Source organism: Scomber scombrus, chromosome 10 (assembly GCF_963691925.1).
Source record: "Scomber scombrus chromosome 10, fScoSco1.1, whole genome shotgun sequence".
Lineage (NCBI taxonomy): Eukaryota > Metazoa > Chordata > Actinopteri > Scombriformes > Scombridae > Scomber > Scomber scombrus.
This window is the reverse complement of record NC_084979.1, coordinates 8,682,112-8,787,867: the sequence shown is the minus strand read 5'-3', so window position 1 is coordinate 8,787,867 and position 105,756 is coordinate 8,682,112. Positions and strand designations below refer to the sequence as shown.

At 39.0% G+C, this 105,756-nt stretch overlaps 8 protein-coding genes across 14 annotated transcripts; 5 read left to right on the top strand and 3 right to left on the bottom strand.

Annotated features, from left to right (window-relative positions):
- Positions 1–6,621: 6,621 nt before the first annotated feature.
- On the top strand, positions 6,622–43,494 carry LOC133987355 (guanine nucleotide-binding protein G(I)/G(S)/G(T) subunit beta-1). The gene is made up of 11 exons (XM_062426684.1): positions 6,622–7,051; positions 28,023–28,129; positions 29,048–29,086; positions 29,305–29,411; positions 33,078–33,141; positions 33,961–34,123; positions 35,497–35,563; positions 36,525–36,726; positions 37,189–37,405; positions 40,907–41,022; positions 41,215–43,494. The coding sequence occupies exons 2-10, from the start codon at positions 28,073–28,075 to the stop codon at positions 41,011–41,013; spliced, it is 1,023 nt and encodes a 340-aa protein (XP_062282668.1). The 5' UTR covers positions 6,622–7,051; positions 28,023–28,072; the 3' UTR covers positions 41,014–41,022; positions 41,215–43,494.
- Positions 43,495–45,478: 1,984 nt separating this feature from the next.
- nadka (NAD kinase a) lies at positions 45,479–66,674 on the top strand. Of its 3 annotated transcripts, none has more exons than XM_062427266.1 (12): positions 45,479–45,608; positions 46,537–46,713; positions 50,606–50,689; positions 59,979–60,108; positions 60,432–60,540; positions 60,656–60,741; positions 60,859–60,961; positions 61,102–61,244; positions 62,019–62,118; positions 62,923–63,080; positions 63,441–63,523; positions 64,037–66,674. In XM_062427266.1, the coding sequence occupies exons 2-12, from the start codon at positions 46,562–46,564 to the stop codon at positions 64,182–64,184; spliced, it is 1,296 nt and encodes a 431-aa protein (XP_062283250.1). In that variant the 5' UTR covers positions 45,479–45,608; positions 46,537–46,561; the 3' UTR covers positions 64,185–66,674. The 3 variants fall into 3 exon arrangements, with proteins under 3 accessions (XP_062283250.1, XP_062283249.1, XP_062283251.1); XM_062427265.1 differs by having other exon boundaries at positions 46,537–46,749; XM_062427267.1 differs by lacking the exons at positions 45,479–45,608; positions 46,537–46,713; positions 50,606–50,689 and adding an exon at positions 56,317–56,727.
- Positions 66,675–66,885: 211 nt separating this feature from the next.
- LOC133987519 (uncharacterized) lies at positions 66,886–74,996 on the bottom strand. Its single transcript, XM_062426914.1, has 9 exons — positions 74,841–74,996; positions 72,631–72,727; positions 72,179–72,353; positions 71,200–71,345; positions 69,419–69,595; positions 68,643–68,759; positions 68,433–68,519; positions 67,679–67,826; positions 66,886–67,456 (listed from the first exon to the last, which is right to left on the bottom strand). The coding sequence occupies exons 1-9, from the start codon at positions 74,852–74,854 to the stop codon at positions 67,437–67,439; spliced, it is 981 nt and encodes a 326-aa protein (XP_062282898.1). The 5' UTR covers positions 74,855–74,996; the 3' UTR covers positions 66,886–67,436.
- On the top strand, positions 74,813–82,891 carry LOC133987518 (solute carrier family 35 member E2A-like). Of its 3 annotated transcripts, XM_062426912.1 has the most exons (11): positions 74,813–74,913; positions 75,013–75,098; positions 76,930–77,003; positions 77,640–78,084; positions 78,866–79,001; positions 79,245–79,372; positions 79,665–79,785; positions 79,859–79,912; positions 79,999–80,071; positions 80,219–80,364; positions 81,716–82,891. In XM_062426912.1, exons 4-11 carry the CDS (start codon positions 77,805–77,807, stop codon positions 81,942–81,944), a joined length of 1,167 nt encoding a protein of 388 aa, XP_062282896.1. In that variant the 5' UTR covers positions 74,813–74,913; positions 75,013–75,098; positions 76,930–77,003; positions 77,640–77,804; the 3' UTR covers positions 81,945–82,891. The 3 variants fall into 3 exon arrangements, with proteins under 3 accessions (XP_062282896.1, XP_062282894.1, XP_062282897.1); XM_062426913.1 differs by lacking the exons at positions 74,813–74,913; positions 75,013–75,098 and adding an exon at positions 76,780–76,797; XM_062426910.1 differs by lacking the exons at positions 74,813–74,913; positions 75,013–75,098 and having other exon boundaries at positions 76,746–77,003.
- Positions 82,892–85,198: 2,307 nt separating this feature from the next.
- LOC133987855 (solute carrier family 25 member 45) lies at positions 85,199–88,405 on the bottom strand. 2 transcript variants are annotated; one of them, XM_062427327.1, is made up of 7 exons: positions 88,304–88,405; positions 87,851–87,934; positions 87,727–87,770; positions 87,570–87,641; positions 87,243–87,431; positions 86,333–86,567; positions 85,199–85,979 (listed from the first exon to the last, which is right to left on the bottom strand). In XM_062427327.1, the coding sequence occupies exons 2-7, from the start codon at positions 87,885–87,887 to the stop codon at positions 85,699–85,701; spliced, it is 858 nt and encodes a 285-aa protein (XP_062283311.1). In that variant the 5' UTR covers positions 87,888–87,934; positions 88,304–88,405; the 3' UTR covers positions 85,199–85,698. The 2 variants fall into 2 exon arrangements, with proteins under 2 accessions (XP_062283311.1, XP_062283310.1); XM_062427326.1 differs by having other exon boundaries at positions 87,851–87,906; positions 88,304–88,397.
- A 2,215-nt stretch (positions 88,406–90,620) lies between these two features.
- Positions 90,621–93,896, top strand: mad2l2 (mitotic arrest deficient 2 like 2). The gene is made up of 8 exons (XM_062426915.1): positions 90,621–90,909; positions 91,308–91,426; positions 91,538–91,609; positions 91,708–91,808; positions 91,918–92,012; positions 92,313–92,386; positions 93,032–93,124; positions 93,302–93,896. The coding sequence occupies exons 1-8, from the start codon at positions 90,870–90,872 to the stop codon at positions 93,338–93,340; spliced, it is 633 nt and encodes a 210-aa protein (XP_062282899.1). The 5' UTR covers positions 90,621–90,869; the 3' UTR covers positions 93,341–93,896.
- Positions 93,897–95,913: 2,017 nt separating this feature from the next.
- smim1 (small integral membrane protein 1) lies at positions 95,914–96,552 on the bottom strand. The gene is made up of 2 exons (XM_062427778.1): positions 96,366–96,552; positions 95,914–96,202 (listed from the first exon to the last, which is right to left on the bottom strand). Exons 1-2 carry the CDS (start codon positions 96,455–96,457, stop codon positions 96,073–96,075), a joined length of 222 nt encoding a protein of 73 aa, XP_062283762.1. The 5' UTR covers positions 96,458–96,552; the 3' UTR covers positions 95,914–96,072.
- A 2,810-nt stretch (positions 96,553–99,362) lies between these two features.
- Positions 99,363–102,132, top strand: tmem82 (transmembrane protein 82). 2 transcript variants are annotated; one of them, XM_062427777.1, is made up of 6 exons: positions 99,363–99,660; positions 99,758–99,830; positions 100,000–100,189; positions 100,407–100,821; positions 101,100–101,287; positions 101,916–102,132. In XM_062427777.1, the coding sequence occupies exons 1-6, from the start codon at positions 99,567–99,569 to the stop codon at positions 101,994–101,996; spliced, it is 1,041 nt and encodes a 346-aa protein (XP_062283761.1). In that variant the 5' UTR covers positions 99,363–99,566; the 3' UTR covers positions 101,997–102,132. The 2 variants fall into 2 exon arrangements, with proteins under 2 accessions (XP_062283761.1, XP_062283760.1); XM_062427776.1 differs by lacking the exon at positions 101,916–102,132 and having other exon boundaries at positions 101,100–101,904.
- Positions 102,133–105,756: the final 3,624 nt, after the last annotated feature.

The following is a 105,756-nucleotide window of genomic DNA, read 5'->3' as shown; positions in this document are numbered from 1 at the left end:
ATCTATACACACAGTGCTTACAAATAAGACATTTAGATTAAAACAATATGTATTACTGTATTTAACATTTGTTTTGCCTTAATTTTCACAACATGTGTGAAACCCTTAAGTACATAGTGGTCATTTATTATAAGACATACAAGATTATACAAATATCACTGACAAGAACATGCAACAGACACAGAGATGCAAATTAAATAATAAATAATGCAAAGGATTTTGTACTGAATATACTGTAAATATGAAGCCAAGTATCTGACTCACAGTAACACTACAGTAAACCTGACACTGAAACAAGGCTACGTGATGATTGGGTTCTTTTCTGTTTACTTTTTCCATTCTGTTTCTACCACAAAGGACACCTAATGTTAGATATTTCAGTCATTCACTGAAAATGCAGTAAGCTAATACAATGATGCTGGAGAGCATGAAACAGTAATCCATAACTGACACACGACTGCAGCAGAAACTCATTACATTAAATTACATTTTGAGAATAAAAGAAAAAAACAGAATTACTGTGAAGTCATTTGCAGTTATTTTGATTTAGTGTATGTAATGCTGCTCATCTGAGTGATAGTAAAATAATAAAGAGAAAATGCAAACATTGATACTTTTAGTGATAAATGTTTGAACCTGAGAACTCTGAGATTGAGCATATAGTTTTGGGTTTTACACTTTGTACGTGCGTCATTTTTGTTAAAAAGTAACAATGTAGGAGGGCAATTTTACTTTTTTCATTTAAAGTTACACACATTTAAACTTTGCTGTGCAAATCGAGCCAAAACAATCATGAATTGCAGTATTACTGTACCTCTTATATAGCTAGAATTATGACAAGACTTTAAAACCCTGCTGACCTACCAGAGCATTTTACTCCAGGACAAACTTTTTACAGTTTTTGATGCTTGCCTTAAAATGCAGGAATTCCTCTCCAATACACTAGAGAACTTTGCTTCCAAAGCAAAGGAAGTGCAAGTCCTCAGATTATATGTAACCATAAGCCTTTTGTAAAGTACCTGACTGTAGGAACCAAATCCACCACCAGGGGGTGCATGTAAGACCAAATAAGAAGCTGTGTTATAACAGAGTTGGGTGTGTCAGTTGATGTAAACCAACAGATGTATACAGTACATACTGTAGCACTGCTGGTACTGTACCCATCAAGTGAATGGAGTTCATACTGAGGTCAAACAAGGTGCAGTCTGGGAAATATGACAGAATGTGGAGTGATGGAAAACAATGGTTTGGTAGAGAGGCCTTTTGTGTTAAATTATATTGATCAGGCCTAGACTGCCATGTTGATCTGTATTTGCAACTGTACGCTTAGCTGATGAATGGTAGTTGTAGTATCACCAATAATAGAATATTAGTAGGCTGATGGTTTGTATTTTTCTAAATATCAGCTTCAAAAACAAGTTTTCCACAGAATTATGTTCATGTAGGAAAGGAGGTTAAAGAGCATCTGAGAATCACAGAATGATAATGAGTCCATTTAAAGACAGAGTCATTGAATTGTTGGTACGGCTTCACTCACAGAAGACATTATGACATGTACATGTGTAAATAATTACATTAAAACTGAATTCAGTTCAGCTGCTGTGCTTTTCCTGCTATGACAAATTATACAAGTTACAACACGTTTCTTAGCAGCATATTAGCAGCTTCACTGAGGGATTTTCTTCATTTTTCCAAACACGATGCCACTGAGTAAAACCCTCACACATCACACTGGAACATCTTCTTGTGGCTGAAACTTACTGAATGTAAAAACACACTTCACCTGATTTTGAGCATCTTCAGTTTATCCTCAGGTTATCACTCCCATTCAGAAGGCCTGTGTCTGGGCCCTCACTGCACTACATGATTGCACTTACAAGCACCTGCCACCAGGAGGCTCCTAATGTCCCCACGTCATCAAGGCGTTATGGAATTCCTTGAATGTTATGGAATTTTAAGCAGTAATGTGTTTGAAACAGTGAAATTTAGGGAATTGAAAAAATATGTGACTATTAACAGATCACTTTAATAGGACAGGAGAATATTGAGTTCTCTAACTTTCTTCACATAATCAACATGGTTTATAAAACAGTCACGTTAAATAAATACACTTTTACTCATATTTTAGTGGATAAAACAATAACAAGAAAATGTCAATAAACACAAATATAAAACAACATTACAACCAACTTTACAAAATCGCATATACAAAATACAAAATGTCATCTTAAACCACTGATGGATAAAGAGGACAAATCTCCACTTCTCTATATAAAATAACAAAATCTACACAATTGATTGATTATTCTTTTTCTTTTTCTAGTTTTTTATAATGCATTATATTCAAAGCTCTAATATATCATCTCTCAATATTAATAAACTAGCATTGAAACCGTTTTTCTCATTTTCAAAAAATGATGGGTTATTTTGGGAATGATAATGAACTTAAATGAAGATGAGTTGAGTATGTAAGATTATATGAACAAAAATTTGCTAGACAGTGTATGCGTCAGGTGTTTCTCAGTTTTTCTTTACTGTCTTTATGTTTTTAGAAATTTGGGAAAAAGTAAAACATCTTTCAGTGTTTCCTGTGGATTGTGCATGAAAATAAACAATACAAAATGTGTAAAGGCCAGAAAATGGAAAGGAGGAAAGTCAGGATTTTATCAATAGATATGAACATCATAGAAAGCTACGCATATGTATGTAGTTAGACATATCAGTCTGTTAATTGTTAAAAAAAATGAATCTATGACTTCAGATTATATGTGCATCTTGGAATTAAATTGTATATGTATTTGAATTAAGCAGTAGCAGTGATAACAGAGATAAAAATCAATCTTCCATTATTAAGAAGAGTTGTAGCAGTAAAAACAGTGGCAGTAATTGAAGTACCAGCAGTGGTTACTGTTATAACAGGAGTAAAAGTAACTGTTTTTTTATGTATTTTACTTTATGTATTTTCAACATTTTGCTGTATGCAATGTATGTTAAATTTCCAGTCCACAGCAGAGCAGGTTTGTCCTCCAGTCAGACTCACCAAAACTCAGCAACCACTTACCCATATGTCATATATAATATGTACAATAAAAGTAAACTATATGTTATAAGTAGTACAGTTATGTGTCTGTGTAGGTTTCCAACCAATGCTTTAGAAGTACTATGATTACACACCTGCTGTACACACTGTTTCAAATGACTGCAGTGTCATCATCAGTCTTTAAAATAACTAATGGACTCCAGTCTCTAATCTGGATGTTTTGTTGTTTTTTGCAGTATTACTCTCACATTCAATTATTACAAAGAGCTCACTTCCTGTTTTGTGTGTGTGTGTGTGTGTGTGTGTGTGTGTGTGTGTGTGTGTGTGTGTGTGTGTGTGTGTGTGTGTGTGTGTGTGTGTGTGTGTGTCTGTGTGTGTGTGTGTGTGTGTGTATATGTATATATATATGTGTATGTGTATGTGTATGTGTATGTGTATGTGTGTGTGTGTGTGTGTATTTATATACACATGGGTGGGTGTGAGAACTAGGCCCTGCGCGCGTGAACGGCAGATGTCAGTAATGCCTCGAAATGGACCAATAGGCTCTGACCTCTCTCAGAGATACATGCCGTAAGCATTTATCAGAGATTGTAGGAGATTATGCTAAATCAGATTACAGTACCCCAACCCGCCTATAAAAAGCAAGGTCATTATGAGCTTAGCCTCATGTAATGTCACTTGTTTTATGAAATGTATGAGATCATATTAGGCAATATTTGTGTTGTCATTTTGCCTCTTTTTCTAATCTGATTTCTCCTCTGATCTCTCGCTAATGCTGCGAGATAGTGCTACTTATGGGCTGTGTATGTGTGTGTGTGTGTCTCTGTCTATTATGTGAACACCACCCATCATGTTAGTGAGTATGAATTTATAATATCCATGCTACAAGTTTTTGGAGGCTTTGCCCTGAATTATATACAGTTACATTAAAACATATTGTAGAGGTTATTTGCAACTGCACAAACGTATACATATGTGACATGCTCATACTGCTATAATATAATAAATATAATTATAGCTGAACACAGAATAAGAAAGTTTTTAGAGGATCATATATTATTCTGTATATTATATTTTAAATGATATAAAAGAGTAAACTAATGTTCCTTATAGAGACATTTACATTTAACTTTATTTTAATGGTTGTTTCCCTCATAACGATCAATTCTTGTCATCGATGTTTTACTACTTTTTATTTCTCACAACTGAATTTGATCTTACGTGATCGACGCAGAAAGCACATCAAGGTGTGGACTGTTATCTTTCCGCTCTCCTCATCGAAAGGTTGAATCCAGACAATAAAGCTTCTCCCCTGGGTGGTCTGAAGCTCTGCTTAAAGCAGCTTCACAACACATGTATGCAGACAGGCAGGGGTGTATCCAGGGGCAACTAAATCTCAGCAGCATTAACCTGGGCAGATGAGTCCCAGTGGAAACCCACACCCAGAACACTGGCTGATACACAAGCAGACACACAGGGGTAGTGTTTTCAACTCATCCTGTCACTGTTTTTGTCACTGTGTGTGTGTGTTTTTTTAAAAGTTGGACACAATAAGCTGTGAATAAGTAAAATGGTGAAAAAAGTAGGGCCTCATAATCTAAACCAACACCAATATGTCCTTAATTGTGTTGGGTTTACACTCTTTACATACACACACACACACACACACCCCTCCATACAGTCCAGAACATGTTTGACTATGGGGAATGTTCCTCCTGTAGGTGCACTAATGTGTGGTTACAGTGCTGACCATCCCACAGCAGAGGATTGTTCATACAGGATAACAGGCCAGCTTCCTCCCACATGTTTGAGGTTTACAGAACACACACAAACACGCACTCGGGTGGAAATTCAGATTAGCAAGACAGAGGATATATTGATGGATAATTTCAAATGACGCGTGCTTTTAAAAAAAAAAAGGTTTCAGTTATTTTTGACTTTCTGTCCCTGTCTCTCATCTGCTCGTTTTCAATGCTGCTCTGATAAGCATCAGAGCAGTGTTTCATGTTCAGAAGGATGCACTCTGTTATCCATTTCACATTTTATTTACACTAAACCACAATAATGATTGTGAATGTAAAGGGACAAAAGCAAAAACAGATCTGACACAAATAGTACAGGCCCGAAACACTGGGCGAGAGTAGACAGAACAGCACTCTCTGTCTTTTTCTCTCTCTATCTCAGGAGTGTTCTTCATCCAAACCAGAACAGGTGATGCTGTCATCTTCCCCCATCGGACCGAGCCCATACACACTTTGTTGTCCCACAGGACGACAAAGTGTTCCATGTCTCCAAGTAACGCCTTAACCCACTGAGCATTACCCCTCCTCTGAGCGCTCTACCTAGACTACTGGTGATAATGATCAAGTCATCTCTATGGTGCTGTGATGGTCCACCCACAAACACTCAGCGCAGGAAGTAAATCCCCATTGATTTCTTAGCTTGAAACTAGAGCACAAGGATCCAGTTCGTAAACCATAAGATATGGTAAAGAGAAAAAAAAGTCTGAAGCCTGCGTTAATTGACCCAATTTTTGTTGATGGGGGGCAGTGAATAATGACTGTCAAGGTATTATTAACAGATAAGAAAAAAATATTTATATCGATGTCATGATATGAGGCTAGAATTAGTCTTTAGTGATGTTATTTTCTGAACTTACCAGACTGTTCTAGTGTCTCTATTATTGGCCTTTACCCTCCTAGTCATTATACCCAAAATATTGATGATTATTTATCAAAAATCTCATTGTGTAAATATATTGCACCAATCGCCACCCCTACAATATTGTTGCAATATTGAGATTGTGGTATTTAGTCAAATACATTGTGGTATATTATTTTGTCTACATCGACCAACCCTAGCTACATGATCAAATTTAAACGATATTAAATGTACGTGTGGTTAGGGTTGTGTTTTGAAGTTGACGTGCTGGCAGACATGAACATGCCCTTCTGTAGTTAAATTTGCAGCACAGTCTGTTTTGGTTTGCAAATGAGACAGTGTTATTGACTTGGAGTAGCGGTTGTGGCACTGGCACGCAAGGCACATTTTCCTGATAGTCAAACATGGTAATAAAACATATATTATATAATATTACAATCCACTTTTGGACACATTTCAAATTTAACAAAATCCCAGGGGCTCCTACAGGGACATTTATTTGGGACTGTGGGTTATGAAAGTATGCATGGTTTATGAAGAGATTCTATTATTTACGTGTGAAACAATAATTCCTAAATATGTTCACCATTATAATTAACTATTAATTAAAATGTAAGTACCCTAATGGACCTGTGGAGCTCTGTGTGCCAGTTTCAGAGCTATTGGCACAAACTGCTGCTGAGCAGGAAGGCTTTTGTTCAAACCAGCTTCAGCATACAAAAGCTCGTTTCCTCAGGGCGTGTTTGCTTTTAACTCCTTAAATGAATAAAGTTGTAAAAATGTGTAAAAGTGGTGTTTTTTGGCAGGTAAAATAATCTAGGTGTGTGTTGGTGTTACCAAAGATGGCAGTGTTTCCTGATGTGTCGAAGTGGTCGCCGACCCTTCAGCCGTGCGTTGTGACGCTGCCGTAACGTGGGGTTTCCCAGACCTGAGTGCAGGGTTACCGCGCCCATCTCTGCTGTTTGATGGCCGGAGGAAGAAGCGACTGAGATCCTGGCGTGAAGGAAGAGAGAAAAAAAAGAGGGACGACGACGGTGGGAAAGACAAGAAGGGATTTTTTTTTTTGCTTTGAGCTGGAATTTGCGTTGAATTGGACGAACGCTCACACTGGACTCTCTTGACACGTCTATCTGGGTGAAAACACCGCCTTGTCTCTGCGTCTCTGAGCCGGTGTGTCTCCCCCTCGGCGGGTCAAAAACTGGGTTCGGGGAGTGCCGCTCCTCGGTAGCTAAACTAGCTAAATCTGAGCGCCTGGGCGGACAGAGCGAGAGAGAGAGAGGAGAGACGAGCTTTTTCTTGCTGTTTCCAGTCAATGTGATATAAACAACGGACACCCTCGACTGAAAGCGGGTGAGTTATATATGTAACAATATTTGAAATAGTGCTTCAGGAAATGCTCTGGCGCTGAGTGTCTGTGCGGCTCGGGAAGATGAACGAAAGGGGTTAAACTGGGTTGAGTGGCTCCTCCGTTAGTTAGCTGTGGTTAGCCTGCTGCTAGCTAGTCTTTGCTGCCAAGAGAGTGGGTGGGGGGGGGGGGGGGGGTCACTGTTAGACAAACTTAAGTGTCTATTAATCAGAAGAAATTTGAAGTGCCTTCACATTTAATGGTTTTATCCGGCAAGCGGGCATTTAATGACTACTGGTAATGTTAATTAGTTGGTGACAGCTCGGTAGGTTAGCCAGCACCCCTCTTCAACGTCCGGGTATCTTTCTCTCTCTCTCTCTCTCAAGAAATAAGCTGTCTTGGTTAAACTGAACCAGCTTTGATTTAGTAGCACATTTCCCTGAGCTTTATTTCACCGTAGGGCTTCAATCTACATATAAAATTGAACCCAGCTATTTTGAATCTGTACATCGGCCCAGATTTTTACCACATCTTTCCTCTATAGATAGCTAGTGATTATACCTGGTAAGCTAATTGGTCGCACATTTTGCTACTCTGAACTTAAATTGACCAACCCTTGACCGAGCTGTTGTTTAAGATAATGATTACATGGCTGCAACTTCATACACTTGCATAACTCGAGCGGGTTTAGATTGACTTCCACTCAGGTTGAACAATCTTGTAGCATCATGCAATTTGACAACGAAGGGAGTCTAAAAATGGCTACTTCACCAACAGAGTCACCACCACCCCCACTGCTCCGTAGCCAGTCCGTACAAGTTAGCCAGCAGTGGCCGCAGCCAGCGTCTGCAGCCTGCGGTGGCTGATCTGAATGTGTTTGTATTGTCGGTAAAGATGATCGTTGTTGTTATTGAATATGTCGCTTATATGTAAAACTCGTTGCATCGAAGCGTTAATATTCGCCTCGGTACGATTATTTACGTAATGCTGAATTTCGCAGCTGTGAGCACTTATCTGACAGGCTGTGTGTGTGTTTTAGAGGAGCTAGTTGAATCAACTGGGTTTAAATCAGTGAATCGAAACCAAACCGTAATGGATTATGGCTACTGTATGTCACAGGTATATGTTAACATTCCCATGTTGAGTCTGCAGAGTCAGTCAGCCACTGATGGTGCTTACACAGAAATGGCTAATTCGTTAATGGGTTTCTCCCCTTCAATGCACGATGCATAGAAATAATATAAAATGTGCATCTGTGGCAGAGTGGTAACATAGCTTTAAGATCGCAAGGAGAAAATGACAATAAGGGAGTGTGGCAATAGCCATTTTAGTTTCACGAGTGTTAAGCCAGCGTCAGATTGCAAACACGCTCTTTGGCCTTAATTTGAACCTCTTCTTTTAATGATGTGAAAACGAGATTGTCTAATTGGATTTTTGACAATCTGGTTATCTCGATCACGGGTCTGTTGCAGGGCAAGTTGTTAGCAGCTTCAGTAACCATGCCCCCACCGGGCCGCGCTGCTCCATAGTATCTCAAGCGACGGGCACGCTTGATCCACGATGAAAGCAGCAAATCCTCGTCAGATCAGCAATCGGATGTGTTAAAAGTAGGAGGGATGAGTCCGGAGATTTCTATTTTAGTGGTAAATATTTCAAAAGATGGTTTAGCAACGAGTCAGACGTGCTGTCGCAGGAAGCCGAGCTGAGCGCCTCCTCCAGCACCGAGGCAAGATACATGTCGCCTGCCGCTCCGACCAACTTACTGACTCGCAGTGTTGAGATATCGCATCTAAAGGATTCATTACTGAAAATTGCCGATTTTTAGTCGTTTCGGGAAGTTTTCGATGTTTCTTAAAAGAGCTATTTGTATTTAGTGGCTCACAAAGCTGAATTCATTTTGCCAGTATGCCCCCTCCCTCCGCCTCCTCGAATGAATGGGTTCCTGTATTCAGGGCCCAAGCAGCTGCAATGAACAAGATGGCGTTCAAAGCCTTTTTCATCACCGCTTTTTCTCAGACTGAGAGAGACATCTGCCGAGCATCGGATGGGTTCAGGCTTGGCAGCCTAGATTTCTTTTATTTCCCCCCCCCCTATCGCAAAACTGTATATGATGTATTTGTGATAAATCCGTTTTAAGGCCGACTGGATTCCTGATGAATCCAGTATATACACCTCAGATGTAGGACAACATGGTGGGGAAGGGGTGTTGTATATCTTGACTGTGAACCTGAATGCCAAGAAACATAATAAATATAACTTCTATCATTTATATTATGTAAGAAATAATGATTTGATTAGCATATTTTGATTATTAGAGTTGACGTTTGATTTGAGACATCTGTAACCACACCTAAGGGAAATTATTTATTTCCAATTCTGACTGAAGTCACAGTTAAATGTAACTAAATAGATACAAAAAATTACATCAACATTTTGTATAAATCCATAGTTGGTTTCCTGTGTTTAAATGCAGTAACTCTTTTCCTTTTTTTTCTATCTTAAAAACAATTAATTTGAATAAATTTGACTGACCCCAATATATTTTAAAAGTTCACTAGTTCTGTGTGCTTTTATGTATCAAGATCAGACATATTTCTTCTTGCCGCTGTTCATCTTAATTATTTTAAAGTATATATTACATATATTTTTTGCATTTACATTTAATGATCAATCATTGATCCAAACTCACAGTGCTGATTTATTATGTTTAGATACATTTTTTCTATCTTGGTAATTCTTCACAGGTGTTTTGGTCCCTCAGCTTCACTGGAATTTAAGATTTAACTCCGATTCATCACATCATTCCTTTGTAAATGAACTGTAGCATCCAGTTATCAAACAAATCATCAATTCAGTTTAATGTTGACTGGCTTGTGTGACCTAGAGGTGACCTGCCCCACCATAACACTGACACCCAGGATGTGTTTGACACACTGTCTAGCAGCCCCGGTGGACAGAGACAGCTCAATCTGCAAGAATTTCTGAAAAATTGTGTTGATGCCTGTGTGATGATATGATTGTGTGACGAGCCTTCTTGATTGTGTTTTTGAAGGACATTTGGGTGTGTACACAGTAGAGCTGGTCAGGATGAGGATGAGTGTCACCACAAGATAATGAGCGCATGTTTACAACCTCGATCATTAGTCTTTTGGCCTAGGGGGGCTATTTTATTTTATTGTTAAAATAAAGATTGGAGAACGTGCATGGACACCGTGCACAGTTTGATAGCGCAGTCGCAACTTTAGAGTGTCATATGCTTAGATGAAAAAAAAATCACAGTTTGACAGACAGACGTGTTTATTGGGATTTAAATGTTATGCCAAGATGAACAAAAAGATGAAAAATAAAAGTTGTGACAAATAACGTATATGTTGTAGCCTGGGACCCATCACAGTACGTGGGTGCCAGTCCAATTCAGTATCAATACGTGATTCAAAATTGATTTGTGACTGAATGAATAGAAAAGACGGCAATATTTTCAGTCTCCTGCTCCAGTATACTGTGTGCCAAACCGTTCACTGGTGTCACTGGTGAAATACAAAACGACACATAGCTGGTAAATGTGTTTTTTATATTAAAAAAAAAAAGTTAACGGCATTAATATATAAATAAATTTTAAAGTGTCCTACAGAATTCTGCCTCTATGATAATTACAAAGTGAGGGGGAGGTTGAGTACTCTCCTGTGTTATTAACATCATGTCTCCAGTAGTGGAGAGCAGCCTCTCTGCTCTACCATTAGCTCAGAGGAAAGTCATCACTGTCCAACATGCTGAGCGGGCGCAGGGATTTTAGGTGAAACTAACTGAACCTCGAGGTATTTCTCTTCACCTCAGAGTTAGTTTAAGTTGATAAAAGCTGCATTGTTCGCTGGTTGGTCAGTCAGTCTATTTTGTTACTGCTGATGGCTGCTCCGCTCTGCTAACATCAGTCTTTGAGTTGTGGCGTAGAAAGTATTCATCTCACAAAGGTAATTATTTAGTCATTAAATCAAAAAATGCTGGCAACTGCTGCATTTTTTGAAGATGAATTAAAAGATAACTGTAGTGTGTGCGCTCTCTGGACTGTCCGAGTGCTGCACCGCCCTCAATGTTGAGTTGCACCTTTTTCATTCCATCAACATCACACACCGAAATGTTCAACAAAGACATTTGAGTTAGATAGGCAGGGAAAACCCTGCATGAGGATTTTCATCCTGCTGATGTGTATATATATATATTTTTTTTTTCCTTTTTTAATCTGCAAGTGCAGGATATAAATGGGATTAAACTCTTAGTCTGTGGATTTTACCCTCTGGGATTATGTGGCTTTGGTCAGTGATAGTGCTGATTTTTTTCTTCACCTCTGATATGATCTTGCTTATGAACTGTATGTCCACTAGGCTTCTCTAACGGGCATGGAAGTGCTGCAAGGCCTCGTGAACAAACACCTGAAGGAAATATCTACATGCTTTCATACAGTGAGCCAGCTGTATGCTACTGCAGAGACATATATAGACATATAAAATGTTACATTACATGTGCACCCAACCATTGAATAGAGTGACCTATATAGTATACCCAATAGTCAGGTAAGTTTAGTAATGGCCACCCAGATATATGTCGACCTATGTAAGTGGCAGCCGTTCATAAAGATGATGTCATCAGGTTTGCTCAGAACAACACATTTCTGAGTCCACACTGTTTTTAATTGACACAGTAAGGCAGAATGGGCTTTTAACTAGACTTAAATAAACAGGACCGCAGTGAGTTAACATTAGTCTAAAACAACTAACTGTTGTGCTATCTAAATGAAGACACTTTATGCAAATGAATTGATCTAAAGGTAGATGAAAGTTACTCTAAATAAATACATAAATCTTCAGTCTTGTCAATTTGAATCCATTAATCACACAGTGTGAAATGTTTACAGCCAGGGAGCTCATATCTTAGGTCAGGTATGTTTATCAGTTAGAATCCCTTCTTTTTTTTTTACCGAGCATATTGCCACCATGTATATGCCATTTAATGTAATCATTAGTCTATTTTGTGCATGACTGTAAGTACCCATGTAATGTTGGGGATGATCTCATGGACTTTGTGGTTAAATTGGCTGTAAGTAGTCAAAGTGTCACCACACCGCTGACATCTTGTTTCATCTCTGTGACTGTGGAGCTGTTGTTTAAGGTGCCGACACCTTTTCCTCAGAAGGAGCACTCCTGTCTTTCTGTCCAACTTTTGTTACCAAAATAACATCATGTGATGTTAAGCTAACTCAACCAACTCCGCTGTGCCTATTTAGGGAAGTGGGCTGTCCATTCCTAAAGACTGCCATGTGATTGGTGTATTAATCAACAGTATGTCAGACTTTATAATTTTTCTCACCCAGCACACATCTCTACCACAGTCAGTAGTTAACTTGTCTGTATCACTAAGCACTATTAGCAACACTGGACATGAAGTATTGGACTGGGCGAAAATTGTGTCAACCCACATCTATGCTTACGGAAATATTTCAGCAGTCACCTAAATACAACAAGGCATAAACAGGTGTCAATGTGTAAGTATGAATGTAGATATGCTAACATACTTAGTGGTAGATAACAGAAGATTGAAGCATAATGTGATGAAAGTGCCTGGTCCACTTTAATGTTTTTCATAAGCACAGTTTTGTAACAAGGAAATAATACTAGTCATATTGCCTTTTTTGTGGCTAATTATTAACCACAAAATTTGCATGGTCCTCAATTTTTACAAGGATACTGTCCGATAAGTAACTGCTGTTGTTGTAATTATGTCTCTGCTGAAATACTGGAGCACAGTGCTCTGTACAAAGGATGCTGGGGGTCAGAGGCCATAATCATCTTAAACATTTTCAAACAAAAAGGACACTGGCACTTTTTAGTGGATAACATGTTGCTGGCTATCCCACTGCAAGTCAACTAAGTGCATCAACATCCAGTTTTCTGTCTGACATCTACTTACCTGCTTCCTGATTTCATCATTTCAGTTCAAGAGTTGGGGTAAAAAATATCCAGGGAAGCTTGTTTGATAATACATGGCCCGTGACTTTTACATGGTTTTGTGCTCTAGAAGGCGTAGCTCTCCTCATCAACTAGCTTATTCTGGTACCTCCATTTAAATGGACCATTAGTGGTGGCCTCTGCATTACTGCTTCCATTACTTTGCTATTGGATCTGGTGTATGTGGTAGAGCTGTCTAAATCCTTTTTTCCTCCTCACTCACCGAGCTTCTTAAAACACAACTGAAACAGTTTCATGAGGGTGTGTTGCACATCCATAGGCAAATGCGGGGCTGAAGATTGAATCCTAATTTTAGCTCTGCCAGCTCTTAAACAGTACGCTGGTCCGAAGATTTGGGTGAAGACGTGGTTGAAAGATCCGCTGGCAGCTGTGTGTGACCTGTGTCCAGTGGTACAGATGATCAGTCAAGCTGTATTAGTTATATACACACACACACAGCCGCACACACATACAGACACAGTTATCACCAGCGCAGGTCTACTTGTTATTTTTAACCCTAAGTGCCACTTGAAGGCTCAGGACTCCAGTATACTATTTTCAAAATCTAATTTGGCATATTCTCAAACGTTGTCGAATATTCCGCTGGGTGCAAATGCCAGCACACTCACAACAACCAGAGGTCTGTCCTTCTGCACCAGTTTTGTGAGTTGCAGTGAAAATAATCCCAAAACAAAGAGAACAGAAACTGACAGCATTTAATACATTTATATCTAATAATACTGGAGGTTTCAGCTATTTCCAACCACAGGCACTTTTCCAGGAACATTTTTAGAAACTTGGGGACTTTACCTGCATCTCAAGTGGAGTAACCCAAATTATCCAAATTAGTACTCCAAATACCATCCAAATTGTATAACTGGGCTACTGTTCCTCCTCACAAAAGGTCCCTACTCCAGAGGCAGTATTTTCAAATGGCCCACAAACTAATATATTTGAATTTTTTTGTACTGGTTGTAGTTGATTTGTAACATAGCAAATACTGAGTGACAGTGGTATCATTAAGTGCTAGCATAGGATATTTCCTTTTACGTTAACACTAAAAATAATCTTTGACTAATCTAAAAAGGGTGAAATAAAGATAAAAAGAGAATCTGCGAGTGAACGAGAGGGACCAAACATCTATTTGGCTCATGCATTAAGTTACAAAATAATCAACTTGATGTCATTTATTCTACTGTATATATACAGGAAGAACTGAAGATAAGGACCAGAGTTTTCTGAAAAACTATCAAATGTCATTGTTTATTCAAAAACTTTTTTTTTTAATGTTAAACAATCATAGTTTGAGTCCATGAGCTAGTGGAGCTGTCACAGCTAGTTCAGACATGTCTGTGAAAAGAGCAGGACAGAGAGGAACGAACACTGCAACACTTTACATAGCGCAGATTACAACTACAAAGTTGAAAAATGTTAGTGTTGGGAGTTTTATGGATGTGGACCAAACCAAATTATGGTGACGCAAGTATCAGTAAGTAGTAAGTATTAGCAGAGTGAGATGTCCTCCCTCCTGCTCTTTGCTGTAAACACACGTAGCCATTAGTGAGCAGCTGCTCTCATGTCTCCCCAGGTCTCTCAATTGTTTTAGGCTAAAACTCTCACTACCTGCTCAGCTTGCTCTCAAATGGTAGGCGTGTTGCTCTGGTAGCTGCAGCCTCACCGTCACATACACTCTCTCGACCGCACACAGAGCTATTCCTGAAAGGAGCTACGACTCTAACACATTTTTAGTTTGGAAGACATCTTTAAATACATTTAAAAGTAAAATCTGTAATGCTTAGGCCTGTTGGAGGGTCAACTGAGGGGCGGTGGGCTGTAGGGCTCGCAGTACACTGAGTATACTCTGGTAACTAAAGGCCAAAACAAGGTTTTCCTTTTGTGGGAATAGCCAGCCTGTATTTCTGCTTGTGAGAACTGGACAGTTTCAATTTTCAATTTAGTATAGACTGCCAGCCTTACTGTTGATGCTACTACCTACTGTTGGGCAAACCCCACCGTCACTGCCACTACCCTGAGCCAGCTTACACTCAGAGGTCTACATGTAATTGAACATAGAAAAAAATCAATCTTAAACACATTTGTTTTTAGCACAGACCACATGTGGCCACCGACAGTACTTGTGTCCATCTACTCATCCAATGTCAGGGTTTTAAGGCAAAACACAGACTATAATTTTCTTCATGTCTTCACTAGAACAGAGGGCTTATCAGAGGAGGAGGTAAGGATGATGGTTAGTTCGTCAGTACCCTCTCTTTTATACTCTTATTCAGATGGACAGGGACATGGGTCAGACCCCTGTCTACGTGAATGGACTTTACAACCCATCTCCTAACCAGGGCTGAAGGAGGGTGTGACACAGGCCAACTTATGCATTAATGGGATTCTCAGTTCAGATTGACATCTAGTACCCCAAGCGTTTGTATAATGAGGTGTAACGTACCCATCACTCAAAATATAAAAATTGGGTATTAAGTGAGCGATACTGAGCATTTATCAGGATCTCCAAAAGAGGAGAACGAAACAGAACGTGAGAGAGAAGGAGGGTGCGTCTATGGACAAGAGAGGTGAAACTGAAAATGAACTTTTATTTGGTAATTCTGTAATGTAATTTTCTGTTTTGTCAGTGCGTGCGACTCTCTTCAAACGTATCACGTACTGCGTTGTGTGTGTGTCTGCTGTGTGAAGGGGGCTGTATTATGGGTCCCTGCTTCCTAAATATCAAACACACATTGATACAGACTGGACAGCAGGGTATCTGCGAGACCTGCCTGTATCCTGATCATTTGACTTAAGCCCTGCTTGAACCTGGTCACACACTGATTTGTACAGTAATGCAGTAAACATTTGTGTTCCTGAATCTCAGCTCCTCTGAGCATGTTTGCCTGCTTGACTGCTTTGTTTTGATTTTTTCTTTCTTTCTCCAAGCCATCTCTAAGGTCAACATCACAAAGGAAAATCTACTTCAAGTTTTCCCACTGCTCAGCGTAGATCTGTGTGTAGTTTTAACTGTAGGTGCCGTTCTGCACACACACGCAGCTCGTCACCACCGGTCAAAAGGTCTCTGCCACTGTTTTGAATAGTAAAAGTAAGTGGCAGCAGGGCCGCTCAGTGACCCACACGGAAGCCTTTCACCGCTCTGACTGTCTAAGCCTGTCGAAAGCCCATCACAAGCCCTGGCAGTACTTTGCATGAGCACCTCAACGTTTTCTCTGCTTTGACTAGAGGCCGTCTATCTGTCTATTTACATTCTAGCCCTTACATTTGACTGCCACTGCAACTGGGAAAATGTTACCAAACCTGAATCCCCAGATGACAGGGAAAGACAAGTCAGTATTTAGTGAGTTTTCTTCCTCTTTAAAGCAAGAAAGGCTGTAGTCACTTGAGCACAAGAGTGGGCTAGCTGTCATGTGACTCTTCACACACACTTGTTCCTCTCTTGGAAGCTTGGGGAGAAAAAGCACGGGGGGAGGGGTATGATTATTAATGCAATCAAAGGAGTGTATTTTATGTTTTAAATAAAGTCATGCTTTTTGCTTTGGGCTAGCCCGACCTTCCTTGCCTTTTTTTCTTGCCTTTTTTAATCTAACTCATTCATTTTCCTGTATGAAAAGCTGGTTGTGCAGCTGTCCCAAGCACAAAACATACCTTTGTTAATGTATGTGACTGTGTTTTTTTTGGTTTTTTTTTGTAGTCTTTTCAACATGGATTTCTTAATTATTTTCATGCCATGGCATTTGGAGAAAGTGAGCCAACATCAGTGTTAACCTGTGGACTCTGTGTGTCTCTTTTGGGTTGTGTTGGTCAGAAGATTGTAATACAGAACATTCACCAGTACAATTTGTATATTATAAGATATGTTTTCATTTAGCTAGCTTTGCCTGATGGGAGTCACCAGTAGCCAGTGTCTGCTGTTTGTACCAGCAGTGCACACAGCATCATGGAATGTTTCACTAATCAATCAATTAAACTCTACTGTCCGTCCCATTGATGTTATGTCCCCTATCATCAGACATTACCCACAGCAGGCAGCCACACTGACGGAGCACACACAGGCCAAATCCTGCCCAATTAAAGGGACAGTTCACTCAAATTCCACATTTAGCTTCAGTAATGATTTCCCAAATCCAGTTGAAGTGCAGAGGTTAGTGGAGTGGCTGTGCTTTGTGCATGTTGAACGTGATAGTATTTTTCAGTACTGTTTAAACACTTATATACATCAGTCATAATAGAATCTTAACAAAATTAAGAAGTTTATTTAACAGAGTCACAATGTTGATGTTTAGATTAAAGCATTGGATGATCAATGCAAAATTTTGTCCCAACAATCAATAAGTTAGGGATGTCCTGAGCCAATAAGCAGGATTGGAAATTCCCGGTCCTTCTTTTTCTGATATTACCTTTAAAAATCCATTTCAGTGCCTTTTGTTTGGCAGCTGTCAAAAGGATAGTCACAATAGTGTAATATCTTCAAATACTTCATATATTGAGCAGCTGGACGTTAGAGTAGATATCAAGCAGTGGTTTCAGTTAATCATATGTTAGTGTGCAAACATTTAACATAGGGTTTTTCTTTTTGTTTTTTTAGTTAACGGTTAGTTTGCATCTAAATAGATGTTCGATACCCTGCCCCAGTTTCAGGCAGGGTTTAAAAACAGCTGAATATAGACCTTCAGTAAAAAAGGCATTATATACATACAACAATGTACATCCTTGATACATTTAGTAAGAGAAACATGAGGAAGGTAAAAGAGAAATCAGTAACGGGTAATCAAAGTCTTTTGGCTCTTGTGCCAATTTAGAGCAGTGGCTTATTGTATCTAAGAGCAGTACTTGTATCTTTTTTATGATGAAGCTTAAATCAAACTACAACATACACAATACAACCATGATAGTACACTAGCATCATGAGATAAAAGACACTAATACTAGAATCCACAGACTTAAATACATAAAACCTTAATTGATCCATTTTCTGACCTGTGTAGGGTCACTAGGGCCCAGGGCTTATCCCAGCTCACATTGAGTAAATGGGGTGCACCCACGATGGATCATCAGTGTATCACATTGTTAACACAACTACAAACAACAACTCGTATTTACACAATAATTTTCACTTATCTGGGGTAGTTAGTCACCAAAACATCTCACCTTAAGCCAACTAAAAATCCATGAAGAGGATTTAACATTGTGTTGATCAGCATACTCTCAGTAACTGAAACTAGCTAATTTTACATTGCATCATTGACAGTAAGTTGTGTTTTTTTTTTAGTTTTTAGGTAGTGTAACTGTTGTCCAGGAAATGCAAGGGTTTCACCATCCTCTTATTGCCCCTGGCTCCAAATCCGCTGATGTGGAAAGGTTTTTGTGTCACGCATACTGGACTGTATTGTGTGTCCTGTAAAAAGTCAACCCTTCACCTCTCCTGATAAATAGATGTATATGATACCACATAAATTCAAAGCACATGAAGCAAATACATTGTTGTTGTTAATGCATGTATTCTTATGGCTTGTCCTGTATGGATGATTCAGCGGCCAAATTGTCATGAATTGTGAAATAATTAAACCAATCCATATGGTGCGATGCCACTCGGTCGCCATCAGAGTTGAGGGCACCACATTCACCCCAAGATTTAACAGGGCGGAAGTTAAAGGGTAGCCTCTTCAAGTTTGACAGAAAAACAAAACGGAACAGCAGTTTTCAGAGGATTTTTGCGCCTAAACCAAGCAGAACATCACGATCAGAACTGTGTCAGTTTGTGCATACTCATTTCGTAGCCCCGGGATTTTGCTCCACTTTCAATGGAGCAAAATGGGTTATGGGGCCCGAGGCGTTTCATTTTCAGTCCCACCATTCTTCTTGAGACCTATATGGATTTGAAATACACCTACTCCTCAGAGAGCTATTAAAGGAATAACAGTTTGTCAACTTTTGCTCATTGCCTGTTAAATCATTAGAAGTGACCAATACAGTCACAGTGTATTGCTAGGTCTTCTGCTGCTGCTGCCTTTGTATAGATGCAGTTGCACATTAAAAAAAAAACGACAACAAAAAAACATGCTATTTTCCCCATTGCCACAAGGGGAGATGGTGGTGTTGCTCCTACTATAGCCACTTAAGTATTCTCGTCACTTCACTACATATTTTGCTCAGACTGTAGGTTGTATTTAACGTCAAACATAACAGCATATTAATGCTGTGATTTACCTTTTGTAGCAGCGTTTCTGTAAATATTGCAGCAAAACCTCTTTAAGCAATTACTTTTGCAATATTTTCGTACAGTAGAGAATGTACAAAAAGGTTTAACCAGAGAACAGCTTAAAAAATACAAAGAAAACTGATGAGACATAAAACAGAGGGTTAGTTTAAAAGGCAACTAAACCATCCACGAGGCTATTTTAGATATACTGATTTGTTTCCTACCTTATCAACAACCACAAAAAATGGAGAAAGTGACTACATTTTTATTACTGATATGAATTATGGCCAAAACTACAAAAAAGTCCAACCATGGAAGCAGGTGCCGGGTCACTCTGCTCTATTAACTGATATAACATAAATGCATTGTAGCAGGTTGGCATACATTTCATACTCAAAAAACATCCTGTTTTTTGTATTGGCTTTTAAACTCTGATGTTTTGACACTAGCATTAAAAAAGTGCCAGTGTATTCATTCATACTGACGTTAACCAGATGGGGAGAGTAAAGATTCATTTTCTCCTCCACAGTGCTGTATTTAGTTGTAGAGAGAGAGACAGAGAGAGTATGTGTGTGTGTGTGTGTTGGAGAGAATGACAAAGTGAGTGAGATTGGATGAGGCTTTTAAGAAATGTCCAGGAGCAATCCCCTTCTGTCTTCTCTTACTGCATCATCAGCCCCCTTGTTCCAGCCGTCTTTGTGACCTGGTTGTGTTTCAGCTACATTTACCATGCATCACTTCCCCACAGCACTTAGACAGACCCCTCACCCACCCACCGGAGGGCGGGGGGTGGGGGGTGGGGGGGACCAAACTAACACTCACACACTTCCCGTCAATATCGAGTATTAATAACACATTTTTCTGATAGTTCAGCTGAATAGTGCACATCTGGCCTAAAATAGATCTGCAGTAAATTAGTAAAGCAATGTGTTAACGTGATGTGGCAGCAAGTTTTAGACTCCTTCCACAATCCATCAAAATTGCCTGATTTGGATCAGAGCATCTTATTAGTAAAAACTGCTAGCTGTTATATGTGAAGTGGCTCTAGCTGATTATAATTTCACCAGTTTGGTAGTTAGAGCGAGTCAGCGGTTAAACTGTCAGTACTTGTCGAGCACAATAACAGATTTACCTAACTCAATTGAGAGAGCACAGATGTGGGAGAACGCTCTTAAATATTGCAGAGATTTTTGTTTCAGTGGATAGATGGGTGGGGAGGAGGAGAAGAAGAAGAAGAAACGAGGTGGCTTCTCTCCAGACAAAGTGCTTTTCTAAAAGCCATCCCAGTTGCATCAAGAACTGAGAGTGCAGTCTCATTGTAAACCAGGAATAGAGGTTTTAGAGCCATCTGCTATGTCGCCATTCTGGCTGTGACCGAGGTTCACTTGTGTTTGATCATGTAAATATAAATTGACATTTAAAAACGGCACATAATAGTTTGCACAGAGCTTTTTTTTTTTTTTTTAAAGAAGAAAATATTAGATCCAACAACTATCGTTTTGTCTGTGAGGTAGCTGCTGATGTGCATATTCACATCATCATTTCAGAGGTGAGATTCCTTGCAGATTTCTTCCTACTGTCAGATTTGTAGTCGCGCTTGTGTCACGGCTTACAACCGTACACTTTGACACAACCTGCATTTTCAAACCACGTGTGATGTTTACCTCTAAATAAACCCAGGCACATTCACAGCGAGGCAGAGCAGACCGTTGCCAATATATGAAGTTGTGTGTGTGCGTTCAACACCTCTGTATGTGCAGATGGTGTCACATAATCTCCTTACTTCAGGATCTGCAATGAACACAGATTTAGGGGGAAAAATGTCATGTACGCAACTACTTATTGTGAGATAAAGTAGATATTTATATATGGCCTGGGTTTAAAGCAACAGCATAGATCTAATCATTACCCTCATGCTTTACATTACATTCAGAAGCCGTAAAAGACACATTCATCACGTTGTAGAGCTCAAGAATGCTGACTACACACAGAAAAAGTATAAATGACACCAACACACTGATAAAACAATTTAATACAAGTAAAAGCCTGACAAAGGGCATGAATCAGTTTGCTCCAAAAATCGAAATTGTTAACAAACAAACAAATCGACATTAACAATAATGTTGAGCCGCCATTCGTCTGATCCTGTGTTAGCTTGGTGCAAGCGTTATGTTTCCTAACTGAGATTACAAAATGTGTTAATTTTGTTAAACGGTGCACATCCTCTCATTACAATACAGGAAATTGTGGTGTTTGATCATTTTAATTATAAGATAGCAATAATTCCTGCTGGTCCTGAGGTCGGACAGAAGCATACGTTAATGTTGTATAACTTCCACATTAACACAGACTATTTTCATGTATTTGTGGCAGCGTCTTTACTTTCGTTGTCCATTAACCAGTCGTCGGACTCGTCTATGCTCAGCTTCTTGCATTCAGTCTTGTTTATTTGTTTACCAGCATGGGGGCAACCAAATCTATGTCAGACTGACCTAATTCTGTGCGCCAGTCCATACTGCGGTGGTGCGGCACCACACCCAGCACCCCTTACTGATATATCTCTCTCTCCGTCACGTTTTCATTCCTACGTTTGTCTGTCAGGATGTTTAAAGGTATGAATCTTCACCTGTCAATGGTTCAAATGCACAATGATCCTCGATGCACGTGAATGTATCGCGTCCTCAATTTTTCTACATCACTGCACTTGGCTACTTTTTCCTCTTTCTCTTTCTCCTCAATTCTTGGTCAATTAACTGAGCTCAGTGGATGCTTTTTAGTTGCAGACGTTAGCTCAGGGTGAAATTGGTTAACGTGGTTCCTCAAATTCGTCGTATCACTGAAGTATTTAATTTTTATGAGGCAGATCTTACACACATTGTGCGTCTTATCCAGTTTAGTTTATGAAACCCGAAATTTGCCCAGATTTGGTCTTTTAGAAATGCTAGTTTCATTTTTTATCACTAGCAGCTAATGTCTTCCTCCTTCCACTATGTCTCCCAACATATAATAGTAACGTTGGCGTAATGTTCGCCCACAATTAAATGCAAGAGAGCAAAATTATTTCTTGAACGTAACTGTAACTGTACAACTTTATTGTCCAGCCGGAGCCAAAATCTGTTAATTAGAAATGAATGGTAGGGTCTGTTTTGTTAAAAAAAAAACAAATTTAACGTAGGCCCAATTAAATTTCCATACTCCCGATCCTGTTGTGTCACTCTATTGATGTAGAACCGTCCGCATCGCGTAGAATCGAGAAATGTCCACACTTCTTACAGGATGTCCTGTGTAACCTGTTATTGTAATGCGGATAATTGCACAGCCCGGTTCAAAGGCTGGATGGACACTGGCAACTGCAATGGTAGTAGCAGAAACCACAGAGTCGATGTATTTGTAAAGTGTGTGTGCGCGCTGTCGCCACATCCGCTGAATGTTTTGACAAAGGGAAGAGAGAGAGACGAGGGAAACACCCATAAAAAGGAAACGCCTGCCTAGAGAGGCTCTGCATTTGTACGAAGGTGGAGGCAGTACGCTGACACATATGATCAGTAGCAGAGGCGCCGTCACAGCCTGCTACTAACTGACTTGGAACAAAGACCAGCCCCATCCGTATCCTGCTGTACCCGAGACCGAACGTTTCTAGGAGCGGTGAATCAGTCACCACTAAAATGGCACTCCGATGCTTGAGAATATGAGATCCAGCAGAGAAGAGTCTGCTGAGACGGGGCGCAGCTCTCATGAAGGCAAGGGGTGGGGCAGCTGGTATCCAAGCAGGAGGGCGTAAATTATTAAGCCCACCATCTCTAGCCCACCTTTCCAACACTATCTTGTGCTTAACACATGGAATTGGTCTTATGTCTCACAATATATGAAATATGATTCACGTCATTTGCCTATATTTCCTTTTTTTATCAGTGATGTTCTAATCAATTTATTTTGCTTTTAAACATACACGCACACACACACACACACACACACACACACACACACACACACACACACACACACCTTCACTCCACCCTCACCATAAAAACCAAACAGAAAACATGCACTCAAATAGCCTTTTTTTCGTGATAAAACCCAAAGAGGCTCTGCTTCTGTCACTCATTGACTCCAGCAGTACAGTTGAAACTCATTGTTACCATAAAAACAATTTTGTGCTGCACTCCTATCAATTAACCAGAGCAAACAAAGGATTTGAAATGTCTAGTAGAAATGTAGAAGTAGAAATGTCTATCACAGTCCTCTGTCACTCACAAGGTGTTGCCACAGGGAGGGGTTGTCTTCTGTTCTGGTGTTCATTCACCGCCACGACCTGAAGACGTGAAGAAGCTTTTGGACAAATATTCAACTTCCAACATGTGCTTTTTGTTATTATGAGACAAATGTAACCACATTTTTTAAAGAACTTGCAGCAAACTGACTAAACCACCTATCAGTATTTAGGCCCACTGAAGACCATTGTCAATCATGTCAGAAAATATTGGCATAGCATTTTTTTTGTCGACTGTGCTTACAGAATGTAAATGACAAGTAGACATAACAATGTCAGTGTGTAATTTCAAGACAGCCTCAAAGCTGGTCAAGAACTTCCAATTTCAGCAAGGCTCATTGTACTGGATGATATGATGTGTAGCTTTTCCTGTGCCGACCCCCCCTTACATACAACATGTACAACACAGCGACACGGGAAGTATTTGGCTGAAAACCAGATGAAAAAAATTACTTTTTTCCTCCTTTTTTTTGGGAAGGCCACGGTAAAGTAAGCGTTGGCCTCCTCTGCACAGTCTTTAATGCCGGGAAGCTTAGCCAGCCTCGCTCCCCTTCACCAAGGGGTTAATTAGCAGCTCCCCTCCCAATTGTCCTCTGCTTGTTCACTCTCATTAGTTTAATCTGGCTCTGTCCTCCAGCTTGCCTCTCTTGCCTCTATCCTCTTGCGCACCAGAACATCTCACTGCCTACCGCACTCCTTATGTCATGAGGGTGGAGCCTCTTGTCAACCCCCAAAATCTAGTGTGGACACATTATATACATTCACACCTACTACTTATATGTAAGAAATATGTAATATCTGCTAAGAAATTGTTGGAAATTGTACTATTATATTTTATGAAGCATTAAGTTATATTCAAGTCTATATAATACCTATAACCTATAATATTCAAATGTTGGCTATTAAAAAGCATCCACAGTGTAGTTATTAGATGTCTACTTTAGATTATTTGTGCAGTGCAGTAGTAGTACAGTACATGTTTGGTAATGGGGTTGGAAGTGTTAAGTTTTATTGTCCTTTTTCTTATACTACACATTAACACATTTCAAGCTATTAAGAAAATGTGTTCAAATCTTCATCTTTTTGTAAATTACATATTTAAATAAGTCTTAAATATAATACAAGCTAAAGCATTATACATCAATCCTCCCTCTGAAAATGTTTGTTTCTAGAGAAGAGTCACATTGTTAACTCTACATGGTGAAAAAATTAATGCATGCATGCTTGTTACCGTACGGGAAGGAGAAATACCAATGAAGTGTGTGTTTATGTGTGTGTGTGGAGTCAAATTACACTTCCTCTCTCCTTGTCACTGTGTTGTGCTCGAGATGTCGGAGCTGATAGGAGTGGCTGGAAAATGTGAAGTCTGCTTCCCTCCTCCTCTTTCTCCTCCTCCCCCACCACCTCGCTAAAAATAGCTGGCAGAAAGAGAAGGCAGCGAAGTCGAGGCTCTATCTGTTGGGCTGCCAGCGGTTTCAACACTCCCACCACCAGCACAAGGGAAAAAGTCCTCTGAATCACACCTTCAATATTAATCACCAGCAAAAGAGCACTTGCCTCATTTGATTCTTTTGTCAATAGAAAGTCTAATTTTCGTCAAGATGCAATTGATCTGGTCTTGGCATTTTTGCATTTCAGAGGCCTGGCTATTTTTGACTATTCAGGCCAATAAGTACAACAGAAAGATTTGTAATTCGTTCATATGAAGTAGTTGGCGATTGATTTTAGGATTTTTTTTTAAAGGCCAAATGCTGGAATTTTCCTGACGAGCTATGTCGATCACCTGACCTCCGTCTAAATGAGCATGTGTTTGACTCATAAGCCAAAAGTGAGGACAAAAAAAAACCTAAAATGAGAATAAAATAAAGATGGCTGCAGTACAGGCCTGGCACAGCATTAACAGGAAAGATATCAAGCCTCTGCTGATGTCACTGCCAAATGTAGTCTCCTGGTAGTTTTTGATTGCAGAGGTTTCAGATTAATGAAATCTAATGATGTACAGTGATCACAATGAAAAAAGGCTTTGTCCACCTTGATCAATTCTCTTTATTTGTTTACTCATCTAAAAATGAACTGCTGACAAAACCTAAAAATAAATTTCAATCGTGTTCAAGTCTTTTTGTCATTTGTACAGGCGCAATAGCAAACTGCCATCCTTTTTTCACATCATGTAGTCCACTCCTTTTATTTTTTTATATTTCATGATATATACCAGCGACTAATGGCACCTAAACTCATGGTCATATGATATTACCAGACTTAACACATTTCCCCAGGATTACTAAAACACTCAGACAACTTACTGGCGCACACTTATTAATGGACTAACAAGGCCTAAAAGAAGATATACCAGTTGTCTTCTGTCACATTGTCATTTAAAGCTGGAACAAACTGTACTTACTTGCAGACAGAATGAATGACGTTCATATGTTTTAAGCAGCCACGAGACTTGTGTGACCAGTCAGCAACGTTGGGCACTGCAAACACTCCACCCCAATAGTTAGAAAGCACCACCTTGAGAGCAAGGAGGTTTTGGAGAGCAGGACCTGTGACATTTTGTATTATTTCCCTGTAAAGTTGGGCGAATTTATCAGAAAGACATGGTAGTCAGACTAATGAAGGGTAGATTACAGCTAATCAGGAGTTAACCAAGGAACACTTTACAGCTGACATTATAGGGAAGTTAAATTGGTTTTATAGGACAAAAAATCAACAGCAATACCTTTTTATGTCAAGTGGCAAATAAAGGTATACTACTTCTCACCTGGGTAGTTCCCTCTTTATAGTGAAGCAACTTGAAATTGTGCCTTTCAGTATCATTGAAATAATTATAAAAGGGGGAAAGATTACTTTTTTTTGCAGTTGTCTGTACAATGAAGAACACATTAGTCAGCAGAAGACATACGGTTGTATTTAGTCGAAAAGGCCACCGGTGGGTTACCTCTTAGCCAGGGATATACCCAGGGAAGACTAGAATTAGCCCATGATATTACCATGAGATGTTTTTATCGCCAAGATTAAGGGGTTAAGGCGCCTTGCATACATGCAGACCCATTTAGCAGCACTGGCCAATCAGGGGACAGGTAGCTACTGAGATGTCAGGCGCTTGAAGGATAAGGTGTTCATTCAGAAGGTCTCAACACTTCCCTGGACAAAGGATCTATACCGAAACCCAGAGAAACAGGGAGGTAAGCCGTGTTTGCAGTACTGATGGTAGTTAGTGTATGTTGGACTGATGGACAGTGTTGGGACATCCAATATTGTCCACAAAGAAATGCAGTTTTATAAAAGTGTAAGGGGTAATTAGTCCTTGGAATGGGTGAAAGGACAAAACATCAAAGGAGGACAATTCTTTAATTTTGTTTGCTGGATGTGGTTGCTGAAATTGTAAATGATCCTGGAGTTAATGGTTTCAGAGAATTATCTGCAGATTTTTTGTGACTTGCATGGGCATTTTATGTACTGAGTAGTAATGATTATACCTCTACAGTGCATCTTCCATCTGTCTCCAACATTCAACCAGGCCTGTAAACCCGAGTTCGTCATCGTTACGACGGTATTTTCTTTTCTTTTTCAAATGAATTTCTTCTTTCTACGGAGAGTGAAAGTGTTGGTTTAAGAGCGTCGACCAGAGGATTGGGGTCAGCGGGATAGCCACTGCTTTTAGGATCATCAGCAGGTTTTGTCTTAACCGGATTTGGCTGGAGGAGCTGAATCAACTGTGTCCCAGGATTACAGGGATGACATTGGAGGAGAGTTTAGAGTCCAGAGGCCAGAGCAATGACAGCTTCATCAGACCCTGCCCATCAACCGAGTACCTCGGGGTTCCAGTAGTGCAACAAAACCCAAGCTGGTCTCTCCGTCTGCCCCTCTGCTTTCTTGATATCTGGACTCTTAATCCTTACTTCATTTGACAGTCAGCAGGGGGTACGTTTTGGTCCCTTTTCGGCTGAGTGGATTGTTGTAACCTTTTACTTTTTTTAAAATTTATTTTTGTCTCTGCTGTTGAGGAATGGCTATCAGCTGTTCATTGTGGCCAGATGTTTGCCCAGGGGTTTGCTATTGTTTGGGAGGAAATAGGGAGAACAAATTCAACATCATCCTCCAAATTGTTATCTTAAGCCTAGAGTAGCTGCCGAGTGCCTGTTGCTAGGTAACAGTTTCAAGCTGGCAAGGACAAGTCTTGAGCCGTCTAGAAAGTGTCGGGCGGTTGTGATTCCCTGCGACTTTGTCTGGGCCTCACAGATTGGATTTAAGACACACACAATGTGATCTTCAGTTGTATTTAGATGAACGAACCATGTCCATAAATTGACAATGAAGACAAAACACCTGTCTTTTAACCTGTGGCCAAAATCTTACTTGTCATTTGGTGCAATCAGCATTCTAACTGCAATGTAAAAACGTACAAGTGATTTTCGTTGGATACCAGAATGAAATGAACAGGATTTTGTATTTATGTCGAGCCTCTCATGTCTTGTCTCCTCCAGATCAGCAAGAGTCTAGGCGGCGGAGCGAAGCACACCATTAGCAGAGGAAAATGAGTGAACTGGATCAGCTACGCCAGGAGGCTGAGCAGCTCAAGAACCAGATCAGAGTAAGTCCTTCACTGTCCTGACTGGGTTTTGGTTAAAAATCCAGATAGGCATTTTGTCAATTAAGTTTTTGTGCTCCAGAGAATGATATTTAAAGCTGGGTGGGGCCAGGGTTGAAGAATCTTTTAATTGATGAGCCTCTGATGCTTATCAATTAATGTTGATGATATATAGCTATGTATAAGCACAAATGCAGCCATTTTTTTAGTGTTGTGTGTTGAATAAAAAATGTTTTTTATACTTCAAAAACACTGGTCTTTCAGTGTTTCTGAGATGGAAAAGCTTTTACAGCTGTCATAGCCCCATGACAGTATGTTAATAATATGACGTCTGAAATGATCACATTTAGCAAGACCCTTGCCTACAATGTATAAATCACAAACTTAAGTAAATCAGCCACCAAAGCCAGCAGTGCTATGACAATATTCCATCATGAGGCACTTTACGACATTTCACAGATGATTGCTATGACATTAAGCTAAAGCTGTCTGCTAAAGGCTTCCCGTTGGCATCATAGCAGTAAGGGGCAACCAAGTGTGAAGTCACATTAGTTGTTATGATGTAAAGATTGCAGAGTTTAGTCACCCTTTTTTGTTTTTAATTGTTTGGTCTGTTTGGTCCAAGGGCTTTAATTGTTAATATTAAAATGGCCGCCATTATTGCCACGCCACAGTTGAGCTGACATCACACATACAGTGTCATCCTTAAATATAATGCAAAATATGATGCAAGTTAGATTTATCATTATATAAATTACGATATACATATACAAACTTAACCTTTTCAGCACAGTTTGTGATACTTTGCTATAAATACAGATAGATTGGTAATAAATGTATTTAGATTTCCTACCTACATCTAATTGATCCACTCATTCATTGAGGGCTGAAATAGATTTGACTGGGTTGTGTGTGTTTCAGGATGCCAGGAAAGCGTGTGCGGATGCTACCCTGTCTCAGGTAAGAAATGTGTCCATGCCATCATCCTCACTCACTATTATTTGTAATCATAAACTGCAATAGAATGTATATTGTAGAGTATACTATCAGCTTCTGTGTTTGGCTGTGGGTAGACACTGAGCACATTATTCTTTTTAATCAAATTTGTGCCTTCAAATGTTGAACAGAGTGATTTTTAAAATGTATTTATATTTCTCTCTCATCTTAATTCTGTTTAGATCACAGCTAACATCGACCCCGTTGGCCGAATTCAGATGCGCACTAGACGGACACTGAGGGGTCATCTGGCTAAAATCTATGCCATGCACTGGGGCACTGACTCGAGGTAATCTCATTCAACTTCATTCTGTACATTAACTAAATATTTCATCCCATTAGCCCAGCCACCCCTCCTCCTTCTCCTCCACCCCTCCCCCTCTTTGCCTAAATGCAGGAAATGGATATAAAAGTCTACTTGACAGTCTTTGTGCCGGTTACTCCTCCCGAGGGTCCTCGTAAAACCATCACATTCCACACAATAGGGTTTTTTTCTACATATCAGTCCAAAGCGACATACATATTAACATATATTCACTGTTCTAACAGCTCAGCAGTAGGGTATCTGTGCACAATAGCTAATGCACGTTTTGTTGAATGCATATCGGCCATGCATCACTCCGCCTGCTGTGTTGTGTGTCCGTGCGCACGCTGTGTTTGTGTGCATTGGGGGTTGGGTATGTGGGTAGGGAAAATACTCAAAATGGAGTCAGCCTTTTGTTGGAGCTGTGTTGAAGCTAGATAGCCCAGGCAGATGAAGCAACACTCCTCACTCGACATAAAGCCTTTTTTTTTTTTCTTCCCCCCCTAGAGCCATACACACCTCTCACCTCAGCAACCAACAAGTTAATCACTGTGGCGCTGGCGTGCGTCAGTCCCACAGAGACAAGCATGGCAAACTGCTATGTCACCTCACCATCCTCCCCTGTTCAAAACGCCCAAGTAAAAAAAAAAAAGAAGGTCCGCTGCTGTGTTTACCCACCGTCAGCTCCTTCCTGTTTGTTTGTTTCATCTGTTAATGTTTCACTTCCCGGAGGAGTCAGGGTATTTTTTAGACTACCTGCTGAGATTTAGCCACCCAGAAAGAAGGTCACATGAAAATGTTTTGACCCAGAGTCTAGGCTAAGTCTGCTATTTTTAGCCTCACGGAGACTCTGCTTCAATTCAGACTCCGGTGGGTTTCCAACAGCTTCAAGAAGAAGCCCATCAATTAGTTCCACTTCCCCTTAGTAGCCAATGATATGTGGAGTTAATGTTGAGGGTGTAATACTGTATGAACCACACAAATATTTCCTATAAAACTTTCAATGCCCTGTAAGACACAAAACTTTGTCATTGTAGTTTTAGAATTAAACTTAAACTAACAAAAATCTAGTAAAAATACGGCCAAATGTAAGCAAAGTAAAACAGAAACTTTAAGCTGGGTTTGCCCCCGTTATTATGGCAACTATACATCACATTGTTACCGCTGATCATTTTGTTGGTATGACAACCCGACTGCAGACAACTTTGATGTCAGCACCTTTTACAAATGAGACAAGAGACAGGTTTGCATTGAGCGATTCAGCCCCGATCTATAGAGGGAGGGGCTAGTTTGTTTCAATGCTGGTGAGAAATGTGGCATCTCCTTCAAACATGGTTTTCACATAGGAAATGGATCACTTTTACAAAAATCTTTATACAGTAGTATATTGTATTGACGTCAAAAAAAGGGAGTTTGAGCAAAGATCTAGATATGGTTCGATCCTCCTGAAATCAGTGAGTCATAACTCATGTCCCACATGAAAAGATTTCTTCATAACCACAGCTGACCTAAGAGCTGTGTTTGGTTTCTGATACAAGATTCACGCAAATCTTTAAAAAGTTTTATATAAGATTTTCAGAATGCAAGGTCATAAAATGTCTTAAAAAGTCTTATTTTTAATTATGGTGGATGTTCAATTTTGAGGTGACGCCTTGTTACATCATAAATATCCGCCCACAGATTTCACATATTTAACTATGGTTTGGTCCTCAGTCGTGACTCAGTCCAGCTCTTTCTTTTCTTTTTCTGGTAATGTTTCGATTGGCTCTCCACAGACAACCTGCTCTCACAGAGGTAACAGGATTAAAGAAGTACAGTAACAGTACAGATGTTTGTCAGCTAAAGACAGTTAGCAGGGAGGTTCCTCTCTTATTTCTTATAGTTGCTGGAATCTGGAAGATAATGTTTTTAGTGCAGAGCCGCGACGGCCAACATGAAGGAGAGAAGCAGATTTTCAATTTGGTGACCTGGAGTTTATAAATTTAATGGACTGTTAAAGTGGATGAAAGGTTGATACACTGTACAGATACAGAGCTTCTGAGCCAGTGTGTCTTAATGAGGAGAACGAACTGTAACCTGCTCTCATTGTTTTACACGGTGTCATCAAAATAAACAACTTCAAGCCAATTTTAATTAAAATAAAAATTTTTAATTAAAACACAAACAATTTTATCTGACGTAAAGCATAACAGCAGGACACAGTTTATCGCATTTGATTACCTGATGTGATTTTACATGTGATTTTTATATGGAGATACAAAAATGTCCCCGTTAATATTGTCAAATTGGTTTCAAACACAAAGCTCAGCCCTAATGTGCGTTTGTTTTTCTGTGGAAATTATATTAATTATTCTCCTTCGAAGTCTTAAAAAAAGTCTACAATACATTTCATACATAGACATTTTCGCTCGTAATCTTAAGTTATAAACCAGGTTTTTTAAAATGATTGGAGGGTAAACGGTAAATACGAGCAATTAATACAATGAACACGATGTGATCTGTTCGTCTTTCAATACACTGGGTGCCTGTAACCAAACCTTGTTCCTGTCAGAGCTAAAAGTGAGCACCCCAAAGCATTGCATCATCATCATCATCATCTCCTAACTGACACACACTCACACTCACTCTCTTGCTCATATTGCACCGGAAGTAAATGCAGCGTCTGATCTGCTTTCTGGCATCATCCCGGGCTTGTTTGAGTTGAATGTGTTAATTTTGAGGCTGAGAAGCTGATTCTTCATTTTCTGTCAGCCTCAACACACATCATTCCGTCTCTGGCTTTATCTCCCTGGAGTGTGCCCATATGAGCGCGTTCCTGCCAGCCTGGTAGTTAAGATTTATATGCTCTCAGTAGGCTTTGGTGTGTTCACTCCTTTTCCTGTTCCTATGTGCATTGGGAGCGTCACTGTGGTTACTCTTGTCGGGTTCACCCAGATAGCAGAGCACAGCCACAGAGGCACCTGAGAGCTGTCTCTAGTGTGAAAAAACAGGGTCTATTAGAGCAACTGTAACTGAGACTTCAAGCTTTAGAGGCAATATTAAAAAATATTTAAAGTGAATAAACAGCCTTGAAAATACCTAATATGATGAGAGGTAAACAGAAATAATTTGGTATGTCTGAGCTCTCTGGATCAGTCCTTTTTAGGATGAGTTCTGTCTATTCTGATGAAGACAGTGATGTTGATATACCAGCAGCTTTAAAACACATTAATCTTGTATATAGATACTGTTTTAAAAGCTTTGAAATTCATTACCTATTATGATTTGACTGCTTAAACTCCACACAACATGCTGCGTGGTTATGAGTCCATTTTTTAATGTACTTTTGCCGCTTTTGCATTTTTCTGATTGGGTGAAGGTTGAAGTTGAGTCTGCACATCACCACGTTCAGCTTCCATGATATATCTTCAACAAGCCCCCTGCTGCTCCACCCATATATAAAGACAGCAAACTGATCACCTGACCTCCGTCACCTGCTATCTGTTGTCATATTACTGTATTGTTGCACATTACTGCAAGACAAATGGTTATAGTTCTGCACAGCACGCTATTTGGTCTGTGTAATAAAGTACAAATGAGCATTAACCAGACACCAGCTACATGTACACAGGTCATTTTAAATTTATTTTGTCCTCTTTTTTTTTTCATCAGGCTTTTGGTCAGCGCCTCCCAGGACGGCAAACTCATTATTTGGGACAGCTACACCACAAACAAGGTAATGGAAAACACATATATTCAAACTGAGCAAATTGCAAGGGGTTATAATACTTCTGATTATACTGTTGGGAGAAAAAGGTGTCGGGCGTATGAATCTGTATGTATGTAGTGATATGTTCAGGTAGAGACATTTTTCATGTGAAGATAATGAATTTGCAAACAGTCACTAGTCGTTCTCTGCTTTTTTGGGGGGGGGATTTTACATTTCAATATCAAACTATATGGATCCAGCATTAGAGAGGAGTAAAAGCAATTGTCAGCCTGTAAATCAGGTCAAATAAAGAGGTGAGAGAACACAGCCAAGTATATATAATTTAGTTGGTCAACTTGTCTAATTTAAGTGTGTTTAAACCATGTTTGGCTTATGAGGTTAATATACCGGTTACTATATTGTCTAAAGTCGACCTAACCACACTTATGTCAGGCTGTCAGTGTCTTCACATCAGTAGTTTGCCTTGATTGATGCCAGAATACTAAGTCACCACTGGCATGAGGAGATGTGTATGGTCGACTTTTTATCACAAACTTTTACCTGTTCATCAACCCTTGACTCAGCATTAATTATCACGCCCAAAATTCTGGCAGCTGGCTCGGTGTAGACCGACTAAGTGCCGACTTCATTATAAAACAATTCAAGTGTCTGAGGTGCCAAGTAATGCTATTTATAGCAGGTATTGTGCCCTTGAAAGGTTAAGTTAATATTGCGGACAGACTTTGTCACACGCCCTCTCCTCTCTCTCTTTCGCTCTCTCTCTCTCTCTCCCTCCCATCTGTCACTGCATACTATCTAATATGAAATCTTCCTCCTCTCTTCCAGGTCCACGCCATCCCGTTGCGCTCCTCCTGGGTGATGACGTGCGCCTATGCCCCCTCTGGGAACTACGTCGCCTGCGGAGGCCTGGACAACATCTGCTCCATCTACAACCTGAAGACCCGCGAGGGAAACGTGCGTGTCAGCCGTGAGCTGGCTGGACACACAGGTAGGCTGGACACATCCAATAGTTTTCACCCACTTGCTGTTGCTTTTGAAAACCACACTCTCAAATGTTGTTAAATTTATGCTTCAATGCTGACTTTATTTATTTGTGGAAATGACAATAAATAGACACAGGAAAGTTCATAAGGATGCATTTAGTATGAAGCAAAAATAATCTCACTCTAGTTGTGGCTAACCGCAAAATGTTTGCTGGCATAGTCAAGTTTCAGGTATTACAAGCAAGAGAAGAGGGCTGTCATGTAACAACAAAACAAGCTCAGGAATACGGAATTCTCTGGAACGCTCTCTCATTTTCATTCCTTCACATATTTCCAAATGATTAAATGTTTAACAGAACCCTACATACAACTGTAAAGGGACTCAAAATCAACATTTTGGATTCAAGTGAATTCATGTGAAATCATCTCTAAGATCTGCACGTTACCTTGTCAGATAGCAGTGTAAAGGAACAGGGAAATGTAAAATACACAGTATTCCAGTATGCCCGCAGAAGGATACCTGAATAACAAGAGAGGTGAAAAAATGTTTTCATTCATTTTTCACGTTGTCATGACAGGGGTCTCATTTGTTGCAGTTTTGGGGATGGTTTAACACTCTTTAAGTTTCAGTTAGTCACTTCCCTTTGTGTGGAGAAGAGATCACAGCCATCACTGTTACTTTGGAAAACTAAGTGAATTTAAGAAGTATTTGGGTAGTGAAGATGGGACACTCATACTGATGAGTGAATTTGAAGTTTGAAGTCCTCCTACAGACAACCAGTCAGATGTAAGCCACTGTACACACCGTCACTGGCTCTGTTTTTGTTAAAGATGTATGTAAACTGGTGGAAGCCAAATGATTTTCCCACCCGAGCGTAGCCAGTCACATGACGTGTCTGTCTCTATTTTTAAAAAAAAAAGTAGAGCTGGTCGAGCTACATCCAAAGCCCAGACACATAAGAGTGTCGAGCTCATAGGCAAGGAGCATTCATCTGATCAGTGTCACATGATGCAGGAAGTGTGTCAGCATTTTAGTTCTAGTTCCCTCGCTATAGGGAGGGGTACGCACACTCTACCAGCTAGTAAAAGATGAATTATGGGAGCAAGTCATGAACCAGGAGATGCCCTCAAGCTTCTTTTTTTTCTCTAACTGGTAGTGAATTAGTCAATTCATCTCCTCCATGTAGCCACATCCAGCACACACACACACACACACAGCGCTGTGTTACGATTGGTAATAAAATTTCACCCTCTGTGCAGACAGTCAGGAAATGAAACCTCTTCTTTTGCTTCTTCTTCTTCTTCTTCTTCTTAACGCTTAAGAAAAGAAAGTCCTGTGTAAATTAGTTATTCAATCAGTGTGTTTGATTCTTGTCAGGTTACCTCTCCTGCTGTCGCTTCCTGGATGACAACCAGATTGTCACCAGCTCTGGAGACACCAGCTGGTGAGTTCTGATACTGCACCCAATGCACTCAAATACACCACCACCACAAAGTACAGCTCCAAAAATGACTATAGAGTTGGATTAACAACTCTCAAATATGATTAGATAAAACTATTTTACTTTATAAACATCAAATATATTAGTTATAAGATTATAAAGTCAATCTTCTTTAGGTTTCTCTCCCTGTCAATGAGCCATATCAGCTTCTCTATCTGACGCTGTCTACTATAATTAGGGAGTAGGGTTGGAACTCTTTGGTAGAGTCTCTTAGTAACAGAAATGATTCAGAATCAGTTCTTGATTGAAAACTGATCCTTGACTCAGAATCATAGAAAAGGGGGCGCTGGTTTCAGGCTCTTCCTCCAGTTCACTGTGTGGTATCAAATCTTTCACTCAAATCCTCATTCAAAGCAGAGGAAAGTGTATGAAAGATGGCAGCTTTTTTTCCCCCAAAAAGTTGACTGCATTAATATGTGATTGTCATCTGTGTGTATGAAAATAATGAGATGAATGTGTAATCTACTGTTCAGCATCACAGACTCAATATTATTTGAAAAATAAAAATTGCTCCACGTGTTCTTGAGTGAGTAGGAAAAGAGGAAAGGCGAGCGCTCTGCTGTGGTGTTGTTAGCGTTTTCTCTCTGCTGCAACGCTACCACTGAAACTCATCGTTATCCACAAGCACAGAGCTTTTAAAATACACCAACCATGGAGTTATTTTACTTCACCCGAGCAGGGTTGACTAAAAGTTCAGCACTACGTTTGTCTCTGTGTGATGACGCATGAAGTTTGAACAAAATACCACACTTGTCATGTCGCAAAGTTAATTATTAATTCATTAAATCCAAATGGCTCGTCTCCTTGGTCACCAATCAACCTCCTTCTTGAATGAGACAGTGTTGTAAAATGTTTCTGTCAAATGTAATCCTGACACCTTTGCTTTTGCTTTTTTTTCCCGCAGCGCTCTGTGGGACATCGAAACCGGTCAGCAGACAACTACATTCGCCGGCCACACCGGTGATGTCATGAGTCTCTCTCTGGCACCCGACACCAGGCTGTTTGTGTCCGGAGCCTGCGATGCCTCGGCCAAGCTCTGGGACATCAGAGAAGGAATGTGCCGACAGACTTTCACCGGCCACGAGTCGGACATCAACGCCATTTGCGTAAGGCGACAGACACAAACACACACACACACACACACACTCTCTCCTTCCTACACGTTACATATACAAATCATATCAGGCTATCATGTCTCAAATCTGTCAAGTAATAATTTTAAGCAAATTGCAAAGCATCACAAAGACACAGCTGTTTCTCTTTTCAAAACTGTTAATACTGTTTCTACCAAACTGATACTTTAAGTCCTTTTAATGCATTTGAATGGAAGTTTTACAACTTCCTGCTGCAGCATTATGGTCATAGTGGTGCATACTAGATCATTGTTACTGATATAGAAGTCCATAGACTTCTACTCTTACAGAGAGTAGTAAAGGGAATGTATAATAAAAGGGTGTGGCTAGTTACTTGTACACAATTTTAGGGCAATAACACATTTAATCAGAATGACTAAATAAATCATATAAACTAGAACACTTACAATTCTTCCGTTACCCTTCCCATTTCAGTTCTTCCCCAACGGCAACGCATTTGCCACGGGCTCAGACGATGCCACCTGCCGGCTGTTCGACCTGCGCGCGGACCAGGAGCTGATGGTTTACTCACACGACAACATCATCTGCGGCATCACCTCCGTGGCATTCTCCAAGAGCGGCCGCCTACTGCTGGCCGGCTACGACGACTTCAACTGCAACGTCTGGGACACTTTGAAGGCCGACCGTGCAGGTAAGAAGCCGCTCAGGAGAGACAAAAGAGTGGTGCCCCGTTGAGGTGTCGTGCTACAGAGTTTGAAAGCGTTCTTTGGAAATGACACACACACACACACACACACACACTGCATTCACCAGGCATTTTTTAGGTGAGGTAGAAGCTCCTCGGGCAAAACAATCTTTTAATAAAGCAGCATTCATGATGTATTTTCCACAACCACGTTTGTTGTTAAATTGTAATTATTCTGCCAGCTAAGCAGCCAAACACGTCATAAAGTCAGTATTTCCACGTCTGCTCTATTAGATCAGATCACCAGATAATGTCAGGGTTTATTTTCAGCCTCGCTTAAATTTAAAAAAAAAAAACCAAAGAGTCATCATCCAGGTTTCAGTCACCCTCTGTAAGTGCCAACACGGAGCCCATCGGCGCAGTTTAGCAGCAAACACGGGACAGCGGGCGAAGTAAGAATATGAGGAATGTAGAGCTCAGAATCTACAGCACGCGCTCAGCTTCTCCTCATGTTCACACCGCTGCGCACCTGGCCAGCTGCTACAGAAAGCGGGCGTGGCTGTAATTTTTCAGGCACAGGGAGTTGGATATATCAGGGGGAGTGTATACCTCAATCTGAAAGCAGCATTTCACTCCTTTCAGCATGATATACTGAAGGACTTATCTATATTTAGTCAGAATGTTGAAGGTTTATTGTCAATCTGACTGAAGCACATGGAGAGAACGTGCATATACTTAAAGGTAACAGCTGTTAAACACATGATTGCACTGACCATCACAGATTAATAGCTGTAGGAAAGAATCTCTGTGCTGCCTTATTGCAGGGTGTGGCATATTTTAAAGTAAACAGATCTTTAATGAATCCTTGTCAGTTATAATAATTGGTAATAAATACAATTATGGTTTTATTATTGAGGAAAGTCTTACCAACCTCCTTATTGTACAAAGTTATCAAACTGACATGTATGTTTTCTGCTCACTCCTCCTTCAGATCTCAAGTTTGATAGTCTCAGAGCCACTTGTATTTATAGTGATTACTAAAGTAACTAAAGTGTGTGTGTAAGTAAATGTATCAATGCTTACACATGTTGTTTTATATAGTGCATACATAGAGGTACGTAGCTCCTCCTGGACTTTGTCATGTGACCTTTGATTTTCAGTTTTACACACCTGTGTCTGGAAGGTTTAACAACTGCAATATCCTGCTAGAAACTACATCACACACACACAGTTCTACACAGTGTTAGTCAAGGAAAGGAAAGAAGAAACCGTCAAAAGCACAGAGTATCTTACAGAGTACAGATCAGTCATTTGTCAAGCAGAAATAAGTAGAAAAATGCCAAAGATTTTCTGGTTGCAGCTTCTCTTAAATGAGGATTTGCTGTTTTTCTGTTTTATATCATTACAAATCATTCAGCTGTTGGTCTGTCAAAACACGAAAGTTTAAGATAACAACTATCACTATTTTCATACATTTCATAGACTAAACAATTGGTGGAAAAAACAATCTGTGTTAATCATTAATGAAAATAGTCTTCAGCTGCAGCCTAACTCTGGCCTGGCTGCCTCACAAGTCGCAGCTTTATGGTTGTTGAAAAAGCTCACATGACATCTGGACGAGTGTTTGCTAGAAGGCAACTCTGAAACACAGTGGAAGAAAATTCAGTGGTGTGATCAGACAAAAATAAGCTCTTTTTTTTTTCTTTTTCTTTTTTTTTTTGGCCATCATACTAAACTCTATATTTGGCCCTAGTCAAACAAACGCACAATTCCAGCGCCGTGCTGTAGCGACGCTCCTCTGCAGCCGGACCTGCGAGGCTCTTGAGGGGAGAAAATAACATGAATGCAGCAAAAATCAGAAACACCCCGGAGGGAAAAAAACTGCTGCTGTCTGAAAGAGAGAGAGAGAGAGAGAGAGAGAGATGAGACTTTGTTGTATTGATTTTCCAGCACCTAAACATAAAGCCCTAACCTACACAGGAACAGCTTAAAAAAAAAAAAAAAAGCATGAGTGTCTGTCTGGAGTGGCCGAGTCAGTCCGAGTCCAGCCATCAAATCTGAAATATGTGGCAGAACCTGAAAATTCCTTTTAACACACACTCCACATGAAGCCTTGCAAATCTTAAACAGTTTGCAGATAAGGATGTGGGTATAAATGTAGCGTCCAGATGTGCAAACTTGACACACACCTGTAAACTAAAAAGCAAAGAAAGGTTTCTCTACTAAATACTGACTTGAAGGGCTCAAACACTTGTTCATGCAATCTATTATTGAGATTTGTTAAGCAGTGTTGGAACTCTACTTGCCTTTTCTTTTGGATATTGAGGAAAAAACAATGAATGCAGGAACAGGTTGTGCAGGACAATTTGCAAATGAAACTTAAGATGCAAATGTTCCTTTAAATTGATCAAAAATGCAAGATAAAGAAAGTGAATTTGTTTTCCCAGAAAATGACTTCTTCATTCATGGTTGCTGTTTTAGAAGTGTAATCCCACAAATGCTTAACATGAAGAAGAAGTAGAATAATAGTGCACTTTTCATGCAATGTGTGTGTTGTGTGGCCAAGTAGCCAAAGTAATATTTTGACTTATATACCTGCAGATAAAATTGGGCACATTAAAGGTTAGTTCAACATTTTATCAAGTCAGGGGGAAAAAAAGACTGACATGCTCTTCTGCTCATTGAAAGGGTTACTGGTCCCTGTAATAGTTCCTCTTGTCCATACTGGCCACAAAGAGATGCCCTCTAAAAAGCAATTTTCGATGGAAGTGAAGCAAAAATGACTTATTTAAGGAGCTAGTAGGGTTCAGCAGTCTCAGTTAAACAAATCAAGTAGGTGTCCTCCAAAGTTGGTCGGTTCGGTGTCCTTCCCCCTCAGCAAGAACTTCAAAATCCTTTTTTTTTTTCACCAAGCAAGGACTGTGGATGTTGTCGTTCCTCACTGTTTTTAACAAGCTATGTAGGCAGGGAGCAGCTTCCTGTTTTTCTCACTATATATAATGTGTGTGTAGAAGAAGATCCATTGAATAAAAGGCGAATTAAAATCCATCTGGGAGAACAGTGAGCTTCACCTGCTCCAGCAGCGAAGAGCCCCCTGTGGAGGCATGAATACTTTACAGTTATTGACTGCATAGTGGGATAGGGATCAGAGGAGGCCTACATCTGAGCAGGCGCACACACACACACACACACACACACACACCAACACCACTTATTTGATGCATTGGTGGGTTTAATATTGGTTTTCAACATATTGGGTCAGCATTCGCATTTAAGTATATTCTAAAAGCTAAAAACGACCCAAATACGTCAGGCGGTGGTGCTCAGAGCCTCAGATGTACCTAAACCAGATTCCCATAGAGATGTCATTCACTTAGAAATCGTGAACTCACTGTTACGTTGTTTTTCTGATATCCAGTTAATGCTTATGTTGATATCCAGGCCTGTGGTATCCATGAGACAGAGCAGGTGTGTTAGCAGCGTCTCAACCTTTTGCTGTCTCCGCAGGTGTCCTGGCCGGTCATGATAACCGGGTGAGCTGCTTGGGTGTGACTGACGACGGCATGGCAGTGGCAACAGGGTCCTGGGACAGCTTCCTCAAGATCTGGAACTAGAGTCTGAAGGTAAATGACGAGCAGAGGGCGTTCACTGATGTACTAGTGGATGATTTTGTAACATGAGCTAAATTGAGCCTCAGCTAGAGATGGAATTTATTGCTATCTGGGGGTCAGAAATGAAGGTGCAGTATGAGAAGCATGTATATATGATCCATGAGGTCGACTAATGTTTGTGTTTGTTTGTTTGTTGTTTTTCAGATGGCATCCGGACTCCAAAGTTGAGTGGAAGACCATTCCAACATCACAATGTTCAATTTTATTGCATATCCAATCTTTTCAAAACACCATGATACTGACTCCAAACACCCCAAAAAACTATCAAGGGCAAAAATTCTCTCTCTCTCTCTCTCCTTCTCATTTAAAAGAGCACAATTGTCTGTCACTCATTCAGCTACAAACAAAAAAAAAGAAAGAAAAAGAAACAGCTCGAGGAGTTTAGTGGTATCAAAATGGAACGGAGGTGAAAAATTGTGCATTCCTCCCATGATCATGGTCTGGTATTGTAGTAAAGTGAAAAATACAAACACCCCGCCACCACTGCTGCCACCAACAAGCAAATGTGTCCTGCGTCCTCATTATATACAGGTCTGAGTGAAGGTTATTACATGACAGTGATCTAACTCTCATAGCTTTTTTTTTTTTTTTTGGGCCATGTTTATTTTTGTTTCTTTGTTGTTTTCATTATTTTTTGTTGAAGAGACGTAGATCAGTGAACTGTCAGTTAATGTTTAAAATGAGGATCAAAGCTTTGTTTTTTTCCTAGTCTTTACACATTTTAAAGAATGTTTTTAAGTTGAGAAGTAAGAAAAAAACACCTCCAGATCATGTCATTTTAAATCCAGCTTTATCCCACTGGAGAACAAACCGAGAGAATTTAGCTTCAACAGGGAGTCCTCAAGCCACTTCTGGCCCTTCTGTATATTTAGTCCCATGATACTTTTATCGTTTCTTTTTTTCCAGTGTAGTCCACAAATCTTTGTTTGCACAAAAATTAAACTTTGCATATATAGAATAATGTCTAAAGAAAAAAAAGTTAACTAACCAAGCACATGCTGTTTATGATAATGAATGCTCGTTTGTAAAACGAAAAACAACAAAAAAAACAAAACCATTTTAACCATTCTTACACCTTTTTGTCTGGCGACAGTGTAGAATAATTAAATGAAGATTAACCCATCGGATCATAATCCACCCCGCCCCCTTTTTTATTCTTTTTTTTTTTTTTTTCCTCCTTTAAACTAGTTTTGTTTTCCCTGGTTTCTGTTGCCCGTGGTTGGGACCGGTGATGTGATTTGGTCGGGTAGGGAGTACCTCCACTTTAGCCCGGTTGCAATCCGGACGTTTCTCTTTTAACAGAGGTGCCCATTCCGTGCTTGGAAATGCAGTTACTACTCTGTGAATGACATGTTGTATAAATCAATGTTTGAAAATAATGATATTGAAACTTTTTAAGTTAAAAACGAAAAAAAAAAGATTTTGGTTGTCTGCCATGGGTGGGTTATCTCTTAGAATCGCATGCTGTAGAATTGCTTAAAAAGGTGCATATGGAATTAAGTCCTTTGATGTTTTTCTTTAAGAAAATAACCTGTTGAATATATCAATACAATGGTATTTATATTTTTCTTTTTCTTCTTTACTTTGGATTTTTTTTGTTTTGTTTTTTTCTTCTTTTTGTTTTTGGCTACTCCGTGCATACATGATTCAACTAAAATGTTAAAGCTATGCACTTGAGAAGCAAACCCTGCAACATAGACGGTTACTTGGTCCATACCTGGGAGGGATTCCACAAATTTAAGAAGTAACGTAAATGTTTAAATTGTACACACTTGCATACGTACATTCATTCACCTAAACATACACGATGGAACAAATAAATTTTCATTCCTTCTGTAGCAAACAAAAATTCCACTTAAGAAAAACATTTTATAACAGGTTTTTTTCTGTCCTTTAATAAAAAATGAAAAAAAAAATCTTGCAGCATCTGAATGGCAGAACTTTCTGTTGTTCCCTTCTCCTTGTAAACAGAGACGCTCTTTCTTTAGCAGTAGTGACATTTTTTCCATTCTGTTTTTTCTCTGCGACATTCTGTACAAAAAAAATGTGCTGTAATTGTGCGTTAGGCCTGGAGTTGGCAAAAAATAAAATGAAATAAAAAATATTAAAAATTAATTAAATTCCCTTTCCTTTTCTCTCTTTCTCCATCAAATAACTGTAGAGCTCTGCACCCCCACTGTTCCCTTTTCACCTTTTGTATTTAATTTTAAAGTCAGTCAGTGTACAACCGAAAGCTGGATGCAAGATAGAAACTATATTAAAATGTACTGTTATTTAAGATGTAATAAAAAGCAGTTTGAGATGACCTACTGTGTTGAGTGTGATTCACTTAGAGCGGTTTCCCACTGAAGCTAGAATGTTGCAGACTGTTTGGTTTCCTTGTAATTATGTTCAAGTCAAATAAACAATTTCTTATCCACTGTTAAATCAGCCTGGCTCCTCTGTACAGTCATTTACACATAGCTACATAATCTGCCCATCAGTGTTTACACTGAGCATTAAGTGACACCGTAGTCCTGTTTTGAATACATAGTTATTGTCAGAATTGAAAAGGAAACCATAAACTTCTGATGGGTCTCACAGGTACACAGTCGTCTTTGCTCCCAGGTGTTTAATGCCTTGCTTAAGGGTGTTTCCTTCAGCTGCAGTAATCACTCTCTTACATATTTCAGCCAGGCCTGTTACTAATATACCCACCTGCTGGTCCCTGCTTAACCCAGTTTATTGGATTGTTGTATTACATTGGTATATAGGTGTGGAAGCACTCCCAGATCTTTGTTGCCATCTATTGGACATCAGTATGAACTACAATAAAGGAGTTTCTGAAGCCCGGTTTGACATTTCTATTTATTTGTAGTATTCCTAATGTATACAATTTCCTAATATATATAATTTCCAAAATTAGAAAAAATATAATTAATATATTGTATTAAATAATGTAACTTTGTACTTAATTTTCATGCAGTACTGCCTAAACAAAAGCAAACAAAAAATTATGGAAATGTTTCACTTAGGTGCACATGATGTAACAAGGATTTAATTTTTCACATCACATTTTCCATCCCTGCCTGTTTAAGGGTTAATATGTTGTCTTATTTCTATGCCTGTTAGATTACTACAAGCACTTGTTTATTTTGAATAGTCCATTTATTCAGAAAGCATTTATGAGCCTGCTTTAGAATCTGAGAAGAAAATGATTAATATGAAATAAACTGAATATTACCGATGACAACTTGATGAAGTCCATGACAGTCCTTCAGGTTGCTGACTTTTTTTGTAAACAGCATGCCTATTTGTATTTGTGAAAAATAGATTGATGGGATGGATGGTTGGTAGGTAGCATTATTTTAGAAATAATCCTCAAACGAAATAAATAAATAATAATAATCATCATCATCATCTGAAATAATCTTGCTACATGTTCAGTATAGATTAGACAGACTAGGCTGTTCATGTTGTCCTACAGCAGTTTTCTGCTTTGTCTATGGCACACTGAGCATGTAGTTACCATAAGGGTCACATCTATGTATTCCTCTATAAATACTCCTGTTTTAACAAATGAATACATGTAATGAGGAAAATGTACAACTGTGAAGGGACAGATTTTTATTAGAGCAGTGAGCCACACAGTGGCGCTCATTATTGCCTCAGGACCCCAGAGCAAGTTATTCTAGCAATGCAGATCAGCTCTGCTGCATCAGTATCCAGACAAACTGTAAAACCTTTAACTTGCCTGCTTGCTTTGTGGTGAAGTCACATACAGTATACAGCTGCTCTAAATCACACAGAAAACACACAGAAGTTACACAATTTACTCCTAATTTTGAAATATAGATAAACATTTATATTTTCAATTATAATATAAATAAACATCTGATGACTATAGGCATATAGATAAATGAAGCACGAGCTCAATACAAATATCCTCCTGATTAAAATAAACACTTACACTTTTTAATTGACATTTTAAAAATCTGAATTTATGAATTTATACTAAGTGGATCCCTAACAAGGTTAATTTGAAAACCTGTCAGAAACAGCATTGTTAAAATGATGTTAAATGTGATGTGACAGAATAACCAACTATTTCAATTATTTACTTTTATTACAGTGTAACTACATTGTTATCTGTCCCTCTGAATAATCGTATAATATGTGTATATGTATATATACATTATTATATTATTACATATAATGTATTTCTATTATTGCTATGTATTTTATATTATTATATATATAACATAATAAAATACTTTAAATATACTTGAATTGTATTTATTTGAATGTATATATTTATGATTACTTTATTTACTAATAGGATTACTAACACTGGTTCTACGAGGTCGTCCAACATGACGTCAACGAGGGGAGAGCCTGTGATTGGTCGGTGAGTGTCAGGAAGTGATGAGCTGACTGTTGACAGCTCTCCAGTGAAGTAAGATGGTGTAGCGGCGTTATCTAATGAAATGATGGTGAGTCTCTGACCCTGCGGCACTTTGCTGGCCTCTACATCTGTGCTGTCCGGTGTAACGTTGTGGGTAAGAGTTAAATTCGCCCGCGGGAGTGAAAGATATTACGCTTTGTGTCCATGTCTATAACTAGCAGCCTAGCTTGCAGACTAGCTAAACAGTAGCTCAGTTAGCTCATCATTCATTTGCTAACAGACACGTCGGAGCTTCTTGTTGTAGTTAGCTCACGTTTGTCAGTAATTACACTTTTTTTTTTTTTACAAAACAGATAATTTATAAAGTTTGTAATAACGAGGCTGCTACAGAGCTGTAACATGTTTATGAAACTGTTTGTAGCTTAAGCTGTTTATCCAACTTTCCTCACATGATGTAACTGAGTAAAGCCCCAGTCTCTGTATTGTGACAGTACGTGAGACTTTCACATCACCTTAAAGTTTCTAAGAGTAATAAAAGAATAACAGAAGTTTCGTGACCTCTTTGTTTCTAAAGTGTCTATTTATGAAGTGTTTTCAATTGAATTAACCGTGTAGTTGAACCAAGTTACGTGAATAGCGATGAAACCGACACGAATACTTGAATGCGTACATACATATGTGCGGCCTGGTGGGTATGTGTATGTATGTGTTATTACTTTAATGTGTTTTTATTCAGTCTTATTGAGATTAACAAGAACAAGAGACAAGAAAGCAAGAAACATTCATAAGACAAAAAGAGAAACGCCACCACCACACAACCAACAAGGAATTACTAAAATAAAAGTCATAAAAGTTTTAAAACGATAAGATAATAATAATAAAGTAATAAAATCTGCATGAGGAATAAATGATTCAAGTTTTAGGGCAGTTTGTAACTAATTCTAATTACTGTAATGCTTGTAAGGTTTTAATAAACATGAATTCAATTGCCCTTTTTTTTATCAGTGGAGTTTCCATGAAGCCTGTGTGTATCTTTGTTGACTGATAATCAACTCAAGCCTGATGAATGATTGTCTTGTCAGTTTACTTGCGGCCAGGCTGTTTGAGATGGACGGTGGAGAGGAGGTGCGAGTGGAAGCTGCCCCGTACTGCTTCTCTGCCTGTGACGGAGGGGAGGTCTCCGGCCGCAGCCTGACGAGACGCAACAGGAAGACCCGCAGCCTGAGCACCTCGTCCGCCGGCAGCTCGTCTGAATACAGGTGGGAGTTGAGGAAGGGGAACCACGATTTGTCAAGGTGATGAGCTGAAGGAGTAATTGCTAATTTACTAAGCTTTTACAAATGATTTGGGTCCTATCAATACATTTAGAATCAGCCTTTAGTCAAAACTTCTAATAGTTCTGATAGTTATCAGACATGCATAGATTTGCTGTATTTGCAGGTTATGATCCACCCAGATTGTCATGTCAATTTCACATAATGTGATAATAATAATAATAATAATAATTCTAATACATTTAATTCATACTGAATCTCAAAGTGCTACAGCGTTAAAAACCTACAACACACAGCATAAAGAAATAAGTAAGAATTAAGATGAAAAAGCCTTCTGTATAGAGAGGTGTCTTTTTTTTAAAAGAGTCTGGGGTCTGTGCTGCCCTGAGATTGTTAGGAAGGCTATTCCACAAGTTTGGTACAGCAGAGCAAAAGGGGTTGATCCCCCATCGTGCACAGCTTAGTACTGGGGGCCTGGAGGAGCAAGCTGCGAGTGGAGGGTCATGGTGTAATCAGTTCCTGTAGGTAGGGAGGAGCTTTGTGTTTTTCAAAAGGTTAAAGTGAAATTTCAACCACACTCACTTGACAAAACCTGACGTGTGAAGCGTATGTCAGAGGCCTGATATGAAGTTACTGAAGGAACATTATATTTCTTCAACTGTTTAACCCCAAAAAAACCTGTCTACGTATTGATTATTGAATTCAATAGAGCACTTTTGCCACAACACAATAACCTGACTTCTATGTGGTATCTAAGAAGCTGCTGTTGTTGCCCTTAGTTGCAATAAAAAACATTTCTGAAACAGCCTTGTGACATGATCTGTGTTGCACCACCTTTAGACATGTGAGAAATGTGCATGTCTGTGTACATTCCCCTCCTCCATCGCTGAAATGTTTTCAGGGAAACGGAAAGTAAATATATGTTCAGTGTGGATGTTGCAATTGGTTTGTTTGTATGTTTTAGCAACAGTGATGGGGTTTCTGACAAGGAGAAGTGAAAAGGTGTGGGCTTTCCTTAACACGTCCTGAAAGCACCAATAAAAACTGTCCCATTACGATGAGGAAATATAAAGATTACGCTTGTCCGAGATGTTGAAACACACTCCTGCAAATACAGTTTTATTGAGTTCTTCCTAATTTGGAAATGCCACTTCTGACATTTGACAGGATTTATGATAAATTTAGACGAGCACACAAACAAGTGTTTAGAAACTAGAATAGGAGAGTGATGAATCAGCTAGTTACCTTCTAATAATACAGAAGTCCAGAAGTGACATATAAAAAATCAAAACAAAAAACAGGAGGGAAGTGGGTTCCCGTGGTGCTCAGGACCTGAATGTGAGTTTAGTTTAAAGCCTGAAGTAAAGTCAGAGATTAAGACAAGCTGAACACAGTTTAACATTTGGAGTTAAACATTTAACGTGGCTGAAGCATCTTTGAGTGTTGGTAAAATTGGAGGAATTTAACTTTATTTATTTATTTATTTATTTATATATATATATATATATATATATATATATATATATACAGGGTTTTTTTACTAATATTGATAACATTTATATGAAACTGGTAAAAGCAGTGTTGATTTGTGAAGTTGTCCCACTGTATACCTATGTTGGTTAGCGACTAATAGTTGTTGTGTGCTCAATAAAAACTAATATGATGAGGAAATGAGGAAATTTAAAGATGACTAAGATGTTGAAACACACCCCGACAAATATAGTTTTATTGAGTTTATTTTTAAATGTTTTTATGACTGTCATGTGATGAAACATTTAAAGACAGAAGATGATATGTAAAAGAAATAACCTGATGAAGATTTAAATATCTGTGTCTCTCATGTCAAATTTCTATACATCACCCTCACCAGCATCTGCTCAGTATTTCTTATTATTATACAGTTTTATTTAGAATTATATTAAAGTTTGTTTTCCAAAGAGATTTAGAAGAAAAAGAAACAGAGCCGTCCAGAATGATTTTATCAGGTTAGCGGTTGTTATCAAATTTTTAGTAGTAGTGATTGTTTATTAACTGATACTCAATATTCTAATATCTCTTTACCTACTTTCATGTATTTCAGCGTCAGTTTCTACACTTGCTTGTCTTTTTTGTTTTTGCTGAGTAGGTATGTAATAATAATGTATAAATGTTAAAGAGGACATATTATGCACATTTCCATATCTGTATTTTCTCTTTATTTAACTGATACTGGCTCTTAATGCAGCCCCTTAGTTCAGTCTCTGTCTTAAACAGGCCGTTTTTTGCTACTGTACCTTTAAGTCCTGATCAAACCACTCTGTTCTGATTGGCCAGTTCCCCGAAGCTGCCCCTTATCAAACTTTCGGTGACTCCAAAGGCTATGTTAACAAACAATAGTCGTAAAATTTAACTTTTTAAACTCTTTTTTTCTTGTTATTTACTTGAAATATTAACTTCTCAAATAAATCCAACTATGTTTGAAGCCAAATCCAAAATATGCCAACAAAATAAAAATATAAACATAAACATAAACATGTTTAGAGCTGAGCCAAAGCCCTGACTTTTGACTTGAAGGCAGCATTTTTCCATGCGTTCAGCTCATTTTAGAACTTTGGCCATGTTTAACATAGACATCCGGCATTACAACAGTATATTATTTACAGAAAATCACAAAAAGCATAGTACAGTATGTCTTTTTTTGAAGCTGTATTAATACATTTGATCTTCTAGAGGACAGAAACACTGAACTTGTTGCCTTGTTATGACTAAAGTTATGGTGCGTACTGTCACACCTGATGTCACACCTCACTGGAGTCATCTCAGGCCGATATTCACTCCTTTCAGCTCTGTTTTGGTCTCCACCAACTCTGCTAGAAACAGGGTTGATGAGAGCAGTGAGACTGAACTGCACAGTGAATATGCTGTAAATCCAAAACAATGCTTTAAAAGAAGCTAAAAATACTCACAATTCTCTGAGGGTTTGAGACTACAAGCAGGACCACATTACACATGTTCATTTCATAGTTTTAATATGGAAATATTGATCAATGCAGCATAAAGAACGAGGAAACAGCAGATGGTGAATTCCCAGATTCAGACTACTAAGAGGATTTGCTGGCTGAGCGACGTGATGCAGCACAAAGGCTTGTCTCATTAAGGATCCGCCATTTTGTATTGCTCCACACAAATCACTGACCTTTCACCTCTAATACAATAGCATTGTTTCAACAAAGTCTAATACAGACAGGGCGTTAAAGAATTTTTCCACTCTTCAGAAAGCTGCCTCATCTGCATGTACATGACCTCCAGGGTAGATAGCGATATCTGATATGTTAATATTAATGGTTATTTAATTAGTAATAAGGCTTTATTTCATTATTACTGATGCAGTATTTGTACTGCAGGTAGGATAGATAGCAGTGTTTGTTTTTCCTATTAAGGTAGACCCAAACATTTCATAATGAATTCTCAGCATTTTCCAGGAACTATGAACAGTTTCCCATTAGTCAGTATGAAGGGTCATAATTTAGCATGTTATGTTTTATAATGATAGTCAAATAGACTGGTGGTTTGTCTCACGCATTGACTCTACTTCTCTCTTTTTCATGAAAATGGAGAATTGAAAGTGAAATGAATTTGATCCAATGTTTTACATAAAGACAAATTTAGCAATGTAGGATTTTTAAGAAACCTACATCAGCAAAGAAGGATGTATGACATCAATCAAGCTCAAGCTATACTTTACCTGACCTGTCCAGTAAACAATGATAATGTGACTCTTAAAATTCCAGTGTCTCCTGTGTAAAAATAGCTTGTGTTCTCCAGTTATTTCCATAGATCTTCATTTAAATACCTGACAAACAGTTTCCATTACCCTGACAAGAATGTTTTGTTTCAGGAGGACTCAATCACTTCATGGACCAAGCCCTGTGACCACATTCGGCCCAAAGGCATGCATGCTCCAGAATCCACACGCAGTCATGTAAGTAGATGGAGATTATGTTTTTTACATCATGGAGAACATTTGTTCTGTTGTTTTTGTTGAAACCATGAATCATTGGATTTCTATAGGAGCGTCAGTTCAGTTTGTGCAACACCAGAAATCATTCAGGCCAATTGCTGTTGCTTGTAGATCTTGTTGGGCCAGAAACAGACTTGGTGTCGTTCCTGTCCTCATTTTATAATTAGTAATATATCCACTTTTTGAGTCAGATGTTTATTGAGTCGTATTTTAGTCTTTTTCCTTTCTCTTTCCTTTGGACCTACAAAGAAATGATCAGTATGATTTTAACCAGAGCAGTTAGGTGTTAGGTTAACAGCACTTCCACATACTGCATTAAAGAGTGCAGCTTAAACATTTGGTTGAAAAGAAAAAGGAGTGTGCAGTACAGCTGACTTCTAACAGACCCCGTCCAGAAGTGGTTTCATTTAGTTTTCACAGGAAACCTCCTCCCTATTGAAAGGCAAAGAGATGTAGTGTTACTAGTCAAGCTCCTATCTCAGAGAGTTGCCTTCTCTTTTATTGTGCTATCTAATGTATCATCATTGAAGTATCGTTTTACTTGGCCAGCAAAGAAAATTCAGTTCTAACTTCAGTGGATTTTGGTTTGATGCTAAAGGGTCAGTTAAAGGACAGGTCCACAATTTTTTTAAAGCCTATATGAAGCTTCAGTCGTCCAAATGAGTCAAATCAAGTAGATATCATTCAACGTTACAGTTGTGTTGTGTGTATAAATGTGTTAATGTTATATATATCACACATAATTACAGAAACATGTGATGACTAATGAAAATGTGCTGCCAAAAGGCATTGTCTTTGTGCCGATAGGGATACTTCCCGAAAGTAGTATGTTCCGTTTCCTGATTGGTTGAAACAGCATGCAAAAAATAACTGGATCGGGGAGCAGAAAAATTTGACGCCCATGGAATGTTGCCAGATTGGGCAATTTTCCACTGATTCTTATGAGATAACATTTATCCCCTGAAGAAAGGTAAAATGTCAGAGATGGTTTTGGTTCTGTGGTGTTGAGGCTAAGTGGCCACCAGACAAAACTTTTTTTAACTTTTAGAAAATGCTAACCACCAGCATCTGGCTTCCTGCCACATTGTACAGTGCATGCTGTGCTGACTATCACTATAAAATAAAGCAGAAATGGCCAAAAAAAACTTAAATAAAATATAAGCTAAACATTTTAATGCATTTTTGCACAAAATAAGATTTTAACAGCCGGTATGAACAGGAGGAATGATTACAGTGTGGAAAACCTCTTTCACTTTTCATATGGACATGACTGCTGTTTAAGACTTGAAACATTGTGAACACCTCCAACTACGTTAAAACACCATTAAACACCACCAACTACCAGCTAACCACTTAAGCTGCTCATTTTATTGATAGAATCGTTAAATTAGGCAGCTACCTCAAATAAAATGAAACTTTTCTTGAGACTGAAAGTGTTGTTGTGCACCCAAACCACACTGCTGAGTATCATGTGGTTGAGTGACATCAGTCTCACTTATTTCTGGTGAGAGTCAATGAACACTAAAACCAGCCTCCCCTGCGCATCTACTGTGCAACTGGTGAATACAGCATACTGTATGGTTCACTTCTCCTAAACTGGTGGTTTATGAGAGGCATGAGTCCAGTCTTGCACCTAAATATTGAAACATCCTCTTATGTAACGTCAGAGTCAGAAAAAATAACACAGCACATTGTACAGCAATGTCACGTACATATTTATACTTTTTCAACCTGTTTTATTGGAATATTGAAACCAAGGATATCTTTTATGGATGCACTGTTACATCAAACAGAAATATCTGACATCTTTCATTAATTAATAAGAATTATAGATTTGATATCTTTCCAAACCAAAATGGGCTTCTGTGGGTTTAAACAGAGCATGTCATCTTGTAATTAAGCATTATTATCTAACCACTAACCCTGCCAAAGGCTCCACACCTACAGTAAAGGAATGTTCCTCACATCCAATTACAAGCTTTTTCCAGTGCTCCATCCATTGATCAAGATTGTGAAAGAATGTTGAAATTCCAGTATAAAGGTAGTAAGTGGACTGTGAGTTAAAATGACTTTTGTCAAACACTCGTTTTCAAGGTCAGGAATGAATTGTCACACTTAAACTTGAACTGTGGGTCAAATAAAACAAGCTATTTGAAGGCATATATACAGTTATACGCAAGACATATATTTAGTTTTCTATCATAGAAGATAAATAAAAAGCTGGAAAAGGAGAAAAGTGACTTAATCGATCATCAGAGTAGTTGCAAATTAATTTTATTTTAATTAATGAATTGATTAACTTATCCGTTCAACAATAAAGAAGAAATCCAATGCAACGTCCCTACCAACCTCACAAAGCTCCTAACATTGGTTTTTCGTAGAGGTTGTAAAGGGTGTTGGAGGTGTTGGTCTTGTTTAAACATGAATATATAATGCAACACATTCAGCAGACCACAGAATGATATCAAACGCACTCTGACACAGTATCAACACAAGTTAAACACTTTACACAAAGACTGTAAGTATTCAACTGTTGCACAGCTATTGCACTGGATTGCGTTATAAACAGGAGTTAATGATAATGTGTCCACCTGCTGCTGCACAGGTCTTCCATAATGAGTCAGTAAGCAGAGTTATGAAAGACCTGGCGTTTTCCAGTCAAAGCCCGGTTGAACTGTTGGCCTCGTGCTTCCCTCAGTCATATAAGTGGCTGGCAGCACTGATTGTTTCAATTGAAGGATTAGCTTCCTCAAATCTAAAGCTGCTAGACAAGTTAAAAGTAGCAAAACCCAAAGCTATCTTTACATCCAAAACAAGGTTAGGTTGCACTGCAGTTCTATGTATAGGACCTGTTTCATCAGTGAAATCCTGTGTCTGTACTCTGCACTGTGAAGCACTTTGTTTATTATTTTCTAAAAGTGCCATACAGATAAAGTTATAATTATTGAATATAGGCATTGCACTTTAAATGATGAAGCAATAAAAAAAAAACCTGCTTTGCCACAAAAGATCAAAGTAAAAAAAGTCACCTTTTAAACTGTTAACGGACCACTTCATGCCCTCTTTCTGTGGCAGGGTGTGGTTGTGATACTGTTTAAGGGTAGATTTGCACAGCCAGCTGGTTATTTTTGGTATTGCTTTGGGCATTAATCGTTGGGGAGCATTTAGTGGTTAACTAGAGAGAATCTCAGGCCATTATGTTGCTCTCCAACGCCCTGAACACACCCTGAGGCAAGACACAAAACCACCCAAGGAGATGATGGAAAACCTTTTGTCTTTCTTTTTTCCTTAACAATCAGCCTAATAAACAACTGCCGTCAGCAGGAACATATCAGACTTTACAGTGATACTGCAGGTAGTAATGTTTTCAACTTAAAAATCTTCCGTCCGCTTAATGAGTTTCTTACATTGTCACAGAACATGACAGATGTCTTTGTACCTGAAGACAGTTACAACATGTTGCATCTCACACTCCATTTTCCACATCAATGCACATTTTAAATTCTGAATACACACATAAACACAAATAAAACATATATGTTGATGTGTATAATACCATATATAGTTACAAAACAGCACTTTTTTTATACAGCAGATGATGTTTCCAGGTCCCTAAGCTAAAAATAAAATTGAATACCATCAATAATATGCAGAACTAGGTTTGTGGTTTGCAGAATATATATTAACAGAACAGTGGCTGCAGTGGGATAGTAGGAAGTAAGAACATCCTGCTGTATTCCTGTAATGCAGAATTACATCACTCACTCATGTAGGCCTGGTAGTATAACTCACTCAGGACTTCCCCCTCCAGCAGGTCAGCATGCCACTTTCTCTTTTCCTGTAAACTGATTGTAACATGATAGGTGAAGTTATGTTACTTGACATAAAATACATCATCAGCTTATTCATTCATAAAAGGTGATGTTTACTGGTATAAAAGTTTTCTTTCCTTCTTTCCCCCCCCCCCACAACCGTTGGAGAGGGGAATTTCAACTGTCCTGGATTCAGCCTGTAAAGCCTGTAAAACTGAACTGTCTGAGTGCATAACCTGCATAGCTGACTCATTGAAATGATGCAAGTGTTAATATAATGATCATCAATAATAACGAAAAGTACAGGATTTGATTTCCTGATCCTGAGTTTCTCTCTCTCTCTCTCTCCATGTCTACCTCACACCTCTTTAACTTGGCAGCCATAAGTGAATCTAATGAGGTTCACATAGCTTTCTCTTGGAAATGTATTAGCTCACTAAATATAGTCTTCAAACTGTTGTGTTGATGTATTCGATTATACATATTCATCTTTAACTAACACACTAAAATGTATTTGCATGAAGCACATATAGTGGATCAGCCCATATCTTTAAGTTGAATTTGATTCGCTGATAAAATCCCCCCCCCCAACCAATCTTTGCCATGTTGCCTCCTTCCACCCTCACCAAGCACATTCTGTAACACCAGCCTTGCTGATAATGAGGATGGCAGAAAGACAGAACAGCTCTCTCCTCCTCAGGACTGCTATATCCAGCACAGCAAGGTCACCAAACCCCCCCCCCCCCCCCCCCGACCTCCCCTCTTCGGGATATCTCTAATAGGTTCAACTTTATCGGTATAGCACGGTATCATAGAAGAACGATTCAAAGTGCTTTGCCGAGTGATGGAATAGTAGAAAATAATGACCTGCATACATGACAAAAAACTAATTAAAAGTTCAATAAAAATGTGTTCAGCTTATGTTTAAAAGAAGATAGCGTGGGTGCAACCCTCAGTTCAGCAGGTTAGGTGTATAAACACTAAAGGCTCTGTCACCAGTGTTTGATTGCACTGACGATTTGGAGGAACCGACTGTCCTGCTGTGACCTGAGAAATCTGCAGACCATTCAGTGCTTTGTACACCAGGCGCTGAATCTGAAAGTCAATCCTGTAATGAACAGGTAGCCAGCGGAGCTGTTGTAAACCTCCCAGTTAGGATACGGGCAGCTGCATTTTGAATGAAGCTGATGGCTGTTAAAGGAAGACCAGTGAAAAGGGTGTTACAGTAATCTGTTCTGTTGGTGACAAAGCATGAGTAAGAGTTTCTGAGTCTGACTGTAATAGAAAGCTGCCCATTTTTGGAATATTTCTGATGTGATGGAAGTGCTACTGTGGTGATGTTGCTAGTAGATATTCAGGTTGATTCGGGTCAGTTTTAAAAACCTGTGTCACATAGGGAAGCAGAAGAAAATGTAAAAGAAATCAAAACAGAAATAAATGAGTCAAAGAAAATAAAATCTCAGGTGAGGCTCTCTGATAAACATATCAGAGTTTTACCTGATCCAACCTGATTACATTTACACCCTCAGGGCACTGACTCCAAATTTAATGTTCCCTTAAGTTATCTGCTGGGCCTCGGCTCTCTACGTAATACTACGTAATCATTACAGTGGATATACTCGTTCTAGGAACAGCTGTGTCATTGTTTGGATCCAGTAAATCACACCTGCCCTATGAGGAAAGCACTTCCTTTAAAATGGGAGTGTCCAGTACAGCTGAGTGGGCGGGAGCTGAGATGAAGTCAACCTTAAGATGAGTGAGAGCTTTAATTCAGCAGCAGAATACACCAGGAAGGTTTAGTGTTAAGTCCTCACTGGGACAAATATAGCACCAGTGAAGCCAGCTGGAGGGCTTGTTAGCTGATCCGGGAGCCCGACCACAGCGTATGGAGAGACTCTCATCCTCACTCAGCCCTTCAGACGGACGGTGACTGACTCATAACTCGCACCGCAAGAAGTGAATTCACTCAGTTGCTCCAGCAGCTCTGCAATGTGTTACATTCGAGGAAGTTGTTGAAGGCAGCATGAGTTGTTGTGTCAGCGCGGGCCAGGCGGACAGAGCCTCGTTCTCCAGCTGAGTGGACCCCCCAAAGCAGCATCCTTGTTACATGTGTACAACCATGAAGTTCAACCAGTGCGTATTGCAGGAGTCTGCCGTGAAGCACGACGAGAACAAAGTGTGGAAATGGTGAGCTGAGTTTTTAGCATCTTCCTTGTCTGTTTCTCAACAGAGAGAACATGTTTGCTGGGTGAAATATTAACTGGCAGCAGTGGGCAGCGCATGGATTACTGCCAAGCAGATGTTCACAGTGCTTTCCTGCAGTGAGCTAATAGTAATATTAAACTGATGTCAGGCTTCAAAGGTTTAGACAAATTATGTCTATTAAAGAAACAGGAAAAAAAGGATTTAAATTTGGCTTTGGTGTCCAGGGTTGGCGGGATGTTAAGGTTCAGTCGCACCATGTTTGGTAGTGGTTGTGGCAGTTTAGAAGTGCAGTGTTTGCATGTTATCACAGGCTGGCGGTGGTCTGGACAGAGCGGGGTGGTTGAATGAAAGGTGAAGGTCAGGATAGGGATGCTTTGAGGTGGTCAGATGAGAAACTGTTGGTTGATTAGACCACAGCTCGTCCCCGCTTCAGATGCTAATGAAGTTTTGCTTTGTGTCGTCTGTTTGTATTTGAAACCCGGCCAGCACAGCTCCGGCTCTGTATCTGTACTCCTCTGTGTTTGGGTGAATTTCATTACAGTTCAATCAGGTTCAGTTAATTTAGTAAGTGGATGTTTGCCTCCAACTGTGGTGCCTTTTTTTTTTTTTTTTTAAGTTGCGATGCGACAGTGGACGGACACAATAACCTCCAAACACACTGTGGAAATTTTGAGGCTTTAGATTGTGGTGCGTGTGTGTCTAACTTGATCATATTTGGTGTTCTTCATACTTCGTGAGTAGAAAAGAAAACAGGAACAGGATATGTTATAATGTATTCATGGCATTACTTTGTTCCTGTGTGATTTTGTCTAAAGAATGTTGTGTGAGGTATGTATTTCATTCACTGGTCAAATCTTCCATCATAGAGTGTTAGCTGGTGTGTGCCTTTTTTTTTAACCCAAAATAAGAAGCTGATGATTTCAAAGGATCTATAGCATCTCCTGGCATTCTCTTCTTGTGTCATGACACATGTCATAGAAGTGAAAGAGCTGGATTACATCCTCTAGTGTTGTTGCTGAAACTTCCAAGTAATTGTGTTGACGTTCGTGTTGCCATGTCATCTTTGCTTGAGCAGAGTTGATTTCTGAGTAAAGTGGTTGCAGCTTGTATTTACACTGAAACAAATATGACATGAATGTAGCGTAGACTCTGGGCCTCTCCCCGGGGGTGTAGACGCATTGCAGTGTGGCTGCATGACCAGAAGGAAAAAATGTGAAGGGGAACTAAACTGAAAAGAATCAGTTTTGCTAGCAAGCATCTCGGGATTCAAGTTAGAAAGATTTATTCAGAAAGCACAACGACATGTTGAGTAGAAGATGGTCACATTTTGACAGAGAAGAAAAGAAAACCAGGTGACTCCCATTAAGCAAACAAATCAGGCAATTCAAAGTTAAGAAAATACGAGGAAGCCTCCTATCATAGCTTTGGGCAAAGTGTAAGCAGCATTGTAAACTAAGGTAACTTTATATTCCTGAACATCTTGTTTCAGTGAAATAACATTCAGCTTTGCTTTGCTCATTTCCCTCATGATTTATTTAACAATAGTAAATGTTGTATTTGCTCCTGTTGGTTTGCAAGCTACTACCATATCACATGGTCAACCACCGCTGCAGTAATAAATAAATATTCACATGAGCTGTGTGTAGGGGAACACCACTCACTGGAAGTAAAATATTAAATATAATAACCATATGATAACTCATTTATGTTTTCTGATGTAATTAAATTGAGTCAGATTGTCCTTTGAGCAGATGCAAATTTTTAAAAAAAAATCATCCCATTTAGTCTTCATACAGTCCACTGATTGGTACAGCAAGGCTTTAGAGATGCTTGAAACTGCCATTCTCCACATGTGATTGGCGTAAATGTCACTGTGTAATACTGACGCTGCTTTACAAGCAATTAGAAGCGAAGCAAATGGCTGTGAAGTTCAGTACTGAGAGTGTATGAGGTCAGCCTGTGGTGGGGTAACCCTGCCTGCATGTACAACTTACAACTGGTCATATGAACCCAGCAGTGTGGTTTGCCTTTGATGAAGGTATCATACGCACCTTGATAGCTTTCAGTTGCCTAAATTTGTTCCTATTTGAAATCATATACATCATGAGAGATTTCATAGGAGTAATGAGATGTGGTACATTAAGAGGTGTGATCACCAACATTTAAGTATTTTGAGATCAACTACTCATTAATAAAGTGAGTTATTTTGAAACATGTGTAACAGTTCTGTCTAGTGAACTAATACCCACATTTAGGCAATACATAAATGCATGATAATAGCTACTGAATATTTAGAAAACAGCTGCTTCAAAGCTGAAATGATGTTACAAAATACATTATTGTGTGAGAACCAGACCAGGCCTGTTGTACAATCAGTAAACTCGTAATAAGTATGACAGAGCTGCAACCATTGAGGGCTGTAACTAACTTAAGTCAACAGACTTTGGCATTGTTAAATAATCCTAGACTTGCACCCTTTGGCAATTTTTAACTTACGTACCCATTTTCCATATGATTCTGATTTATTTCAGCCTGTGGGGAGTTCAGATTTTCATGCCTCCTGTAAGTTTAGTCCTTTTTTGTGTTGCGTTTTTCTTTCTGAGAACATTCTCATAACTCGTGGCTTCCTGTCTTTCATAAGTTGGTTTGAAACACTGAATTTTAAAAAGACGTTTGCCCTCTTTGAGAAGCACTGTTAAAGCTGAATCTCAGTTCGTCTGCTGCCTTTTCTCTCAAAATTCCACACACTCGTCGTTATCGTTCCTTTTTTTTACGGCTTTTTCTAAACATTAAAAAACTTGTCTCACAGTCAGTGTCAAAGGTTGAGTTAAGGTGCTGCAGACAGCACATGAGGGTCAGCAGTAAAGTGCCAACAGAGCTAGACGTTAAGCCAGTCCCTATAATTGGATAGGTGCTAAGTAGTCCTGGTTATGTTAGACAGCAGGACACTTCAGTTAGTTAACAGATGTTACATCAGCCACAATCTGAGGCTCCCTCCTAAGGTGAAAGTTGTATTTGTGGTGGCTGTGACTCAGAGCGGGTTGTCCACTAATCGGAAGAGCGGCGATACGATTCCCAGCTCTTCCAGTCCACATGTTGAAGTATCCTTGGGCAAGAGACTGAACCCCAAAAGTCCTCCAGATAGCTGCACCCACCTATCCCCTGCTATCAGTGTATGAGTTAGATGAGTATTTACGTGCTGTCCATTTACCTTTTACCATTTGTGTGTCCAGGCACATTCAGGACCCCGCCAGCCAGAGACTGACGTGGAACAAGCCCCCAAAAAGTGTCCTTGTCATCAAGAAGATCCGAGATGCCAGTCTGCTCGAGCCTTTCAAAGAGCTCTGCATATTCCTCACCGAGGTATGAACCACACACTCACTCACACTCAACCAATCAGTGTTGACCACAGACTGTGATGGGGAAGCTTTTGACAACAAACATAAGTGACAGTGTTTGCTGGTGGGAAGCCGGTGAGGGATCAACGTGAACATCTCTTTACTTCACAGTTCATTGCTGTCAGATAAAACTAATACAGAAACTATGCTTTGTATGAGTATGACTTGATTAGGGTGACCATAAGCCATCAAGCCACACTTTTGCCACTTCCATATAGATGTAGATTTTTTTGTTTTGTTCGTTTTGTGACTATTACTAAACCTGTGTCTGTTTATCTGTTGTTGTAGATGAAAAACCTGATTGTTTACGTGGAAAAGAAAGTTCTGGAGGACCCGGCCATTTCTGGTGATGAAAACTTCGGAGCCATCACAAAGAAATTCTGCACTTTCAGAGAAGGTATGAAAAGCAGCTTGTCAACTTTGTTATGATCATATGGACACTACGTATGAAAAATTGGGTCAAGATTTTATATGAGATATGTTAATCTTATTGTCTTTATATTTTTTCTCAGATCTTGATGACATCTCCAATCGTGTGGACTTCATCATCTGTCTTGGTGGAGATGGGACTTTATTGTATGCATCTTCGCTCTTCCAGGTATTTAACTACGTGGTGGCGGTCATCACTTCTAAAACCAGCCTGTGTGTGTGTGTGTGGGTTCGTACATTTTCTGGTGCAAAATAACATTCCTCCCATTCCTTTGTTTGTTTGTAGGAAAGTGTTCCACCAGTTATGGCCTTCCACCTGGGCTCCCTGGGCTTCTTGACACCTTTTAAATTTGACACCTACCAGTCTCAGGTCACCCAAATAATTGAAGGTATTATAGGTTCTGCAGCCTGTTTGTCAGCATTTGTCTTTGTCATAAACACCCCATCCTGTTTTTGCTAATTATATATTTTGCTGCAGTTTTCCTTTGCAACAGAGACACGACGTATTTGTGTTTGCATTGGTATGTAGGTAACGCTGCCATCGTCCTGCGCAGTCGCTTGAAAGTGCGAGTGCTTAAAGAGAACTGGGACAAGAAGGCCAGAGTGGACGAAAAGGGCATTATCCTGACCAACGGGGACATCGAAAGTAGCCGCAAAGCCGTGCAGTATCAGGTAAAGTCTGACCCTTAAACCAATGCAGTTTTTGCAGGCATTAATATTTACACACCTTTATCTTGTTAAAACTTGGATAGCAGTCTGAGTTAGTCATATCAAGTGGATATCTGCCACATTTACAGTCTTTTTAGCATCAAAAAAGGCTCTTTGTGTTTCCTCAGGCAGTGTTTACTGTTGAGCTGTGGTGGTAGTAACAAAAAGAGGAACTTTTGGCTCTAAAAATACTATAATGTTGAAGCATATCTACTTGATTTGACTCCTTTGATGACTGAAGCTTGATATGAGCTTCAGATCAACTTTAAACAGTTAAATGAAGGGATGATAATGGCAAAAAAAAACCTATTTCATTGTTCACTTGGGCACCTGACTATTGTTTTAGACAGATTTAAAAATTGTGAACCTGTCCTTTAATGTTCATAATGACAGAGAAAAAAATAAACTGCTACAGTGATAGCAGCCAGTCCTAATAAAGAAACAGTGTTTTTTATCAATTAGCTACAGGATGCAGGTCCTACAGTGTCAGTCTGCACTTTAAATAGTCTACAACAAAACAGCTCACCTACGTGGTGTCAACATCATGACTCAGCCAATGCCTCCAGGATTTAAACCTGTTGTTAAAGAACCACATGTCAGCGTAAACACTGACAGAACTGTAAATGCTGCTCATCTGCTGCTTGAAGTAGTGTAGACAAGGTGTCAGTCATGTTATTGGTGGTAAACTGGAAAACCGCAAATTGACACGTGAGTCTGTTTTCACTCTGTGTGTTTCAGGTGCTGAACGAGGTGGTGGTGGACAGAGGGCCTTCGTCCTATCTATCCAATGTTGACCTCTTTCTAGACGGACACCTCATTACCACAGTGCAGGGAGACGGTGAGTGAGTTGAGAAATGTAAATACTTACATGTGGTCAGTCCAGGTTGTGCTGCACGACCACATTTCAACAAGACCAGTATCAGAGTGCGGTCAGTCTGTGTGGAGGGCAAAGTTCAGTCACTGCACCTCCCACTTCCAACTTCACATCCCAGCAGGATCGTACTTTGTACCGATGTTTCTAGACATTACAGTCACATGAGAGATACAAGTGACTCCCATTTAAAAACAGTTTCAGTCAGTCATACTCTATTATTTCTCTATTTTTAAATTTTGTATAGTAATATATCTAAAGTTATGTAATAGTATATTATTTAAAAGCACTTAAAGTCACTAATACACAGCACAGTGGTGACATTTTGTGACTGAAGTGATCACTGCACAAGTCCTGTTTGATTTTTAATGCAGACATGTTACGTCTAAATTAGTATTAAAATGTTTTATTAGTGTAGTATAATAGTCAATTAAAATCATTTATCAAGTAACAATGAATCAACTAAATAGTTAATTGAATATTAAAAATGATCAAATCATTTACTGCTTATTGCTTCTCTAATGTGAGGCTTTGCTGCTGTTCTCTGTTTTGTAAAACATTGCTGCAGGCTCTGGAAACTTGTGATAGGAATTGTTGACTTTTTCTGCCATTTTCATAGACTAAACAATTGAATAAATGTCTAAATACATCATAGTTTCCCTAAGATATGACAGATTTTTCATACAAGGATGTAATTTATTCCTTTTTTTGTGCCACCCTGAAGTTTTTAGATGACTTTGTAACTTTGTGTGTGTGTGTGTGTGTCCTCAGGTGTGATAGTATCTACACCTACAGGCAGTACAGCGTATGCGGTGGCAGCAGGCGCTTCCATGATCCATCCAAACGTCCCAGCCATCATGATCACCCCCATCTGCCCACACTCGCTCTCTTTCAGACCCATCGTGGTGCCTGCCGGGGTGGAGCTCAAGGTATTTACACTGACCGCTTCAATCTTTAGTTTGTGTCTGAAATCAAGCTATTTGCTAAATGTGGTGGGTGTGATTTCACACTTTTACACATTTAGCATGTTTTCTTCCTCATCAATCAATTTAAAACGTGCAGTACTGTCACATGCATCCTTCAACATTTAATATCTTTAAATATAACATTTTTTAAAGGGATAGCTTCCCTCTAGCTTTGTGTGATTGCAACATTTTGATAAAGATTTTAGACATAAAATTTAAATTATTTTCATCTGAATCTCTGTAATTTATTTTGAAACTGTGTATTTTGGTATAAAGAGAGATTGGAGATGTAAAAAATAAAGTCTGACATCTCTACATTCTCAGATCATGCTCTCACGCGGTGCCAGAAACACAGCCTGGGTGTCCTTTGATGGAAGAAAGAGACAAGAGATCTGCCACGGAGACAGGTTAGTCCACATACTGAGCTCACCTTAACCACACAAACATGGTACACAGAGACAATGAGGGTGAAGCAGAGTAAATGGAGCAAAACAAAACCCAGACTCAGTAATGGGTAATAAGGTTAACTCCCGCAGCAGCTGTCTCAACACTTACAGGCTTTGTTATGTAACCTTATCAAACAGCCTAATGGGCTTGAGGCCAAGTGTGTCCCATGTGTGTCAGATCCAGCTCCTTCCTTTATGTAACTCGTCCAGAGATAATCACCTTTCTGGTTCACCAAATGAGCTGCCAGTCATTTTGAGTTACTCGAGCCATAATTCCACACATACCCAGTGTTTCCTCATAAGGAAGTCATCTTACTTAAACTGATGTCAACACCTCCTCTTTTGTTTCGTGTGATTGCAAATACCTGGCCTCTTCTTTCTTCATATGACCTTAAGAATTCTGTAACAATCAGCTTTTGTGATTTTTTTTTTTTTTTTTTTTTTTTTTTGTCTTCCTTCTCATCTCTGTTGCAGTATTACCATCACTACTTCCTGCTTCCCCGTTCCTTCCATCTGTTTCCGGGACCCGGTCAATGACTGGTTCGAGAGCCTGGCCCAGTGTTTACATTGGAACGTGAGGAAGAAGCAGAACTACCTCAGCTCAGAGGACGAGGAGTTCTGAAGCGGTTTCGGCAATCTTCTAGGTCTTCTTCGAGGTTTCCAGGACTCCTGAGTCTTTTTTTTTTTTTTTTACCTTGACCGTGCGCTGTGCCGTTTCATATTTCAATGGGTTGAAGGTCTCCAACTCCACTCAAAAATATCTGCCACAATAATGTCGCTCTTCATCAAATGATTCTATAAAAGACTGCGTCAATGAGTAATGAAACATCTAGCACTTTGGCTGCAGGTCCACCATATTGTATTTTAGTGGAATCAGATTGTGGGAATAAGAGGCAAGCAAATATAAACATTGAGTCTAATCAGTCTCACACAAGCTACTCAGAGAATTAGTAACATCTTAATGTTAAAAATATGCAGCATTAATGAGGAGTCTTATAAAATTCCCCAAAAGATACTGTTATGTTTTACTGTGCAAGCACGTTAAAATGGTGGATTTTTTGAATGGAGTTTGGCCCCACTGTTGGTCCAGGATCGTCCCTGTGTGTTTTCACTCAGATGCCTGTGGAAAACTGGCCTTTTGAAGTCAAAATGCTTTCTTTTTTGTCTAGTGATCAAAGGGAAATGCAAAAATTGGGATGTTCTTGGACTAAAATGCACACGGTCAGCTGTGGATGGCAGTTATTGCAATACTCTGAATGGGTGTTATCAGGTCTGTTCTAGCACTTTTTTATCTTTAAGGTGGATGGCAGGGACACACCTTTTACTTTATAAACAACACAAGCTAGTTCTCACAGAGGTAAAGGCAGAGTTGCACCTTTTTTTTCTTTTTCTTTTTTTGGAGAATTGTAAAGAAATTTGTCAGATCAAACTTTCCCTGAATTATCTTGTTAATCAAATCAGGAAAAACTGATGTAATGCCATTGATGAATGGCAAATGTTTTACACAGTTTCTAGGTGCATCTTGGGGAAGAGAAGATTACTTGGCAGTAGTGGCCCGACTGTACAGACTGTGCCTTAAACACTGGTATCATTAATGTATAGATTTTTTTTTTTTTAAGTTTCCTTCATGGTCATTTTTTAAAATCATACACCACACATCTGTGATTTGTTCATTTTCTGATTAATTAAATGTTGACTGTAGTCTGTGCTGTCTGCAGCACATGAAACGTAATCAACTAATTGAAATATTTAGTATGTTACATTACAGTACCTCTGTTCTGCAGTCATGTAGTAAATGCGTTGGATGAAGTGTTGTGTCAGGAGGTTATGTTCATTCCAGGCAAGGAGACCACAGTTCGGATGTTTCAACGTCTTTTAACATCGGTTTTTTAAACAATGTCTTCTTAAGCCATAGCTGAACTCTGTCTAGGTTTTATAGACAAACGTCTGTGGGCTTTAATGGTCTGAGAGAGAGTGTGTGTGTGTGTGTGTGTGTGTGTGTGTGTGTGTGTGTGTGTGTGTGTGTGTGTGTGTGTGTGTGTGTGTGTGTGTGTGTGTGTGTCTGTCATAGGCTACTTTTGGGGACAAATTTCAGATTTCATTGGGGATGGCTTGTCCAATTGAGGACTAAAGCTGTGTCCTTATGTGGGAAAAAGATTTTTGGATTAGTGGTTAATGTTATGGTTAAGGTTAAACAAGTTATGGTGATGGTTGGGGTCTGCGTAAGTCTCCAGGAAATGAATTTAAGTCTATGTAATGCCCCCAAAAGTGACCATGGTCTGAAATGTAAGTGAGTGTGTGTTGAATAATCGATTTTTTACAGACTTTGGTGAATCTGTTGTTTTCAGTTTGCCACTGCAGTCTTTGCTAAATACTTTAAGGTGGCCTACCTTACATATCTGTTTGGATATCATTTTTAGATGTTAATATATACTTGGTGAATTGGCTCAACTAATCGTGTTCGGGTGAAAAAACGAAGGTGAAAAAAGGACCAACCGAGCTCTAAAGGCAATCATTCCTTTAACTCTGAGTATGTGTATATATGTGATGCTTGAATAAGATGTATTTTGTTAAGTCTATATGTTTATTAACCAGTTTACAATGTATCATTGCTGAAAATAAATCTATTTGTTACTTTTTTACATGAATACATTATTCAGTTAATTCTTTTTTTGTTGATGATGCAAAGTCTATTTTAACAATATTCATCTTAAACTCAGATTTTAAACAGTTTGTAACGTGTCAGCAGAACTTGTAGTACAGTAAAGTACATTCAAATAGAGCCCACACTTACACAAAAAGCTTTCCAGGTTAACTTGAACAGTGACCTTCTTTAACCCATGTGCGAAAATTGATACTGGTTTAAAATGTCAGGGCCAGTAAAGTCCAGTTCTACTGTACTTTGATGCTACAGTTTCACAACAGCAGCAGTGCGGGCTTTGACTTCCCTTTTTTTATGAAGCATTGTCAAGTCTCAAAGTGCTTTTCACTTTTGTAACTCTGAGAGCCTCTAACTCTGACTTTTGTATAGGTAAGTTTGTTAATGTTTTTAAAGTGAATTCTGCTATTTTATTCCGTCAGAGCACTTTAATAAACAGAGAGAAACTTTTAAGTGTGTATCCTCCTGTTTGATCAACGTGCTTCACATCTGAATCCTGCATGTGGGTGTATAATATTTGGTCCCATAAATTATGACAATGTCGTATTCACTCAATTTAAATTCCAAGTTACAGCCGGGTAACCACTTTCACTCCTCTCATGACATCCTCCTCTCACAAGTCAAAGCATTGATCTTGTTTTGATATTTTATTAAGAACCTTGAGTGAAAAAACACTTGGAGTAAGTGCATTAAAGTGCAGCAGACATTTAAATAAAAATCTCAGTGAAAATATTACAGTGTTGCCCAAAGAAGTAGTCTAGACAATGTAGATCACAATATTTAAGTTAGACAATTATGATTTTAAAAAGCAAAGTCAGCCAACATTGATTGTTATTTCCAGGAAGGAACCTACTTTAAGAAAAAACTACTTCATAAGTCGGATGTTGGCCACTTAAAACAACAATCTTTGGTGCCTACACATAGAGCTAACAAATACCAATGCGCATAGATGTTACAGTAAAAATAAAAATTAAGGTAATTAATGATTTTACACAAACATTAATGTGTGCATCTTAGAGCTGACTTGTGGTTGCTGTAGAGAGGCACATTGAAGGAGAGGTGTTAAAAAGTAAATAAAGTAAATAAACTAGAAGTCTTTATAAAAAAAAAAAAAAGTTGACACATCTGGTGGGTTTATCTGATGGTAAAGCTTCTTCACGTTGGGCTTTTCAGCAAGCAGCTGTGTTCTTCGTCCACGACCACGCAGATGTTTTATCACTTGCTGGGTGAAAACACTGCAAGGAGAATGTGCAACATTTTGGTATTCTGACACTTTCTAGCCAACACAAACAAGCTCAAGGCGACACAATGGGGGGGGGGGGGGGGGGGACATTTCGGGAGCAGACACCGATTAATTAATACTCCAATCATGCTGCGTTCGTTTTGTCTTCTGCTCAGAGGTACTGAAGGACTGATTCTAAGAAAAGGAGAGCGGTGACGTCAGACAGTATACTCACTTCTCTCCCGCAGGCCTTGGCCGAAGCTGTGCACCAGTTTGATGAGGCCCCAGAATAAAACCGCTTTAATCACCAGTGAAATCAAAGCTCCAGTGACAGCGGCCGCCTCCAGGGTGTACGTGCTGTCGTGGAACCACTTTTCTACCACCTGCAATTACAGCAAACTGTCATTTCCCTACAGGAATCAATCGTCAGAAATGATTAAAAACAGCCATGACATACTGTACGTGCAAAGTCATACACACTAGAACAGAGCGCATTACATCAGTGAACTGTACTTTAATGAAGTGGATCTAAAACGTCTACTGTAATGAGCTTATGTAGCATTTTTGTCTTTTAGTAGTATTTTAAAGTGACACAGTACTTTAAGACAATAATTAAGTATAATTTACTGGTGTATTTTTATTATGTGTTACTGTGTATTTTTATTATGTGTTACTTTATCCATCTACTCATCATCAGACATCATTTTGTGATCGTTTTGTTAGATTTGAGATCATACAACATACACTGTACTTCTGTTGTAAATACTCAGTAGCATACCACATTTATTAATCTGCAGCTGAAAATACACAATGTAACGCTGTTTCAGAGATATTTTTTAGGAAAATTGTTTTATCAAACATGACTGTGCCTCTGAAAAAAAAAAATATATACATCTGTGACCTGTTTTTAAAGATTTACATCTTCAGTAGGAACAAACTGAGCTGTGTCAAATAATATGTTTGGAGGCATATTTGAAAACTCAGCTCACCGTGTACATCAGATAAACAAAGAAGGCAACTTGAGGGAGGTTCTGCACCATGAAGACCCAAACCAAGACTCTGGCTTCCTTTAAAACCTGACGAACGACAAATAGTTAAAACCACATTCACAGACTGTTTACAATGCATACTGTTTCACATTGTTATTATTGTGCGAACATCAGTTTTACAAGTTAAAGTGATGGATGACGGAGACTCACTGCAACAGCCCCGACAGCGGCGGTCAGGCAGGCCCACACCACTCCGACGGCCAGGATGATGGTGCTGCGAGCAGACATGGCCGGGTCCGACGTCGTGATCAGGATGCACAGACACAACTGAAACGTTCACAGCAACAACTTGTCACTAATGAACCCCGGTCAAAATACTACACAGGTTGAGTCAGTGTGTACAGAAAAGGCACAGAGAGCATCAATGAACCCAATAAATGCAACCATACCTCGTGTTGTGCTGTCAGTGTAGGACATGACTCAACCAGAAAAACTTGCTCATTATGTTAATCACTGTTTTAACTTGTTTGTTAACCAATGCAATCACATGCAGGTCAAGATATTTTCACTGCAGGCTGTTCAAACTCTCTCTAGGACAGATAAGAAATCTCTGACCGAAGGAAAACTGGGTCACAATCACAAAAAATCTCTTATTTACAGTATTGAAAGTATCTCTCAGTGGTTTACCTGGAAAAAACACTGTTGTGAACACCGTGAAGCTATGACCAACTGGTTTAGTCACAAACCTTATGTTAACGAGCCATGGCTTGCTTGAAATTGCACATAACAAAGTCAACATTTGCATCTTAATTCAGACAAAAACTGTGGTTTTGATTCTAAAATGATTTCAGAGTAACTGAAAGAGAAATTGTCAGAATGTGTGAAAAAAGTTTTTTAAAAATGTCTCATGTTAGGAGACAAAACAAAGTCATTATTGTTGTGTGCACTGTGGAGGCTGTGTTTTGTGTAGAGGAATGTGCAGCTACCTGTGCCTGCAGGTCAAAGGTCACCATGGAGAAACAGAGGTTGAGCAGGAAGTACTGCTCCTGGAGCCTCTCCAAGGCCCCGCCCACACGGAACGCCATCATGTTGGGCCTCTGGATGAGCAAAGTGGTGCAGAGGACGTGGATCACACCCAGACACATGATGCACACAAAGCGAACCTGCGACACAAACAATAGATGCTTTTCATGTCATGTGAGCTCAGAAAAAGTCTACAGCGTTACAACATCCTCTGCAAACCACCTGCATACAATCTGAAAACATTCTGAAGATAAGATACTCATCAGTGATGATAAACGGAAACTGAAAACAGTGACTCTGTAAGATAATTTTGCTTATCATGTAACTAATGACACGTCAGGTAAAGTAGGAGTCTATACAGTCAGCTGCACTCAGCTTTCGTCTGACACTGCACCACCATGTTTCTACAGTAGCCCAGAACGGGCAAACAAAACACTGGCTCTAGAGAGGGGCTTTTGCTTTTTTTACAAGCTTCTTGGCCGGGAGCGGGGGTTCTCCTATGTGCTTTTAGGGGAAGGGGGGATGGGTATTCAGTTTGTTGCAATCTGAAATCTCACCACTAGATGCCAATAATTCTACACACTGGTCCTTTAACCAGACAAAAGAAACTAACCAGTGATGCAGTAGCTAATAAACATGTTAGGGCATGATGTTACCTCTAACTACAGGAATATAAAGGGGAAACCATGCAGAAACACTGCTACAAGTAACACAGGTGTTTTCTCCCTCTGTACAAAATCAGTCTCTCAGTTTTTGATTTACCATCAGTAATTAAGAAAGTTATCAAGTCAAAGGATAAATGTGGCTTTAGATAAGATAAGAGCCGTGTCAGCCAGTCAGACATCTACAGTACAATATTGAGTCCAGTGCAGCCCCAAACAATGATGTGTTCGCAACTCAAAGTAACTGAAGCAGACAACAGTGACATCAAGTGGGGAAACCAGTAACTACAATGAATATATCTGCTGCGAGGACAGAATATTTACTTAAAGATACACACCTATCACTAAAACCACCACCAGAATGTGGTTGGGTCCGCTTGGTTAGTACACCGATCAGGATGAGCAACTATAAACAGACACAACTGCTTTAGAAAAACTGCTTTGAATTTCGCAATAGGGCAGGGTGTGTTCTTGTACGACCAGATTATGTCAATACTCAGTGTGGTTACAACACCCTGATTTCTTCAGTTTGTCCATCTCCAGAGGGACAGTAAGAGGGCTCATTTTTGAGGCATTAATATGATATATATGATGTTTTATGCTTTAAATATGATGATAACCTGGTTTATTATCATGTTCTTTGCCAAATTTGGTACGTATTTAAGAAATTCCTTTATATCAAGTAGTAATCTGAAATATTAGGAAGAATTTAAGCAATTAGAACAATTTGAATTTTTAAGATTTATTTTATTATGTATTTTGGCAGATTTGAGAATAACAACACTTTTGATTTAATATTAAACTTTCATTTATGTGTTTTCCTGATGTAATTTTATCTGTTATGTATATCTGTCTTGGTTTAAACATCTTCAACTATGCTGGAATGAACTGTTCTTACTTTAACATGTTATCTCTACATGTTTGTCTTGTACATCCATAATAAAATCCTTCAACTAGCCTAAGGGTGAAGAGACTAGGTCATGAAAACAAATCAGTTTTCCGGTTCAAGAGTTGAAGGACCTCCCACTGACATCTCATCATGCAGTGTGTGTCTCAGAGGTTCAAGCAGAGGGTCAACCCACCAGCAGTTCCTGTTTGCCTTTTGACCCCAGCACGGAGAAGTTGACCACCGATCGGACCATGACGACCAACACACTGAGCACAAACACCACCAGCTCCTGCCTGTTCTCCTGCAGCACGCCACGGCTGATGTAGTAGATGCAGAACACTGCAGGAGACCAGATGATACGATGCTCACATACAGTCATATTTGCATTTTCATATTTACTGTATATTTATTTATTTAGTTAGTTATTTCATTTACTATCAACAGCATACATTTTACATTTGTGGTTTATATTATTATTTTATCCACATCAGTCCTCAGTTTTCCCAGATTTCATGCAGATTTGCTACTCGTCATGGTCCCGATACTCCATTTGCAATACTGCTGCATCTTAGACTGCAGCTGTCACTGTCAATTTTTCTCACTACTGATCAATTTCTCGACAATCTTCTATGTTATATGAACCATTTTAGTGTGTAAAATGTTAAAATCAATGTCAAATAGCTAGTATTCATTTGAAATAACATTGTTTTTTGTTTTTTTGGTCTGAGCGTGATGTAGAGTATGATTTTTTTAAATTAGGATTTTATTAATTGGTTAACATCATACACAAATAACCATTCAAAGCAAATTATTTTCATATAACTTAAAGTGTTATTAAATGTTTCACCATTTTCTGATATTCTAGAGACCAAATGGTTAATTGACTAATAAAGACGTTACAAAATAGACACTGTGGGAAATAATACAGTTTCAACAGGTTATTTTCTGTTGAGGCAGTAAGGCCATCTGGGGGAAATGAATCACAGTAAGACTATCTATATGAGAGCACGTAAAAACTGTTGCATTCACCTCCTCAACAGTTTTCATCATATGATCAAACCAGGAAAACTTCTGCTTTTGGCCATTAGTGCAACTGGCTGATGACAAATCAACTTTCTACAGAAACTGACAGTAAATGATGTTCTTCCTGTTGATAGAGGGTTGATACTCACAGATTCCAATCAGCTGGACAAGAGAGACAGTGAAGTTGTCCTCGTCAGAAACATCTGTGGTCATGCGCTGCTTGTAGATGCTGGATATGGTGAGGCCAAGCACCGCCATCAGAGACACTATGGTGAAGCAGAAGTAGACCTTCACCATGCCCGTCAGCTCTGACCAGGACTTTATCTGCAAGAGGGTGGACAGGACAGAGAATATGAAACAACCTGAGATCAAGAAAAATATGTAACCACAGTGTCTGCAAGTCAAAGCAGGTTGAAGACCAACTTCTCAACTCTAAACAGTACTAGACATATGAACACACAACAGGGCTGAGGGATTGGCATGTCAGTGTTAATTTTTGTCTTTCTTCATAACATTTTCATTTAAATGTGTAAATGTTTGAGTTCTGTTTCTTTGGTTTCTTTTACAGTGTAATATTGGGATAAAGAGCAGAGTATCTCACCGGTCCACATGGTGTAGGGATCAGTTCCTGGTGTCTAGGTCTCAGGTTTGGAGACAAAAGGTCTGAGCCTTCCTGTGGCTGGTTGCCCAACAAAGGACTGTAGCATAAAAAGAACCCAATAAATTATACTTTTACACCACTGAACAACAGATTAAGAAGTACACTAGTTTGAAACATTCATTTTGATCACTGGAATAACAGATGTGAGAAGAATATTGGACCAAACTCCACTGAGGTTATGAGTAATTTAACTTTGTTTTGAATGGCAGCAAACTTAAAAACCATGTTGAATAACCTTTTATTATTACAGTTGTTTTAGCAGAGAGTGTTGATATTTTTAAACGCAAACTTAAAACCTACCTTTTTAATATGGTTTTCAATTGAATTGTATTTATTTATTAATCTGCCTTCTATTTTCTATTTTAGCTTGTTTTACTACTTGGACTATTCTGTTAATTCTATTTTATTGTTTCTTCTTCATAACCCACCTTTTATGTCTGTTTTCCATAACAATATTTTATAGTGTTCTTTACCTTTATATATTTTTAATATTTTATTAATCTTGTATTAGCGCTTTATTTTATTTTGTTTTTATCTATTTATTTATTTCTATGTATTTATTTTTAAATTTTAATCTTACCTCTGGTGTTTCCTCATCGCAGATTTTTGAGAGTTATGATAGCGTTTCCTGAGTTCCCTGAGTTCCTATTCTTAATGCATTCCAATGCTTAATGATTTCTTTTGTTTTTGTTTGTTTGCTTGTTTGTTCTGAATATGTGAAGCACTTTGTGTTACATTGCGATGTATGAATAGTGCTATACAAATAAAGTTTGATTGATTGATAGATAGTTAGTGTGAAAAGTTTATTTATCAGGGACAATGGCCACTCGTCAAGTGAGAAACTGTGATGTTTTACATAGTAAGTATTGAGCCTTCATAGCGACTTAACAGACTCACAAGTCAATAAAAACCAAGCATGACAACTAATCAAGACAAAGTTTAAAAGTAAGCCCACACTTCGGGCTGACCCAGCAGAGCAAAGGCTCATTTAAACAGTCTGAGAACTGATCCTGCGGTGAAATCAGGACAGAGAGGATGACAATCTAGGTTCAAGATCTGATTTTGCATGAAGGATCACATTTTCCACTGATTTGTTTAGATGAGTGGATAATGAGTAACAATGGACAGGATGAGACAAAAGCCATGAATAACTGACTGTAGAACACAGTGAGTTGGATAGTTAGGGAAAAAGCATTAAAAAAAGAAAAATGTGGAAATGTTGTTGAAGGATAAAATGATGCAGATCTTCTCAAAGTCAGTTTAAAAAAAGAAAACCCATGTATAGCATTTATAGAGCTTTTACCATCAGTGTTTATCCAAGCAGCACTTTATATAACACTTAAGCTTGGCTTTCTGTGTTACCTAAACCTAATTAATTACAAATATAACTACATGAATGCATCCATTAAATACACCAAAAAATCAACAGACCAAAAACAATAATAATAAATACACATTTAGATTTTATCAGACATTGTGTTTTGCTTTTTTATTTTCTTTAATTAATCTATTATCTCTTTAAGGTAATTCATCTTTGACATGCTAATGTTTTTTCCCACATTGTAAAGCAGTTCAATACATTATAAAACTGTCACTACACCGTAATCATTGGTAATACTGGATGGTTAATCAGCAACAATGTTTCCACATAGAGGGTAAAAAAAATGTTAACATTTATGCATACTGAAGTTAGATTAGTAGATGACACTGCCCATAAGGATAATCCTAAAATATAAGTAAAAGACTACATAAATGTGAAGACTAATACATATATATACATATATATATATATAAAGTAATCAATGTTCTGGAGCACTCTTGGAGTACTTTTCCATTTATTTGACCATTTCATTGACCATCTTATACTTCCATACTCCCCTTTCCATAAGTCACGTTTGATCCTCGGTACATTAACAGAAGACCGACAGTCAACAGAAGAATCCCTCCTGACAGTTTGCGTTTCATTCATATAACCTGTTGTTTGATGTATTATTGGCTGTGCCACGAGGTGACAAGTAGGCCTGCTTATTAAATAATAAGAAACATCATGTTCCGAGTTTATAATTAGATTTCTACACGACGTAAATGAGCGAAAAGCACAAAATTTAACGTAAACTGTTAAAAATAAATGAAGAGATGAAGTTGCTGACCTTATCTCGTCCATTTCCTCTTGGACAACACTGTTGGAGCTTTCGCTTACATTCTTACGACCCTTCAGTAACAGTATGCACTTTCAGCTGTCTGAACTTCAGTTTCACATTTAATATAATAAGGAATTGTTCCTGTTTTTTGTATCAAGAAGTCTTCTTCTACTGCTCTCAGATTTTCTTCTTTCCTGTTTGGCTGCTTGAAGACAGTGCTGCCCCCCCGAGGAGCACACACACATTTAGCCTGTGGATAGATGTCATGTGAGTCTCACACAGCATTCATTAATTATGTACGGTGACCACAGAGTGCAAAACAAACTATTTCAAGAAATACAACAACTAAACAGAAAACACAGCATTTGAAGAAACATAACAACAAAACAGAAAACACAACATTTCAAGAAACATAACAACATTTAATCAGTGTTGGGGAGTAACTAGTTACATGGCAAAGCGTTACATCATCTAATTACAAAATAAATGCAGCTGTTATCCGTTACAGTAACTGAGAAAAAAAAAGTGTAATTCAATTACAGCTTCTTATGAAAATGTTGATGATTGTAAAGGAGGTTACATCTGAAGTCAGACCTTTAAGATTTTGCTCAGGAGGAGGGTTTTTTCCTATTTTTTTTATATTTAACATGTTACTGAATACATATATTGCTGTTTTTAATTGTTTGAAAACAATTTTTTAAAACATTTTGTAAATAAATTATGACATGGGCTTATTTGGAAGACACATAGGCTTAAATGGTGTCATCATTCATCATCATTTAAACTCATGCCAGACTTTTGACTTTTTTCATAAAAAAACTTTATTTTATATTCCAAAACTTCATAAACTAATGAATACATTTTGAAATGAGAGATAAATATCGCTTTTTAAGAAATGATCTCCCTTATACATCATGTCAGTATCCCTGAAAAAAGACCTGAACTTAGATTTTGATGCAAAAGCTGTAAACATTTGTAAGAAAATTAGAAAAGTAATCAAAAAGTAATCAAATGTAATATGTTACATTACATATTACATTTTAAATAGGGTAACTGTAATCTGTAACCTATTACATTTCCAAAGTAACCTTCCCAACTCTGCAATTCATCAAAGAAAAGATGTGCTAGATGTGTGTGTGTGTGTGTGTGTGTGTGTGTGTGTGTGTGTGTGTGTGTGTGTGTGTGTGTGTGTGTGTGTGTGTGTGTGTGTGTGTGTGTGTGAGTGAGTGAGTGTGTGTGTGTGTCCTTCTTTATGTTAATAATAATCGTTCCAAATCCAGTCTAATTCATAAAGACCAGCAAAAGTTACCACACGCAGTTAGGATGGAGATGTAGTGTGTTCAAAAAATTTGTGTTAACTGAAAAACTTTGTATGAATGTCATTGTTGTTATCTAAATTATTGTTGTTCTATTCAAATGAAGGGACACATTAAAACGGTGCCATAATATTTTGTGAAAGAAATCTCTGTTGAGATGAGTTCGTTTGAATATACGTTTGATTCTCAAATCACTGCATTTTTTAATTTACCACAAACCAACTGATAACAAATGCTATCACTGAATAGACAAAGCTTTAAAAAAGAGCCGTGAACGCATCATTTTTGAGCACCGTCTCTATTGTTTTGGAGTAGCTGCGTCGAGTTCACCTGAATACCACAGGAAATACGTGGATTACATTAAGCAAATAAAAGCACATCTTTTATTCTTGTGAAATATTGAGTGTATGCGAAAGGTGAATACTTACGCTCAATTTTCTTTCAAATTAAATTTAAAACCTTTAATTTGAACTCCCGCTGACTTTTTTTTTTTTTAACCCAAAACGTGTGAACGGGTTGGTTGTGAATGTTGTGACGCCGTGTGGTGCTGTTTCCGGGCGGGTTAGCTTGACAGTGTTGTAGCTTGACAGCGTTAGCAGCCACGTCCCGAAAGCACGAATACAGGTGGAGAGGGTAAACGTTTGTGTAGAGTGGGTGTAATTTCACTTTACTCCTGCATGTTGTGAGATATGGCTGACAACACGACTGGCCTTTTATATTCCAAGTTTTCACAAATGAATAGCAGCTAGCTAACGTCAACGTGCAACTTCCTCTTTTTATAGGGCGCTCCGCTGTCTCGGTGGACGGCTCGGTTTGTTTTTTCGGTGCATACTGCAACGTCGAGATTGACTGCAAGGTAAGAGCCCGTCTTCTCGGAAGGTTATAGTCAGAGGTCGCATTATCTTCATGAGATAAATTTTGAAGCTGTGTGTTTAAAGGTGTATTATTTGCCTATGGTTGGCAGCTGAGAGATGAGCTCGAGGTGTTTTGAGCAGTGTGAAATATCAAATATCACAGATGTGTGTCAAAGTTCCTGCAGGTTCATGTTCAGATTTGGTTCACCTGTTTAGTTATCCCTCAGTCTTCTTTCTCAACAATACGCGGTAGGACAGTAAGACTTTCACACAAGGACCTCTACTAGTGTTGAGGGTTTCAGATGTGAATGAAGAGATAACAGCGTTTAGAGTTAGTAGTTTGCAGCAGTATAGTAAATACATTATATACAGTACATAGACTCTACAGTTGAAGAAATAGTCTATGAGAGAGAAGTCATATGAATTGTTTGTAGTATTCATAATTCAGATTAATCAGATTAATTAATCAGATTAATATGAGATAAAATGCACTATAATGTAGTATTTTAAAAAATTAAATACTGGACAATATATTCATATGTATGTGACAAAGTGTGATTCCAAAAAGTGCATTTTCAGGATGTGCTTTTGTGCCCTCATCTCCTAAAGATGATTTTTTTCCCCCTTCTCTCCCACAGGTGGGACGTTAATACTTTAAACATTCCCAGCAGCTACTGCAAGACTGATCCATCACTTGACCGATGAGAAGATGGACTAATCATCAAAACTCTCATTGAGACCCCACACCTCCCTTTTTTTATCCCTCCTGTTGGGCCCCTGGGGCCCCTCAGGCAAAAGGGGTAATGTGGGGCGGTAGGCAGTCTGCCAGGCAAGCGCTGTGGCGCTTCCTGTCACCTTTCCGTGCTGTTAAGGAGCGAGTGGTCCTGGCCCGCAGCGATAGCCTGCCAGAGGAGCAGGTGCTGAAGATCACAGTGACAGAGACCACCGTGATTGAGGCTGAGTCGGGGGTGTGGAACTGGCGATCCCTGACCTACCTGGGCCTCTGGTACTTCTTTAGTTTCTGCACCCTGTTCCTCAACAAATACATCCTGTCACTGTTGGAGGGGGAGCCCAGCATGCTGGGTAAGGAGAAGGAATAATATACTTCAGCCACTGCTATTATTAAAATTAACTAGAATAAACAAAGTAAAAAAAAGTGTATGTTAGTGCTTTGTATATTTTGTGATTAGCAGACTCTTTAAGATCCATACCACTGATGTTGTAGGTTTGGCTCATTGACTGTATTCTGCGCTTCTAAAGGAAACATTTAGATTGACCTCATACCCTCCAGGCAATAAAAACAACTTGTAGAAACATGCAATTTTCTTGAGACAGGCAATCCATCTTTTTATTTTTCCTTTTTCTTTTTTGTGTAAATGCCAGTACATGTCTGGTTGTTCAGTTACGACCTGAGACAAAAAACTCTGCTGGTGCGTTCAGGGGCACTGCCTGCCAGAAGTCAAGCATTTTAATGCAAGAAACACCAACATTTAAATGAGCTTTTTCACAGTGACCAAATATGCTTATTGGTTTTGCCCCTGTATCTGACTTTATAACAAAATTACACTAACTGACGGTAATTGATGTACTGTGAATGAAAAGATGATTAATTAAAGATGTTGAATTGTTCACTGTCATTGATTTCCTAACTCAAGCAGCAAGTTGATTTTTTGTTGTTGTTCATTAAAATAAATGGAAACCATTGCTTGTGCCTGTATGGCTCACTTGTAAGGCTACAAGCTTTACCGGTCTAGCTGTGGGAAAAACTAGGCAAAAGTAAATATTTGGTTGAAGTTGCAGTTCAAGGATCTCGAGGAGTTGATCTGACATTTACGCCGCAGGTGTGTCTTCATTTGGTCCCCAGGTGCAATTCAGATGCTCTCCACCACCGTCATCGGCTTCCTTAAGATGTTTGTGCCCTGCTGCCTTTACCAGCACAAGTCCAGGACCGAGTATCCCTCCAACTTCATCATGATCATGCTGTTTGTTGGACTCATGAGGTGGGTTCACTCTCTCAGTAAACTGTATGATTACCACACTTATAAATGATAATGCTTAAACACTCTGTGTTCCTTCTCATTTAGTAATTACTCAGGGCTAAGACAGTTTTTGTGGTGCACACAAATTCAGCAAATCACCCAGTAGCTGCTAAAAAAGTAGTACAGACTTAATGAATTTACAAATACTGATGCAAACTCCAGCCCTGATCCAGTATTGAACTCCTCCTTGTCTCCATTTGTCAGGTTCACCACGGTGGTTCTGGGCTTGGTGAGCCTGAAGAATGTGGCCGTGTCATTTGCAGAGACGGTGAAGAGCTCAGCGCCCATCTTTACCGTCATCATGTCCAGGCTGATCCTCGGGGAGTACACAGGTAGAGGACACACTGATGCATCTGTGTGTTTGAATGGTCTGGAAAGAAAGTAAAATGTAGAACAACAGCAGCCATATCCTTGGATTCAAATCAGATTTTTATCTTGATAACTGTACTGAGTAAAACATGTCAACCCATGTTCCAAATCTGAGGGAACATTCACATGTCACCATTAATGTTTGAAATGTGGTCATACCAGTGAGACAAGCATAGTAGCATCAGAGCGTATTGTACTAGGGGATTGTTGTAGGTCTCATGTCATTGAGTGTGCTGTTTGCGGTCCCTCCTACAGGGCTGTGGGTGAATCTCTCCCTGTTCCCCATTATGGTAGGCCTGGCCCTCTGCACAGCCACAGAGATCAGCTTCAACATGCTCGGCTTCTCTGCCGCTCTCTCCACCAACATCATGGACTGGTACTGCTGAAATCAACCCAGTTATTCCACTGCAGTGTGACGCTTTTAATTAACCTGTTCTCTCTGCTCTCAGTTTACAGAACGTATTCTCTAAAAAATTGTTAAGTGGAGACACGTACAAGTTCAGGTAAAAGACTGAATCCTTCTATTTGAAAATACATTTTTCCATGCTATCCATGATGTGTTAAAAAAACTGTAATCTGCTTGTTTCAGCCCTCCAGAACTGCAGTTTTACACCAGTGCCGCAGCAGTCATCATGCTCATACCTGCCTGGGTGTTCCTCTTGGTAAATCAACACATTTAAAACACAACTTACAGGAAATCAGCAAAATCTGTTAAACAGATTTGTAGATAGTTCATTAATGAAGGCTCAGGTTGAAGTACTGTTTGTGATGCTGTTGATGTACGTTGTTGCTCTCTGGTATGTTTCCAGGACATCCCATTGATCGGGAAGAGTGGACGGAGCTTCAACTTCAGTCAGGATATTGTCTTGCTGCTGCTTTTCGATGGAGCCCTCTTCCACCTGCAGAGTGTCACTGCCTACGCTCTCATGGGGCGGATTTCCCCTGTTACTTTCAGGTACGAAACCAGAGAAAACACCTTCAAACATCTATAACAAGGATCTTTGTCCAGAAACCGTTAATGAGGTGCTATCAGTCCCTTGTGTCCTAACTGTCTATACCAGCTAATGAGATAAATGTTGAAGGCAAGGTACACACTGTGGCCTCTTTATTATGTGCGCTTGCTTCATGCTGATTACACTCCCTTTTATCTCCAGTACAGCAGAGTTCATGACAAGGTTCAACAAAATGCTGGAAACCGTCCATGCATACTAGATAGCAGAATGCTGCATCTGCAGATTTTACAGCTGTGCGTTCATTCATTTCTTATGCACACTGTGGAGCATTGATATTAGCCTAATGAGTGCTAAATAATAATTAAATAAAGAAAACAAAAAAGGTGTGTGAGAAAATGTCAACCTGTTTCCTAAATTAAAGGGCTTAGTGTGTAGTTAGTAGAGCCCGACCAATATATCGGTCAACCGATATTGGCCTATCACAGATATATCAGTATCAGTATGCTGATATGTGGCGATATTTTTTGTTTAAAGATATATAAGGCGCATTTCATGTATATTTAATCCATTTTCCTAATTCAAGTTTAATAGATACATATTAAATTCCCTGTGAAGTTTACTGTTTCAGTGCACTGTCATTTTATAAAAGTGAAGTTTATTCTTAAACTCTAAAATATCATGCCTCCATTGCTATTGTGACAAGTATTTAGTAATAACATATGGGGGAAAAAATGTGTTTATATATACATTTTCAGTATATATGAGATTATCGGCCAATATATCGAAATTGGGATTTTTGTACTCCCTAAAATCAGTATCGGCATCGGTCCCAAAAATCCAGTGTAGATCGGGCCCTAGTAATTAGTGAGGCAGTTGGTTGCTTCCTAACAACCTCTACACACCACTGTGACACTGATCTTAAACCAGTCTGTCTGATTCCAACTAAACTTGCTAACTGAGATGTTGGGGCCACCACATCTGGTGAGAGCAGTCACAGTGTGTTTATAGTCAGCTGGATTACACACATCTTGCCCACTGTAATGTATAGTCAAGCAGTAAGTAAACCTTTCGACCTTGACTTCATGCTTTACACATTGACTTGCAGCCATATAATTGGCTGTTTCTCTTAATGAGCAGGTGCACCACATAAAGGAATAACTGGGTGTTTGGTAGTAAATTGACTTCAGATGTTGCCAATAATGTGAACCATGCCACTGTGTGAGAGCAGCTGAGTAACCTGTTAAAACTGGGAGTGAGCTTTGTAGCAGATAATGATTAGGCCGTTATTCAGGCCGTGACTGTTTTGTTATCTGAGGTTAAGGCCAACAATAACAACCCTCATCTCTCTTTCAGTGTTGCCAGTACTGTCAAGCACGCCCTGTCGGTGTGGTTGAGCATAATCGTGTTCAGTAACCACATCACCCTGCTCAGCGCCACCGGCACCATCTTCGTGTTTTTCGGAGTCTTCTTTTACAACAAAGCCAGACAGTTCCAGAGGCAAACCTTACAGGCCATGGCTGCTGAGCAGAACCACAAACCACTACTGCAGGACCAGAACTTCCAAGCCTCGCAGTCTCATTGAGGACCCACCACTTAAAACTAAATATGCTGCCTAAAATGGGATCAAGGTATTCAAGATGATGTTGGATGATTTGTTTGTTCATCAGTGTGCACACAATCCAATTATAGAGGACCCACTTCTGTTTTTGTTCCAGGTTTCACTTAGTGTCATGTCTTCTATCTGAAGGTAAACTTAAGTGACTGGTTTAAAAAAGGTCATGATCTGTTTGACCGAGCCGTCACTAGTCCTGTGGAACAGTATACACAGTAACCTGATTAGCTACTTAAACTTGATTCATCCTTGATCTTTTTGCTTTATCTAATACCTGTCAGAAAAAAAGGGAAGCTCAGGGTTGCCTTCAGCTCTTTGAAGGAAGTGATTTCTGTAAGCATTTTGTCTTACATTTGCATTCCAGAGTGTGCTCGTTTATCTCATCTGTGGTACAGCAGCTGCTGAATGTATGCTATTGTGTATATCTGTAAATCCTTGAAGTTAAAGATTTAAAATGTGTGGTGGTTTAACCTACACTGTATCATACAATGTAAAATGAATCATAATTGCATCTGAATATAAGATGTGTATGGGGCACCAATGTCTGAGATGGGAGGCCTTTTGAAGCCAAAGCTTTGACTGACCATTTACACTTTTTTAAAACAATGTATGGAACATTTGAAGAAACCACATACTGCATTCTAGGAATGCTAATCCTCTATCATGAACTGTTTTTGTGGGTGTATGTAGGGTTTACTGTAAATTTAGTTTATTTCCCTATTTGTAAACTGACTCTTCCACCCTGAACAGGAAAAAAGGGGCTTAAAGACCAAATGGATGATTGTCCTGTGTTTGTAACACATTCATAGTCTTAAAGAAAAATTGTTTATTACAACTTGGGTTTTGTTTTGCAGGTCAGACAATCAATATCCCCCCAAGTTAGTTAAAGTTTTTGGAAGAAAAGCACGTCAATTACAGTAAACATCCCAGTTAAACTTTGACCTTTTCATATACCTCTAGTTGTGCGTGATCAGTTTTCCTGTGGAAAGAGGGATCAATAAAAGCATTATCATTAGCAACTGAAAATGTAAGTTGTAATGAAGCGTAGCATTCCTAGGTCAAACCCTCTGTTGATTTATAGTAGTAGGATGTGATGTCAAACTCATCTCTGTGCGCCATCCTGTGCCTGTTGCTTCTTTCAAATGAAGAACATACATTAGCTGTTCATGAACACATTGATGATAAGAGTATGGACCACAAATTAAAATTCAGGTTTGATTATGTTGCCTGTGCTTCCCATTTAGCCCCTTATTGAGCCCTATGACGGCTTCTGTGGTGAATATAAATCATCTTCCACGTCTCTCTTCCATAGAAACACAGCAGTGCCACGTTGACATCTTGCCAAAACAGCTGGTTGATGGTGCCAATAATCTTACATTTGAATCTTATTATGCCAATACTGCTCCAATCATACTGCTTTTCATGTCCCACTCTGCTCATGTGTGCATTCAACACGTGTCCTACTTTTTCTGAGGTCAAGGACTAATAAAGTCTGTCAGTTGTCTGATAGGACAAATCTGTGTTAATCATTGGTTGACTTTGAGTTTTTTTGTTAACATTTTCATAATGCTTTACTTTTGCTGCAGTTTTGTGCCTCAAGAAGCTTTTTTTCTCTTTTCTGCACCCACAGCAGAGGGGTCGCCTGACTTGAACATAATTTATTTATTTATGTTTAAAACATGCTCATTCTTCATGGTTATTTTCAGTTTTTTTTCTCTGTAAAGTGCTTATGAAAACCACATGTGACTATATTGAATACAGTCTTACAAATATGTGTCTTTTTACACTAATCTTCTGTATTATGTCTTTCAAATGCTGCTTCAAGAGCTAAAAGAGTTGTTTTTCTGTGTATTTTCATTTAATAAAGGTTCAGAATTTGGGAGATAATGAGCTAGGAGAGAACAGTTATGAACTGTATGTTTGGTAATGTGCAAATCAGAGGTGTAAAAATATTCAAAGATGTAACTCATGAGGATATAATGATGTTTTGTCATTGTACAGGAAATAAAAGTATTTTCTTTTCAGGACATTGTGTAGTGCAACATATTTTTGTCTGAGCGGTCAGCCAGCATGAACAGTGATCTCATGTTCATCTCTGGTTTACATACACAGTAGTTTCCTGTAATGAACTGTTGCTGATAACTTACTTATCTTGCTATATTGTCCTGTTTATCCTACATATTCCTTTGAGCTTAAAGGTTCACTCTTGACCTTAATTCTCAAACTAGTCATTTTAAACCTGCAATAAGTGCTTGTTTTTGGTCACTTGGGTTGAGCATAAGAAATTGAGAACACAACTATATTAGCTTATTCACACAGCAGGCAGATGTGGAGCATTAGTATTTACTCGTCATATTTGTGTCCACCTACTTTTAGCTCTGTTCTGATCTGAACTAACTCTTTAGTGAAATATTTCTCTTTTTAGCTGCTAAATGCTCCACTATGTTCACCAGTTGCAGGCGACGTTGATGAAAGCAAGGACTGAAACAAAATCAACCTGTGGACTGTGAAACTAAAATGTGATTCCTCATTCCTTGATTCATCACTGTGAGTGACCCCTCTCACATCACACACAGTCATTTGATCTATTCTAAATGTTGATTACAGCAGCTGTAACTCAAGGTCCACATACTAGGTTTTAACCATCCTACACAGAGCACGGTTAGTGAAGAGGATGACAGAAAAGAAGAGGTGCATGTCTTGAGGGGCACTCAGGGTCGAGAAGCGGATAAAGAATTGACAAAAACATTCAAGCCTGAGGCCAAGACAGACACTGCTAACTGATGAGGGACAACCTATCCCAGAGTCAAAACTTACCACAAACCATTCAACACATTTTCTGCTCGTGTAACCTAATCACAGGCCCCCTATTCAGAGAGGAAAACTGAAGGGTTGTATGACATCAAACACTACAGCTATTGGAAACATTATATCAGTGAATCAGCAAAGATCCTGGAGAGGTGACTGAATGAACACTTGAAGCCTTCACATCATCATCATCAGCTGTCTGTGAACAACAGATCAATCATCAGCCTCAGTTAGAGCAACAGCAGACATACTTTCAGGTTGAAAACAAATTATGAGGTTTCCTGCATAGGACACTGAAATTACACAAAGACTGAATGAACATAATTGAGCCAAAACATGAAGAGATTTTCTGATCTGAAGTTTTTGTATGATGGAAAAAACACTACAATAACTCACTGGACCAGTCACCAGGATGAATTTAGTTGCATTATTTGTATTGGTTGTTTATTAGGAAATCCATCACTGTTTGTGTCCAGTTCATGGGAATAACATGGTTTAAAATTTAAAGAAAAAAAAGAAACTATAGTGAAAAACATTAAGAATATGGTGCTGTGGTTAAACATTTACATTTCACATAGTCAAGTAAAATGAATGAGTCCTAACACACATGAGCAGCTTAACATCCTCTATCACAGCATACTGTTCAAGTCACAATTTAAAAATGGTCCTTAGTCGAAGTGCATTAAGGTGTTAGACACTATCTGGATGAGAGATGACCTATTCCACAGATTTAAGAGTTAAAAACAGTATTTCAATAGTCATCGTCAAAGTGTTTAAACCAGACAGCATCAACTAATAACGTTAGGTAAACCTGAGAACGTCTGATCTACAGTCAAATGGTAAATCTAAACACTATCGGGAAGATGTTTGTTTTTGCAAGGCGAGGAGTGTTTCTATTCAACTGTAAAAAGTGAGGTCATCTTGACGGCGGGAAGAAAATCTTCATCAGACTCTCGTAGGTGAGGAAGGTGACAGCGTTGACAGGAAAAGCTCTCACACTGTTCAGTAAGAGACCTTTAAAAAAGACCCTCACTCCCTCCTCTCTGATGCTCACTCTCATGCAGTGGAGGACCCCGTTGTACTCTCGGCCACCAGCCCCTGACATCTGGAGCCGGGCTTTCACCACGTCCATGGGTGTGGCGAAGGCCCACGTGACCACGCCTGCAATACCGCCTGCAATCAATATTGCAGATGTACCTGAAGGGCGGAAAATGTAGCAATCAATGTTAATTTAGTAAATTATGCATGTTCTGCAAAATTACTGCAAAATAAATGAGATTTTCAGCAAAATTTCCAAAACTTCCAAACTTCCTCGACAGCAGTTAACAACAGCTCACACCAAAATGTGGACCCACTGATACAAGTAACTTATCTTAAGTAAAACATTTTACTTATAATCTCATAATTGAGTAAAGATTTTTTTAAATACTTATCAATCTTAACATATCATCCATTTTTTTCCTAACAGAAATGACCCTCTATACTTGACAAACTACCCTGGTTATAAATTTGTTGAACATCAGCACTGTTCACAGTCACGGTCAACTGACCTGGCTGCTCGCCGCTCTTGGTCAGAGCTTTACGAGTGACCTCATAAGGCAAAAAGTAAAGTCCATAACAGGGGATGTCCCTCAGTGCCAGGGCCAATCCTCCTTTGAAGAGGCCCTTGGGTCCCTCCTCCTTTAGGATGACAGCCACACAGTGAAAGGGTCCACGGTATCGGTTAGCAGTGGTTTGACCCTGCAGACGCACCTTCACCAGGTCAATGGGTGCACAAACAAAAGCCTGGGAACAGATCATGTTAAAGGGTCAGCGCACACAAATTATGCCTGATGGTGCAAGCTGTGTGGATATAGTATCAGTGCTAAACTTTATTTAGTAGTAGTATTTTTACAATAAGCTTTTAAAAGTAGATCCCCTTAAAGGATAAATAGTGTGCTTCTTACTGTTAAAACACGCTATAAAAAAAGAATAACAATGAATTGATCCTACTGACATTATATTATTATTATTAATATCTTATTCCTCTGTAGCATAGACCTCAATTGTTGTTACAGGACTATTGAAAACACACCAAAGAGCCTCACTGCACTGGCTGACATGTTCATTACTTTGTGAATACGGATTGTCATGACATTTCATTATAAATAATTATATATTGAGATGATGATTACTAATGATTGCCACTCCAGTTTCATGAACATGTGGCCATTCCTCCAGCAACTGGATCAGGTCTAACCTTACATTCTTTACCCTGCTCTAACAGGTTTCCTTTATGTCATCTAAGAACACTCTAACCCCTAGAAGTCAACAGCACTTAACATTTTAGTCATATTTTCACACAACATCTGAATGCTTGGAGCTCCTCCTCTCTTCGCCTGTCCTTTAGTAGGTGAGGAGCATACAGTACATGCACAACACCCTGAGAATGATCAGCCAGTGAACATCTGCTTTTCTTACCTGCACCAGGCCTGAGAAGCAGCCGGCAGTGAAGACCTGTGCAGCCGAGGCCGGTTTACCTTGGCTGCGGTCACCACGCTGAGATTGAGTGAGGTAATCTAAAGCGTTACTGTAAGAGCCAAACACAACGGAGCTGACCAGGCCTGTGGTCAGCACGGGAAAAGCCATGCCCTTGAAGAATCCATGGAGCTGATGTGATAAAAGAATGAATGAAGAGATGAATAAGCACACATTAGTTCTTACTGTCATGTGTTTGCTGGTGGAGGCTGGAGGTTTTTTTTAAATGCAATGATATCTGGTGGAATCTAAAGAGGATGTGACACTCACCCCTTCATGAGAGTATGTTTTAGCCACACAGTGAAATATCCCTTTATACGCACTCTGAGCCTGCAGACGCACCTACAAATAAAACACAAGGTGTCAGAAAAGGCTAGTTTTATGCCTTTTGTCAAATTAATGGCATTTAGTTAGTGTGTGTTGCAACCTTCACGGTGTCTAGTGGATGTCCAACAGCCAATCCCACTGCACCTACAATAACAGACAAGTTATACCTCCACATGTAAACAAATCAATAATCTATTCTCAATCAATTTTTTTTTTTTGGTTACCTGAGATGCTCCCAGCAAGGAATTCCAAAATAAACATGATATGCAGGATTTCAGACCTGTAAATAAGAGCATTATGGTTTCGACCTGAGATTTTTTTTTAAAATGTCAATAAATCTTTATTGCTGTTATAAATCCAGCTGTCTGGAAGACCAAGGACATATAGAACTGACTAAGCTTGATTTTTATCAGTCTAAAGTCCAACAAAATGGCTTTTTCACACATATAGTATAACATTTTTTCCAAGCCTAGTTTGTTGAGGATTTGACTGACATCATCTGATTGAGTAGGGAGAATTTTGCACAACTTTTGATCTTGTGTTCAGCCTTTCCAATACAGCATAAACAAAACATTTCGAGAGTAAAACCCCGTTGCATACGTAGGTTATCGTCGTCTATTATTTGCATGAAATTAAGTCATGCAAGAACAACCTTTGAATAACACAACCTGGCCTACCTTAGGTTAGAGTCACATCATGGTTAGAACATCTACAGAGGAGTCCTGATCACTATTTTTCCTGCGGTTTTTCCTGCCGATCACCATGACTGATGACCCCAAAGGTATTGTTTTTTCCTAGGACGGCAAAGTCACGACCAGCCTTCTCTGCGTCTGATTGGCTGACTGTGATATTATTACCCCTAACGCTAACCAATTTCACTCCTCATGCCTAAACCAAACCAAACCAACCAAGGAATGCAACGAGTACTAGCCAATCAGAGGCAGAGTAGGGCGGATCATTACCTCGCCATCCTAGGAAAAAGACTTACCGACCAGAGGGTCAAAACCAGACCCATCGTGAGTGAAAAAACACCATTTCCTGTTTTACATGACTTTCTTTTAAAATTAAAATAATAATAATGATAAACTTTAAGTTATTCCTGCCTGTTCAACGAAATTTAGATGGCCAAATTTAACACACAATCTTTAAACAGCTGAACTAAAATGTAAAAAGTAAGAATATTGTACAATTGTGTCAATGCCTTTAAAGGTTTATTTGATATATTTCACTGTAAATGTCATTGTATTCTCCTTATTAGAGCATAACATTTCAGAGTAAATATGCCTTTCGACTCCACTACATTTATTTGACAGTGCATAATCCTGGTCACATTTTAGATGTCTATGAGTTGTTAACAGCTCCAATTAAGAATGACTGTGGTTGAGGTTATTTCTTTTTTTAACAGTTAAAAAAACATAAATAATAAACTTAGTTGTTGTATTGTATCTCCAGAGAGCTGCACATCAAGGACACATATATGGTTTAAATCAACAGCTACTACTTGATTTAAACCATATATGATGTACTGCCTCACTTCATCAAAGCACAGCACCTTCAAGACCTTTATCAGTACAGTGCATCAGTGCAGTCCATAAGTAACTGGACAGGCACAAGCTGGCTCTGTACTACAAGGTATAGGATTTAAAAATTAATCTATGAGGTTTCAATGCTGGCTCTCAACTATTAGTTGGTTTATTTGATCCTTTTTAATACGAAGACCTCCAGGTTTTAAGAAACAGAAAGTAATTACAGGTTAACACAAACATCCCACAGAAATCAGCACACATTTTGTATCCTCCCTGCTGTACTGAATCCATCTTAGGTTTTAGCTGCATTCAGACCAAAATCAGCCTTGGGCCTTGTTTTGCTATTTTGCTGAATTTCAACAAGTTAGAATGAGGTTTGGTGAGTCACATGATCACTCAACAGCATTCCACTGTCTGTCCTATACAGCTCCTTGGTTCCCTTGTCTTTTCTTAGGATCATTGTCCTGCTGCCTTCTCCCAAAACTGGGGGACTGTAAAAAAAATGCACCGGGATTCTTTCACTGTTCATGCAATAACCTTGTGGTTTCATTTCAAACTAAATGTGCTGAAATAGAGCCATAATAACAGAAAAGTGTGTCACATATGCTTCCAGATTGCAATGTATTTGTGTTGTGTAGGCTACCAAGCCCCAGTAGTGAAAGTAGGGGAAAATACAACACTATATAAAAAAGTTACAACATTTAATATTCATATCAGTCAAACTATAGTCAATATCACTTGTACACTAACCAAATAAGCTACACATATGCAAAAGCATATAGGCTGTGGTGCATAAAAAGTTTAAGACATTTTTAAACACCAGGTGGAGCTGTTAATCAATCATTTTGGCTGAGTTAGTATTTTTTTTAGGTTTTCAGCGTTCAGTTTTCATGCCCATGGTATTTAGGGATCTTCAGTCTCCACAGAGAGAATAGTAAGTGGAATTAGGTCTGTACTCTGTCTGAGCTCTGTCTGAGCTCTACTCAGCATCAGTCCCAGTATGTAATTAGAGTGCATTAAACTATATGACACACAGGGATGAGTTGGTGTGTCACTCCAGGCGTGTATAAATGGTGATTGACAGAATAACTATGGAAATGCTGCTACTGGACTGCATATTGATGATGATATATTTGGACAGTAGCCTGCCACCTATAGAGCTTAAAAGCAGTCATAATCTCTCTGTTATTTTGCTTTATTGTAAGTACTTGTGAGCACTGAGTGTTTCATTTAAATGTTAAATTTAAATTGTAAACCTCTGAATGGGACACATGTAAATGAAAACTCTTTTCAACCTGTGAAGAATTCTAATGTGAACATATAATAATATCATGTTTTTGCTTTCTTTGTAATGTTTTTGTTTTACATTGGCTAATGTCAGTATGAAACGTCATCACTAATGGACGTCAAGCGTCTTGTAAACAACGAATGTGACGTCATTGCGGTGCGCAGCAGAGCTTTGAATAGCGTTGATAACGCTGGAGAAAACCCGCGTTTCGGGTCGTGAGGTGGATTTAATTCTCAGGCCGTTTTAAAAAGTGTTTGCTTTTCTTCTGTTAGTCTTTTTAAAAGTGTCGTTTTATTTCCGTCGTTTCATTCAGCAAAGGATGTGCAACAGATAACAGCCCCGAAGATAAGGCTCGACTGACTGCCGTGTTAGCTACCCAGAGTGAAAATTACATCTTTACTTCTGGTGACAGTTGTTGGAAAAGAAAATATGACAACTCTTACAAGGCAAGACCTCAATTTTGGACAAGGTAAGGCAACCAAACCAATCACACTGGCGCCAAAAGACATCCTCTAAGTCTAGTCTCCAGTCTCTATTTCTAAAACGTCAACAAAACTTAGCTGATATATTTGGCAGTTTAATTTGACCCTGATATAAGTAGATTTATCTTATCAACATAAATTTGAAACAAGACATTTTCTGATTCATTGGAATATGATGGTCAATTCGGATCAGCATAATACAGATGAGCGGTTTCCTTCAATCAAATCTGCCTTACATGTTGTCCCCCTATGTTGCTGGTCATGATATTTAAAGCATCACTAAATTTCTGGATATTTGGCTGAAGTTTGGTGTAACTGTCTCTCAAGGTACGAATAAAGGGGATGTATGGGAGGTCTTATTATCTCATTGATTCCTCTTTTCCAGTGGTTGCTGACATCCTGTGTGAGTTCCTGGAAGTTGCCATTCATCTCATCCTGTATGTCCGTGAAGTTTATCCTTCAGGAATATTTCAGAAGAGAAAGAAGTATAATGTACCAGTGCAGGTACAGATGGATACATGTGGTACTGCTGTTCTAACAGATTTCAAGAGAGTCTTACCTATTTGTATCTCTACAACTGAGTGGGCTTCTGTCTTTGGTGTGTTTATTGTCTAGATGTCATGTCACCCAGAGCTGAACCAGTACATCCAAGATACACTTCACTGTGTAAAGCCACTCATTGAGAAGGTAAGACATGACTTGATGCTCACAGCTTAATTCAGGATGAACATGCATCACCTCACATCTGCTTATAAACACAGCTGAATCTTCTGTTTTCCTCCCAGAATGATGCAGAGAAGGTTGTAGTGGTCATCATGGACAAGGAGCATCATCCAGTCGAGAGATTTGTGTTTGAGATTTCCCAACCGACACTGCTGTCCATCAGGTATACACCTTCTCTTTTTATCAGTAAAGACTGTAAATAAGGTGCTTATTTTGTGGTACATTATCAGGGTGATCGTGGTCGCTAACAGCCTGTGCGTTTGTTGTTACAGCTCAGACACATTACTGTCGCATGTGGAACAGCTGCTGAGGGCATTCATCCTAAAGATCAGTGTGTGTGATGCTGTTTTAAATAATAACCCACCAGGTAATGTCACTGAAATTCATTAGAGGATTATGTAGAGATCACTTGTATGATTTAGTTAGAACATCTATGCATATGCCCAGGGTATAAAAGTCTACTGGGTCTTGAATAAGTCTCTGTAACTATCTGTGCTGAAAGTCCTGCTCAGATAGCTGGTAGAAGTATTAAACATAGAGCATTAGAGGAGAATTAAGCCTTTGATGACAATGGCTTGTTGTGAGAGAGATTATCAGCCACCTAAAAGATATTTAGGTGGGGCTATACATGAATCATTTATGTGATCTGTTGTTTTTTCTGTGACAGGGTGTTCATTTTCAGTACTAGTACATACCAGAGATGCTGCGACACGCAACATGGAGAAGGTTCAAGTTATCAAGGTGAGGTTTTATAACTCATAGAACAACATATTGTTAATTATCGTACAGTGTGGGACTATCTGAGTCAGAACAGGTGAATCACCGCAGATATCCAGTCAGAGATGAGACTTCATTTAATTCTGGTTTGTTGGATTTATTGACCACAACAGGCACACAATTCTGGGTCATGTGGTTCTAAAGACAACGGAAATATAAGAATTAATTTACAGTTGTGTTATTACTTATTGTCACATTTACTTATTATTCCAACAACAGCCACCTTGTGGTCACATTAATTACAGGCAAATGGGGGTTACATTTCTCTCCACTACAGTAACCTCACACCAAAGGCCAGGATAAACTATATCTCAGTATCTCAAACACAAAAAACATACATATCAGCCATCTGACATAATTAAGCTAATAACGATCTGGGACATCAGATGTGGGAATGGCAAATAAGGTGCATCATAAATGAAGAAAATACTCAGCACAATTGCGGCTAAACTTTTCTTTGACTATACGATTCTCACTCTCCTGTTGCTTAGACTGTGCAGATTATTGAAAATCAAACTAATGAATAAAACTATCCACCAGAGGGCGCCTTTACCACACAATTACTGCAGTTGTGTCTTTTGTGTTACATTTATAAATTTGCTTCTTCAGGATTTCCCATGGATAGTTGCTGATGAACAGGAGGTCCACATGCAGGAGCCTAGACTGATCCCACTGAAGACCATGACATCTGACATAGTAAAAGTGAGCAGAAGAACCACACACCAATAAAATTCACTGAGCCTCACTGATCAAATTAACACTCTGGGACACACTTTGTGGACTGATTCATGTGACTTGTGTTTTGTTGAATTGTAATTAATGTCATGTTCAAATTCACCCATTTGCTCTCATTGATATGTTGTTCCTTGTCTTTAACAGATGCAGCTCTATGTGGAAGAGAGAGCCCAGAAAACATAAAAAGTACTTTTTTATTTCTTTAAAAAAAAAGAAACTCTGTTGCATGTGCCAATCTGCGACAACGTTGGAAAGAGTTGCCACAGTCAGGGAGGAGCATGAGTTTTGGGATTGACAGAGTGAGATGATCTTTGTGGAATGTGTTGGTGAAGTGCACACGTTAAGCTGCAGGTTGAACTGATGCTCTGGCCGGACATTTCATCTGGAGTAAAATCTGCTCCAGACGGTTTGTTGTCTCTGCCGACATGATTTAATTCCATACAAATATGCACATATATGGTTATATTATTGTGTTATATGTATAGTGTTGTTTGTTTATTTGTTTTTATTGTCATTGTTTCACCATGAAAATAAAATTCCAGTGGAAATACAATGCCTTGAAAATCGATACCTGGTATCAGTTCAAATATCCACCACAAACAGCTTCAGTCTACAAACCTCTGGTACAGTTGTATGCAAAAGTTTGGGCACCCCTTGACAAACAACATATTTTGGTCATTTTTTAAAATTGAAAATATGTAAAAACAGCCTCTCTAGGATATGGAAAAAACACTTTTCAGCAAACATTAATTCATAGTTACTCTTTGTCAAACCAAAATACAAACATGGCATGTGCAAAGGTTTAGGCAGCCTACATAGTCTGTACTTAGTAACATGCCTTCTGGCAGGTATCGCAACTTGTAAACCCTTTTTTGTAGCCAGCTTAAGGACTTAAATTCTTGTATTTGGAATTTTCTCTCATTCGTCCCTGCACAGTGCTTTTATAGACAAGTCACAAATTTAAGAAAAAACAACAAAGTGTCCTCGTAAAGTGTTGGGCAACCATTTGCCATCAGAACAGCTTCATTGTTCCTTGGCATTGATTCTACAAGCTCCGAACTCTACTGGAAGTATGAACACCATTCTTCCAAAAGATATTGCCTCATTTGGTCTTTAGATGATGGTGGTGGAGAGCGCTGTCAAGGACAAGTGGACCCAAACGATGCCAGCAAAATGCCCCCCACAGTGTGTAACCGAGCCACTGGATCCCCTCTCTGTAGGGGTCAAACATTCAAACCGGTACTGTTCTCTTTGTGTACGCCACACAAGTACAGCATTTGTTGAGAATATGGTGAAAGATGACTCATCTGACTGTCTCTCTTTAGACCAGTGCCTGTGGGTTTTGCACCACTGAACTTTCAAATGTGCATTCAGCTTTGTAATGAGCGGTTCATGCACTGCAACCCGACTATAATATACCTTTCGGGTGAGTTCCTGCGTTCCTTTGTGTGTATTCTTGTGCACATTTGCAATCATTTGGAATGTTCCTGTCCATTGTTATGTGACAAATTGATGTTTTGGTGTTGTGACAAAGCAACAGTTAAATATAGGATATCAATGTTTTTTAATATGTAAAAGGTTATTAGATCATGATTGAACACCCGCAGAAACCTCTTCCTTTGTTGAAGCAAGTCAGTAGTACGATGGCCTTTGGTAAAAAGCTAAAACCATTCATCTCTAACATGTCACACAGATGACTGAAAATCTTCACAAACTCAGAAGAAGATTCATTGACCTCAGTGCAGTTTAGTCCTTCTAACTTTCAAGACTCAAGCATTCATAGGCTTAAAGTTTATAAGTTCTAATAATTCTGTAAATTGCAGTTGGTAGAAAACAGTATTTTCCATTATTTTAGGTAATAATTCTATTGGCGTCATCTTACTTTTACTATTTGCTGCAGTTATTAGTGTGGACAGGATTCAAACACAAATGTGCACACTCAGGCTGGTCAGGTAAAGCCAATAGATAGTTGTGCTGTTTAGAACTTATATAATTTTAGAGTCGTATCAGGCTCAGAGCTTTGATGCTGAGCAATCTCTTGATGACTCTGAGCACTTTAATATTTAGCCAGACTATTTCAGTTAATGACCAAGAGGTTCTCATTACACATTAACTCGTGATAAGACTGTAGAAGGCGTCACAAGCTACACATTCAAAGTGCAGGTTATTTTTATCAGTGCAAATGTAATTTTAATGACAGACATAAATGGAGTTCTGGTGGGCGATTCTGTTTTCTTTGTTCAGCCATGGTTACTTAAACTGCAGACAAGCTGGAAAAATACATTTCATTACTTCCTGTTCAGCATACTCCTGTTTCCCCAAATAGCTGACAGACCAACTAGGTGTTGAAATCAACACATTTATGGAGTTTCATGAACTGGATTTAGGTTAAATGGTCAGTCAGAACTTATATTTAGCTGTTGGATGAATACAACGCATTAATACCCAAACACATGACAGAATTGCGATATGCTCTCTATTGTGGTTGCTCGCAGGTGAACTATGAAGGGTACTGTTACAGATTGAGTGACTGCTCAAGGATGTGATGGTGTATGTGAGAAGTGGTTGTTTTGAAGAGACAGACAATGTAAGACCAAAGAAGAAGGTTGATGGCCAAATAGGTCCTAAACTGCTAGGAAAGGTTTACATATTTAGATATTCAACCTACTCAATAATCCATTTACTTCCAGGCAGTTGCAAAATCGGCAAACCCTGCACTCACCCCGACTAGGTTAAAGCATCTCATAGACAACAGATATTAATCAGAATATAGATTTAATTTACATAACTTTCAGTTCCCGTGTGTCAAAAATGTTGATATGAACAATGAGGAATCCCATCAAAAATGTAACTTGTTCTTCAGTTGATTTGGTTTCCCATTAACGTGGTTCATCTGAAATGTCTTGTCTCCATCATCAACACTTATGGATGTAGTATCCTGTTACATATCCTAGAATGTACATGGACACCACTACAGACAAAGCTCCTGCTGCCTTCACTGCTATTCCACTGCTGACAATAGGCCTGCACACTCTGTTGTAGATCCTGAATGCATCAGAGAGGAAAGCAGAGTCAGGTTACACAGCTTACAGCTGACAATTGTCATTCTAACATTATTTTATATCCTAGTTCCACCACATACTCTCTTCTGTGTCCCATTGTGCTCTGATTAACTTCCACACCACGAAGGATGGACCCTTTGTCTCACCTCATCGTAGTGGACTGTGAGGCCTCTTCATTCATGTTGACGGTCTCATTCCAGCGATCATATTTCACGTTGCCGGCAGTGTTAGAGTCCATGTGGGAAGTCGTTTCTTTCCTCAGCTGCCAGGAATCACTGTTAACTCACTGCTTCACTGCTCAGCACATGAACTTTGTGCTCTTTGACACAGTGAGGATGTCTATATTTGTGACAAAGGGCAGAACACTCATGTTCATAAATCACTATAAGGCATCTCGACAACAATGAAACATGACCTAAATGAGACAAATGAATAACTCACTCTGTTTGATTATTTTGTAAAGGAAAATCATCATTGCCTCTGACGTCTGCACATGATAAAGCACTTTCTTGTGAAGTCTTAAATGTGTGCAAATAAATTACAATACCAGTTAAAAGTTCAGACACACTTTCCCATTTTCCATAATCAATCAAGTACTTACATTGTTTAACCAGTCCACACGACTGAAATAATGAGATTAAACAGCCATGGGATTTGCTTCAGAAAAATTCAGTTGTGTGCTCACATGTATGAGTGAGAGTTTAAAACTACCAGTGAAACTGAAAGAGTTGTGCCTCCTGCTAGGAATGAGACCTTGGCCATAGTTAATGTGTTCAGGTCGTAAGATGTAAATCTATTGGTTGTCTCCCAGTTTTTCTCTGTCACCTGCTTATATGACTCTTTCACAGTCGTAAAGGACAATTCAAGCTCAGAGTTGTTTGGTTAGACTCCAGTTGCAACACATCCTGTGGAGATAGTGGGCTGCAAAAAAAATTCAGCTATTTCAGCTACTCATTTAGTCAGATATATACAAGATGAGATATCTCAAATGTCCCAAAGCCAATGTGATGACTTAATGACTTTAAAATGTCACATTTAGCACATTTGCAACAGGAAAACTGTTACAGTATAGTGTATAGTGTGTACATATTTCCTGTTATATCACTGACAGAAGAAGGGATTCAAACTGGAGACTTCACAGAAGACCTGCGTAGCATCCATGGGCCCTAAGCTACCCAAAAGAAGACTGTAGCCAGCACTTGTGTTGCTTTCATTGCCCCTCTGCACAACCAATGTATCCACCCAAAAAGGGAATGAATTCCCAAAGAAATCAAGGCACACTGTTTCATCAAACTTCAAAAGTTAAAGTTTAAAATCGTATGCATTTATCATACTGTCTGCACTCAGAGAATAAATTAAGTGCAAGCTTCTTCCTGATAGTTGTCTGTTACATCATCACATCTAATACAGAGGCATTTCTCTGAGGGAACAGAGCACCAACTATCAAAAAGTACGAAGAAACAAAACACCAACTCCAAACTTTTGTGGTGCTACCCTCATTTAGGCCATATTTTCTTCTATTTCCTCAATACTTGTCTAAATATTCCACAAATTAAAGTAAAGTAAATCATTTTCTGGAAAGAGGATGGATTTCTAATAAACACACCACACTAGTAGCCTCATATTTATACTTGGCATGTGGTTTCCTTACGTCACTGTTGTTTCCATGAGTGTTTTCATGGATACTATACAGTTGGCTGTTGAGGATATTTTACTGCATTCTGGAGTGACAGTGTTTGGATGAAATATACAAACTGTCAAGAGCATTGAGCCCTGGAGGCTTTACTGCAGCTTTACTGCATATAGCAGAGAATTGCTTCCCCCTACTGATTAGAGCATAGTACTCCATCAAAGAAGATGCATATTTCATTAAATACCAGTGTAGCGCCCGTTCAAAATGTGCCTGCTCAGAACTGGCCGATTGCTTCAACACATAGAAAAATGAATTCAGTTGATGTGAAGTGTGAATGAGTATATACACCAATAGCATGACAGAAACTAACATGCTATCATAGAAGTTAAAGAAGCAGAGTACATGGATGTTGGTTTGTGATTGTGGGGAGCTGTGTGTCCACAACTCTGTTAATTAAAGACACACAATTTGAGGCTTTTGAGCTCTCTGCAATTTTCATTATGGACCAATCTCCTCTCCCTGTTATGCAGGAGTCAGTCCTGAGCACCGCCCTGCCCCAGCACAGAGCAGAGCAGCTCACTGATCGCTGGTGTATTCAAAATGTATTAAAATTGAATACATATCATGTGTCCACATTGCACCAAATTTGACACTGCACTCCTTTTGTTTCCCAGTTATACACCCGCCAAGTGTGGAGTCGAGTGGATCAATGATTCTCAAAATACGTGAAGGACATACAGACAGATTACTTGCTTTATATAGAGAGATGTACATGGTGTCCCCTCATAGAGAGCAGGCATTTGCTTATGATACTTAGCACCTGCTACACCTTCCCCTCAACAAATATACTTCCCATACCTTAAAATAATATGAGCCTACATTTCCTTATATTTGTTGTAGTATTGTCAAATTAATCTTTTTATTTAAATATACCTTCAGAAACACTCATCTGCACACTTTACTCCAAACACTTTAGCTTGAAACACCTCAATCACTAACACAGTCACTATACTTAAGTTTCACTTGATATTTTATATCTACTTATTATTATACATATACAGTACTAATATTCTACTGCTGTTTGTCCATATTGTAATTCTGCTGCTACAAACTTCTGTTTACTCTGTACAACGAGCAGCTATAGCATTTCAATCTGTCCTGAAAGAGGAATCCTTCATCTGTTGCTTTTTCTGAGTTTTCTGATTTGTTTTGTTTTTCCTGTGAAAGTGTTGTGTGTGTCAGAGGCCTTTCTGAGATTTTGGGATACATAAAGAAACCTGACTTTTGCTCTAAGCAAAATGTTATTTTTTAAAAAGATCTATGAAATGATGAAGTCGTTGTTGGAGCATTTTTCCACACTGTAGCTTTTAGACCACTAGAGAGCACAACTAACACTTCCCATCATATTATAACGTAAAGTCTTTCCCATTGTGCAACAACTTACATTATCTAGTAATAAGTGAGACTGTTGTGGGCATGCGCTCCAACCACACTCAGATGACCTTTGGAACAGGCAAAGCTCAGCGATGAGGCACAAGAGATAAACACCAGAAGGGCTGAGCTATACTTCATATTATTGTTAACTGATCTGGAACAATCGCAAAATATGGTTCCTGAGTGTGTGATGGCTTAAATTAGATTTATCTTCATGATTTTTTGTAAAAAGCAGTAACATTCATTTTGAATTTGGTTCTTTAAAATCAAAGGTAACACTATGTTATCCTTTATCACATCGTTTCTTCCGACTTCCTACCTCCTACCGGGGTGGTTGACTCTTGAAACCAATCCACTGGATGATCTACTTCAAGGTGAGCTTTTCGTCCATTCATTTTCTCAGAACGGTACATATGAACTTTGTTACAGTTCCTTGGTTGTGATACAAATGACATGCTATCTGACCTGCAGGGGTGGTCGGTGCATGCGGGATCTCTGTGCTATGCTCCCTGATGAGAGTGCATTTGTTTTTAGAGGAGGAAAGGTGAGGAAATGGCCTTCTGAAACATGTGAGCATCAACTTGGTGTTAAGTTACATAACCTGTTTGCAAAATTTCAGGTTTTCACCATCGTCATAAAAATATTAATGTTTTAATGCTGCCTCAACAGTTTACATTCATTGGTTGCTTGTTTTTTGCTTCTACATCTCAAAGCTGGAGTGAAAAAGATGTATCAAGCCAGAAGACGCCCAGTCATCAAAGTGGAACTAAAAGGGGATTTGCTGGGATGCTGCACTTTTTCCTTGTGACTGGGACGCTGACTATAGTGGGTTCACGTGTGGCCTCCCTGGTGGTGCTAGAATTTTGTCTTCGGGCTATCTCTGGATGGGTTACAGCTGGACCAGTAAGAAGCCAATTATGTGATTAAAAATATTCCTAAGATTTAACTGTATGTGATTTCCATCTCATGTTGCAGCTACCTTTCATTTTTCTTTCCTATGTTTTTTGTGTGTTTTTTGCCAGGTCATGATGACTCATAGGCTATTATAATAAACAACCCTTCATCAGTTCTGATAAGTCAATTCTGAACTATTCTGTTCCTGCACTTTTCTATTCACCAGGAGTCTGGAAAATTCCTGCAGCAGCTTCTAGTGCAAAGCCAGTTCTCTCTGGGCTGTGCCATAAGCTGCAGTTTGCACTTTCTCCACGAGGGGGCATCGCAACGTTGGCTGTGCCTGCTCCTGGCAGCAGCACTCAGCTGGTTTCTGGCTCGGCAGGCCTCTCGCCTACTGCACCATGTCATGGCTCTGTATAAACTCCACAGCTCACAGCGATACTGCGGCATCTGCATCAGCCTCCTGACATCAGGCCGCTGCCTACTGCCCATGCTGTGCAGAGCCCTGCTCATTACCTTCTTTGTGGCTGTGATAGCTGCAGTATCACTCATCAATCAACAGTTCCTCTCTGCATCAGAGGCCCTAAGGTTCTGGACACCACTGACTATCTGCTACACACTGTTGGTGGTTTACATGCAGGGTGAGAGACATTTAAAAATGAGGAAGCTTATGTAAGAAATTATGGTGCAATGCATATTCAACACTGATTAATCAGGACAGGACCTTCAATAATGCCCCAGCTTTTCACAGTGTGACAATATAGACCTCTATCAGGACAGAGGAAAACCATTGTAAATCAATCATCTGTTTGTTTTCATCTGACCACTTAAGCACGGATCATTAATTTATAGCATCCTGATGTCATTGTAAACATTTTAACCAAATATTTCCCTGCAATGCTGCATCTTGGTTCTGCAGAGGAGCAGCACCGTCTGCCCAGCAGCCAGGCTGTCCTGAACACAGTGATGGTTCGTCTCGGGGGTTTGATGGTCCTGATGCTGACTGTTGGACGCTGGTCCGACGTGCTTCACATCCTAATTTGTTTCCTGGGCGAGGCCAGCTGTCTAATCCCCACCATGGATCTACTGGATGCAACATCCTCACGGGTCAGTGAGTCTCCCTGGAAGCAGCACACAGGGCTGAAAGCACTTTCTGCCCACCGAGACCCAAAAACTGGGGCAGAATATCAATGTGTTCATTAGACTTGGTCCCAAGATGAGACTGAACTTCTCAAAGTTGTATCCCAGGTGGAGAAGGTTTAAGACCCCCAAGACAGATTCAGGTCAAAGTATTCTTTGCCAAGTTTTCCTTTCACTAAGCTAGCCTGATTAAATAGTTCAGAGTTAAAAAAAACCAACCCTTACTACACACACACTTGATGCAGTTGTAATAAATACATGCATCTCAGGTATTTTAAAAAAAAGCGTTGAGTCCAATTTAATGCAAATAAAAATGTAGATAAAATGAATTTAAATTAAATTTATCTTCAAGACATATCAAATATACATAGCCAAATTCAAAATGCAGCAAATGTTCAATATAATATTGTTGTTATAAATTAGTGTATTTCTGGTAAATATTGATGATTGTGTTACTATCACATAGACACAAAGTCAGTAGATATCCTGACTTTCTGTGGTCTGAGCTCTTCCTGACCAGCAGCTTGGTTACACAGCTGTCGTCAGTGAACAATGTGTCATGAGTTTCATCTGTCATGTTTCTGTGTGCATACAGGAGGAAGGGGATTATACAGACAACGTAAGAAGAGAACATCGACGAAGACCACAAGCACAAAAGAAGGAGCATCAGTCATAGGCACTTAGTGATTTTAAAAATTTGGTGGCACTTGTTTTTAATGGGAGTATTTAATGTAAAGTCCTATAAGTTAATGCTTTTGTATTTAAAATGTAATCTTTTTTCATTAAATATTCCACAAGGCATTTTATCACTACGAATCTTTTGGAAATTCAGTCTTCAACCACAATTTATTAGATAAAGACAAAACAAAACATTATTGACATTCCATCTATTTACAGAAGAAGGCTATCCAATCTAACAATCATCGCCTTTGTGTAAAATAGTGGTGCTGCTCAGAGTGTCTGTGTGACCCCTCGGATTAATTCAACACTGTAATCTGGGGGAGATTTTAACAGGCAGACAGTTATTTTCCTGGAAAGATTCACTGTTCTGAATTTCCTCTATTAAGAGATTTAACTTTAGTTCAGAGCAGCGTCAGAGCCTGATGAAGCTGTGTAACCCTTTCCACAGCCTGCAGACACAGGCCCAATAAATTAGGTTTATTTATGCATGAGGGCACAATACTATTGTATTGTTGCTATAATCAAGCCTAGCTGAAAGCAATTCACTGGTTCTAATTATTTCACTAATTGGTGTGATTCAAGGAGGAAGCAAAGACTCATAGCTAAAGAATACATTTTATTTATCTTTACTTTCAACAAAGGAAGAACCATTATCTTACTGTAAATACCATCAACCCACAAAGGAGGGAAATGTAAAAACCTGTTATAATTTAAATGTACATTACACATTCTTATTATTTAAAACGGGGGTATATTTTATAAGATTATCACACAGCTCACGTCGAAGTTTTACGGTAAAAACAAATTTATATTAGCACATAGACGGATTGAATACGGATCATGTTTGTCAAAATGGACACAGCTGCTCGCAATTTTCATCTGCTCTGCAATAATTTATGTCATTTATGACCTATGACTGCACATGTTAATAGCAAACGCGGGCATTAACTCCATCCCAAACAGCTCAGGCGGTAGGTAACCATTTCCAACAAATTGTGTGTGGTTATTTCACTTATTTCCACAGAAGTAACGGGCCGCTTCTGTCGTGTCTCTCCAGTCTGCTTAGTAAAGAAAAGGCAAAATGGCTGACGACAAAGTCACACAAAATGGCGTTAGACAAAGAAAAGGCTGTTTAACTCTGACCTTCACTACTTCTTACTCACAAAAACATATTTTAAAAGAAACAGAAAGACCCGTATTAATGGACTTGTATAGTTTGCTGACACCTATATCGCTTTATAACACCGCAGAGGCTGTTGTGAGATAAATTGAACGGTTACCCTCTTTACACAATTACACTTAGCTTCATTGTATCATAAAGCTTTCCTAACGTTAGCTTATAACCTGCCTTTATGTGACAATTTAGCACTTTTTCTAACACCCACATCAAATTACATCCACACTTTGGCGCCGGTATATGCCCATTAGAGGTGTCTTTATTGAGAGCTGTGGACTGACAGAAGTATATTCCACGAGAGGGCTTTTTTTGTACATCACTCCCGTCATTCCGTATCAAAAAAAGGCGTGTGAAATGACAGTGGGCTACATTAGCCTGACGGTCCAGTTTCCAGAATAATCCAGGTCTGAGAATCACTGAAGAGGAAATTTAGTTTTGGTGTCTTGTCGATCCACCAAAATAGGAAATTGTACTCCCATAGGTTTATTAGATTTTTAATTGAATAAAGTTCCCACACCAGGACGGATTCAGTAGACACAGGGAAGCTGTTCTCCATGAGCACCCGAATATGGTGAAAATGCCCATTGAAGTGACTGACTGAGCGCTTAGCTGTCACCTCCTCAGGAGACTTCCAGACTTTTCTGTTCTCAGCTGATAGGCACGCAGCACGCATGCGCACAGCAGTTGTGCGTGTCCCCTGTTACCGCATTTCAACGCATGCGCAACTCTGTCTTGATAGGCTCGCTTAATATAGTAACAAAAGCAGAATGATGCTGCGCTGTAGTAACGGCTGTATTTTCTACCCAGCTTTCATTCACAGTGTTCTTAGTTACTTTTTAACTGGTTACTCAGCGCCAGCATGTGTCTGAAAAATCAGCCTAAATAACCCAAACTTTACAGAGGTTGACCCTCCAGTTAGGCTGAGGACATTTTTTAAGTAAACTAAACATTAAGCAACTATCACAAAAAATGATTCAACTAACAAAAAATATTTTATAGGAAAATACCTTTGAGAAAATTGCAGTTTTTATAGACTCATCAGTTCTTATTACCAGCTGATCTTTTGGACCTTTGGACATGGGCCTGATTGCTCATGTTACTTATTAGCTTAAAACAGAGCACAGACCAGGCCAAAGTTCTCCACTTTACAGCCTGCTTGTAGAAGTGACTCAAGTCAAAGTAAATACATTAACCTAGTTGAAGCTTTATTTTTGGCAGTAGGCATTACAGCAAAAGGAAGTCAACAGTCTGCAGTTTATACACAACGTAAAATGGAATTAATCAAATTATGCACAGTATTATGACAAAGTGAAGAGTTTTGTTCTCCATGTATTTTGCATTGTGTCTACTGAGTCCTGTGTTAAACTGTGACAGAAGCTTTTTTTGTGTCTCATCGTGTCAGTCAGTAAAATCCTCTAAAGCACGATCCTGTCATTTTACTGATATTTCTTTCATCTGGGATCTTAACTCCTCTGTCAATGCACTGCTAAAGTATATCAGGATTTCTTCTTTTCCTTTGTGAACATGTGACTGAATGATGTTTCTTCTTCTAAATATGTCATATCGACTCACTGACACATAAAATGGATTTGGTTTGATTGAATGCTTTTATCCTAGAGTCACTTTCTCTCACAACGTCAATCTCACAGTTTCTGTCAAATCTTATTTTTTGAGAATATCTCTTTAAATGGAATGTATGACACAGATTAACTGAAAGAATTTCTTTCTTTATTTTATGTATTTTACTAATGTGTTTAATGCAGCAGTACTGGGTTTAATGGATGAGAATCCGCTTTGGTGATACAGTACAGACATCACAAAATATCGGATTTTCTGCACTTCCCTAAAACCAGGCCTGACATGCTTGTGAGCTGCGGTAATTATGCAGACAGGTGATCAACTTGAGGAAAGACAGCTTCAGAAGTCCTTGGCATATATTTAGCTTTTTTCTCTCTACAGGATACAGGAGGGCTGGGCTCCATTCTTCCAAAGTAATTTCCCCTTGTTTGGTATTTAAATGATGATGGAGGAGAGCGCTGTCTAACACTTTGCTCCAACATCACTGAGATATTGTGATTGAAAATGCCTTAGCATATGATTCATCTCACTGTCATACACATCAAACTATTCACTGAGCTCTTGTGTCCTGTACAGAAACATCTGCACTCATGTTTCTCCAGACTTTTGCTTTAATTTGTCGTCGATTTATATATAATTTCCTGTTCAGGCTATGAATCTTAAAGTACAATCAATGACATAAACCTCTTATATAGAGGCTAGACTGTGGCCTTTTCTGTATTTACAGTCATGACGCTGCTAAGGGAGTTAATCCACTTTAATTGTGCCTGTGCAGATGTTAACTTAAGTCACCTCATATTGCTTTGCTAAAGCTTGTCACTGGCTCAAATGCTCTGATCATAAACATTCAGAGCTGCAAACAACGGGTGCTTAGTTTCCTGTTTCCTGCAGGCTCAAGTTTTTTGCTTTAGGTGTCAAAAGCTTCAGCACAACCTTTTATACTGGGTGTAAATGGTGTGGAGGGTCAACTCATCATAACCTTATAATCAGATCCCCCCAT

Bases quoted from the DNA above. Each gene is read 5' to 3' on its own strand.
- tmem82 (XM_062427776.1), top strand. From the start codon at position 99,567: ATGTTATCCTTTATCACATCGTTTCTTCCGACTTCCTACCTCCTACCG. The intron at 99,831-99,999 runs GTGAGGAAATGG...TACATCTCAAAG, and splicing joins TTGTTTTTAGAGGAGGAAAG to CTGGAGTGAAAAAGATGTAT. The intron at 100,190-100,406 runs GTAAGAAGCCAA...TCTATTCACCAG, and splicing joins GATGGGTTACAGCTGGACCA to GAGTCTGGAAAATTCCTGCA.
- LOC133987355 (XM_062426684.1), top strand. From the start codon at position 28,073: ATGAGTGAACTGGATCAGCTACGCCAGGAGGCTGAGCAGCTCAAGAAC. The intron at 29,087-29,304 runs GTAAGAAATGTG...AATTCTGTTTAG, and splicing joins CGGATGCTACCCTGTCTCAG to ATCACAGCTAACATCGACCC. The intron at 29,412-33,077 runs GTAATCTCATTC...TTTTTTCATCAG, and splicing joins CACTGGGGCACTGACTCGAG to GCTTTTGGTCAGCGCCTCCC.
- smim1 (XM_062427778.1), bottom strand. From the start codon at position 96,457: ATGGACTCTAACACTGCCGGCAACGTGAAATATGATCGCTGGAATGAG. The intron at 96,203-96,365 runs GTGAGACAAAGG...TGATGCATTCAG, and splicing joins TCACAGTCCACTACGATGAG to GATCTACAACAGAGTGTGCA.
- mad2l2 (XM_062426915.1), top strand. From the start codon at position 90,870: ATGACAACTCTTACAAGGCAAGACCTCAATTTTGGACAAG. The intron at 91,809-91,917 runs GTATACACCTTC...TTGTTGTTACAG, and splicing joins CCGACACTGCTGTCCATCAG to CTCAGACACATTACTGTCGC. The intron at 93,125-93,301 runs GTGAGCAGAAGA...TGTCTTTAACAG, and splicing joins TGACATCTGACATAGTAAAA to ATGCAGCTCTATGTGGAAGA.
- LOC133987518 (XM_062426912.1), top strand. From the start codon at position 77,805: ATGTGGGGCGGTAGGCAGTCTGCCAGGCAAGCGCTGTGGCGCTTCCTG. The intron at 78,085-78,865 runs GTAAGGAGAAGG...TTTGGTCCCCAG, and splicing joins GGGGGAGCCCAGCATGCTGG to GTGCAATTCAGATGCTCTCC. The intron at 79,373-79,664 runs GTAGAGGACACA...TCCCTCCTACAG, and splicing joins GATCCTCGGGGAGTACACAG to GGCTGTGGGTGAATCTCTCC.
- LOC133987855 (XM_062427327.1), bottom strand. From the start codon at position 87,887: ATGTTTATTTTGGAATTCCTTGCTGGGAGCATCTCAG. The intron at 86,568-87,242 runs GTAAGAAAAGCA...ATCTGTTCCCAG, and splicing joins GCTTCTCAGGCCTGGTGCAG to GCTTTTGTTTGTGCACCCAT. The intron at 85,980-86,332 runs GTCAGTTGACCG...TCCGCCCTTCAG, and splicing joins CAAGAGCGGCGAGCAGCCAG to GTACATCTGCAATATTGATT.
- LOC133987519 (XM_062426914.1), bottom strand. The intron at 68,520-68,642 runs GTGAGTCTCCGT...GTCGTTCGTCAG, and splicing joins CCGCTGTCGGGGCTGTTGCA to GTTTTAAAGGAAGCCAGAGT. The intron at 67,827-68,432 runs GTGAGCTGAGTT...CTGTAATTGCAG, and splicing joins TTGTTTATCTGATGTACACG to GTGGTAGAAAAGTGGTTCCA.
- nadka (XM_062427265.1), top strand. From the start codon at position 46,562: ATGGACGGTGGAGAGGAGGTGCGAGTGGAAGCTGCCCCGTACTGCTTC. The intron at 60,541-60,655 runs GTATGAAAAGCA...ATTTTTTCTCAG, and splicing joins ATTCTGCACTTTCAGAGAAG to ATCTTGATGACATCTCCAAT. The intron at 63,524-64,036 runs GTTAGTCCACAT...TCTCTGTTGCAG, and splicing joins GAGATCTGCCACGGAGACAG to TATTACCATCACTACTTCCT.